The following is a 144,179-nucleotide window of genomic DNA, read 5'->3' on the forward strand; positions in this document are numbered from 1 at the left end:
CCCCCCAAATTTTACTATTCTACTGGCTTTTGGTTTGATATTATCTGCTGTCATACAACACAAACCAGGAATTTGATCTGAACTAAAAGTGCAATGTGATAAGAGATTGGCACTGCTTGCAATAATGGACAGGGTTTATCAAAATGAGGTTAACACCTGGTAATTTAACAGGAAGATACGATGGCATGGCTTCAGTCCCTTAAATTCATGGGAACTCCAAAGGAAAATGATTTGTCATTTAGAATTTAAATGTACCATTTTAAACTCATCCTCCTAGAATGTAATAATACACAATTGAGTTTTCTGTCATAAAACCTAAAAGTGCTTGCTTATTCCTATCTTGAATTATAAACTATGGACAATTAACTAAAATTGGGTCTTGTGTCAACATGCAGGGGGATGTTGATAAATAAATATTGGCACCGGAATCTTTTTTTAATCTATCAAGTTTTACAGAAATAGAAAAAGAAAAGATAACATTTTGGTTTTAACCTGATTTGTAAATCATACGACATTTTCTATTTTGCTAACATACAAGTCATTTTATAAAAGGATGCAGCCACATACAAACATTCAATCAAATTTTCACAACTCTTACAGAGATACAACACAATAACATGTTTCTTAAAGAATCAGTTATCATTTAAATACTTTTCGTAGATTGACAAGTATTAAAGCAAATTGTTTTTAGTCACACTCGTGAAGGGTCCTTGTTTAAAATGATATTGCAATAATATCCAAACTTATTTCCGGGCTATACTCATCTGCTGCCAATTATAGTACAATAACCACTTAACAAAATAATTGATATCTAAAATCAATTATCCCCTTGCAATCTTTTTAAAATGCTACACAATTTAGAAATTGTATTCAAAGATTGGTATTAAAAATGTACACCCATCTACTCAAAACTTTAATATTTGCTTTTCACATTGATCTATAAAACTCCCCCATTCATAAATAATTGGATAAAGGTCATATGAGACAAATTTTTCTCTCCTTCTTTGAGTGAGCCACAGTGTGCATTCGGATGTGTTCAACTGACCTGAACAACACGGTAAGTCTATGATGCCCAATAGAAATTGCTTAATTTCTAAGATTTGGAATGCTATAGTCTCAACTTGTATTGTATGAATGTTTTGGTATTGGGTACCTCCACTGCCGAGAAGAATAAGTGCCTGATATAGAGATCGCTATCACATTTGCCATAGTATTTGCATGTGGTTGAGAATTCTATTGCTAGGGACTGGTGGATCAAGCTGACAGGAATGTTTAAAAACAATTAAGTTCTTAAGAACTTGAACCATTAAAAAACTGATGAGAACTAGTTGCTTACCTCATCCGTAGCTGCTAAATCCAAATTTGGAGGCATTCTTCTACCTTTTTTATGCCAATGAAATAATAATAATGTAAAATACAAACCGTTGTCCGTACACAGGACAAAATGGGAATCGCAGATGTATAATGAGTGTTGGGGAAATAAGAAAACTGACACTACTGTTAATGGTAAGTCAGGCAGCATCTGTGAAGGGAATAGATAGGCAATGTTACAGTCAGGACCATTCTTCTGAAACATCTGTCCAATGCCTCCTCAGGTGCTGCCTGACCCACTGAGTTCTTCCAGCACCTGCAGTTCCCAGCGTCTCCTACTGAGGGCAAAGAATATGTGACCACGATGCATTAAATGGTGCATGTGCTGATAGTTTGCTACTTGACTTGTTTAATTTGGATATCCAAAGATCTTTAATTTTAAACTTGCTCTTTCCAATTGTTGCCTGACTTGCATTTTCTTTGTTATTTTGGATTTATCACATCTGCATGATTTTATTTTTTGCAGGAGATTAACAAACTAGACAATAGAAAATGTAAAGTCTTAGCATCATATCCAGGATGAAAACTTCACAATATTATTGAGCATCTTCCTTTTTAGATGACCATTATACTTATAAATGGAAGCTTTTGCCTTAACATTTGACAGCTATGTATTTATTATTAGCATGCTATTCATAGGATCAACTGTGGGCAAATGGGACTGTTTTAGATGGGACACCTAGGTTGGCATGCACAAGATGTGCTGAAGGGCCTGTTTCAGAGGTTGTATGACCCTGACCTTGCCTCAACATCTGCCAGTTTTGGGGATGAAAATCCATTGTGCACAAATACACTGAATGTAATCCATAAATGCGGAATGTTGATGGGAAGTATAAACACATCCGTGGGGAATATTCACCTGGTTGTCCCATCTGAGCAGTTGCACCAAAGGGTTCCATATCAATAATAGGATCATATCTTAAAGCTTTGCTTTAAAAATAATCTGCTCTTTCTAAAATGTATTAATGTTATAACATTTAATCTGAGTTTACATACAACAAATGTATTAATAATAACTGATTTTGGTATGAAAACTTGTTATAAGCCCGTTTTAATATTTATTTCAGAAAAGCTTAAATTTTAAAATGCGTTGCGTCATAAATCTTAAACTAAAATTCCCTTGTCCAACAATCTGACCTGTTAAATTAAGCTGCTTTACAAAGCATGAAACTGGCTATCTGAAAGCAGACCCTCCCTTCTCCACTGAATGTTTCTACAGCCTATGTTCACTGCTGTATCGACCCTGGGAAAAGCTTTAAGCATAGCTGTAACTCTCTCTGGTCTACCTTTCCAGTTTTTGAGACTCTAGAGGGGAGAACGTGGAAACTGATGCAATTAGAAGGTATTTATACCAAAGTCAAGAGGTACAAATAGCATCAGTGTGAGCCCCGGTCATTGGCTACGTCTTGCAAACGTCTATATAGTGCAGTGTGGTTCTCCTGACAAACCCTCTTAGCTGGCAATTCACTGCCGTCGTCCAACGCCAAGCCACGTTTCTTGGTTGGAGTTTCGCCTGTCTTAATCATACTGTTGATATCCCTCAGCCTCTGCAGGTGGGACAAAAAAAATCAAAGGAAAACATATTTTGAGTTGCAAGAAAATGAATGTTTGGCTTGTTTCGAAAGCTCATATTAAATATTTGGGTAGCGGAGTGGGATCAAATAAGATAGAGAAAAGTATTAACATGTTTATTAAGACAGTTGCTGTATAAACTCTACATAAAAACTATCTTCTCTACATTTTCATTATGGGGCAGGCAACAGAGAGAGAGAGACTGTTACTCGAAATGGACTGCTCATGCATTTTTCCTAGACATGCTCTATTCTAACTGCCTTGTGATATGTCATGGCCAAGCCTTAAACTAAAACACTGTTTGCACTAGCCCAGCCTACCATGTAGGATTTTGTTCACAACATCCTTCTTCCAATACCTTTCCCACCACTAAGGCACATTAGCTATCCTAGAGGATAGTAGTAGGAGGCAAAAGTAGTCCAAACAAAAACTCTGCCAACTCCTCCCTTGCTTCCTGTTACCTCCTAGGATGCACCTAGTGAGACCTTGGGGATGTATTCTTGTTTAGGAACTCCAACAGTGAAGGGTGGTACAGTGGTAGAGTTGCTGCCTTGGTTTATTTCCCTGGGGGCTCCAGTTTCCACCCGCATTCCAAAGACTTGCAGATTTGTAGAACCGGTGTACAAGTGATTGCTGGGCGATGCAGACTCGGTGGGCTGAAGGGCCAGTTTCCACGACGTATCTAAAACTAAACCTTCATAGTAGTGATATGCTCCAGTGTGTCACTATCCCCTCCCCTGAACGCACTCATTTCCATGTCTTGCTTCAGGATAAACATTGACAAGAAGTATTCATTTAAGATCTTGCCCATTCTCCCTCGCATATCATCATTTTGAACTTTAAGGGGAACTTGCTTTCTCCCTAGCTAATCTTTCAATACATTTTAAGAATCTTTTAAGATTCTCCGTTATCAGCCAGAAATTTCTCATGTTACCTTTTTGCCCTCTTAAGTGTACTCCCACATCCTTTCTGCTCTAAGGGACGCTTGATCCCAGCTGCTTATGTATGATGTGCTTTTTTTTCTTGAACAATATTCCACGATATTCCTTATCAACCACTGGGAACTAATCCCTTTTCCAATTATTTAATCTGTCGGATAACAGATTTTGAACACTACCTGAACACATGTTGTTTTTGAAAGAATTGTGACTCACCTTTGAAGGACTTCTGCTGAAACAATAAAACATCTTTTCTCGTGGTGAAAGGGAACCTCCGTTCTTGTGTGGTGAAATATAAATGGAATGATGCTGAGAGAGTAGGACTCTGCGGGGTGATCCCGTCCGTAAGGAGGGGAAGGGAGATAAATGTGGAGCTTCACTCTGCAAACAAACAAACAAATTCTTCAAACTCGTGCATGTTTAAATACCTTAAAGATATTCCAGTTTTTCTTTTACAATTCTTCAAACATTTTGACACATAGTAAACACTAGTACATGTAATAAGCTATTGTTTATTTAATGTGCACAAAACAGGGCAAGCAGTTCACAAAATACCAGTTCAAGAATAATAAAATTAGTACTGATTGCCGTGTTTAGTATAAATTGAATAAACAATAGATCTTTGATATCTCCAGATTGGCCCACTTAAGTTTGGGCGTGTTTGCTATAATTAAGCACAATTATCTGTGACTCATTTTCACCCAGCCCACAGTTAACAATGGCCTGTTTCCTTTGTCATCATTACTTTTTTGCATATCTTGTTTCCATTTCCCCTGACTCTGTCTGAAGAAGGGTCTTGACCTGAAATGTCACCTATTCCTTGCCTCCAGAGATGCTGTCTGACCTGCTGAGTTACTCCAGCTTTTTGTGTATGTAAATAATCTCCATACTTCATTAAAAACACCAGAATTACCATAATCTGCATTTATTTCACAAAAGGAATCCTTTTGTGAAATAAAAATTTGGAGGCAATTTTGCTCAATTCAAGTTAAAGCTTCAGTTAGACATTAGCTATGGATGCTTCTCTTTCCCCAAGCTAGAAGAGGACTCCATCCCACACACATAACCCAAGCATTTAAAATATTTTAATAATTAGTGGAGAGTGAATTTTGGGTGCGCATGGCAGACATTCCAAACAGTATTGCTACAAAATCACATGCACAGTGATTTTTTAATGTTATAGTTCTCTCTTGTGGTACAATCTGGGAAGTACAACTCTACAATTCAAACTTGGAACAGCAGCAGACAAATTAAGGACAGAATGTCGAAATCCAATATGCATATTTTTTAAGCAGGCATAAACCCACAGAAAGACTTCTGATGAAATTCCCAGAGGAAGAAATTAATGAACCAGCAAATTCCCTGCCTGAACATCAGCTACTACAGGAAGCACATTGACCACAAAACCAACTACTTCAGATATGTGAAAGTTGTCCACAACTGTAAATCAGTTTGCAAGTTACAGTGACTTGCATGGGTAAGTGGGCCTAGCTTGGTTAACCAACTTGGTTGGCAAGGACAAGTCGTGCTGAGGGGCCACTTTAAGTGCTGCATGGTTCTATATCTCCACAACCCTGCATTCTACAGGTGCTTGCAACCTGATGCACTCAAGGCGAGTAGCATTGTACTTCATAAGTTAGAGCAGAATTAGGGCATTCGGCCCATCAAGTCTACTCCATTCAATCAAGGCTGATCTATCTTTCCCTCTCAACCCCATTCTTATACCTTCTTCCCATAACCCCTGACATAAAACTAATCACAAATTTGTCAATCTCCACCTTAAAAACATCAATTGACTTGGCCACCACAACTGTTTGTGACAATGAATTCCACAGATTCACCACCATCTGACGAAGGAAATTGCTCCTCACCTCCTTTCTAAAAGTATGTATTTTGCTAAATATTTATCGTATGCCTTCTTGAACCACGCTTCCATTGTAATTACATTTACACTTTCCAAATTGCAAAAAACATCCAAATTTCAGCCTAACACCAATAATGGTCAGATTGTTTATTAAGTTTCAAGCCTGAATTCCATTTTAAAGCTATTGCTGCAAAAGTTGTGTTTGATCTAGAAAAAATGCAAATGTGTTTATTATTCACATTGGTACTGTACCAAGTTTTCATTGAATGAAAATTCACAATATTAAAACTGACAACTCACCCCATTTTCCGTGCTTGATGTGGAATATTTCAGTGCAAATGCTTTCACCCTTCGGATGTAAATGTTATTGTAGAATTGAATGAGATCGCCCCTCTCCTCCTCTTCCATGTCGCTGTTAGCTCCAGCCAGTCGGGTAGGGGTAGGTGGTGCACTACTTGGTTGAGGTACTGGGAGTGTACTGCTGGATCTCATGTTTGGACTGGAATCTCTACTGTCTACCAAGAAACAAGAGCACATCTTACAATCAAAGGTGCAAGTCACACTGGTTAGGAACAATGACAAGAAAGGGCAAGTAGTAAGAGGATTGAAATACTGTCCTAGAGGCAGAAAGTACTTTGTGCCCAAAGTCTTTGTCCACTTGGTTCCAAAATATGCTATTTGTTTTTTTTTTAATCTGTACAAGGAAACCAAATACACAAGGGAGGAAGGAACAAACTTTAGCCAAAAACATTTAGAATAAAGCATCAGGATTAATTTTCACACTATTTTGGACATCAACTAATTTTATAACCCAGAATATGAACAGTGAATTCTCTAACTTCAAGTCCTTTACCTTCTCCTTTCCCACCCCGATGCTCTCTAATTTCTCCCACTACCTCAACCCCCCACCCCCATCACACTGTACCCCTTTTGTCTCCCCTCTTCCTCCTCCTTTGTCCCCTTCCACCCGCATCCTTCTCTCTGGCTTCACATTGTACTCCTGTCCTTATCTCCTGACCTCACACTTTGTCTTTTCATCTCTGGCCAACTATCTCCCAATCAAAAGTAGACCCTCACATGCAGTCCCTCCACCTCTCTTGCAGTTCCCCTCCCTCCTCCCCCAAACTAATCACAAATTTGTCAATCTCCACCTTAAAAACATTCACTGACTTAGCCTCCGCAACTGTTTTTAACAATTAATTCCACAGATTCACCACGGTCTGACGGAGGAAATTACTCCACATCTCCTTTCTAAAAGTATGTCTTTTGCTAAATATTTATCGTATGCCTTCTTGAACCACGCTTCCATTGTAATTACACTTTCACAATTGCAGAATTGCAAAGAAGGGACCCAACCGAAACATCACCTATCCACGTTCTCCAGAGATGTGGCCTGGCATGCTGAGTTACTCCAGCACTATGTGTCCCTTTTTGAGCTTGTTAGGTACTGCTGCAGAGCCATAGTATACAGGCTCGGTGCCTCACATTGTTGACCTAGCCATGGGAAATTTTATCTGAACTAATCAATCGCTGTGAGCTGCCACAAATAATCTGCAGTAAGAATAAAACAAAAGTGGGAGTGTGTTCACCATGCTATCTATTATTATATAAGGTAATGTTAGAAATACCTACTCCGATCTCTGGTTGCCTCGGTTGGGGAACCTTGCCGACTGTCACTGCTGCCTGACGTTCGTCTCCTCCGAGCTTTTAACAAAACACTCCTATAAATCTGTAGAGACAAAGAGTATGAGGCCCAGAATGTCTTGATTTGGAGAGGAACAGAATGGTATAAATCACGATTAAAAAGCGATTAGAAGTGTCAAATGACTAAAATTTGAATTATTAAGGATACTCTTGTAAAAGTCAAAATGGAGACAATAGAGAGGTTGAATTGTGTGAAGGATAATTTCAACCAAACATCCTACACATGAAATGGCCAATAACTTGGATCTATTCATATTGTACCCAGTATAGAATATAGAACAGTGCAGCACAGACACAGGGCCTACAATGACTGTGCCAAACATATTGCCAAAATAAACTAATCTCCTCTGCCTGCTCTTGATCCATATCCCTCCATATACCTGTGCCTATAATAAGGGTTCTCAAACACCACCATCGTATCTGCCTCCACCATCACATTGGGCAGCCCGTTCCAAGCACCCATCACCCTCTGTGTAAAGAAAAACTTGTCCCGCACATCTCCTTTAAACTTTATGTGTAGGAAGGAACTGCAGATGCTGGTATACACCGAAGATAGACAGAAAATGGTGGAGATACTCAGGGGGACAGACAGCGTCTCTGGAGAGAAGGAATGGGTGACATTTCGTGTCTAGACTCGAGAGTCTGAAGAATAGTTAGGTAGAGCTGGTTCCTTGCAGTGCCAGAGACCCAGGTTCAATCCTGATCTGCAGCTAATGTAGATGGGAGCAGACTCTGGGTGGGGGCACAAGCGTAGAAACATAGAAAATAGGTGCAGGAGTAGGCCATTCAGCCCCTTTGATCATGGCTGATCATCCAAAATCAGCATCCCGTTCCGGCATTTTCCCCATATCCCTTGATTCCCTTAGCCCGAAGAGCTAAATCTAACTCTCTCTTGAAGACATCCAGTGAATTGGCCTCCACTACCTTCTGTGGCAGAGAATTTCACAGAATCACAGGTTGCACTCTGATACAGGCAGCCTTTCAAGTTGGGACGGTGAAAAGCAGTGTGTTGTGAAGTATATGCGAGTACATCACACGGGCATGCCTAAAAAGGTTCAACGTCGTCATTTTGTTTCCTGGCCACGTGACACACATATTTGCCCACAAAAAAAGCACTGGTGAAAAGTAATGTGTTTGGTGGTTGGGAAGGTGAGAGTTTGAACATGTTAAAAAGAATAAGATTATAGTTCAGGGTACCATAATGGATATTGATAACCAAAGCCTATCAGGAAACAAACATGCATCTACCTCAAATTAAAGTCAGACAGAAAATAGTCAAAAGTGAACTCTTGAGTAACTCAGGCAGCATCTGTGGAGGGAAATGGACAGATGATGTTTCAGGTCATGATCCTTCTTCAGATTTTGGGGCCCTTCTTGAGACAAAAGTGAACTCTCTTTATCTAGAGTAGACAAACATGCTGGAGAAACTCAGCGGGTGAGGCAGCATCTATGGAGCGAAGGAAATAGGCAACGTTTCGGGTCGAGACCCTTCTTCAGATTTCTGGTATACGCTGAAGGTAGACAGAAAATGCTGGCATATATCTAAATGCAAGCAGCATTCTTAACAAGACTCATGAATTCAAGCACAGAGAAAAGGGATAGTCTTAAACAGCCAATGCAGAAATGTGTTGAACAACATGACCAAGACGGGGAATTATTTGTGACAGAATTCCCTTTTAAAAGAGAGACAAAATGGTAAAAAGAGGGGTGGCCCTGATAATAAAGATTGAGTCAAATGCTGCCAAGAGAGAGCTTCTTTATTCAGTAAATCAAGAAGCAGAACCAGTTTGAAAGGAGCTGAGTAAAGGGCCAGAGGCAGGTTATGTGAGTTGTCTATAACAATAGCCACATTCATAGTATAAATCAGAAGATTAGAGGCAAGGACGACAAGGTTAAAACAAAATCATGGGGAGATTGTAATCTACATTAAAAAGTGCTAATCAAATATGCCCCTGTAAATTGCCCCATGTATGTCAAAAGTCAGATAACATAGAACTAGTCTAAAGAAGGGTTTCGGCCCGAAACGTTGCCTATTTCCTTCGCTCCATAGATGCTGCTGCACCCGCTGAGTTTCTCCAGCACTTTTGTCTACCTTCGATTTTCCAGCATCTCCAGTTCCCTCTTAAACATAGAACTAGTGATAACAGGTGATCGATCATCAGCGTGGACTCGGTGAGCTGGTTTCCATGATGTATCGCTAAACTAAACTAATTAATATAGAAGATAGACACAAAATGGTGGAGTAACTCAGCGGGACAGGCAGCATCTCTGGATAGAAGGAATGGGTGACGTCTCGGGTCGAGACCCTTCTTCACCCAATATGTCATCCAGCCTGCATACCTGTCCCGCTGAGTTATTCCAGCATTTTGTGTCCATTTTCGGTGTAAACCAGCATCTGCAGTTCCTTCCTAGATAATTAATATAGAAGGCAAATTCATGGAGAGTGAAAGATATGGTTTACTTTTTATGGATCAGTATATTAATGAGAAGCAATGAAGAAATAGGCTAATTTAGATCACGTATTGTGTAATGAGAAGTGGTTAATAACCTGGAGACACAAGGAACTGCTGACGCTGGACTTAAATTGCTTTGAGATTATCACACATTAAAATGTGAGTCACAATTGTCTGAAGAAGGGTCCCGACCCGAAACGTCGCCTGTCCATTTCCTCCAGAGATGCTGCCAGAGGCACTGAGTTAGACTGGTTAAAGAACTGGTGGATAAGGGGCTGCTCGGAAAAAAATGATCCCAATATGATACAATCTAATAAAAATATTTAAAGTTTTTTAGTTCCATCTGAAATCAGAATCCTGAATAAAGGAATGTATGAGCTATGATTTAGCAACAGTAGACTGGGAAACATGAGTGAAAGGGAGTGAAAAGGAAGTCGGCTCATCTGCAACAATTGTCTTTTAAAGATTTAATAATAGCTTACAGAAAAATAATATATTTTTGCTTTTAAGTTTAAAGTCTATGGCAACATCCAACAGCAACCTCTTCCTCTAGCAAAGTCCTACTGTCCAAAATCTCCCTAAAGTAACATCCAGTACATCTGCTCCAGTACACAGAGTGTGCGGGCTGACCGGACTTTGGAAATTTGCCTTTGAGCCGTTAATACATGACAATTCGCTTTTATTCCTTTTCTATGGGAGGCAACAGTTCATTGTTGGCCACAGGCAGCATGCACACTCAGTGAAATGGCCAATCACTTGTAGAATTCATAGTTTCGTTAACGCCAGGGATTTGCACAATTAAACCTACTCCTGTGCTCACTTAACATCAACACGCTCATTTCCCCCCCACAGAGATCAAAGAGAGGTATCGTGAATTGGAATCCAAAATTATTTTCCCTTCCATCATCTTTGGATGCCGAGCCAACATAGCTAATGTCCCAGCTGAGATCACTTACATTGGTAGAGACCAGAGACTTGATTTACACTACACAGCAAGAAGGACACTGCATGCGAACAGTGGAACTGGTAGGATGACTAGGGGGCAGGAAAGGGGGGGAGGGGGAAGACAGGAGTTACTTGAAATTAGAGAAATCTATGGGGTGGGAGATTGCAACCTTCACGTGGTCCACCCTGTTTCAACAAATGCAATCAACCTGGCATGCACAAACAGAAGATCAAACAGAACAAGTTGCCTTACAACTTTAGGCTGTGCACGCCATACGCAAGAAGAAGAAGAGAAATCTATGTTCATACTGCTGTGTTGTAAGCAGCCCAAGCAAAATTTGAGGTGCTGTTCCTCCAATTTGCATTGGGCCTCACTCTTACAGTGGTGGAGGCCCAGGACAGAAAGGTCAGTGCGGGAATGGGAAGGGGAGTTAAATATTTGGCAACCGGGAGATCATGTAGGCCAAGGCGGACAGAGCGCAAGTGTTGAGCGAAACGATCGCCAAGTCTGCGCTAGGTCTTGCCGATATATGGGAGCATACACTGGGAACAGCGTATGATGTTGGAGGACGTGCAAGTAAACAGATGCTCTATTGCAAGCTCAGTGGGAAGAGATTTCATAGTTGTCATCAGCGTAGACAGAGGACAAGATTCAAGGATGTGGTTGAAGTCTCCATGTATCCTCATCACTGACACTTGGGAATCCTCGGTCCATTACAGTTCCATGCGGAGAAGCAGCATTTGAGATGGAAATACGAACCTCTAGTCTATGTGTAGGAATTAACTGCAGACGCTGGTTTAAACCGAAGATAGACACAAAATGCTGGAGTAACTCAGCAAGCGGGTCAGACAGCATCTCTGGGGAAAAGGAATAGGTGACGTTTCGGGTCGAGACCCTTCTACAGACTTGTGTCTTCAGAATTGCTGTTGTCTGACCCGCTGAATTACTCCAACCTTGTGTGTCTACCCTCTATTCTATGTGTTGGGAACACAGGAGCTCAGTATAAATGGTTAAGAAATCCACTGTCTCACAAACTATCCCAATCTGATGAAGGGTCTTTAACACGGGTGCTGCAGAGTCTGCTGATCTTTTCCAGTGTTTATTTCTGTGATTTCCAGCTTCGTTAAGCGTTTGTTTTACAATTATCAACACGACTGCCCCTCCAAGCACCTCCTGCTGCCTCTGAGGAAGATTCTGCAGGTCCCTTGTTGAGGTTGTCACTATTGAACTGCAGTGGAAGCAAGTCATTCTCAATAGCGAGTGACTGCCATAGGCTTAAAGCAGCATGACCTTTAACTAACCCAACCCAGCCTTTCAAGTGAGAAGATTCAAGGTAGCATTGAATGGCGCAGCGGTAGAGTTGCTGCCTCACAGCACCAGAGACCCAGGTTCCATCCTGACTACGGGTGCTGTCTCTATAGAGTTTATAGGTTCTCCCTGTGCTTGCGTGGGTTTTCTCCGGGTTCTTCAGTTTCCTCTCAGTCTCTAAAGACGTCCAGGTTTGCAGGTTAATTGGGGTTGGTAACAATGAAAATTGTCCTTAGCGTGTAGGATAGTGCTAGTGTACGGCTGATCACTGGTCAATGCCGACTCGGTGGGCCGAAGGGCCTGTATCCTCTCTGTATCACTAAAGTCGAAAGTAAAGATGTGAAATACTAACTCCAATGAAAGGAATGAGAAGGGTGAGAGATACAGGACATATGAAATGCCTTAATTTAAAAGTAGATACATTTTGGAGATCTTGAATTGTCACTGTATTCCTTATTGAATAGTTTGAGCTTCAGTAAATCTGCTTCAGTAAGATCTGAAGCACATAATGAACTAAGTTGGAAAGAATGTAAGTGTACTGCCAGCGATTCTCCGTGTATTATTTTCCCAGGTGTTGGTCTTTTGTGCCTGTTAGGAGAAATATAAAGGGCCAAAGTAAACTCATTCCCCAAAATGTGGAGCATTAAAGCACCATGCGAAGAAAAACTATTCGCCCAAAAGATTCAACTCACTTTGTATCAACAAGCCTCACTATCTTTAAAGAATTAGTATGCAAGAAATATAAAAGGTTTACTTTGAGGATTCTAGCATAAGATCTTTTAAAGCTTTCCATGCAGCCTAAAATTTCAAACTATAAAAACCAGTGATTGTTAGCTCAATCTTAATGAAATATGGTTAATAAGTTCGTAGCATTCCATATCTGTTAAATTCTCAAATGGTAAATTAATAAGACAATTGGCAAATCATTAACTCCTGTGTGCGAGATGGAGAAGAAAAGGAACTGCAGGTGCTGGTTTACACTAAAGGTCACAAAGTGCTGGAGTAACTCAGCGGGTTTCTGGAGAACATGGATAGGTGACGTTTCAGGTCGGGACCCTTCTTCAGTCTGATGGCGACCACTCTGGGAACCCCTGGCTCTTCCACAGTGGAGCAGATGAAATTATATCGGGCAGTTATGCTGGAAAACACCTGTAGTTTCACTCCAGATAGACACAAAATGCTGGAGTAACTCAGCGGGACAGGCAGCATCGCTGGAGTGAAGGACTGGCTGACACTTCAGGTCAAGACCCTTCTTCAGACTTCTTCAGAAGCTCTTCTTTCAGGTCTTGACTTGAAATGTCACCCATTCCTTCGCTCCAGAGATGCAGCCTGTCCCGCTGAGTTACATTTAGTTTCTGTCTTCGCTATAAACCAGCATCTACAGTTCCTTCCTCCACCTTAAAGTTTCACTCTTGTTGTTGGCATTTATCCCTCTTCTCCCGGTCTCTCCTGAGCAAGTGCCAGGAAGTGTTTGACACCCACGGTAGTGCTTGAATGCTTCTGAATGTCGGGGAAAAACATGGATCAATAGTTTCACGGGTACAACTTGCTCTGCCCTGCCATCATGAGGCTGTTTAGGATCACTTCAGCTTTGACGAGAAAGCTAATCCCAGTAGATTTGAATAAGAGCTTCCATTCGGCCTGAAGAAGGCCCTTCCTTGACCCAAAACATCATCTCTCCATTCCCTCCCCAGATGCTGCCTGACCCACAAGTTCCTCCAGCACTTTGTCTTTTGCTTTTAACTATTTCTGATCATCACAGTGTTCGTAGCCGCTGTAAAATTAATGAACTGTGCCACTGACATTAAAGGAAAAAAACACATATACTGCTAATTAAGTTTTTGAATTATTTTGAAGTCATTAAAAACTTCTAAAACACAAATTGCAATCAAATGTAACTTTTAAATCCCAGTTTGATGCTGATTACACTCATAAAATTGGCGGCATTTAGAATGATGAACATATGATAAATGTAATAATTGGACAGTAAAATATTGAAAGTGATTGATGATGAAGTCTAATAAACCTGCATTCCCTTGAGAGCTGTATCTCTTTACTTTAGACTTTGGAGATTCAGAGCGGAAACAGGCCCTTCGGCCCATCGAGTCCACGCCGACCAGCGATCGCCCCGTACACTAGCACCATCCTACACACTAGGGACAATTTACAATTCAACCAAAAGTCAATCAAGCTACAACCCTGTACGTCTTTGGAGTAATTTCAAAGGAGTCTGAAGACAGACACAAAATGCTGGAGTAACTCAGCGAGACAGGCAGCAGTAGTTAGCTCTAGTTAGAAGGAATGGGTGACGTTTTGGGTCAAGACCCTTCTTCAGACTGGAGCAAAGGAGTCTGCTTTAGATCCAGACAGCAAAGGAGGTTAGGCAATATAAATGTCTTGTTCAGTTTAGGTTGTATGAGGAAAGATTAAAATCTTCAGAAATTATATCATTTATTCATGGTTATATTTAATGGTTTCATCAAATTAATGACACACAACCATTAAACTACTCATTGGGGCCTTGTTTTAATATGCTGTTCAATGCATAAATAATTTTTAAATTTCAAACCATTTAAAAAAAGATGTCATTGGGCAGAAGGCAATTGCAATTAGCGATTCAGCTTGCAACCATATACGAGTGGAGACACAAAGAACTACACATATTGGAACCTTAGGTTAGACACAAAGTGCGGGAGGAACTCAGTAGGTCAGCCAGAGATGCTGTCTGACCCTCTGTTACTCCAGCACTTTGTGTTCCATCCATATACGAGTGTTGGGGCAGGCAACTCATCAACGTGGTCTCGGGGTTAGAAATGAATGTTGATGTTCCCAATGTTTCTGTTGTGAAAGATTACTCCCGGGGTGGCACTGCGGCGCAGCGGCAGAGATGTGCAACGCTTTGTCCGGCCCCTCCTGCCACAGAAGGCAGTGGAGGCCAATTCACTGGATGGTTTCAGGAGAGAGTTAGATGTAGCTCTTAGGGCTAAGGGAATCAAGGGATGTGGGGATAAAGCAGGAACTGATTTTGGATGATCAGCCATGATCATATTGAATGGCGATGCTGGCTCGCAGGGCTGAATAGCCTACTCCTGCACCCGTTTTCTATGTTTCCTCCCTTCCAGCTTTCTTTCCCCTATCATACAATCAGGGTTCTGATGCGAAACGTCACCTCTCCATGTTCTCCAGGGTTGCTGCCCTACTCCAACACTTGATATCCTTCCTATGGGGCAAAAGACCGCAAGGGTCACCTATTCCTCCCAAGTACACCTCATTTAACATTCATCAGCTCAGATAAACTTCCTTCGACAGAAGCAATAAACTCACAACGTGGTCGAAATCCACTTCAATTGAAGCCATGGAGCCAAATTCCAGAGGCTGGTACAACATTTTACGTTTAGTGTTGCCCTCCTGGGGGAAATTCTAGCTTGTCACATTTCAAATCCATGTGCTACACTCGAGTGTACGGTGGCGCAGCGGTAGAGTTGCTGCCTTAGAGCGCCAGAGACCGGAGTTCGATCAGGACTATGAGTGCTGTGTGTACGGAGTTTGTACATTCTCCCCGTGACCTCTGGGTATTCCGGTTACCTCCCACACTCCAAAGCCGTCCAGGTTTGTAAGCTAATTAGCTTGGTGAAAATTGTAAATGTTCCCTCGTGTGTGTGTAGGATAGTGCTGATGTGCGGGGATCGCTGGTCGGCGCGGACGCGGTGGGCCGAAGGACCCGTTTCCGCGCTGTATCTCTAAACTAAACAAAATTTCAGAATGTTAATAGTAAAACGTACATTGCTGCTAGCCTGTGGCTGAGTCCTGTAGTTACGCAAGATGTTCTGGAAGGATCTATCTTCCTTCGTTACCTGAAAATCAAAAGTAAGTTTTTACTGATTCGCAGGTTATCAAACAAGTTTAGGTTTATTACGTGAGGCAGCAGCTCCACCCGCAGCGCTGGTTGCTCCTTTTCTCTCCATAAATCACAGCTCTAAAAGCAATTACGTTAGAGTCACAGAGTGATACAGTGTGGAAACAGGCCCTGCCGCCCAACCTGCCCACAAATGCCAACATGTCCCAGCTACACTAGTTAGGAATGCACTTGGTCCATATCCCTCCAAATCTGTCCGATCCATGTACTTGGCTAACAGTTTCTTAAACATTGGGACAGTTCCGGCAACTACCTCCTCTGGCAGCTTGTTCCATACACCCAACACCCTTTGTGTGAAAACATTTCCCCTCAGATTCCTATGAAATATTTTGCCCTTCACCTTAAACCTATGTCCTCTGGTCCTCGATTCACCTACTCTGGGCAAGAGACTGTGCATTTACCCGATCTATTCCTCTCACGGTGCACAGGTATCTTTGGTCCCCTCTTTCACAAACACTTCCGAGCCCTTCTCCTCCCTAAAACTTAATAGTTTCTTCACTCTCCCACTTCCGACAATGATCTGCATTGTTGACTGGTTTGTCTGCACAGGTGATGACCATTCACATGGCCATAGAGTGATACAGCGTGGAAACAGGCCCTTCGGCCCAACTTGCCCACACCGACCAACATGTCCCATCTGCACTAGTCCCAGCTGCCTGTGTTTGGCCCATATCCCTCTAATACCAGTCTAACCTCTATAAGATCACCCCTTATCCTCATGCACTCCAAGGAATAGAGATCCAGCCTACTCAAACTATACCTGTAGCTCAGATCCTTGAGTCCTGGTAACATACTTGTATATCTTCTCTGCACCCTTTCCAACATCATGGTGATCAGAACCAAACCAAGTACTCTAAATGCGGCCTCACCAATGTCTGGTATAACTGCAACATGACCTCCCAACTTCTATACCCAATAATCTGACTGATGAAGGCCAATGTGCCAAAAGCCTTTTTGACCATCCTATCTACCTGTGACGCCACCTTCAAGGAATGATGTACCCGCAGAGTGTTGCCTGCACGTTGGGTTATGTAACCCATACACAGTGTATATTTACGTGCAAGTATTATAATGGAACATTTCTCAAACTGGTTGTACGGTTTTGTACCTTGGCCATCATGTACACAGCGCACATCAGAAGCTGGTCCAAGTGCCGATCGGCCATAAGATCAGTGCAGTTAACCAAGGAATACTCAAAGCACGTCCAGATTTTCCTCCTCAGGTTATCTGAAATATCCAGCTTTGAACAGAGGTCCCGCAGACGAACACTGGCTAAATGATAAACCTACGCAAACGACAACAAACACAGAGACAACCATCTGAGACTGTTTATGGTATTTTAATTTAACAATTGTTCAATGACAGGGATGGGAAAATTCGGCAGACACAAAATGCCGGCAGCATCTCTGGACTCAGGTCTGAAGAAGAGTCTTGACCCGAAACGTCACCCATTCCTTCTATCCAGAGATGCTGCCTGTCCCGCTGAGTTACTCCAGTATTTTGTGTCTATCTTCAGTGTAAACCAGCATCTGCAGTTTCTTCCTAGACTGGAAAATCCAGGTTCCTTAGTCAAAGACAATTTTGTCAAAGATGATTAAGAAGGAACTGCAGATGCTGGAAAATCGAAGGTGGACAAAAACCCTACTGGAGAAGGGTTTCAACCCGAAACGTTGCCTATTTCCCTCGCTCCATAGATGCTGCCTCACCCGCTGAGTTTCTCCAGCATTTTTGTCTACCTTTGTCAAAGATGAATTTGCTATTCTTAACAATCCAAGATTGACCTACTGAAACAATGTCATTTCTTGTTACCATGAACCAAATATCTGAAGCTGATACATGGTACTTTGCTTGATGCCAATATACCTCAGCATGATGTGTAGGAAGCAACTGCAGATGCTGGTTTTAAACCGAAGATGTACACAAAATGCTGGAGTAACTCAGTGGGACAGGCAGCATCTCTGGCGAGAAGGAATGGGTGACGTTTCGGGTAGCTGGTTCGAATCCCGCTTGGAGTGCATACTGTCGTTGTGTCCTTGGGCAAGACACTTCACCCACCTTTGCCTGTGTGTGTCCTTGGGCAAGACACTTCACCCACCTTTGCCTGTGTGTGTGGATGTAATTATGTGAAGCACTTTGGGGTCAATGCAAGTTGACTAAAAATGTGCTATATAAATAAAGAAATTTAATTTTAATTTTTGAGACCCTTCTTCAGACTGATGGGAAGGATCTCGACCCGGAATGTCACCCAATCCTCCTCTCCAGAGATGCTGCCTGTCCCGCTGAGTTAAGGGCCTGTCCCACTGTACGAGGTAATTCAAGAGTTCTCCCGAGTTTCCCCCGATTCGAACTCGGAGAATTACGGTAATAGCCGCTCGTAGGTACTCGGGGCTCTCGTGGACATTTTTCACACTGTTGAAAAAACTTCACGAGATTACCGCGTTTCCCGAGTACCTGCCGTTAGCGTTACGAGCCGCTAAGAGACGTCCCCGAGCTCCGACGTACCCGATACGTACATTCTACGTACTTACCACGAGTTTGATTTTTTTTTAAACTCGGGAGAGCTCTTGGGTAAACTCGTATAGTGGGACAGGCCCTTTACTACAGGCCCTTTCCTACAACTTTACTAATATTTATGGCGAGACATACCTTTCGAAAGAACAGTGCAACGGAGCCTGTCTTTTTGGGTTGGTTGTTGATTCCTCCTTGGTGCTGGCTTTGTCGTTGGCCTGGGGATTGCTGAACGGGCACCGGCCCAGCAATCTGCACTGCAGTGGCCGCTAGCTGGTGACCACCTAAGCTGCTGGCAAGCGCCTGGGCTGTAAGGGGTTGGATGGTACTCGTCACGGTCTGAGCCTGTCCAGAGACTCGGAGCTGAACCGGGATGAAAGTTATGCCCCCGTTCTCATTTGCGATACCTGAGGATTAAGAGAGCAAATGAAAGACAAAGTTTAGTTTAGAGATATAGCGCGGAAACAGGCCCTTCGGCCCACCGAGTCCGTGCCGACCAGCGATCCTCCCCTACACTACACGCTAGGGACAATCTACAATTTTTACTGAAGCCAAATTAACCTACAATCCTGTGCGTCTTTGGAGTGGTAGGTGGGAACTGGAGAAACCACGGTCACAGGGAGAACGTACGAACTCCGTACAGAAAGCACCTGTAGTCAGGATCGAACCCGGGCCTCTGGTGCCGTGAGGCAGCAACTCTACCGCTGCGCCACCTAGATACGTTGTCAATGATCCTCCCCTCCCCACAAAGCCTGAAAACAAACCCCTCTCCCAACTTCTTTCGACGATTATGATTCAAATATAAGGACAGAATGTGCTGGAGTAACTCAGTGGGTCAGGCACAGTCTCGGGAGAACATGGATTAGGTGACGTTTCTGGTCGAGACCCTTCTCCTTGTTCGCCTTGGCATCCCCCGGTCTGTGAAATCCGATTTGTTTAACCCCTCCCCCACCACCCCCCCCCATCACCCTGTTTCTTCCCTCCTATAAGGTCATGTGATAGGAGCAGAATTAGGCCATTCGGCCCATCAAGTCCACTCCACCATTCAATCATGGCCGATCTATCTCTCCCTCCTAATCCCATTCTCCTGCCTTCTCCCCAAACCCCTGACACCCGTACCAATCAAGAATCTATCTATCGCTGCTTCAAGTTTCCATTGATTTGGCCTCCACAGACTTCTGTGGCAAAGAATTCCAGATTCACCACCCTCTCACTAAATAAATTCCTTCTCATCTTCCTAAAGTGAACATCCTTTAATTCCGAGGCTACGACCTCTAGTCCTAGACTCTCCCACTAGTGGGATCATCCTCTCCACATCCACTCTATCCAAGCCGCACCTACCAAAGCAGGGGGTAGTTATATGAGCATCAATGTCAGGTCATTCAGCTCTTATTAATAAAGGCCAGCCTTAATAAAGCCCGGCCTGGGGTTAAATGTTACACCCCCCCCCCCCCCCCCCCCCCTCCTTCAATCAGTTAAAGGACACCATCCTCCTTGTCATTCTTTATTGCCAAGGTTTACTGTACTTCAGGTGAAAACTACCTCACCTGAATTCATCCTACAAAATCAGGGCCCCGATCCGAAACATCACCTATCGATTTCCTCCAGAGACGGCTTCTGACTTGCTGAGTTACTCCAGCAATTTGTGTCTATCTTTGGCATAAACCAGCATCTGCAGTTCCTTTTCATTACAAAATTACGAAGGCTGATTTGTCTCGATATCTACAGTCCCACGTTCAAACTGTAGGAAATGCTGGAAAACCTTATACAAGTAGTAAGTCGTGTAAGCAGGAACTGCAGGTGCTGGAAAATCGAAGGTGGACAAAAATGTTGGAGAAACTCAGCGGGTGCAGCAGCATCTATGGAGCGAAGGAAATAGGCAACTTTTCGGGCCGAAACGTTGCCTATTTCCTTCGCTCCATAGATGCTGCTGCACCCGCTGAGCTTCTCCAGCATTTTTGTGTACCATAAGTAGTAAGTTGCTTGCCTTGAACCGGGATTGTAACAGTTTGCCCATTAGTAGCAGTAACGGTCGCAGTTGCCATGGTGACTAAGGTCTGCCCTGGGACGTGTGCAATGGGTACAGTCTCAGAGGTCACGTTCTGGACCGGGACAGCGTTCACCGTTTGATGCTGGGAGACTCGAGGACAGTTGCCAGAAGAATCTGTGTTGGTGTCAGTGTCCACAAACAACCTCCTGCGTGTATTGATCGCGGTTGGAGAACTGTATCGATCATGTAGCGTTGTCGGTGATGCAATGGCATCTGGAGAAAGAACGACAAAAAAACAGAAATTGTTCAGCAAATATATATGCAGCTTATAGAAAAGGCTGCCAGCATCATCAAAGACCCATACCATCATGGGGGGGGGGGGGGAAAGAGAGAAAGAGAGGAAAGAGAGAGAAAGAGATAAAAGAGAGAAAGAGAGAAGAGGATATAGATAAGAGAGAGATCAAGAGAGAGATATCTAGAAATCTAAGACGAGCGAGCCTCGACTCTCTAGCATCTGCGTCTAACTCGCTCCCTCTCTCTTATCCTACTCCTCTCTCGCTCTCTTCTCTCTCTCTCGCTCTCTCTCTCTCTCTCCGCTCTCTCCTCTCTCTCGCTCTCTCTCTCTCTCTTCTCTCTCTCTCTCTCTCTCTGCTCTCTCTCGCTCTCTCTCTCTCTCTCTATCTTCTCTCTCTCCTCTCTTCCTCGCTCTCTCTGCTCTCTCTCCTCTCTCTCTCTCTCTCTCTCTCTCTCTCTCTCTCTCGCTCTTCCTCCTCTCTCTCTCTCTCTCTCTCCCCCCCCCCACCCTTCTCTCTGTACATCTCTCGTTCCTATATCTAATAAGTATTCATTGGTTATATTTGTCCCACTGATCTGTTCTGTGTTTATTTATGCCTACTATATTCTGTTGTGCTGAAGCAAAGCAAGAATTTCATTGTCCTATCTGGGACACATGACAATAAACTCTCTTGAATCTTGAACAGTACAGGACAGAAACAGGTCCTTTGGGCCACCATGTCCATGCCGAACATGATACCAAGTTCAAATAATCTCTCTCTGCACGTGATCCATATCCCTCCATTCCCTGCATATCTGAGTGCTTACCCAAAAGCCTCTTAAATGCAACTATTTAAACTGCTTTCACCACCCCCACCACTCACTCCTACAGCACATTCCATGCATCCATCTGCTCCACACATCTCTTTAAACTTTGCCGCTCTCACCTTGAGAGGCAGCTATGCGCGCTCGTCTTTGACGTTTCTACCTTTGGGAAAAAAAGTCTACCCTATCTGTCCCTCCCAAACCTGCAACTGGAACGGTGACTGTCAGAGTGGAACACACACACACACATCGCTTCCTTCACCAGCCCGTTATGCAGGCGGGGGACAGGGCAAGTGGGGGGGAGCGTTGTTTAAAAAATTCACACAGTGCAAAGCCAAGGTGATACAGACACACATCGCGATGAACAGGAAGGTTGGCACTGTAAAAAGATGGCTAAAGCACAGTGTACGGTAAGTCCTTTAAAAGAGGGGAGGAGAGAAGGGGGGGGGAGAAGGAGTGGAGACAACTTTTAAGAAGCCAGAGATACACGGCTGTGAAGCTCGGCGGACATTTAACATCGGTTATCCTTGGTTCTGAAAACTGAAATTCACCGGTCACCACCGGCTACAACCTACGAGAACCTTCGACCTCCTGGCGACCCACCTACTGCACGGGAATTCTCGCTACTCTCCATGGCGGCTTCATTCTAGTCGCCGCTAATTTTACAACACGTTGAAAAATTCACGGCGACCATAATGAGGCCACGGCTAGTTCCCAGAATGCGGGAACTCCTCACGACCGTGAAGGCCACTCCCCGACAACCACCCGACATGTGGCGACTGCATAGTCTCCTGCAGTTGCCTAAGTGGGACAGGCCCATTACATGCCTCTGTCAGCCACAGACTCTCCAGGGAAAACCAACCAAGTTAGTCCAACCTCTGCTTTTGGCGAATACCTTCCTAAAGTATCTTTATAAATGCAATGTAATGATCTTGCTTGACAAGGAGAAAGTTGAATTGAATTGGAATGTCCATATTTATTTAGCCTAAATCTTTGGATCTCTTTGAATGCCCTGGGCAAAATCAACCAAATCAAGACTTTCTATAAATGGAACCCCGATATGTTTGCCAACTCTCGCTCAGTACATCTACTGATTTAACCCAAAGATTGTCTTTATGTTCACCAAAATGACTGCTTTAAAATAGATGAGAAATTGAGAAGTAGCAGAGACAGCACATTAATTTTTTTAAAGTTTTTTGATTTGTACAGCGTGGAAACAGGCCCCTCCGATTCCGCGCCAACCAACGATCACCCGTATCACCGAGTTCTATCCTACACACTAGAAACAATTTACAGAAGCCAATTAACCCGTAGAATGTCTGTAGAATGTGGGAGGAAACCGGAGCACCCGGTGAAAACCCACGCAGGTCACAGGAAGAACATACAAACTCCATACAGACAGCACCCATAGACAGGATCGAACCGGGGTCTCTGACGCTGTATTTCTGCGCCACTGTGCCACCTCTACAATTCCCGCGTGGGATTCCTGCAGAACGCTCTCGACCCTGTGCGAGCCATTACTGAAATAGTGTCATAACTGAAGTGGTTTGTTTTTCAAATTTCACAAATAAACTTTATTCAGAATATAGATTCTCCACTCCCTTTCCTGCTGGACATATACAGGAAGAGATGTATCAGCAGAGCCATCTCCATCATCAAAGACCCCTACCACCCATCGCATCACATATTCTCCATCCTGCCATCTGGGAAGAGGTACAGGAGCATTAGCTGCAAAACCAGCAGGATGCTCCTCAGCTTCTTCCCGCAGGCTATAAGACTGATAAATGGACTTTGCCCCCTGCCAAAGTATCGCGCACCAACCATCAACCTGGACACACTGCAGCAGAGCCACTGTCGTGCCGCTGCCGATCGGAACGCCTGTTGATGTTTAGTAGAGTGTTGAATTTGTTCATGATATATGTATTTTTATTTCTATTTATTTTTTACTGCACACTGAATGGACACTGGTTGAGCAACGTTTTTTTGTTTCCTCTGGGTATGTGAGTACTCAGGAAAATGACAATAAAGATATTGTGGCAGCTCCCAAGGGTCGTGCCATCATAGTGTCGAACCCCTCAGCACAGGAGTGGTTCAGTCCGGAGGCGGCCCTTAGCAAAACACTGTACTTCGTGCCTCCTTTTGAGACCCACGCACTACATTGGTGACCCCCGACGCTCCATTGGCGTCATGATGGAGAGAAGAGCAAGCCCTACCTCCTCACAGGCTGGCCCGGCCCTGTCTCTGGACGCGGTCTCCGAGAAACTGCCCAACTTCTGGACCACCCGGCCGCTCATCTGGTTCCAGCGGCAATTGGCCTACGTATCGGAGTACACCACATCCATCCGCTACATCAAGGGGAAAGAGAACCGGGTGGCCGACGCATTGTCCCGCCCCGCTATTAACGCCGTGTTCGAGGTGGCGCCCGGAATTGACTATTCTGCTCTGGCAGAGGCACAGCTCACGGACGATGAGGTGCCCGCCTACCGGACTGCCATCTCCGGCCTCCGCCTTGAGGATGTCCCTCTCGGTCCTGGGGGAGTGACAATCCTGTGCGATGTGTCGTCCGGGCAGCCGCGCCCCATCGTCCCTGCCACCTGGCGCCGGAGGGTGTTCGAGGTGATCCACGGACTGGCTCACCCATCAATCCAGGCGACAACGGCACTAGTGGCCGCTCGTTTCATGTGGCATGGTCTGCGCAAGCAGGTTGGCCATTGGGCTCGCACCTGCATTCCGTGCCAGACGGCAAAAATCCAGCGCCATGTCCGTGCGCCTCTCCAGGAGTTTGGTCTACCTCACCAGCGATTCGACCATCTCCACGTAGACATTGTAGGGCCTCTCCCGCCGTCCCGGGGCATCACCCACCTTCTGACAATGGTGGACCGCTTCACGCGGTGGCCGGAGGCCATTCCGTTGGCCGATACATCAACGGTTACGTGTGCTCGTGCGTTGTCCGCGCACTGGATTGCTCGCTTCGGGGTGCCGGCGCACATCTCCTCAGACCGGGGGCCACAGTTCACCTCCGAGCTGTGGTCAGCCATGGCTCACTTGCTGGGGGTGCGGCTACACCACACCACGGCTTACCACCCGCAAGCTAACGGTCTGGTGGAGAGATTCCACCGGCAGCTGAAGGCAGCACTGAAGGCACGACTCTCCGGCCCGGACTGGATGGACGAGTTGCCGTGGGTCATGCTGGGCATCCGGACTGCTCCCAAAGAGGACTTGGCCTCATCATCGGCGGAGCTCGTGTACGGGTCGCCACTCACGGTGCCCGGGGAGTTCGTGCCGTCGGCGCCGGGAACGCCCTCATCCACCCTAAAGCGCCTTCGCGAGCAAGTTGGCAGGCTCGCACCCGTCCCGATGTCCCGCCATGGGACATTTCGCCCACACGTGCCATCAGCCCTCAGGGACTGCCCTTACGTCTTCCTGCGCCGTGATGCCCACCGGACGCCACTCCAGAGGCCGTACGAGGGCCCGTTCCGAGTGCTAGAACACGGGCAGTCGACTTTTGTCCTGGACATGGGGGGCCGGCCGGAGGCAGTGTCGATTGACCGTTTGAAGCCGGCACACCTGGACATTGACCAGCCGGTGCTGGTTGCCCAACCTCAGCCTCGAGGGCGCCCCCCTTCACGGCTCCCTCCGCCTGTCACTCCACCTGTCTTCCCGCCGGTCCCTCGACCTGTCCCTCCACCTACGCCTCCGCAAGCCCCACGATCGTCTAACTTCCGCTCGCGAGCCAGCCGGGTCGTGCGCCCGCCGGTTTGTTTCGTGCCTCTGGTTCTGGGGGGGGTCCTGTGGCGGCTCCCAAGGGTCGTGCCATCATAGTGTCGAACCCCTCGGCACAGGAGTGGTTCAGTCCGGAGGCGGCCCTTAGCCAGAGGGTTTAAAGGCAGGGGTTTGGATGCCATCTTCCTCTCGTTTGGACTCCCCTACAACCGGGAGGAACATAATAAAAGGTGCCTCTCAAAACACTGGACTTCGTGCCTCCTTTTGAGACCCACGCACTACAATATACTATATATGAAACAAAACCTGTGCAAAAACTCTTCATACATTCTCTGTGCCTATACATTCAATGGCATCAATCTCGGTGGTGCTGGTACCTATCTACCTGAATTGAAGTTACTAACATGTTTGTTCATAAGATCATAAGTGATAGCAGATTTAGGCCAATCGGCCCATCAAGTCTACTCCACTATTTAATCATGGCTGATCTATCTCCAAACCCCATTCTCCTGCCTTCTCCCCTTAACCTCTGACACCCGTACTAATCAAGAATCTATCTATCTCTGCCTTAAATATATCCACTGACTTGACCTCCACAGCCTTCTGTGGCAAAGAATTCCGCAGATTCACCACCCTCTGACAAAATAAATTTCTCCTCATCTTCCTTCCTAAAGGAACGTCCTTTAATTCCGAGGCTAAGACCTCTAGTCCTAGACTCTCCAACTAGTGGAAACATCCTCTCCATATCCACTCTATCCAAGCCTTTCACTATTCTGTACGTTTCAATGAGGTCCCCCCTCCTTCTTCTAAACTCCAGTGAGTACAGGCCCAGTGCTGACAAACGCTCATCGTAGGTTAACCTACTCATTCCTGGGCATCATTCTTGTAAACCTCCTCTGGACCCTCTCCAGAGCCAGAACATCCATACTCGGAAATCGTGCCCAAAATTGCTCACAATATTCCAAATGTGGCCTGACAGAGTATAGAGTATCAGCATTACATCCCTGTTTTTGTACATAAGCCCTCTCGAAATAAAAGAGTTAGCTCTCTTTACCAAATGCTACCAATTTGTTATCAAGTGTACCCAGAGCTGTGTGTTGTGCTCCATACCTTTCCTGGCACTCTCTGTGGGACCTTCCTTTGGCCGTGCAGGGGTAGTGGGGGTGGACATCTCATTGTTCCCAACATTCTCCGGATTGTCAAAATAGTGCGGTGGCATCACCTGAAGAAACATACCAATTCCAAATCAATTCTGTTGTTGCATCTTCAGCTTGATCATCGCGTCCTGCTTCCCCTGAGGTGTTCTCTGCCAAAGAGAACCTATACGTTTTTATTCTGAAAATAATACATAGTTTTCATTCCATTGAGGTCAGGTTGGGGGGGGGTTCCCCCCGCCACGGGTACCACAGATGGCACAATGGGCTAAGTGTTCGGCTGGCAACCGGAAGGTAGCCGGTTCGAATCCCGCTTGGAGTGCATACTGTCGTTGTGTCCTTGGGCAAGACACTTCACCCACCTTTGCCTGTGTGTGAATGTGTGTGAGTGACTGGTGGTGGTCGGAGGGGCCGTAGGCGTAGATTGGCAGCCACGCTTCCATCAGTCTGCTACAGAAGTAGCTTACCACCACCGAGTGTGACTGAGGAGTGAATGAATAATGCGATGTAAAGCGCCTTGAGTATTAGAAAGGCGCTATATAAATCCCATCCATTATTATTATTATTACCATGTAATCCCGTGTGACCTGCTCTATGGTTGGATAATCTAAACCGTCTCGAGGGGGCTGTGGACCCCCAGTAGGACCAAAAACCAAGACCTGTCAAAGGGCGGATGAGCTCCTGGCGAGCCAACAGCCATCCACACTTCAGTAGAAGTTGTGATCACTGCCAGACAGAGAGCATTGTAAGGCACTGTGCCCTTTGATGTTTTCGATGATGATGAAGATGATGATGATGATGATGATGCTGATGATGATGATTTGACTGAACCATTATGGGAAGAGACACATGAACTTGGATTGTACATCCACAAATTCCTCAACAGCGCAGGGCAGGCAGGTGAGATGTAGACTGAAGGAACTGCAGATGCTGGTTGACAAATAAAAAGGACATGGACTGCTGGAGTAACTCAGGGGGTCACACGGCAACCCTGGAACACATGGATAGTTGACGTAGTCGTCGATATTTGGTGGCGCAACGGTAGAGTCTCTGCCTCACAACGCCAGAGACCCGGGTTCGATCCTGACCACATGCGTTGTCTGTATGTAGTTTGTATATTGTCCCTGTGACTGCGTGGGTTTTCTCCGGGTGCACTGGTTTCCTCCTACACTCCAAAGACATGCAGGTCTTTTAAGGCCAATTGGCTTCTCTAAATTGTGAATTGTCCCTAGTGTTTAGGATAGTGCTAGTGTACGGGGTGATCGCTGGTCGGCCCGGACTCGGAGGGCCGAAGGGCCCTTCGCTGCGCTAGATCTCTAAAGTCTGTCTTACAAACGTCTTGCTGAGGACACTTCTTCAGACATGAATAAGTTGGTTTGGTGGCATCACTGGATACCTCATTCATGCACTCTGCAACAACAAGCCTTGTGGAAGAAAGACTTTCAGAGCGTAACAATTGGTCAAAACAGGTGTCTTGGGTCGAGTATGGTACAGATCGACCCATCAGTGGGAAGGCTCTCAGGTCAAACTCTGAGTAGCCTGAACAACATGGCTTGACAGGCCATCCCTATATTTCAGTCCGAAGAAGGGTTCTGCCCCGAAACGTACATATAAGATTGTTAAGGGTTTGGACACGCTAAAGGCAGGAAACATGTTCCCGATGTTGGGGGAGTCCAGAACCAGGGGCCACAGTTTAAAATAAGGAGTAAGCCATTTAGAACGGAGACGAGAAAAAACGTTTTCTCGCAGAGAGTGGTGAGGCGGGTTCTCTGGATTCTTTCAAGAGAGAGCTACATAGGGCTCTTAAAAATAGCGGAGTCAGGGGATATGGGGAGAAGGCAGGAACGGGGTACCGATTGGGGATGATCAGCCATGATCATATTGAATGGCGGTGCTGGCTCGAAGGGCCGAATGGCCTACTCCTGCACCTATTGTCTATTCCTTTCCCCCAGAGATGCTGCCTGACCCGCTGAGTTACTCCAACACTCTAGGTCTATCTTCGGTATAAACCAGCATCTACAGTTCCTTCCTACACACGCTTTGACCGGTAGCGGGCAATTCCTCAGCAATAATTTTCCGCAACTGTGTTTCTTCCTCTTCTACCCCCGCAGGCTGTAATGGTTAGTGGTGCAGAGCAGCAGCAATGTTGGGTTCTGATACACTGTAGTCTGAATAAATGCAGTTAGTAGAACAGTCCCTGCAACACTTAACTAATGAACAGCAGACAGATTCAGAATGCTGTCTAGATGCTGCCATTTATTTCTTTCAGCCCAGTTTGTAGACCGTGTATATTACATGAACCACACTCAGAGTGGACAATAAATTCACGAGTGGAACTCACCTCTTCACACGATGGAACCTTGTTTTTGGAATCTTTAATTCCTTCCCAAAGAGGTGACTCGTGTTTCCATGCAAAGTTTTCCAGGATTGTTTCTTCAATATAATTCAGATGTTTAACTACCTCCCTGAATAGACCATCCTCTGCCCTTATAAGGACTTCAATCACCTACAAAAATGGCAACCAGTTTCAATAAAATGTATAAAATAAAATATCCTATTGCAATATACACCAACTAATTTCCCAATGCTGCCGCACCCTAACTGTATGTAGCTTGTTATGAAGTATCTCCCCCTCGGGAATAATTCCCAATAGCATTTTATTATAATCAACAATAGCTTGGGATGGCATGAAACATTAAACTTAGCATTATTAATAACTAAATGCGGCACGGTGGCGCAGTGGTAGAGTTGCTGCCTTACAGCTCCAGAGGCCCGGGGTTCGATCCTGACTACGGGTGCTTGTCTGTACGTTCTCCCCGTGACCTGCGTGGGTTTTCTCCGGTTTCATCCCACACTCCTAAGACGTACATGTTTGTAGGTCGATTGGCTTGGTATAATTGTAAATTGTCCCTAGGGTGTTACTAGGATAGTGTAAGTGTGCAGGGATCGCTGGTCGGCACGGGCTCAGTGGGCCGAAGGGCCTGTTTCCACGCTGTATCGCTGTGTCTCTAAACTAAACTAAAACTAATACCAGGGAGCAGTATTTGGAACGATTTGAAGTTAAACTACAAATGAAAAGAACAAAACGCAAAGAGCGAGAGGAACTCAGTGAGTCAGGCAGCACCTACGGAGGGAATGGACAGGCTAAAGATCCAAAACGTCGTCTGCCCACCCCTTCCACAGAGGCTGCCTGGCCCACTGGAAATGCAATACATATGAATCCCGCACTCTGTGTGTTTTGCTCAAGATTCCAGATTCTTGTGGCTCTGAATTACAGAATGGGTGAGATACATTTTGGACTGGTAAAGAGTCTGACAAGTTTTGGGGTAGAAACTGGGAAAAGGGTTGATTTATTTTGTCGAGTTCATTTGCAAAATATAGTCTTCAGTCATTTAAAACGACATCAACATTCTTGCTTATGAATGGAAACAAATCTCCATTGACATTGTCCTCCAGTGGCATTCTCAGGTAGCAAACAGGCTCCAAACCACAAGGACCTAAATATTCTCAAGGCTGAACCATTTGTTATGTCAGTTCTTTGACTTGCTTGCTTCCAGCATATCCACCTGCTTCAGTAAGATAATACAGAGGACTCAGGCAGCCATGCTGAGTACAGTCTTTTGTACTTTAATTATAAACAGTTAGTACATCAAAGACAGATACACCAGATCAGGAAGTTGTCTAGTTAGCTTTCCTTGCACTTTTGTGCGTAATCTTTCTCATAATGTCAAACTGAGCCATCAAGCTCTTGAACACCATGCAACACTAACATCAACTATGAACTTCTGGCCCCATAGGGGGACTGGAAACTGGAAGTATCCTGAGCTAATTCTGCTGGGGAAAAGATTTAATGGCAATGGGGTTTTTTTACACACAGAGGGTGGTGGGTGTATGGAACGAGCTGCAGGAGGAGGTAGTTGAGGCAGGTACTATTACAACAGTTATGAATCATTTAGACAGGTGCATGCATAGTAATAGGTTCGGCGGGATTTTGGGCAAAACGTAGGTGTGGGCAAGATGGGCCGAAGGGCCTGTTTCCACATTGCATGACTCCACAACTCTGGAGAAAACAATAGTGCCATCAGGATGGAGGACCAAAATAACAAATACATCACCAGCAGAGCCCTTCCTGAAGAAACTGCCCCCAGGAAAAAACCTTGGACTTCACTAAGGAGTATTAATTTAAGGAGGCAAATTAATATTGCTTACCTTATAAAAGTGATAGGATGGAAGGTCGTAGATGTCAATGATCCATGAAAAATCTCCCGGCGGTTTGTAGGAAAATATGACTATTTCGAGGCAGCAAGCCAGAAGAGATCGATGGAATATATCTTGCTCCAATATTCCCTGTACGAGAAGAATGTGATTGCTATAATTCGTTAATGATAGAGCACAAACTCTCGCGAAGTAATGGAGAAAAGGAATCAATTCAAAAAAGCAAGTAATACTTTGCAAAGACAACGAGGGGTGAGATACGACGTGGTCTACCTGGCAAATATGATGATTTCATACAAAACTCAACGTTGATTCAGGGATCCGGAGAAGGCACTTAAGTATGCACAAGAGATCGTACAGAAAATTGAGAAGGATGAGGATTAAAACTTTCAATAAAAGTCTGTATTACAATTAAAATGGCGGACCTGCTTCAGACACTAACCAGACATCCTTATTTCAATGGAACGTGTTTTCAACGACAGAGTTCAGATTTCACCTTGAACGGAAAAGTAGAAGATAAACAACTGAAGAAAAAATGACAGGCTGAAGAAAAACAGCAGAACTGATATATGGACTGAATTTAAAGCTTTAAATATTATAATGTAGATTAAATAGTAAAGAACTAACTAATTATATGAAGCTAATATTACGATTCAAGGTTTAAGCTATCATATAAGCATGATACTATTATACTAACAGGACTAACAAACATATTAGTTAATTGAGACTGGGGGATAAAGGTTTTATAGGGGAGTAGATAGTCATTATTAAAAGTTAAATCATTCTAATATAGCTGAAATGTAAGGAAATATATCCTGGATGTATTCTAATAATAACTAATGAAAATATGTATAAGAATATTATAATACTATAAACCTGTAGTAAAAGGGGAGGTGTTAAGGATTTGGAATAGTCCCAAAGGTTCGGACAGGAAGATGGTTACTATTAAGATAAAGAAATTAACCCTTGGAACAGGCTGGTACTTAGGTGCATCTCTGAGTATAAGGACAAGGCCTGTCCTTATGTCTTATGATTTCATGATCGTAAGTAAGGAATAAGAATTATAGAAGGTTTAAATATTGGGTATTTAAGAGATTACGTGGAAAAGTAATGATGATGATAATTTCCTATGATGAAATGTTGGCGTTTTTTTTTTTTTTGGCTTGACTAGTTATATATATTTTTTCTCTCTGTAGGTTAAGATTTTTGGCTATATTAAGGGGAAAAGGCATAATATTGTCTATGACAGTTTAATTCGGGGGCTGAGCTCAATGTACAATTCCATCGGCGGAAGTCAATAATATTCTGGCCACCTTACGTGGCAACGAGAATTTAAGGTATCTCTTTTTTGATACCTTAAAATCACTTTTTAAAAATTATTATAATTCACTGATATACGGTTTACTTAATAATAGTATTCTGTTTTTTCTATCTATTTTTCAACGCACTTCTTTTTTCTTCTTATGGAGGTTCAATAGACGGAGGAGATGTAAAATAACGCTAATATGGGACGGTTACCCCACACCCAAAACCTCAAGGTATTTAACCACACCACATGAATTAAAACTAGCAAAACTAATTAAGAATGCAAGACATTAGGGGGAAAAGAATTGGAGGAATCACATTTTGTAGTTGGAACATTAGGGGTGCGAACGAACCGATTAAAAGGGGTAAGATTATGGCTCAATTAAAATCTTTAAAGGTGGATCTTGTGTTTTTACAAGAAACGCATGTGAAATTAAAAACACAGATGAGACTAAAAGCAAACTGGATAGGCCAAACTTATTATTCGTCATTTACTTCTAAAGCTAGAGGTACGGCTATTATTATCCGGAAAGGTATACCATTTACATCAAAGAACACTATATCTGATAAGGAAGGAAGGTATACTATAGTTGCAAGAGAAATTTATTCTACACCACTGACTCTGATAAATATTTATGCACCAAATTTTGATAACCCCCAATTTTTAAAGAAAATTACGGATATAATAGATGAGTATAATTACCAAAATGTAATATTAGGGGGGGATTTTAATTGTGTTATAGATACATATTTAGATAAATCAATAAAAGTAAGGAAGAGTAAGGTTAAATCTAAAACTAGTGAATTTTTAAACATATATATAAAAAACACTAATATAACAGACGTATGGAGAATAGTCAACCCTACGGGAAGGGAATACTCATTTTACTCAGCGGTTAAAACCTATTCAAGAATTGATTATTTCTTAGTGGACACAAAATTAATTCCTTATACGATTAACCCTAAATATCACAATAGTATTATTTCTGATCACTCACCATTGACCTTTATTTTAAAACTAGATGGAACGCCAGGTATAAAATCGTTTTGGAGATTTAATACACAGTTAATTAATAATCCACAAGGTTATGAGTATTTAAAACAACAAATGAAATTCTTTTTTGATACAAATGAGACACCAGGCATTTCACCATCTTTATTATGGGAACCTTTTAAGGCATTTATACGTGGAGTTATAATCTCATATCAAAGTTACCAAAATAAAAAGAACTCCATAGAACAAGAGACTTTAGAAAAGGAAATTAAAATATTAGGATTAGATAACGCAAAAGACCCAACTATAGATAAACATAATAAGATCACATTATTGAAATTTAAACTTAATCGAATATTATCGGCAAGAGTAATAAGATTATTTCAGATCACAAAACAGGCACAGTTTGAATTTGGTGATAAACCACATAAACTTCTGGCTAGACAATTGAAGAAACAGGAGAAGGAAAAGACGATTACTAAAATCAAATCAGAGAATGGGGAACTATTAACGTTACCCCAGGATATTAATAAAAAGTTGCCCAATTTTATCAAAACTTATATACATCTAAAATTAAAATAGAAGACAATAAAATTGCAGATTTTTTAGATAATTGTAATCTACCAAAATTGGATATTTTGGAACAAGAGGAATTAGGAGCAAAGGAGAAATTAGGAGAAACAATAAAAGAGCTGAAAAATGGGAAAACGCCAGGACCAGATGGTTTTAATAATGAATTCTATAAAGGTTTTCAGGAGTTAATGGTACCACGGTTACTTAAATTATATATGTATGCCTTTACCGAAAATAAATTACCAGAAACATTAGCCGAATCCACAATTACGTTAATACCTAAAAAAGATAAGGACTTAGAAGAACCGGGCTCATATAGAGCCATATCACTCCTAAATACAGATCAGAAAATTTTAGCAAGAAGATTGAGTAAATATATTAATAAATTGATAAATCCGGACCAAACGGGGTTTATACCTAAAAGACAATCATCTAACAATTTGAGACGCCTTTTTAATATAATGTATTCATACAAAACGGAAAAGGAAGACTTATCAGTTATATCTCTGGTTGCAGAGAAAGCATTTGATCAGGTAGAATGGCAGTATTTATACAAAGTACTCCAAAAATTTAATATGGGAGAGAATTTTATCAGATGGGTTAAATTACTATATGATAAACCAATGGCAAGAATACTAACTAATAATATATTATCTTCAAAATTTCAATTATCGAGGGGCAATAGGCAGGGCTGTGTGTTATCACCCCTGCTATTTGCACTTATGATAGAGCTGCTTGCTGAAAGGATAAGAAGGCATCCGGATATTCAGGGATATAATACTAAGGATACTAGTAATAAAATATCACTATATGCAGATGATATACTTTTATATATTACAAACTCCCAAACGAGCATCCCGAATCTATTATACCTAATAGAGGAATTTGGCTCTTTCTCCGGTTATAGAATAAATTGGAATAAAAGTGAAATTATGTCATTAAAATCCCAGAAAGCGAATCACCTATTAAAATTTCCATTTAAAATTGCAACGGAAAAAATTAAGTATCTGGGTATTCAAGTTACTAGAAGATATAAATAATTATTTAACGCTAATTTTATACCATTATTAAATAAATTTGATTCACTGATTAAATTTTGGAGAACGCTCCCATTGTCACTAATCGGCAGAATAAACGCAATAAAAATGATAGCGCTACCACAAATAATATATTTATTCCAATCTATACCGATATATATACCAAAACACTTAAAAAAATTAGACTCGAATGTTTTTAATTTTATTTGGGATTATAAAGCACATAGAATTAAAAGAAATCACTTGTGCAAACCCAAAGAGGTGGGGGGGTTTGCATTACCTAATTTTCTATACTATTATTGGGCAGTACATATTAAAAATATAATTTATTGGTTGGACAGTTCTGCTCAACAGTTGGAATGGATAAGAATGGAGAAAGAGGATTGCGCCCCCTACGATCTAGGAGCGATAATTTTTTCCCCAATAAAGCTGAATAATATGTTATATAAGAAGAATCCAATTATACAAAATACAATACGAATCTGGAAACAAATAAAATTAACTTTAAAATGAAGAAATTTATCAGTGCTAACACCAATAGTGAATAACCCAGTATTTAAACCATCTGGTATGGATAAAACATATAAACAATGGGAAAAATTGGGAATTAAAAAGGTAGGTGATTTGTATGAATTGGGAAATTTATTATCATTTCAACAACTAAAATTTAAATTTAAATTGAATAACAATCAATATTTTAAATACCTACAGGTATGTGACTTTATGAAGAAATATATACCAAGATTCCAAAGTATAATTTTAGACCCACTGGAAGAAGTGATGAATATTAAGGCGGAGTCAAAAAAATTAATATCATACTTGTATAACAGTATTTTAAACATAGAATAACCATCAACAGAGGCAATTAGAGAAGACTGGGAAAAATAATTAATGATAAAAATCTCAAAAGAAACATGGGAAAAATATTTGATACATATACATAAATGTTCGATCAATGCTAGACATAATTTAATTCAATTTAAAATATTACATAGATTATATTATTCCAAAACTAGGTTAAATAAATTGTATCCAAATATTTCTCCCATTTGTGATAAATGTCTTTCTCAAAATGCCAATATTACGCACTCATTTGTCTCTTGTACAAAACTTTATAAATTTTGGTGTGATATATTTGATATATTCTCAAAGCTATTTAAGACAAAAATGGAACCTAATACTGAAATGATTATATTTGGAGTAAGTGGAGATGGGAACAAATTAAATACACACCAAAACTCATTTTTCAATTATGGGTTAATAACAGCAAAAAAACTTATACTTAAATTTTGGAAAAATGCTAAAATACCAACATTTAAAATGTGGATCAGTAATATGCTGGACACAGCACATTTGGAAGAAATGAGACTCCTCCTAATAGACAAACAAGACCTATTCTTAAGGAGTTGGTCCCTATTTATTGATTTCTTGGATTCATGTGGTGACATAGTATCATGAAAACCAACAGTTTCAGGTATGGGTGAAAGATGATTTAGAATATTTAAAAAATCATCTCATTGTGACGATTGAATAATCTCCCTCCTGCTTTCCTTCTTCACTTATTCCTTCTCTTTCACTTTTTCTTTATCTGTTTTTCACTCACGCTCACTAATCTATTCTTCACTTTTCACAACCTCTTTTTCTTCTCTCTTTTCTCACTTCTCTCTTAAAAACAAAAAGGGAAGTTGTACAGAGGATGTAATATGTTAACATAATTTTTGTACCAATGAATTATACTCACTTCTAATAAATAAAAAAATAAAAAATAAAAAAATAAAATAAAAAATAGAGCACAAACATTGGACATTTGATGGATTATATATTTATTGTGGAATTCTCTGCCTCAGAGGACGGTGGAGGCAGGTTCTCTGGATGCTTTCAAGAGAGAGCTAGATTGGGCTCTTAAAAATAGCGGAGTCAGGGGATATGGGGAGAAGACAGGAACGGGGTACTGATTGGGGATGATCAGCCATGATCACATTGAATGGCAGTGCTGGCTCGAAGGGCCAAATGGCCTACTCCTGCACCTATTGTCTATTGTCTATTGTCTAAATCACTATCTTTGGAGTCCTTCCAGTATACCATCAACCTCATTGGAGACACTCGGCCAAACTTAACTCGGACTTTACCATCCACTAAGCGTTATTCCCTTTATCCTGTATCTGTACAATATGAACAGCCTGTAATCATGTACAGTCTTTCCGCTGACTGGCAGCAAGCAACAATAAAAGCTTTTCACTGTATCTCGTGTCAGGTGACAATAAACTAACTTAAACTAGGGCAGCACAGTGGCACAGCAGTGGAGTTGCTGCCTCACAGCACCAGTGACCCGGGTTCGATCCTGGCCTCGGGCACTGTCTGTGTGGAGTTCGTACGGTCTCCCTGTGACTGCGTGGGTTTTCACTGGGTGCTCCGTTTTGCTCCTACATTCAGAGACTTGAGGTTTGTAGGTTAATTGGCTTCTGTAAATTGTCCCTAGTGTGTAGGGTAGAATTTGTGTGAACGGTTGATCGCTGGTCGGCGCTGACTCTGTGGGCCGAAGGGCCTCTTTCCACATTAAATCTCTTAAACTAAACTAACTAAAATACTCATCATGGCAGCCCCATGCAATGTTAACTCATTCCTTGCAGCTATTTCTTCATAACTATGATATTACCTTCATTAAACAAACATTGAAATAAGACACAAAATGCTGGAGTAACTCAGCGGGTCAGGCAGCGTCTCTGAAGAGAAGGAATGGGTGACATTTCGGGTCGAGACCATTCTTTGCTCATGGTTGGAAAAAAGCCAGAGATGAAAAGACAAGAGGCTGTGAGATAAGGATAGGAGAGGCATGAAATGTGAAGCCGGATGAAGGAATATATGGGCGGCACGGTGGCGCAGCGGTAGAGTTGCTACCATACAGCGTCAGAGACCCGGGTTCAATCCCGACTACGGGTGCTGTCTGAACGGAGTTTGTACGTTCTCCCAGTGACCTGCGTGGGTTTTCGCCGAGATCTTTCGGTTTCCTCCCAAACTCCAAAGACGATCAGGTTTGTTGGCGAATTGGCTTGGTATAAATGTAAACATTGTCCCTAGTGTGTGTAGGCTAGTGTTAGTGCGCGGGGAAGGCTGGTGCGGACTCGGTGGGCCGAAGGGCCTGTTTCTGCGCTGTATCTCTAAACTAAACATAGGTTTAGTGGAAGGGGGTAGGGGTGAGGGTAGAAATGGGTGCGCATCAAGGTGGGGCACAGGGAAGAGCGGGGGGGGGGGGGGGGGGTTAGGTTAAAAACATTGGTTGTTTGGAGGTTAGATAACCAAAATATCGAAAAATTCAATGTTCATTCTGTTGAGCTGTAAACAGTAGTCTTGAATTGGCTTTACAAGTTTAAGTTGTACTTACGGTCAGATCTATTTCTCCCAATCTTCTCTTCTCCTGCTCAACCACTGCTTCAAGAACTTTATAGTATAGAATCTCTGCAAGTCGTAGACATTTGGTGGCATAGTCTGTGTGTGAAACAAATACCTTAACGTACCTATGTAGCAGCACCCAATACAATTAATCACTCACAAACAAAACATTTACTACAATGAATGGGTGACATTTTTCACACAAAGGGTGGTGGGTGTATGGAACAAGCTGCCACAGGAGGTAGTTGAGGCTGGGACTATCCCAGCATTTAAGAAGCAGTTAAGACAGGCACATGGATAGGGCAGGTTTGGAGGGATATGGACCAAATGCTGGCGGGTGGGACTAGTGTCGCTGGGACATGTTGGGCCAAAGAGCCTGTTTCCACACTATCACTCTATGACATTGAGTTTGAGTTGTTCAAATTGAGTTGGCTGGGAATCGAACCGGGTCAATGACTTAGAAGGCAGCTGTGCTCATCACTATACCACCACCACCATACATAAAGTCTTGTTTCTCAATACAACTAGAAATGAAAATTGCTACACTCATTCTGAAAAAAAGAAGCAAATGCAGAGATTACGTGGCAGGGCACCAGAAGGGCCAATGGCCTCCTCCTGCACCTTTAGTTTAGAGATACAGCGTGGAAACAGACCCTTCAGCCCAACGAGTCCATGCCGACCAATGATCACCCGTACATTAGTTTTATCCTACACACACGCCAGGGACAATTTACAATTTTTACAGAAGCCAATTAACCTACAAACATGCACGTCTTTGGAATGTGGGAGGAATACTGGGAGTGCAACCAGAGAAAACCCACGTGGTCACAGGGAGAACGGACAAACTCCGTACAGACAGCACTTGTGGTCAGAACTCGGGTCTCTGGTGCTGTAAGGCAGCAACTCTACTGCTACACCACAGTTTGATTATTGTCATGAATACTGAGATACAGTGAAAACTTTTGTTTGCTTGCTATCCAATTAAATCAGATAATACGATACTCAAATACAATCAATCCATACAGAAGTACAACAGGAAGAGCAAAGAGAAAAATACCCGAGTACAGAATATAGTTTTTAGCATTGTTGCGTGACAATTCCAAGGGAAAAAAGTACAATGATCGCAATGAGGTAGGTTGGAAGATCGGGAGAGGATCAGCGTTGCTGTCTGACAGCGAATGCAGCGCCGTGGACCCGGGTTCGATCCTGACTACGGGTGGTGTCTGTACGGAGTTTGTACATTCTCCCCGTGACCTGTGTGGGTTCTCTCCGAGATCTTCGGTTTCCTCCCGCTCACCAAAGACGTACAGGTTTGTAGAGGTTAATTGGCTTGGTAAATATTTTTTTTAAATCCCTCGTGGGTGTAGGATAGTGTTAATGTGCGGGGATCGCTGGTCGGCATGAACCCGGTGGGCCGAAGGGCCTGTTTCCGCGCTGTATCTCTCTTGGGATCACGGAGACATGGCTCCAGGGTGACCAAGGCTGGGAGCTGAACATCCAGGGATATTCAATATTCAGGAGGGATAGAGAGAAAGGAAAAGGAGGTGGGGTAGCGTTGCTGATTAGAGAGGAGATTAACGCAATGGAAAGGAAGGACATTAGTTTGCAGGAAGTGGAATCGGTATGGGTAGAGCTGCGAAACACTAAGGGGCAGAAAACGCTGGTGGGTGTTGTGTACAGGCCACCTAACAGTAGTAGTGAAGTTGGAGATGGTATCAAACAGGAAATTAGAAATGCGTGCGACAAAGGCAAAATCGTTATAATGGGTGACTTCAATCTACATATAGATTAGGTGAATCAAATTGGCAGGGGTGCTGAGGAAGAGGATTTTTTGGAATGTATGCGGGATAGTTATCTAAATCAACATGTAGAGGAACCAACGAGAGAGCAGGCTATTTTAGACTGGGTATTGAGTAATGAGGAAGGGTTAGTTAGCAGTCTTATTGTACGTGCCCCCTTGGGCAAGAGTGACCATAATATGGTTGAGTTCTTCATTAGGATGGAGAGTGACATTGTTAATTCAGAAACAATGGTTCTGAACTTAAAGAAAGGTAACTTTGAGGGTATGAGACGTGAATTGGCCAAGATTGACTGGCAATTAATTCTAAAAGGGTTGACGGTGGATATGCAATGGAAGACATTTAAAGACTGCATGGATGAACTACAAAAATTGTTCATCCCAGTTTGGCAAAAGAATAAATCAGGGAAGGTAGTGCATCCGTGGATAACAAGGGAAATCAGGGATAGTATCAAAGCGAAGGATGATGCGTACAAATTAGCCAGAAAAAGCAGCATACCGGAGGACTGGGAGAAATTCAGAGACCAGCAGAGGAGGACAAAGGGCTTAATTAGGAAAGGAAAAATAGATTATGAAAGAAAACTGGCAGGGAACATAAAAACTGACTGCAAAAGTTTTTATAGATATGTGAAAAGAAAGAGATTAGTTAAAACAAATGTAGGTCCCTTGCAGTCAGAAACAGGTGAGTTGATCATGGGGAACAAGGATATGGCGGACCAATTGAATAACTACTTTGGTTCCGTCTTCACTAAGGAAGACATAAATAATCTGCCAGAAATAGCAGGGGATCGCGGGTCAAAGGAGTTGGAGGAATTGAGTGAAATCCAGGTTAGCCGGGAAGTGGTGTTGGGTAAATTAAATGGATTAAAGGCCGATAAATCCCCAGGGCCAGATAGGCTGCATCCCAGAGTACTTAAGGAAGTAGCTCCAGAAATAGTGGATGCATTAGTAATAATCTTTCAAAACTCTTTAGATTCTGGAGTAGTTCCTGAGGATTGGCGGGTAGCAAACGTAACCCCACTTTTTAAGAAGGGAGGGAGTGAGAAAACGGGGAATTACAGACCAGTTAGTCTAACATCGGTAGTGGGGAAACTGCTAGAGTCAGTTATTAAAGATGGGATAGCAGCACATTTGGAAAGTGGTGAAATCATTGCACAAAGTCAGCATGGATTTACAAAAGGTAAATCATGTCTGACGAATCTTATAGAATTTTTCGAGGATGTAACTAATAGCGTGGATAGGGGAGAACCAGTGGATGTGGTGTATCTGGACTTCCAGAAGGCTTTCGACAAGGTCCCACATAAGAGATTAGTTTACAAACTTAAAGCACACGGCATTGGGGGTTCAGTATTGATGTGGATAGAGAACTGGCTGGCAAACAGGAAGCAAAGAGTAGGAGTAAACGGGTCCTTTTCACAATGGCAGGCAGTGACTAGTGGGGTACCGCAAGGCTCAGTGCTGGGACCCCAGCTATTTACAATATATATTAATGATCTGGATGAGGGAATTGAAGGCAATATCTCCAAGTTTGCGGATGACACTAAGCTGGGGGGCAGTGTTAGCTGTGAGGAGGATGTTAGGAGACTGCAAGGTGACTTGGATAGGCTGGGTGAGTGGGCAAATGTTTGGCAGATGCAGTATAATGTGGATAAATGTGAGGTTCTCCATTTTGGTGGCAAAAACAGGAAAGCAGACTATTATCTAAATGGTGGCCGACTAGGAAAAGGGGAGATGCAGCGAGACCTGGGTGTCATGGTACACCAGTCATTGAAAGTGGGCATGCAGGTGCAGCAGGCAGTGAAGAAAGCGAATGGTATGTTAGCTTTCATAGCAAAAGGATTTGAGTATAGGAGCAGGGAGGTTCTACTGCAGTTGTGCAGGGTCTTGGTGAGACCACACCTGGAGTATTGCGTACAGTTTTGGTCTCCAAATCTGAGGAAGGACATTATTGCCATAGAGGGAGTGCAGAGAAGGTTCACCAGACTGATTCCTGGGATGTCAGGACTGTCTTATGAAGAAAGACTGGATAGACTTGGTTTATACTCTCTAGAATTTAGGAGATTGAGAGGGGATCTTATAGAAACTTACAAAATTCTTAAGGGGTTGGACAGGCTAGATGCAGGAAGATTGCTCCCGATGTTGGGGAAGTCCAGGACAAGGGGTCACAGCTTAAGGATAAGGGGGAAATCCTTTAAAACCGAGATGAGAAGAACTTTTTTCACACAGAGAGTGGTGAATCTCTGGAACTCCCTGCCACAGAGGGTAGTCGAGGCCAGTTCATTGGCTATATTTAAGAGGGAGTTAGATGTGGCCCTTGTGGCTAAGGGGATCAGAGGGTATGGAGAGAAGGCAGGTACGGGATACTGAGTTGGATGATCAGCCATGATCATATTGAATGGCGGTGCAGGCTCGAAGGGCCGAATGGCCTACTCCTGCACCTAATTTCTATGTTTCTATGTAAACTCTCTCTCTAAACTAGCTTATGTGAGAACCTGAGACTGATGGTACGTGTTTCCAAGCTTCTGCATCTTTTGTGTAGCAGAAGCGGGGGATAAGAGGGTGAGAAAGGTCCTGGATTATGTTGGCTGTTTCCCTGCAGCAGCGTGGCGTAGATGGAGTCAATGGTGGGAAGTTGCTTCCAGTAATAGATATTATTGACATAAAAAAAATCACGGTCTTTTAAAAGAATACACTAACTACACAATATAACAAAAAGGAGTCTGAAGAAGGGTCTTGACCCGAAACGTCATCCATTCCTTCTCTCCAGAGATGCTGCCTGTCCCGCTGAGTTACTCCAGCATTTTGTGTTTAACGAAAAGGAAGGATTAATACACAACAGATTGTCCCCTTTGTGTTTTGATGGGGTGGTCTTTCAAAAACATGTCTTGCACCAACTGTACTAACCTATTGAATATCCAGAGTGATCCTTGGTGGACTGTGTGTAATGGTGACAAAATATTTCGCCCATCTCCTTTATCCTGTTGAGGATAGACTGTGTCGGATCCCTGGAACAAGACCTGATGGAAATGTACACACGTTATCATCCATCCCACCAATTTCCTTACGGAATCAATTTCCAATTTCAATCAAAATAAACCATTGGCCCACTGTATTGTTTAGTCCAGGTGTCAGGGGTTATGGGGAGAAGGCAGGAGAATGGGGTTGAGAGGGAGAGGTAGATCAGCCATGATTGAATGGCGGGGTAGACTCGATGGGCTGAATGGCCTAATTCTGCTCCTATCTCTTATATCTTATGACCTTGGTATTTCTCCATTTGCTTTCACAATCCCTCTTCTGCAAACCCCCTGCACCATTTTTTATTTGAGGCAAATGCTCTAAAAAATATTGTAGTGTAGAATCCTCCCTCAATCTATTAACACGAGATATTTTAGTCGTGTAGCTCTTGGATTGAAGAAATAATTTGGAGTTTATCTTGCACCTTTTATACCCTCAAAGATCTTGCAAAGAAATTTCTGTCCAGTGAATTCCCTTTGTCCAAGTGACGAGATCTAAATCACACATTAGTTTATCAACAAGGTGATTAATTGTCACCTCCATTATATTCCCCATCTCCATTCCAACTTAGCTCCTCCCTGGCCACAAACTCTTTGAATCACTTCCCTCTGGAAGGCAACTCCGGACTGTCAAAGCTGCCACAGCCAGACATAAAAACAGCTTCATTTCCCCACCAGTAGTAGCTCTACTCAATAACCAAAAATCTGTAGCCTCCTTTTGCTCTGGTATTTAATTTAATTCACATGTCTAATCGGTTGTGTTTTAAAATTAATGTTTAATGTTGTATGTGTAATTCCTTACTCTCACTGTATGTCATGTCCTCACTTGCGGGTGGAGCACCAGGGCAAACTCCTTGTATGTGAATACTTGGCCAATAAACTTATTCATTCCTTCTAATCAAATGCTTAATCCTTCATCCCTCCATGATCTTGTCAAGATCCCTGCACTTCCAACAACTGGGACTTGGAACTGGCGACAAACTGGCGACTCTGTATTCGGTCTCAGTGTACTACTGCTATACACTTGTATTGTATCTGAAATGCTTAACTAAGATGCATCTAAGTGCTTATGTATAGTGATACTTGTACTGAAGTAGATACATAAATGAATTTCACTTTACCTCGGTACATGTGACAAATAAATATCATACCATACCTATCATTTTTAGGTTTAGAGTCCACGACTACGACCTTGAAATACAAAACCCACGGCTGGAGTTTGGGACCCAGCGTGTTAATGGATGGGATAAGTTCTGAACCTCACCTGAAAATGTGCAATAACTTCTCACTTGGAGCATTTTTCAATCCTGTTAGTATGGCGTGTAGACGACTCACACACTGAGTAGCAGAGGATATGGGGGTTATACACAAGTTACTCTCCTTTATATACCTGCGAGCAGTCAGAGGTGTTGAAACTGTGAGCGCCCTAGACTGGTGGAAGAAATTTATGACGTTATAACCACATCCTTTTACAATAGACAATAGGTGCAGGAGTAGGCCATTCGGCCCTTCGAGCCAGCACCGCCATTCAATGTGATCATGGCTGATCATCCCCAATCAGTACCCCGTTCCTGTCTTCTCCCCATATGCCCTGACTCCGCTATTTTTAAGAGCCCTATCTAGTTCTCTCTTGAAAGCATCCAGAGAACCTGCCTCCACCGCCTTCTGAGGCAGAGAATTCCACACTCACCACTCTCTGTGTTTCCTCGTCTCCGTTCTAAATGGCTTACTCCTTATTCTTAAACTGTGGCCCTTGGTTCTGGACTGGTGACTATACTGGTGATTATGTCGCAGTGAAGTATATGAAGAGACAAAGGGCTAACTTCAAACACAGGAGGCTTAAGGATTAATTTAAGAAATCTATGTCTGCGATAGCCTTTACAATTTGGATCTAAAAACTATATTTAAGGGCTCACTTATTACTGACATATTGTTAAGAAGAATCGCTTGTCACTTATTGGGAATGCAAATATGTTTTGCGTGATTTTGTGACCATTAACAGGATTGTAACCATGTATATTCTTTCCGCAGACTGGATTGACTGGAGAGCATGCAACATAAAGCTTTAACTAAAATAAACGCGGACCAACAAGAGAATGTGTAACTTTGGTAAAATGTCAACTCCTCCTCCCCCCCCCCATCCCTTTTTATGTGAGGAATTGTATAGGGTTAGACACAAAATACTGGAGTAACTCAGCGGGTCAGACAGCATCTCTGGGGAAAAGGGATCAATGATGTGTCGGGTTGAGATCTTTCCTACACAGCTGTTTAGTGTTGCTGGCTTGTGGCATCGGCACTCAAGGTGTTTCAACACTTGTCACAAGTATGGTACAGTGGCACAGCTGGTAGAGCTGCTACCTCACAGCGCCAGTGACCCGGGTTCAATATTAGCCTCCAGTGTTGTCTGTGTGGAGTTTGCACGTTCTCCCTGTGTGCACACCAGTTTCCTCCCACATATAACCATATAACCATATAACAATTACAGCACGGAAACAGGCCATCTCGGCCCTACAAGTCCGCGCCGAACAATTTTTTTCCCCTTAGTCCCACCTGCCTGCACTCATACCATAACCCTTCATTCCCTTCTCATCCATATGCCTATCCAATTTATTCTTAAATGATACCAACGAACCTGCCGCCACCACTTCCACTGGAAGCTCATTCCACACCGCTACCACTCTCTGAGTAAAGAAGTTCCCCCTCATGTTACCCCTAAACTTCTGTCCCTTAATTCTGAAGTCATGTCCTCTTGTTTGAATCTTCCCTATTCTCAAAGGGAAAAGCTTGATCACATCCCAAAGACGTGCGGGTTTGCGGGTTGATTTTCCTCCCCAATTAACCAATTGAAAAATTGCTCTCAAGTGGGATAGCATAGAACTGTGAGAACGGGATCAAATGGTTGGTATGGACTTGATGGGCCGAAGGGCCTGTTTCTATGTCGTATCTTTCTTTTAAAAAGACCTTACTTCACCCATCTGCCAATCACTTGCCACATGCCACATAAACTTTCCTGGCTTTTCCCCAGCCTCACCTCCCTTTTCCAGATTTCTCACCCAAGAGTCCCTTTTCCTGCAAAAGGATCAATTATTTTAGGATCATAGAAACATAGATAGAAACATAGAAAATAGGTGCAGGAGTAGGCCATTCGGCCCTTCGAGCCTGCACCGCCATTCAATATGATCATGGCTGATCATCCAACTCAGTATCCTTCTCTCCATACCCCCTGATCCCTTTAGCCACAAGGGCCACATCTAACTCCCTCTTAAATATAACCAATGAACTGGCCTCAACTACCTTCTGTGGCAGAGAATTCCACAAATTCACCACTCTCTGTGTGAAAAAAGTTTTCCTCATCTCGGTCCTAAAAGATTTCCCCTTTATCCTTAAACTGTGACCCCTTGTTCTGGACTTCCCCAACATCGGGAACAATCTTCCTGCATCTAGCCTGTCCAACCCCTTAAGAATTTTGTACGTTTCTATAAGATCCCCCCTCAATCTTCTAAATTCTAGCGAGTACAAACCGAGTCTATCCAGTCTTTCTTCATATGAAAGTCCTGACATCCCAGGAATCAGTCTGGTGAACCTTCTCTGTACTCCCTCTATTGCAAGAATGTCTTTCCTCAGATTAGGAGACCAAAACTGTACGCAATACTCCAGATGTGGTCTCACCAAGACCCTGTACAACTGCAGTAGAACCTCCCTGCTCCTATACTCAAATCCTTTTGCTATGAATGCTAACATACCATTCGCCTTCTTCACTGCCTGCTGCACCTGCATGCCTACTTTTAATGACTGGTGTACCATGACACCCAGGTCTCGTTGCATCTCCCCCTTTCCTAATCGGCCACCATTCAGATAATAATCTACTTTCCTGTTTTTGCCACCAAAGTGGATAACCTCACATTTATCCTATAACTTGAAGGCAGCTCACCATTGGCCCTGATGGCATCTTACTGTGTACATTTTCCAGTGTTATTTAGTCTCTGATGGGGAACACTCTGCTAAGGCTTCATCTGAAAGTCATAGATAGATACAGCGTGGAAACAGGCCCGTTGGCCCAACTTGCCCACACCGACCAACATGTCCCAGCTACGCTAGTCCCACCTGCCTGCTTTGGCCCATATCCCCCCAAACCTGTCCTATTCATTGCAATAGTCCCTGCCTCAACTACCTCCACTAGCAGCTCGTTCCATACACACACCATCCTTTGTGTGAATAGGTTACCCTTCAGATTCCTATTTAATCTTTCCCCCTTCACCTTAAACCTATGTCCTCTGGTTCTCGATTCCCTTCCTCCAGGCAAGATACTCTGTGCGTCTACCCGATCTATTCCTCTCATGATTTTGTTCACCTCTATAAGATCACCCCTCATCCTTCTACGCTCCAAGGGATAGAGTCCCAGCCTGCTAAACCTCTCCCTGTAGCTCAGACCCTCGAGTCCTCGGCAACATCCTCGTACATGGTAATAGTTTAGTACTTACGTGGTCAAAATGCTGCTGCAGATTGTGCTGCACCAGCATCCTTTCAGCCGTTTGCACGTTGGACATGCTGCTCAGATACCTATTTGGGGTTCCGATCTCTTCCCCAGCATCATCTTCCAGGAAGCTGCGCTCATCTATGCTTCCCGCCGTCAGCACATACTCTTCGTAAGCCTTGTTAATGGCTTTACTGAGAGAAACCAGAACAGAAATTACAAGGAGTGACAAGAGAGAAGAGAGTTTTATTGTCAGATGTCCCAGATAGAACAATGGCTTTCTTACTTGCAGCAGCACAACAGAATATGTAAACATAGTACACTGTAAACAATACAAAGTATATACACTGTAAACTATAAACGAGAAAAAAGTTCAGTCTGTGTACACACACACGCACACACACACACACATATAATCACGCACATATATACACACATACATATATACAAACACACATACACACTTACACATACATATACACACACACACACACACTTACACATACATATACACACACACACACATATACACACACACACACACACATATATGCACACACATGCATACAAACACTCACACAAACATAAATACATACATACATACACATATATATACACATGCATATATACTGTACACACACACATATATACACACACACACATATATATTTTTACACACACACGCACACATATGTACACATTAAAAAAACAAATAATAATAGTCCAAAAAGACAAAACCGATGCCCCAAGTCTATGTACATCAGAGCTCATTGGGTTCAGAGGTTATCCAAATATAAAGGCAGAATTCAGTTTTGATCCATTTGTCTTGCCTACTAATAGAGCCATAGAGAGTCACACAGCATGGAAACAGGTTCTTCAGACCAACTTGCCCATGCTGACCAAGATTCCCCAACTACACAAGTCCCGCCTGCCCGCGTTTGGCCCATATCCAAGTGTGGCAGATCAGGTTAAGATCACTCTGGACATATTCAAAGACATTAGTAGGGTTTTCCCGATCCAGTGTGGACATCCCAATTATCTTTCCCCACAAACACAATTCTTCAGAATTTAAGGACATTCTTTTAGGAAGGATATGAGGAGAAATGTCTTTAGTCAGAGGGTGGCGAATCTGTGGAATTCTTTGCCACACAAGGCTGTGGAGGCCAAGTCAGTGTATATTTTTAAGGCAGAGATAGATAGATTCTTGATTAGTACGGGTGTGAGGGTTTATGGGGAGAAGGCAGGTGAATGGGGTTAGGAGGGAGAGATAGATCAGCCATGATTGAATGAAGGAGTAGACTTGATGGGCCTAATGGCCTAATACTACTCCTATTACTGAGTAGATCCACCTGATGATCTACTTCTGTGTGCCCCAGTAAAGATGCACCGTTAATCATTATGTGTAACATCATTACTTTGGAGTACAACATAGAAGTAGAATATAAATTTAGAGTAGGGAAATTATATTACTTGACTGTGGAGGAACATCTTTAGCCAGAGGGTGGTGAGTCTGCGGAATTCATTGCCACAGACGGCTGTGGAGGCCGTTATTGTGTATTTTGAAAGTGGAGCTCAATATGTTCTTGATTTTATACTTTAGAGATACAGCATGGAAACAGGCCCTTCGCCCACCGGATTCACGCTGACCGGCGATCTCCCCGTACACTAAAACTATCCTACAGACCAGGGACAATTTATAATTTACAGAAGCCAATTAACCTACAAACCTGCACGTCTTTGGAGTGTGGGAGGAAACTGGAGCTCCTGGGGAAAACCCACATGGTCAAAGGAAGAACGTACAAACTCCGCACAGACAGCATCCGTAGTCAGGATCGAACCCAGGTGTCTGGCGTTGCAAGGCAGAAACTCTCCCACTGTACCACACAGGATCTTGATTAGTAAGAGTGCCAAAGGTTACAGGGGGGAACGTAGATCAACCATGATCAGATAGGGGAGGAGACTCGATGGGCCAAATGGCCAAATTCTGCTCCTGCACCTTAATGTTAATGATACTGTTTATGCATAGTTCACACAGAACATCCGGAATGTGTGATCAGAGGAGGCAGTGGAATAAAAATATCATTACTACATTCAAGACCTTTCGACAGACACTTAAACGGGCAAGAGATAGATGGATAAGATCCTAATGTGGGCAAATAGAAGTGGTGCAGGAGTAGAAAGTTTGGCATGAACCAAAGGGCCCATTTCTGTACTGCGTAACTCTATGGCTCCAAACTTCGACGCCAATAATGGGTTGCTATTGGCACCATTATCAACAAATCAAACTTACACAGGGCACAATTTAGATGAAGCCCTAGAAGGAGAATGCTCACATGTCTTACCTACTGTCCACAAAGTTCCCAGGGTCGAGAAAGCCAGTCAGAGCCTCTCCTTTTCCTTTCAATATCTGGAAACAATCACGAGGATAGTTTTCAGCAACATGCCAAGAAATGTTAAGCAATGCAAACAAAAAATTCAACTGGGTCAGAGACTCTGTGCCATTCACCCCATCTATTCCCTTCAAGATTTTATACCTTTCTATAAGATCACCCCTCATCCTCCTGCACTCCAAGGAATAAAGTCCTAGCCTGCCCAACCTCTCCCTATAGCTCGGGCTCTCAAGTCCTGGCAACATGCTCATAAATCTTCTCTGCACTCTTTCCAGTTTAACAACACGCATCCAGTGGCAAGGGTGCTAATCCCAGTGTAGGTGTTTAAGGGCCTGTCCCACTTGCTTGCGATTGCATGCGTTTGGCGCAACCAAACGGAAGCGGAGTTCACGCGACGTTCGCGCTAAGTTCGCCCGTGACGTCATTTGCATCATACTTTCCAATCAGCTGGGCAGGAGGCGGGCCGACTGAATTTGGGCGTTGCACGGCGTTGGGCGGCGACGTCATCGTGCAACGCCACGCGCTAGGCATACGCCGTCAAGACGCTGTGTACGACCGCGATGCACCTGCGTGCCGACAGGCTATTGGTGCGCGAAGATTTCGGACACTGACAGATTTTCGGAGCCCCACGCGATGTCAGGACCAGCCCCGCACAACTCCGCGCTTCTAAGTGGGACCGGCCCCGCGCGGCCATACGGTGCCCTTACGCCTCAAGCGACCACGAGGCCGCGTAATTTGCGAGCCGAGGTCGCGTAAGTGGGACAGGCCCTTTACTTCCTGCACTGTGAACTGAGGAACTGTGTGAAATGGTTAACACTGAAATCCATGTTGTCATTTATTGAGGAGTGAAATTGACTTGACAAACCTTCTTATCAAATAGTTTTCTGATGTATGGTTTCCAGTAATGTTGTTTAATCCCCTTTGCCTCCAATTCCAATCCGTCGTATGCGGAGCATAACTTATCAATGATGCAAGGTGGCTCTGAAGGTGGCTTGTAATCTTCACTGTGGAAACCCTCCGATAAACCTGCGATAATTAGAACAGTCCAGCAGTTAGATTGGAGAAGCAGCACCTCATATCCCACCTGGTGTAGCTTCCCACTCAATGGTATGAACATTGAAAGACACAAAGTGCTGGAGTAACTCAGCGAGTCAGGCAGCATCTCTGTGGGAGAATATTTCACAGGTTCACTTTTTACTGTCCTAAAAAAAAGAACAGTGCTGAAATTACAATAAATTAAATTTAAAAATGAGGGCTGCACGTTGGCGCGGAGGTGGAGTTGCTGCCTTACAGCGCTAGTGACCCAGGTTCGATCCCGACCACGAGTGCTGTCTGTATGGAGTTTGTACCTTCACCCCGTGACCTGTGCAGATTTTATCCGAGATCTTTGGTTTCCTGACAAACTCCAAAGACGTGCAGGTTTGCAGGTTAGTTGGCTTGGTGTATGTGTAAATTGTCCCTAGGATAGTGTTAGAATGCGGGAATCGTTGGTCGGTGTGGACTCGGTGGACCTGTCTCCGCACTGCTTCTCTAAGCTAAACAAAACTAAACACTGCCCCCAGGTGACGGGATTTCTCTTGATCTCATCCACCCTGCATTAAGTCTTGAAAGCCTGTTGAAAGTTTATTAATTTCCTTGAGATCCCCTCCATTCTTTTTTGTGAGACAAGTGGAGATATCTATTAAAAGCCAACAAACATGTGCATATCTCAACATGTCATTAAAATCTGGTAATAAGTTATTTTCAGAATGAGTCAACACTAATTTTGAGAGAATTTATCCACACCCGAAACTTTCAAATTCATTTCACTCTCCACTGATACTGTCTGCCCAGCATTGCCTGTTTATTTTGTTTCCAAAAGCTGCTAAAAATAACAGCGATCTCTCAGGTTGTTCGCTTGGTGAACATAAACAAAGCCATAACCACCCCCACAAGAGTAAAACAGAATGAAGTTTTTAAAGAAGGAACTGCAGATGCTGGAAAATCGAAGGTACACAAAAAAGCTGGAGAAACTCAGCGGGTGCAGCAGCATCTATGGAGCGAAGGAAAAAGGCAACGTTTCGGCCGAAACGTTGCCTTTTTCCTTCGCTCCATAGATGCTGCTGCACCCGCTGAGTTTCTCCAGCTTTTTTGTGTACCTTTGAAATTAACAGAAGATAGACACAAAATGCTGGAGTAACTCAGCGGGATAGGCAGCATCTCCAGATAGAAGGAATTGGGTGCGTTTCGGATCGAGACCCTTCTTCAGACTGAGAGTCAGGGGAGAGGGAGACATAGAGATATGGAAGGGTATGGTGTGAAAACGCTCAGTCCGAAGAAGGTTCTGGACCTGAAACGTCACCCGTTCCTTCTCTCCAGAGATGCTGCCTGTTACTCCAGCATTTTCTATCCTTCTTCAGTGTAAACCAGCATCTGCAGTTCCTTCCTACACAAGTATTTTTCAGAGGCATTTATTAGATTAATTAGTTAGTAAATATGTCAAGTAAGCATGCATAAAACAAAATTAATATTCAATTTGAGAAAACTTTTAAGAAGATTTTCCAGTAGTACTTTAGTAGATAACCCAGTAGTACTTTACACACAAGCTCAGAAAATAATGGAAATATGTATCAATTTGTCCTTAAAATAAATTGACAATAAAATGTGCTGCAAAAAAATCTAAAACCATCAACTTTGGAAGAGTCTAAAGAATACAAAAAAAGCAGTCTTACAAATTCACGTTCTCTACTTCCAAACTATACTGACCGTACAACTTCCTAAATGGTGAATAAAAGTAGCACCAAATGACAACGAACACTTCCCCGAAATCAAACAAGAGGCAGCTTGGAACTATTTGGATGTCGTACTGAAACTTAAAGCTCCAGTACTCTGCTAGGAGTTAGCAAACAGTTTGAAAACAACTAAAAATCTACACTGCTGACTCAATGGAAATTTATTGCCCACTAATTATTTGCACATGGCTTTTATCAGGTCAGTCCACAGTCAGATTTGTTCCCTGCAAACTCCAGAGAACTGCCTGCCTGGTGCGTTGGCTGCCTGCCACTGAAGTTCACGCATGATATGTAATCAACTCGCCAATCGTACTGTCATGGTCATGGCGTATTGCTTTGCATCCCGTGTTGTTTTTAATACCTTCTCTCTGCACGTGCAAAAACCAAGCCAGGGAGGCTGGAAGCACACTTGTGAATTCAGTCTGAACCTCACCCATTCCTTCTCTCCAGGGATGCTGCCTGTCCTGCTGAGTTACTCCAGAATTTTGGGTCTATTAATGTATTTTATTGTTCAGTTGGGGTCGGCAAAACAGATATTCCAGAAAGGCTGTGGAACCAAGGGTGCCAGAAAATCGGTGGTGGGTCCGGACTTGGCCGTTTCAAATAAACTCCTTAATAACTCCTTTGTAGACACAACATTTAGATTACATTCACGTTGACATTTCTGATCGGTGGTTTTTTTTCCCGAATTCACTCCCAAATTCGATCCCGACTACGGGTGCTGTCTGTACGGGGTTTGTACGTTTTCCCTGTGACCACGTGGGTTTCCTCCGAGATCTTCGATTTCCGCCCACACTCCAAAGACGTGCAGGTTTGTAGGTTAATTGGCTTGGTATAAATGTAAATCATCCCTAGTGTGTATAGGGTAGTGTTAATGTGTGGGGATCGATGGTCGGTGCAGATTCGGTGGGTCGAAGGGCCTGTTTCCATGCTGTATCTCTAAACTAAACTATACTAAGTGGCCAAGTGCAGCAGCATTGCCTGAAGAAGGGTTCTGATCCAAACCATTGTCTGTCCATTTCCCTCCACAGATACTGCCTGATCCACCGAAGATGGACACAAAATGCTGGTGTAACTCAGCATGTCAGGCAGCATCTCTGGAGAGTAGGAATGGGTGACGTTTTCAGGTCAAGACCCTTCTTCAGACGGGTCTGAACCATTGACCCACTGAGTTCCTTCAGCACTTGGTGATTTGCTGAGGGAATTTAAACTGCTGGTCTTGGAAACGGGTTTGTGTGGAAGGCTGATGAAGAACTTAACACAGCCACTCCAGCTATTTTTTTTTCTCCATTTTAACAACTGATTTAAGAGCCAGGTTCTGCTGGCCAAATCTGTACTGATGCCAGTGGACACAACAGCAATGAAATCTGACCCACTCGCGAAGCAAAGGCCAACAAAACATACGGCAGGAGTCCTGCCCCATTGAGAATAAATGCACAGATGTGAGCAGAACATGACATAAAAATAAGATATTGGGTGCTTCCAATGTGCCCAATGCTTTAAGTGTCCAGGCCAGGGAATGCCAAGTATAGATGATTTATCTGCATTGAGTTAACTGGTCTGAAGTGGAACTTCATGGTGAGATTTGATGGCTGAGAAAGAGACTAGTTCGTGCAAAGGAACTGCATCCAGTCACTAATCTACTGGAGAGCGCGTGCAGCAAGTTAGTTTCACTGCATGCCGTTCCAACTCGTTTCCTGAACACCATATGTTTGGCCCCTGATCTATAAAGAGGAATATAGTCAATTTTAAGGTTGAATTAACAATGAGTGCCAAACCTACAAATCACGGGATTTGGGGTTTTTCCACGATTTTGAAAACTGTTTCAGTTCTCTCTTTCTTTCCAGCAGGCGGTAACGAAAGCAGGATGAAGCGACACAGGAATGATCATTTGCCAAGTGTTACAGAAAAACAAGAGCAAAGTGCTGCCGGCAATGGGCAGCACGGTGGCGCAGCGGTAGAGTTGCTGCCTTACAGCGCCAGAGACCCGGGTTCGATCCTGACCACCGGTGCTGTCTGTACGGAGTTTGTACGTTCTCCCCGTGACCTGCGTGGATTTACTCCGGGATCTTCGGTTTCCTCCCACACTCCAAAGACGTACAGGTTTGTAGGTTAATTGGTTTGGTGTAAAAGGTTAAATAAAATTGTCCCTCGTGTGTGTGTGTGTGTGTGTGTGTGTGTGTGTGTGTGTGTGTGTGTGTGTGTGTGTGTGTGTGTGTGTGTGTGTGTGTGTGTGTGTGTGTGTGTGTGTGTGTGTGTAGGATAGTGTTAGTGTGCGCGATCGCTGGTCGGCGCGGACTCCGTGGGCCGAAGGGCCTGTTTCCGTGCTGTATCTCTGAACTAAACAATTGAATTAGATTTCTCTGTGTGTTTCTTACAGATATAGATAACACATTCACCTTTTAATTCAATATTTATCCTGTGATCGAAATGTAGGTAAAGTGTCCAATGATGCCAGTCGGAAACAAATGTTAAAGGAAAGGAGATATTAGGAAAATCTGTAATTTGCTTGTCAGAAGCAGATTGGAAAAGGTATTATGACAGGAAGAAGAAGGTGTGGAGAGAATACATGATCTTCTTTCTCCTCTCCTCCTTTGGCCTACCTTGCTGAGAATAAATGAGGATTGCAAAGGGTGTTTAGTTTAGTTTAGTTTAGATATACATTGCGGAAACAGGCTCTTCGGCCCACCGGGTCTGTGCCGACCAGCGATCCCCCGCACATTAACACTATCTTACACCCACTAGGGACAATTTTTACATTCTACAGACCTGTATGTTTTGGAGTGTGGGAGGAGACTGAAGATCTCTGAGAAAATCCACGCAGGTCACGGGGAGAACCTACAGACTCCGTACAGACAGCACCTGGAGTTGGGATCGAACCCGGGTCTCCGACGCTGCATTCGCTGTAAGGCAGCAACTCTACCGCTGCGCCACCGTGATCGCCCAGACAACGCAGAGTTCAACAACGTGACAGGCAAAGAACTTGAGGTTTCTTCACAAGGGCGACACGGTGGCGCAGCTGATAGAGTTGCTGCCTCACAGTGCAAGTGACCCGGGTTCGATCCTGACCTCGGGTGCTGTCTGCGTGGAGTTTGCGCGTTCTGCCTGACCCCCATGGGGTTTTCTCCAACATCGCAAAGACCTGCGGACTTGTAGGTTAATTGGCCTCCGTGGAATTGTCCCTTGTGTGTAGGAAGTGGAAAAAGCAGTGGGATAACACAGAAGATGATGAATAACATGAAAGGTAGACACAAAACGCTGGAGTAACTCAGCGGGACAAGCAGCATCTCTGGAAAGAAGGAATGAAGGAGAGAGAGATGAATAACATTGAACTGGTGATCGATGGTCGGCATGGACTGGGTAGCTCAGCGGGTCAGTCAGTATCTCTGGGGAAAGGAATAGGCGATGTTTCAGGTCGAGACCCTTCTTCAGACTGGTGCCTGGTTTAGAGAGTATTCGCGCAAAGGAGGGGCAGGACAGACTTGGACTGTTCATTCTATAACACTGGAGGTCGAACACTTGATAGAAGTTTATAAAATTATAAGGGGCTTGGATAGGGTGGACAGTGTATCTTCCCCCAGGGTGGACATATCGAATCATTTTGGGCATCGCTTTAAGGTGAGAGGGGCCAAAATTTATAGATGTGTGGATCAGGGTTTTATTAACTGAGGGAGCTTACTGCCATGGGTTGTGGTGGAGGCAGATATGATAGTGGCACTCAAGAGACTTTTGGATAGGCACATGAATATGCAAGGAATGGAGGGATATGGGTTATATGCAGGCAGATAAGAGTTGATCTCAGCAGCATGTTCAGCACAGATATTGTGGGCCAAAGGGCCGGTTTCTGTGTTAACTTTAGTTTAGAGATACAGCGTGGAAACAGGCCCTTCGGCCCACCGAATACGCGCCGACCAGCGATCCCCACACATTAACACTATTCTACACACACTATGGACGATTTACCTTTATACCCGGACAATTAACCTATACGTCTTTGGAGTGTGGGAGGAATACGGAAGATCTTGGAGAAAAACCACGCGGTCACGGGGAGAACGTAAAACTCCGTACATACAGCACCCGTAGTAGTCGGGATCGAACCCGGGTCTCTGGCGCTGCAAATGCTATAAGGCAGCTACTCTACCGCTGCGCCACCGTGACACACCTGTGCTGTGCTATGTTCTATGCGTAGCAAGTCAAATGAGTTGACAGCGCAAGGAGTATCACAAGTAATTAAGTAGCGAGCACACAGGCACGGTTGCCGGGTGACCAAGGATGGAGAGTCAATATTCCAGTTTATTCAAGATTCCAAAACTTTAGACTTCAGAGAGGGGTTAATTTCGTGATACAGCATGGAAACAGGCCCTTCGGCCCACCGAGTCCTTGCTGACCATCAACCACCCGCTCACACTAGTTCCACGTTATCCCAATTCCTCAAACACTCCGTACACACTCGGGGCAAGTTAGAGGCGAGTTAACCGACAAACCCGCACGAGTTTGCGATGTGGGAGGAAACCCACGCGGTCACAGTGAGACTGTGCAAACTCCACACGGACAGCCCTACCTGAGGTCGGGATCGAACCCGGGTCCCTGGCGCCGTGAGCCAGTGGTTCTACCAGCTGCGCTGCCCTTGCTAATTTACAGCAAGCACATCTTCTACAGCAGCAGAAGAGATATGTGTGGCCGCGATCACATCACAAAATAGTTGTTTTGCCTTCCTGTAACAGTGATACAGATAGCAGCTCGAGGTGGCTGGAGTTGCCAAGCCTCTAAATTCGGACCATGAAGAAGTCTTTGGAGTGCAGTTCTATCCCGGTATGAAGGGAGAGTGTATAATTCGGCAGAACTCAGACTGCCAGGTTCCTGCCAAATTACTACAAGCGCTGGATTCATTGCGGAGGAGAATTGGCAGAGTGTGTAGGATATTAATGACACACAGGTGCTCTGTCAAGAAAGGAATTGGATAATATAACCCTGTGCTGTTTACGAAAAGCGCAAAGCATGAAAATGCCTCTTTTATAATTTACTGCGTTTTCTTGTTATTTTATGGGGTGGATCGTGCGTTTTGCCTCATGATTATATTATTCCCTCTTGCGGTTACCGTTTAACCACATCAGAAGTTCTGCACTATAAAAGTTCTGAAGAAGGGTCTGGACCCAAAAACGTCACCCATGCCTTCTCTCCAGAGAAGCTGCCTGGCCCGCTGAGTTACTCCAGCACTTTGTGTCTATCTGTGATTCTTAAAAGTTTGGACTGAAGAAGGGTCCCAGCCCAAAATGTCATCTGTCCATTCCTTCCACACATGCTGCCTGACCTGCTGAGTTTCTCCAGCACTTTGTGGTTCTTAAATATCTGAAGAATCATACAATGGAACAATTGTAATAGAGCATGACATGCAGGCAGGTGGTACGTAGACCATTTGGCCCTGATAATTGTTAGAAGCACGGTGGCGCAGCGGGTAGAGCTGCTGCCTCACAGCGCCGGAGACCCGAGTTCAATCCTGACTACGGATGCTGCTAGTGTGGAGTTTGCACGTTCTCCCTGTGACCACGTGGGGTTCCTTGGGTGCTCCGGTTTCCTCTCATCTGCCAAAGATGTGCAGGTTTGTAGGTTAATTGGCTTCTGTAAATTGCCCCTGGTGTACAGGATGTGAAAAGTGAGATCGGCGTGGACTCGGTGAGCTCAAGGGCCCGTTTCCACGCTGCATCACTGAACTAAACCAAAGCCAGTGTAACCATTGTGAAACCAGAATGAACATCGGAACAAAATTCTGAAAGGGGTTAGCAGGAAAAGATGCTGAGATATGGTTTCTTCTGACTGGAGACTCACAATATTAGGTGAAAAAGAACCAGCAAAATTAGGACTGGTGATGAAGACACTGATTCTTTTCTCAGAGAAATGGAATTCTTTGTACTTTTATCAAACTTGATCATTTTGACTCTTCAATCCATGCATGTTCAAGACTTAAAGAAAAAGATTTATAGCCACACGAGAACAAGAGAAAGAGGGTTCACATGTTATAGGAGAAGAATTAAGCCATTCGGCCCATCGAATCTACTCCGCCATTCAATCATGGCTGAGCACTGCCTACTAATCCCATTTTCCTGCCTTCTCCCATAATCCTTGACACCCGTTCTAATCAAGAATTTGTCTATCTCTGCCTTAAAAATATCCACTGACTTGGCCTCCACAGCCCTCTGTGGCAATGAGTTCCACAGATTAACTACCCTCTGACTAAAGAAGTTCCTCCTCACCTCCTTTCTAAAAGAGTGCCCTTTAATTCTGAAGCGATGACCTCTGGTCCTAGAATCTCCCACCAAGGTTGACCGAGGTTAAGGGGGCACAAAGTGCTGGAGTAAACCAGTGGGTCAGGCAGCATATCCGGACAACATGGGCAGGTGAGGATTCTTTTGAAGAAGGGTTCCGACCTACCCATGTTCTCCAGGAATGCTGCCTGACCCTTTACTCTAACACATTTTGTCAAAGAGTCATACAACATGGAAACAGGCCCAAGATGCCCACAACCACCCAACATGTCCCAGCTACACTCACCCCACCTGCCTGCTTTTGGCCCATATCCCTCTAAACCAACCCTATCCATGTACCTGTCTAAATGTTTTTTAAACGTTGAGATAGTACCTGCCTCAACTACCTCCTCCGGCAGCTCGGTCCATACACCCACCAGCCTTTGTTACCTCTCAGGTTCCCATTAAATCTTTCTTCCCCTCACCCAGTAATAGTAAATAGAGTTAAAGAAAAAGACAAACTGCTGGAGGAACACAGTGGGTCAAGCAGCATCTGATGAGGGAAATGGACAGAAGACGTTATGGGTCAGGACCCTTCTTCAGACCAGAGAAGTCCTTTGTTCATTTCCCTCCACAGATGCTGCCTGACCCTTTGTTTTTTTGCTCAAGATGCCCCAGCATCTGCAGTTTTTCACATTTCCATAGTAAATGGCTTCCATGGGAACAAGCATTCTACATTTACACTGTTCGTCACCTTTCACTGAAACCCAACAGCTTAATGTCACTGAAGAGAATCGACACTTAACGTGAAAAAGTTGCTTTGCAAAAAGGGAAATGATTTCATGATTTCTCTAATTTCAAGTAATTCCTGCATTACTTCCTCCTCCCTCCTCCACCACCCTAGTCATCCTACCAGTTCCATTTGTATCCCTCTCCTTAGCACATCTTCCCCAGCTCCACACTACCTGAGGTCATCTGTTGCCGGCCCTATCCTTTACTCACCTCCAATTCCCCCGCTCTCCCAACTACCTCAATCTTTCAATCTGAAGAAGGGTTCTGACCCAAAACGTCACCCATTCCTTCTCTCCAGAGATGCTGCCTATCCCGCTGAGTTACTCCAGCACTTTGTGTCTTATCTTTGGTATAAACCAGCATCTGCATTTCCTTCCTAGACAAAGATTTTCAGGGCTCTCACTTAACTTTTTTTCCCTGTTGCCAGCCGGGCAACCTAGGCAGCTTTTTAGGTTGCCAAATGACAGTTTTGGTGGTCATTTAAGACGGCTTGCATGACGTGTGCGATAATGTGCTCGGACGAAGTGCATAGTTACCAGTCGGAATCATTCTCAATGAAGCATTCACATATTATTTCTGCTTCAAATAAAGTCACAAACTAAACATATTCACTAATCAAGACATGATATATACCACAATGACATCTGGCAAAGTTATAACAGAAAGTTGGATGATTAGCCATGATCATATTGAATGGCGGTGCAGACTCGAAGGGTTGAATGGCCTACTCCTGCACCTATTTTCTATGTTTCTATAATATAATATCTCAACTCTCTTTACACGATGCAATAAATGCAATTTTTTTCCACTTCCAAACAAAAATGTGGTTGGATTATTCAGCGTATAATCAACCTGTGTCAATAAATCCTGGACCATGGTAACATATATGCTTAACCATGCACACTACAGATTGATGCAAGCATGTTTTCTGTGAAGGACCAAAATTTATCATGACATGGCCATAGCATGGGTCATTATTGCTATGGGTACAGAAACACTCTCGCTTCCCACATAATTTTTCCCTACAAAATATACAGGTTGCAAGGAAATTTCTAAAGGCATTTTGTACCCAGTTTGTACGCACCAGATTAAAAAGAAATTCTTGATAAACGCTGTTACCATCATTCCCACTTCAGAATTAACGTTAAAATTTCAACTGAAATATCTCCTGACCAAATCAGTGGTAAGCAGCGGCCGCTATCAGGGCGGGCGGGGTGCGGGAGGAGGAAGAGGTGGAGCCGCTGCCACTGCTGCTGTGCGGGCCCATCATCTGCTCCGATCCTCCGTCACCACTACAGCCGTCGCCTTTTCTCCAGAGCTGCCTGACCCGCTGAGTTACTCCAGTTTTTTGTATCAATCTTCGGTATAAACCAGTTACTGCAGTGCCAAGCCGAGCAAAATGACTCGGCATTTAGGTTGCCCGGCAGCACTTTAGGTGGCCATTGGCACCCGGGCAACAGTTAATTTCGAGCCCTGATTTTATACCTCTGATCTACTTCAGACAAAATGTGAGCTGAAGACCACAGCTTCAGAAAAGACCTACCTTTGAAAGCAGGATTCAACAAATCTTTCCGGTGCGAGCAAAGCAAAGCATTCCCATAGACCAGATCGAGTACACACAGCAGGAGGTGATAGGAGTTAACAAGATCATCACTGATCATTGGAAAGTTTCCTAGAGAAAAAAGAGACAACATTTAACATTGCAAATACATTTTGTACCCCAATATTTTCATCATGTCTTGATAATTTGTTTACCTTGTCGGTTTATTTGATTTGACATATATGTGGGCCAAGTAGGGTGTAGGTATATATAGGGTGGCACGGTGTCACAGCGGTAGAGTGGCTGCCTTACAGCGCAAGAGGCCCAGGTTCGATCCCAACTACGGGTGCTGTCCGTACAGAGTTAGAAAGTTCTCCCTTTGACCACGTGGGTTTTCTCCAGGTGTTCTGGTTTCCACCCACCCTCCAAAGACGTACATGTTTGTAGATTAGTTGACTTTTGTAAATTGTCCCTAGTGTGTAGGATCCTGCTAGTTGACAGGTGATTGCTGCTCAGCACGGACTTGGTGGGCCGAAGGGCCTGTTTCAACACTGTATATCAAAAGTCTAAAAGCCTAAAGTGCAAGATTAACTCAGCGGGTCAGGCAGCACCTGTGGAGGGAGAGGAGAGACAACATTGGGGGGGTTGGATCGGGACACGGCTTTGTAAAAGTGTCCTGACCCCAAATGTCATGTTTCTACTGAGTTGTGTAGTTTAGATTATTGTCACATGTACCAAGGTACAGTGAAAAGCATTTGTTGCGTGCTAACCACCAGAACCAGAACCTATAACCAGAGAAGGAATAGGTGATGTTTCGGGTCGGAACCCTTCTTCAACCTGTAAGATAGAGTTACTCCAGTACTTTATGCTTTTCCCCCCCCATAAACCAGCATCTGCAGTTCCTTGTGTATTTTAACTCCAAAAGACAAAGAATCAATTGCAAATGCTGACCCAAGACATCTACTGCTTTTTAACCATACGAGTTACTGCATTATTCACAAAACTGAAAATCATCTTTCTAAAATATTAAGTTCCACTCACATAACCTGTTTTGTTCACTTATTAGCGAGTCTCATTAAAATCACCACTGTTACGAGTTAACAGTTCAGAAAGTTTCCATGATGTGCTCTGGTGTTCAGGTTGCAACTGGCATTTGCCTTTTACTGATCATTTCCTTCGTCTCCACGGACTGTAAAATTCCACTACGGAGCTCAGAAAAATAAACCACCCATCAACACGAAGCGTCACTGGATATCTGCCTTCTTCATGACCACAAGCATTTCAACTATCCACACTGGCAACAAGGGTGGAACTGAGCTATTTTATTTTCGACGTTTGACCAGGCACAACCTGCTCTTGCATAGAAAAAAAAATTCCACTCCACTCTCCTTAAACCAATGCCCTTTTGTTTTTGTTTTTGATACGTCCACAATACAATAACACTTTTGCAACATACGAGGAATTTCATTCGCCAAGTTAGTCGCACAAATAAAAAGCAACGGAGCACACAAAATACATTTTAACATGAACATCCACCACAGTGACTCCTCCACATTCCTCACTGTGATGGAAGGAGATTTGGGCCCTCCGCGCCAGGGCGATCAAGCTCCTGCATCGGGAGGGAATCTTAGCTCCGCTGCGCCAGCGATCTGACCAGTCGACGTCGTGCAGCTTCCAGGATCTCCCGACTCGGTCTCTCCCGAGACAGCGAGCCCTCGATGGTAAAATCTGCAGACAAGGGATCGGCCCCGTTGGTAAGTCCACGCCCAGCGGTGGAGCTCGGTCAGTCCAGAGCGAGGCCTCCAGCTCCATGATGTTCGGCCACAGACCCCACCCCTCACATAAACCAAACCAGAGAACATTTACACAAACTTTTAAAACACACAAAAAATAATTAAAAAAGACAAAAAAACAGACAGACTGTTGGCGAGGCTGCCAAACGTACGGTGGTTCAATGGCAAAAAGATTCTATCAACCCCATCACCACGGGTGGCGCAGCGGTAGAGTTGCAGCCTTACAGCACCAGAGACCCGGGTTCGATCCTGACTACGGGTGATGTCTGTATGGAGTTTATACCTTCTCCCCGTGACCTGCGTGGGTTTCCTCCGGCTACTCCGGTTTCCTCCCACATCCACATGCAGGATTGCAGGTGAATTGGCTTCGGTAAAATTGCAAATTGTCCCGCAAGATAGTGCTGGAGTACTGAGTCGTCGCGGACTTGGTGGGCTGAGTACAGTAAGATTAAGTGTAGTAAGATTTTTAATGAACTGTATGCAAAAGAGGGATTTCACTGTACCTAAGTAGCTGAGACAATAAAGTACCATTGAACGGCGAACAAGAATTTTGTTGAGAATCCCCTTTACATGTCACAAAATAAAACACCATTAAACCATCAAATCTAAAACCAGACAGCATAGAGTTCATGTGTAGGAAGTAACTGCAGATGCTGGTTTATATCGAAGATAGACACAAAATGCTGGAGTAACTCAGCGGGACAGGCAGCATCTCTGGGGAGAAGGAATAGAAACATAGAAACATAGAAATTAGGTGCAGGAGTAGGCCATTCGGCCCTTCGAGCCTGCACCGCCATTCAATATGATCATGGCTGATCATCCAACTCAGTATCCTGTACCTGCCTTCTCTCCATACCCTCTGATCCCCTTAGCCACAAGGGCCACATCTAACTCCCTCTTAAATATAGCCAATGAACTGGCCTCGACTACCCTCTGTGGCAGAGAGTTCCAGAAATTCACCACTCTCTGTGTGAAAAAAGTTCTTCTCATCTCGGTTTTAAAGGATTTCCCCCTTATCCTTAAGCTGTGACCCCTTGTCCTGGACTTCCCCAACATCGGGAGCAATCTTCCTGCATCTAGCCTGTCCAACCCCTTAAGAATTTTATAAGTTTCTATAAGATCCCCTCTCAATCTCCTAAATTCTAGAGAGTATAAACCAAGTCTATCCAGTCTTTCTTCATAAGACAGTCCTGATATCCCAGGAATCAGTCTGGTGAACCTTCTCTGCACTCCCTCCAGGGCAATAATGTCCTTCCTCAGATTTGGAGACCAATGGGTGACGTTTCGGGTCGAGAACCTTCTTCAGTCTGAAACGTCACCCATTCCTTCTCTCCAGAGGTGCTGCCTGTCCCGCTGAGTTACTAACGTAGAGTTAAGGTAGGTTGAGAGGGGATTTGAGAAAGAACCTTTGCTACCCGGCTGGGCAGACTGTGAAACACCATGAATGCGTAGTGGAAGCAAGCAGCCCCACAACATTTAACATCTAGTCAAGCACTTGAATTACCATGGCATAGAAGGCCAAATGGGCTTTGTGTAGATTGGTACGATGGTCGGCACGGACATGGTGGTTCAAAGAGCCACTTTCTGTCCTGTAGGACTATGACAAATTGGTCAGTGCCGATATAAAAACTGAACCAATCCAGCACATTGTACAAACAAGGAACTGAAGAAGGGTTCCGACCAGCAATGTCAACCATTTCTCCTGACCTGTTGAGTTACTCCAGCATTTTATTTCTATCTAAGGAACTACAGGCGCTGGTTTACAAATAAGGACACCAGTCTGAAGAAGGGTCCAGACCCGCGTGAATGATCAGCCATGATCACAATGAATGGCGATGCGTGCTCAATAGGCAATAGACAATAGGTGCAGGAGTAGGCCATTTGGCCCTTTGAGACAGCACCGCCATTCAATGTGATCATGGCTGATCATCCCCAATCAGTACCCCGTTCCTGCCTTCTCCCCATATCCCCTGACTCCGCTATTTTTAAGAGCCCTATCTAGCTCTCTCTTGAAAGCATCCAGAGAACCCGCCTCCACCGCCCTCTGAGGCAGAGAATTCCACACTCACCACTCTTGTGAGAAAAAGTGTTTCCTTGTCCCCGTTCTTATAGGGCCGAATGGCCTACTCCTGCACCTATTGTCTATTGACCCGAAACGTCACCCATTCATTCTCGCCTGTCCCGCTGAGTTACTCCAGCATTTTGTGTCTATCTCCGGTTTAAACCAGCATCAAGTGTCCATCGCTGCTCCGTTCCACTGCAGTCCGCGTCCGATCCACGTGCTCGGCCTCTTACAGTGGCGCCCGATCCATTCGAGATCTGGGCCGTTGCAGGGCCTTTAATCAACGGCAGAGGCTTGTTTTTCGTACCCAAGACCCCACCACTCTTCCTGCTACGGTCCTGAACCACCAACATTAAAGGTAATCCAAGCTCAATAAACCAATGCTTCCATTAACACGACACGGTTTTAAATGGCCTTATATTGAGTTGAGCTGATTGTCACGTGTACCGTGTTGCGTGTTATCCAGTCTGCAGAAATACAGTCTACATCACACGGGTCATTCCTACATTTAGACACAGTCTGATGTAAATAAAGTAGAATGAAAGGAATATCCCTCTTTGTCCACTATCAACCGTGGCCCAGACATATGCTGACTGCAGATGCAGTTCAAAGCGGGAACGGGGAAATCAGATACCATTTCCTCTTTGTTGTGCTTTGGAATTAAATATTCCCCAGAAACAGCCAAGATTAGAAACCTACTCTGCCACTAATAGTGATTAAATTGAGTTTATGATACAAGAACACATACATGCAACTTGTCTTCAAATGGCATGAAAAATAATCAGGTGGCTATAATAACAATCATGTACCACGCATGTAAATCAAAATGAATCAAGTATACTCACAGAAATCTTGTATATTTACTGTAATTACTCTCCAGTGCCCTAGAGCCTCAGATTACAAAAGGTTTTTACAGGAAGTTATAGGAGGCATCATGTGGACATGTCCAGACACGTTGAGCGTGTGTTGCTGCTGTGCTCAGTGATGGAAAGGGTGGCAGCGGAGAAACGGTACAGCAGTCATACCCCAGTAGTTCAAGTATCAAGAGTGTTTTATTGTCATGTGTCCCAGATAGAACAATGACATTCTTATTTGCAGCAGCACACCACAATATGCAAACATGGCACTCTCTAAATATGATAGATGAGGAAAAAGTTCAGTGTGTGTATATATATCTATATATATATACAGACACACACACACACACACATATATACAGACACATACATATACACACACGCACACATATATATACACACACACACACACACGTATATATACAAACACACATATATACCAACACACACATATATATATATATATACACACACCACACACTTATACACACGCGCACGCACACACACAGTTACTACTGACGTTTCCTCTCCACAGGCTAAGGATCCTCAAAGGTATTCTACCAATTTCAGCTTTCGTTTATTCTCAAAATTTTACCCCAAGGAAATAATTCATCTTTGGTTGCCACTGCCCCATGACTTCCTGATACAAACCAAAGTGAATTGTTGATGAGGCACTGAGGGAATAAACATAGCTGCAAGATCTTCGGTTTCCTCCCACACTCCAAAGACGTGCAGATTTGTAGGTTTGGTACAAATGTAAAATTATCGCTGGTGTGTGCAGGATAGTGTTAATGTGCGGGGATCACTGGTCGGTGCGGACTCGGTGGGCCGAAGGGCCTGTATCACTAAACTAAACTAAATTTCTACAAGCGCCATCAAAATGCAGGAAACAAAGAGATTTGATGTTTAAATAACCACTACGTTTTTGCTTCTAACAATTTGATGGATGTGGTCTTTAAGGTTATTGCTGACTATATTATAATATTTTAATGGAATGGATTTAGCGGTTCAAATCCCCACCAAGAGCAGCATAATTCATTTATAGTCAATAACACTGCAGTCCGAAACAGTTCATTAATTCTAGAAAATAATCACGATTACATTCAAAATAAATTATTCACTCACTGTCAAAGATAAGGGCCTACAAATCAGCTCGTACAAATTCGAAGTTGAAAAACATGATCAGTTCAGTTCAGTTGTGAGATACAGTGCGGAAACAGGCCCTTCGGCCCATCAAGTCGGTGGCGACCAGAGATCCCCGCACTATCCTACACACTAGGGGCAGTTTACATTTGGCAATTAACCTGCAAACCTGCACGTTTTTGGAGTGTGGGAGGAAACCGGAGCACACGGGGAAAACCCACGCGATCACAGGGAGAACTGCAAACTCCGTACAGACAGCATCCCTAGTCAGGATCGAGCCGGGGCCCCTGGCGCTGTGAGGCAGCAGCTCTACCCGCTGTGCCACCCTCTAATTCGCCTCATAATTGTTTGAGACCTGGCCTGCTACACTGATGATCATCTGCAAACTTGCAAGTGGACAGAGCAGAAGGTACACAAAAATGCTGGAGAAACTCAGCGGGTGCAGCAGCATCTATGGGGTGAAGGAAATAGGCAACGTTTCGGGCCAAAACCCTTGAAACGTTGCCTATTTCCTTCGCTCCATAGATGCTGCTGCACCCGCTGAGTTCCTCCAGCATTTTTGTGTACCTTCGATTTTCCAGCATCTGCAGTTCCTTCTTAAAGGACTTAGAGCAGAATTTGGTTGCAGGGTCATGAGTGTGCAGGAAGTATTATAAGGCGCTGAGATCACAGCTTTGCAGGGAACTGGCGCGGAAACTGAGAGACCTTACTTCCTCACAGACAATCAGATTCTATTAATTCTCTTTACTCTTGAACCAGCCTATTTCAATGGCCAATAGTCAAGTTGAATTCTTTGTACACTGAAATATGTGACCTCAATTGATCCCATGTGTGGCTTGGAAGCGCAGGGGACTGAGGTATGTGGATCATACACAGGCAGATTAGATCATTGTAACTTGGCATCATGTTTAGCACAAACATGATGGGCCGAAGGGCCCGTTCCTGTGCTGTACTGTGTGCTACAATTGGACTGATTAAGTTTGAGTGTCGTGTGTACCGAGGTACAGTGAAAAGCTTTTGTTGTGTGCTAACCAGTCAGCGAAAAGACAATACAATCGAGCCATTCACAGTGTGCAGATACACGATTAAGGGAATAACGTTTAGTCCAAGGTAAAGCCAGCAAAGTCCAATCAAAGATAGCCCTAGAGTCTCCAATGAGGTACTACTGTAGATAGTAGTTCAGGACTGCTAACAGAACCTTTATGATTAGTACCGGGCGGCACAGTGGCGCAGCGGTAGAGTCGCTGTCTTATAGTGCTTGCAGCGCCGGAGGTCCCGGTTCAATCCTGACTGTGGATTCTGTCTGTACGGAGTTTGTACGTTCTCCCCGTGATCTGCGTGGGTTTTCACTGAGATCTTCGGTTTCCTCCCACTCTCCACAGACGTGCGGGTTTGTAGGTTAATTAGCTGCAAGCGATTAAGTGTAAATTGTCTCCAGTGTGTGTAGGATTGTGTTAATGTGCGGGGATTGCTGGTCAGTACAGACTCGCTGGGCCGAAGGGTCGACACAAAAATGCTGGTGTAAAGGGGCCTGCCCCACTTAACGATTTTGCCAGCGTTGTATCAGTGTCCCAAAAGATTTTGAATATTTCAAAATCCAGCGGCGATAAAAAAAAATGGTGCGACACTTGAAAAACACCGCGCGTCAAACGTCATCACGCCGCGTCAAACATCATCACGCCGCGTCACGCCGCGTATTTTCCGCTGACCTGATACATTAGTCAATGATGCCGGCAGTTGCCGAAAAAATCGCCACGTGGGACAGGCCCTTAACTCAGTGGTTGAGGCAGCATCTCTAGAGAGAAGGAATGGGTGACGTTTCGGGTCGAGACCCTTCTGCAGACTGATGACAGGAGAGGGGGCAGGACAGAGATAGAATGTAGTCGGAGACAGTAAGACTAGTGGGAGAACTAGTGGGAAGGGGGAGGGGATGGAGAGAGAAAGCAAGGGTTATCTGAAGTTGGAGAAGTCAATGTTCATACCGCTGGGGTGTAAGCTATCCAAGCAAAATATGAGGTGCTGTTCCTCCAATTTGAGCTGGGCCTCACTCTGACAATGGAGGAGGCCCAGGACAGAAAGGTCAGATTGGGAATGGGAGGGGGAGGGGGAGGTGAAGTGCTGAGCATCCGGGAGATCGGATTTCAACCGGGGCTCCCGCAATTTCCTCTCTAGTTTCCCACAATGTCCTTGGATATATCTGATCTGGCCCTGGGATTGTGTCTAACTTCATACACGACAGTACCTTCAGTACTTCTTCGACGGTAAAACTGACTGCTCTCAAGACACTTCCGTTGCCTGCCCCAAGACCCTGTGTCCTACTGTCTTTCTCCTCAGTAAATACAGAGGAGAAATATTCATTGAGGACCTTGCCCGTCTCCTGTGACTCCACACAGAGGTGACCGCTTTGATTCCTGAGAGGTCCCACTCTCTCTCTCTTGTTATCCTTTTCCCCCTTGTATTTATGATATATTTTGGGATTGTCCTTAATGCTACCCGCCAGAGCTATCTCCTGGCCCCTTTTTGCCCATCTGATATTTTTCAGTTAGCTGAAACTCCTACAGGAATGCACTTGCTCCCAGCTGCCTATACCTGTCCCATGCATCCTTCTTGTTTTTGACCAACGCCTCAATTTCCCTCATCAGCCAAGCTTCCTTACGTTTGGCTGCTTTGCCTTTCACTCTAATGCAGACGTACACATCCTGAGCTTTTGTCAGCACACTTTTAAAAACATCCCACTTGGCTGATGTTTTTTTCCCCTCAAATAGCCTGCTCCAGTCAACTTGAGCAAGACCTCCTTTCATCCCCTCAAAGTTGGCCTTACCCCAGTTGAGCATTTTAACATGTACTAAACAGTACTCTGGAAAGAAGCTGAGAGGGAGGAAGAACAGTTTTGTGATGTTTGCTAATGGGGTCCAGGGACAATTTTCCTGGACATTTCCCAGTGCTTTGGCTGAAGGGGTACATTGGATTGGAGTGTAAGCTTTGTATTTTCCAAAGTATCTACAAATGCCATTTAAATAACTGTCTGAAGCTTTAAGATAGACACAAAATGTTGGAGTAACTCAGCAGGACAGGAGGCATCTCTGGAGAGAAGGAATGGGTGGCGTTTCGGGTCGAGACCCTGCTTCAGACTGAGAGTCAGGGGAAAGGGAAACCGAAGGTGTGAAAACGTACAAGGAAGAAAGGAATAAAAGGGATGATAAGAACAAATCAAGGCCAGCAAGGGTGATCGAGGAAAGGTGGAGCCCACAATGGTCCATTGTTGGCTGTGGAAGTGGTGATAATGAGGGGGCACGAGGAGTGGACGAGAAAATGGGAAATAGTGGACTAGTACGAACGGGGTGATTGATGATCGGTGGGGACTCAGTGGGACGAAGGGTCTGTTGTATCTGTCAATCGTTTGTTCAACCACCAGGGCGGTATGGAGTTGAATGAGGCCTGAAAGACTTTGTTAAAACAGTTAAATGGCCAATGTTAAAACAGTTTTCCTTTAAACAGGGGAACGAGAAACCAATAGATCACCGTCAAATAAAGAACAATTCCAGCTGCAAATTTCATTTCTAGAAATTATTGTTTACATTTAATATGCGCGCTTATTTTTCTTCTCAGCAAATCCAAAGAGTTTTCAAATCTATATGCTGCTGCTGCAGTCCAAGCCATCAGAGTTGCAAGGTTCATATTTTCACAGATGTTTTGTAAGGCCAAATATTGACATTTATTATAATTTACTCATGGCTATGATGAAGATTTGGCAACCATACTGCAATTTTCAGAAAAAGTTGGGAAAAAAAAAGCTTTCCGTTTATTCAGTTCCCTGTTAAAAACCTGCTGGAAATCAATGATTGGAAGTCTATTGTTACTCCATTCTTCTCTCCCCCCCCAAGCAGTGCCTGGCAAATTACTTTAAAAGATGTTACTGCCTGATCCATTCTCTCAGATGCATTAAAAAGAAAGCTCTGGAGTGCTTTTAAATATTCTCCCCCTGCTGCAGATTTTCTTGTTTAAAATACAAAATGCCTGCTTCATCTGAAACAAGATTTCATTGCAAGTGGAAACTCACTTAAAGCGGAGGTAAAGTATCTATTCAAAGCCGACATTATTAACCCTCAACGACTCACTCAAGTTGCAAAAATACCATTTTATCATAAAGTAGAATTGTATGTTAGTTTAGTTTAGAGATACAGCGCGGAAACAGCCCTTCAGCCCACCACCTCTACGCCGACCAGCGATCCCCTCACACTAAAGGGCCTGTCCCACTTGGCAAATTTTTCAGCGACTGCCGGCATCATTGACTGACGTATCTCCCCTCTCTCCCCACACCCTAGTCATCCTTCTAATTCCACTGTCCACATCCCTGTAAGCTTGTCATTAGCACATCTTCCCCAGGTTTGGCCATCGTCGACTCCACCCTTCCTGAAGTCATCTGTTGCTGGACCTGTTTTGTTCTGGCCTTTTTCGTCTCAAGATTCCCCCCCACTTCCTTCACCTCTATCTTTCACTCTGAAGGGCTCCAATCTGAAACGTCACCTATTCCTTTTCTCCAGAGATGCTACCTGACCCTCTGAGTTACTCCAGCATTTGAGTCTATCCGTTAGACACAGGTCTGCAATTTAGTTTAGTTTTGGGATACCACACAGAAACAGGCCCTTCGGCCCACTGAGTCCGCACCGACCAGAGATCCCCGCACACTAACACTATCCAGAGGAAACCAGAGAAATCCACACGGGAGAACATACAAACTACGTATATGCAGCACCTGTAGTCAGAGACAAACCCGGGTCTCCGGTGCTGTAAGGCAGCAATTCTACCGCTGCGCCACCGTGCCGCCCAAATAGAGAGGATAGACTGGGTGATACCTTTTGCAAGCTTGAGGTACAGTTCCTTACCTCAGCAAAAGTTGTTTGCAAGCCCTGTAGGATATTAAATGCACTGAACTTGGGCTTATCGTTCCAACTTCTCCTCCAAGCCGGAGGCTGGATCAGCTTTGGCGATTCGACTGTGAAGCTGGGAGAGGTAAAGAGCAGCTCAGCCTCTGCCTGACTGAAGGCCACAAGTGGCATAATCCTGAGCAGGGAGTGAGCAAGCCTGCACAGGTCGGTACAAATCCCTGGATACACAATTATCCATCGCTGCATAGACCACATAGGTTCCAGCATGTCTAAACTGCCTGTGCTTCGAGGGTCCCAGCTGCAGTCTGCTGAGGCTGGAGCAGCATACCTGGCAGATGGTGCGGATATGTCACCAAGTGCAATTAAGTCTTCAGCTGCAGTTCCAGCCAAAAGCTGGTCTCCCGATCCAAAGTCAAGAGTGTGACATTCCAAACCCTTTAGCCATGTTGATGGGATTTCTAGTGTGTAGAGGTTAGAGATACAGTGCAGAAACAGGCCCTTCGGCCCATCGAGTCCATGCCGACCAGCGATCCCCGCACGCTAAAACTATCCGGCACACACTGGGGACAATTTACAATTATACCAGAGACAATTAACCTACAAACCTGTCCGTCTTTGGAGTGTGGGAGGAAACCAGAACACCCGGAGAAAACCCACACAGATCACGGGGAGAACGTACAAATTCCGTACAGGCAGCACCTGTAGTCGGAATCGAACCCTGGTCTCTTGCGTTGTGAGGCAGCAACTCTACCGCTGCGCCACCGTGCCGCCCTCAGTGAACAAACTGCCAAGAGTTCACCAGAATGCCGCCTGCCACTGTTGCGGGCTGGAAGAGTCTGTGTACCACGTGTACATGTAGAGTGTGAGGCTGCAGCCACTGTTTCAATACCTAAAGGGGCTGCTCCTTGCCTTCTGGCTGCATTTCTCACCCACCATCCTCATCTTTGGACACCCTGTGCGTAAGGGAGATGGTAGGGCTGAAGATGTCCTGGTTGGGTTGCTCCTGGGCCTGGCCAAGCTGGCCATCCGCGAGTCAAGGCGGCAGACGATGGAGGGCTCTACCCGAGCCGGCTGCCTGCCCCTTTTCCGGGGATACGTCCGTGCCCGGGTGCGGATGGAAAGGGAATACACCGCCCTGTCTACGGGCACCCTGAGGGAGTTCCGCGACCGCTGGGCACCGAGGGGGGTTGAATGTATCCTGGACAAGGATTGTAATACAGAATGTGTAGGAAGGAACTGCAAATGCTGGTTTACACCGAAGACAGAGAGATGGAGTAACTCAGCTAGACAGGCAATGTCTCTGGAGAAAAGGAACAGGTGACGTTTCGGGTAGGGGTCTAAAGAAGTGTCTGGGCCCGAAACCTCCCATATTCCTTTCTCCAGAGATGCCGCATGACCCGCTGAGTTACTCCAGCATTTTGTGTCTATCTAAGGTTTAGAGGGATATGGGGCAAGCATGGGCAGGTGGGGAATCTTGGTCGGCATGGACAAGTTGGGCCGAAGGGCCTGTTCCTGTTCTGTATGGCTCTATCCACTTGTTCAAGCACTAAGTAGTGAAGTGGAATGGCAGTGTACAAGACAGCAGGGATCTCTTGACATTTACTTGCTCCAGGCAAAGGCAGGAATAGTTGCATCTATTCCAAATATTTACACACATATAAATACAATAGGAAAAGACAAACACCTTCATCAAGTTTGTAGGGATATGGACCCAGTGCAGGCAGGTGGGACTAGTGTAGCTGGAACATGTTGGCCGGTGTGGGCAAGTTGGGCCAAAGGGCCTGTTTCCACACTGTATCACTCTATGACTATTTTTAGTTTTGTTTAGTTTAGAGATACAGCGCGGAAACAGGCCCTTCGGCCCACCGGGTCCGCACCGGCCAGCGATCCCCACACATTAACACCATCCTATACACACCGGGACTATATTTACATTTTACCAAGCCAATTAACCTGCAAACCTGTACGTCTTTGGAGTGTGGGAGGGAACCAAAGATCCCGGAGAAAACTCACGCAGGTCACGGGGAGAACTTACAAACAATGTACAGACGGCATCCGCAATCGGGATCGAACCCGGGTCTCCGACGCTGCATTCGCTGTAAGGCAGCAACTCTACCGCTGCACCACCGTGACTGCCCTATGACTCAAGCCAAACTCATGACATGTGCAAAACCTACCAGCGGCACAGTAACAGAGACCCGAGTTCGATTCTGACCTCGGGTGCTGTCGGTGTGGAGTTTGCACGTTCTCACTGTGACGTCATGGGTTTCCTCCGGATGCTCCAGTTTCCTCCCATGTCCCCCCAAAGTCGTGGGGATTTGCAGGTTAACTGACCTCTGAAAAAAGGGCCACAAATGTGAAGGGAGTGGATGAAAGTGGGTTAACATTGAACCAATGTGAACCGGTGATCGATGGTCAGCATTGATTCGTTGGGCCGAAGGGCAGCTTTCCATGCTGTATCTCTAAACTAAATTACATCTACCCACATCCACAGCACACATACAATCTCCCAAAACAAAATGACTGAAGGCCTCACAAGTCAAGGCCTCACAAATTGTACTGGTTTTATTTCTAATTGTCCTCAATTAATTACGAAGACTTTGAGATGCCCCCACTGAATCAATTTTCTTTTAATACTCAAATCTGTGCAGAGTTGTGCGACTGCATTCGTTGGGATATGGGCCAAACGTGGGCTGGTGGGACGAGTGTAGATGGGGCATGTTGGTTAGTACGGACAGGTTGGGCTGAAGGGCCTGTTTCCACACTGTATGACTCTCGGACTCTAAGTCAGGAGATGAGGCTTTTGCCTCAGGGATCTCCGTCTATGAACTGGTCTTGGAACCACGGTACTTGGCTGGTCCAGCTAATTCTCTGGACATTGGCAACATCCAAAACATCGATGAGAATGGGCTCAGTGACTACACCACTTTAGGCAGAGAGCTTAGACTCACTCCTGTCAGAGTTGGACAGAGCCTGACACCATGAGAATATCACAAAGGAACAATATAGAAAAGGGTTAAAAAAATAAATCACAGGCAGTGATGAAAGGCAGGACAATATTGATTCTGATACCGCAGAAATACTGGATGTAACGTTTAAAATTGGGGTGGGGAGGCCAAGAAATGGGAGGGATATTGAATCCAATAATGGCATTGCATCACCCGAGGTCAAGATATTAATTTTAGGATATGAATAAGCAAATTTGCAGCTATGCATTCTAAAATGGTTTTATCATATTTTTTTTGTCAACCTAGTATTTGTGGTATGGAATTCTATTGAAAGGACATCATGCAACCAATGAAATTATTATAACTGTACCTGATTAAACATCGCAATTTCCTTTGCTAATGCTTGATAATTGAAGCAAACTCTGGATTGAGGATTTAAAGCCCTGAACCACGGTACGAGTTCATTCCAAGAGCTCTCCCGAGTTAAAAAAAAACCAAAAACTTGTGGTAAGCACGGAGAATGAACGTAGCGGGTACGTCGGAGCTCGGGGACGTCTCTTAGCGGCTCGTAACGCTAACGGCAGGTACTCGGGAAGACTCGCTAACGGCAGGTAAGCACGGGAAGACTCGTGAAGATTGTTCAACATGTTGAAAAATGTCCACGAGAGCCTCGAGTACCGACGAGTGGCCATTGCCGTAAATCTCCGAGTTCGAATCAGGGCAAACTCGGGAGAGCTCTTGGAACGAACTGGGACAGGGCTACTAAGGATTAAAAAATACTGCGGCATTGAATTTCATCCACTTATTTTCCACACAATGGATGAGGAGCAGTCTTATGATTAGGGTACAGGAGCTACTGATGTAACACAACAGAATGTGTAGGAAGGAACTGCAGATGCTGGTTTAAACTGAAGAGAGACACAAAAAGTTGGAGTAACTCAGCGGAACAGGCAGCATCTGTGGAAGAGAAGGAATAGGTGAAGTTTCGCGTCGAGACCCTTCTTTAGTCTGTGGAAGGGTCTCAACCCCGAAATGTCACCCATTCCTTCTCTCCAGAGATGCTGCCTGTCCCGTTGAGTTGCGCAACAGAAAGGATACTGTTGGCACTTCAAACACAAGTACTGACATCGTTTGGGTTATTGAGAGGGCACAGTGACCTGCAGAAAGTAATGCCAGAATCCACAGTTCTTAGAGTAAACCTTTACTGGAACCATAAACTGACATTAAGACAGAGCCTGATGCAAATCCACCCTCCATACCAATAAGCCACTCTAAAGATAATGAACAGTAGTAACACTTCATTGGTGGAGAACAAGGGACAGTTAATGATTTCCTACATTTTCAGTGATTATCTGAAGGTCACTGAAAGTAAATGGTGCCAAGTGTCTGAGAAGGAAGTGATTGCAGACAAAAGCAAAGGGTTGTCGAGACTGGTTGCCGTGACTGCCTGAGGGGCGGCTCTTGGTGCAGCGGGTAGAGCTGCTGCCTCACAGCGCCAGAGATCCGGGTTCAATCCAGGTTCAATCCAGGTCTTGGCTGCCGTCTGTGTGGAGTTTGCATGTTCTCCCTGTGGGTTTCATCCGTGTGCTCCAGTTTCCTCCCACGTACTAAACGCTTGTAGGCTAATTGGCCTCTGCAAATTGTCCCTGGTGTAAGTGGGATAATGTAGAACTAGTGTGAACGGGTGATTTAGAACGGAGACGAGGAAACACTTTTTCTCACAGAGAGTGGTGAGTCTGTGGAATTCTCTGCCTCAAGAGGGCGGTGGAGGCAGGTTCTCTGGATGCTTTCAAGAGAGAGCTGGATAGGGCTCTTAAAAATAGCGGAGTCAGGGGATATGGGGAGAAGGCAGGAACGGGGTACTGATTGGGGATGACTGATTGGGGATGAACAATGACTGATTGGGGATGATCAGCCATGATCACATTGAATGGCGGTGCTGGCTCGAAGGGCCGAATGGCCTACTCCTGCACCTATTGTCTATTGTAATCGACGGTCGGCATGGACTCGGTGGGCCAAAGGGCCTGTTTCCCTGCTGTACCTCTCAACTAATCACTTTGCCTTTACATTTGGAGTGGGTGGTGGGGGCCTGGAACGCGATGTCAGGGGTGGTGGTGGAGCAGATACAATAGTGGACTGTAAAAGACAAGGACTGGAATGATTTAAAAAAATATCCCAAGTCTATTACTGACAATGGGAAAACATTTTAGTTGTTTGCAGCTTTTTCCATGTAACCTAGTGTCGCTGATAATGAGGTGACCCTAATCCTAAACTTCATACTTCACTGCAGAGTGGCCACATATTAAAGAAAATACTCCAATCATGGCAGTAACAAAATAATTACTGTACAGGTTTTTTGCGTGTTTGGATTAAACTCTGCATTCAATGTGGGTCGCAGTCTGTGAAACATTAATTGCATTATTTAGACAGGAACCATTAGGTTAAATATCAGTGGGTTAATGTGCCCAAACATGTTATTAATTGGGTCAACAAGCAGATAATTTGATTATTCCACGGGGGCCAGCTGCCTTGATCATTTCTTAACATGAAAGTATCAACGAAAGTGGAAACTTTTAATCAGGAAACGAACAATAACGACACACTAAATCAAGTCACAAGAGTTGGAATCCGTCCGAAACCCAACAGAAAAAATAAAACACTTCAATTATTTGGCTATTTTCTTTTGCGGAATTAAAATTAATTTCCATATCCTGTTCTGGCAGTTTCTCCCGTGTAATAAAACCAGGTTGCCTTACTTCAAGAGTAAACATCAGATCTTAGAGTCACAGGGTTGTAGAACTTAGACACGGACCCTTCAGTTCCCCACATCAATGCCAACCTCCCTGCCCATCGCCAGAACCCCATTTGCCCACATTAGCTTCATATCCTTCTACGCCTTGCCTATTAAACATTGTAAATGTATCTGATTCCACCACTTCCTCTTGCTGCCAATTCTAGACACCATTGTGTTAAAATAAACGACTAAAATCCTCTTTGAAACTCCTTCCTCTCACCTTCCTATCTTTTGTTTTTGATATGCCTACCATGGCAAAAAAAAGATTCTATCAACCCTATCACTGTGAGTGGCATGGTGGCGCAGCGGTAGAGTTGCTGCCTCACAGCGCCAGGGACCCGGGATCGCTCCCGACTACGGGTGCCGTGTGTACAGAGTTTGTACCGTTCTCCCCGTGACTGCTTGGGCTTTCTCCAGGTTCCCCGGTTTCCTCCCACACTCCAAAGTAGCAGAGGTTTGTAGTATAATTGTAATCGTGGCCAGTGTGTAGAAAGGTGCAAGTGTACGGGGACCGCTGACCAGCACGGCCTCAGTGGGCCAAAAGGCCTGTTTCCACGCTGTACCTCTAAAGTCTAAAAGTAAAGCCTACACCTCACCCGAATAATTAGATCTACCTTCCCCCCAATTCAGCACTTCAACTTGGGGATCAACCTTTTCCTTATGCTAACTACCATGAAACATATAGATTGATGGTCACCATGTCCAATGTCGTCTCCAGCAACACTTGCACCACCAGCTTTGTGCCTTCTCATCCAAAATATGATTTCCAAGTCGAAACGGAACATTTGAATTTTTAACCCCTGCCGTGTCAAATTTTTATTTAACTCCAAAGCTCATGTTGGTATTTGGTTTTGTTACTGCAATGTCATTTGTTTAATTTAGTTTAGTTTAGGTTATTGATACAACATGGAAACAGGCCCTTCGGCCCACTGAGTCGGTGCCAACCAGCGATCCCCATACACGAACACTATCCTACACAATAGGGACAATTTACAATTTTTACAGAAGCCAATTGACCAACAAACCCGTACGTCTTTGAAATGTGGGAGAACCTGGGAAAACCAACGCAATCACAGGGAGAAGGTACAAACTCCGGACAGGCAGCACCCGTTGTCAGGATTGAACGGGGGTCTCGGTCGCTGTAAGGCAGCAACTCTACTGCTCTACCACCGTGCTGCACCTGAAATGCAAAGGCCACAAAATTCACCTCGAAACCAGCTAAGCTACAATGGACTAAACCAGTGGTTTGCAACCTTTTTTAGTTCATGACCCCCTTGTGATCTTTAATTTTTCTGTGGCCCCCCCCTGACATTATTAGTGGAAAAAAAGTGGCCCCCTTCATTGAACCTGTGGCCCCCTAAATCCCAAGATTTTTCTGTGGCCCCCCTGAAATTTGCCATGGCCCCAGGTTGTGAATCACTGGACTAAACCATTGGAAACGAGATGAACCCAGGGCAATATTGGACACTTTTGTGGGTTTCCAAATATCTGTACCCAATCTGACCCAACTTTACCGCAGTATCTCTGTTTCTGCTGGCACCTTTTTGCAGCATAAATTTCACCCCCCCCCCTGCAAATTTTGCATGTGATTCACAATTTATTTTCACCCCCCCCCCCCAGTGTTATTTTCAAACTCTTTAAGAAGGAACTGCAGATGCTGGAAAATCGAAGGTAGACAAAAGTGCTGGAGAAACTCAGCGGATGCTATGGAGCGAAGGAAATAGGCAACGTTTCGGGCCGAAACCCTTCTTCAGACTCTTTCAAACATCAAATATCAGAGATTTTCAAACTCACTGGACTGCAAAATGCACGCACCATTTTCACCAATCAATAATCAACATCAAAGGACAAATACTTTACTGCATTCTTGTCTTCAGTAAAATCTGTCGCTATGTAATCCCTTCAGTACAGGCTAACCCATTTATCCATGGAGGTCAAAGTCATTCACAGTTACAAAGCCCAGTCCACCACACAGAACAGACTTTTGATGTGAAGGGAAGAATTGCAGATGCTGGTTTAAATCGAAGGTTAGCACAAAATGTTGGAGTAACTCAGCGGGACAAGCGGCATCTCTGGAGATACTGCTTGTCCCGCTGAGTTACTCCAGCATTTTGTGACTACCTCCCCACCACTGACTCCATCTACACTACACGCTGCCTCGGGAAAGCAGCCAACATAATCAAGGGCCTTTTCCACCTTAACCGTTCCCTCTAAAATGATCAAAGATCATATCACAACTTTGAATTTCAATAAAGATCCAGTTGCAATTCCTGACACAAGCCAAGTTGCAGCCTTTAGATGTTCATCTTAACAAGTACATTGGATATACAATACAATACAATACCTTTTATTTGTCATTTGAACCTCACATGAGGTTCAAACGATATTTGGTTTCTGCAGCCATACAAAAAAAGAACCAAGACACACACCAACACAATTCAATTCACATAAACATCCATCACAGTGAATCTCCTCCTCACTGTGATGGAAGGCAAAGACTTGTCTCTCCCCTGCTCTCCATTCCTCTCCCGAAGTCGAGGTCAAAGCCCCCGGCGGGCGCTAGCAAGTCCGCGGCCACTCAAAGCCACGCCGGGCGATGTAGGGCCCTGCCCCGGGTCTTGATGTTGGAGCCCCCGGCGGGCGCTAGCAAGTCCGCGGCAATTTACAGCCGCGCCGGGCGTTGTAAGGCCCCCCTCCAGGTCACTCTCAACCTGTTGCCGGTGCCCCGCAAAGCGGTCTCCCACCGGGGACCCGCGAGCTCCCGGTGTCACCATCCACCGGAGTCGGGTCGCAGCAGCTCGCCCCCGCAGCTCTCCACGCTCCGAAGCCGGCCAGCTCCACGGAGGTAGGTCCACGGCTCCACAGCTCCACAGGCTCCGTGACTTGAGCCCCCAGGTCGCTCCGGTTGGAGGCCGCTCCACGGCGCTAGGCCCCAACGGCAACGGAGACCCGACAGGGAAAAAGGTCGGGTCTCCATGCAGGGAAGAGATTTAAAAGTTTCCCCCACCCACACACATTTAAAAACCCATTACAAACTAAACCCTCAACAGGACAAAAAAAACAAAAAAAAACACAGACAGACTGCAGAGGCCGCTGCGACATCGGTCGCGCCGCCCGCCCATAATAATAATATGAAAACACTTCACATTGTTTGCTAAATGGCTCGACATATTTTGTAATCAAAGGATTACCATTGTTTAATGTTCAAGCTAATATAAACAAGCTTGGGCATCCATGGTGGCACAGCGGTAGAGTTGCTGCCTAATGCCCCTGTCCCACTTAGGAAACCTGAACGGAAACCTCTGGAGACTTTGAGCCTCACTCAAGGTTTCCGTGCAGTACCCGGAGGTTTTTGTCAGTCTCACTACCTGCAACCTCCGGGAACCGCACGGAAACCTTGGGTGGGGGGCAAAGTCTCCAGAGGTTTCCGTTCAGGTTTCCTAAGTGGGACAGGGGCATTAAGCACTTGCAGCGCCGGAGACCCGGGTTCGATCTTGATTACGGGTGCTGTCTGTACGGAGTTTGTACATTCTCCCCGTGACCTGCGTGGTTTCCTCCCACACTCCAAAGATGTTCAGTTTTGTAGGTTAATTGGCTTGGTGTATGTGTAGGATAGTGTGAATGTGGGGCAGAAAGGGGGATTTGAGGCGGGGGGTGGGGGGGGGGGTAGTTGGAAGTTACCTAAAGTAGGCAAATTCAATATGAATTAAAAAAATATATAGATATTTTAAAAAGCTTGTGATAACCAATATTAAATAGGTTAATAACCTTTTCATGTAAAGGGTGGTGGGTGTATGGAACGAGTATGGTACTAGTGTGTGTAGGATAGTGTTAATGTGTGGGGATCGCTGGTCGACGAGGACTCGGTGGGCCGAAGGGCCTGTTTCCACATTGTATCCCTAAACTAAACTAAGAACTTGTATAACTCAGGCCTACAGGTTAAAGTTCTTAATTTCCTGATAGTCATCCTGAAATATCTGCCCAATAATAAAAAAGCAAGTTCTGCTATGAAACTGGACAATTTATCAAAAGGCTTTTGATTTGAGACAGAAAAATGTATTGACCTCAAGTTATTGGGGTGCGCTGCTGCATACCGATCTCAAAGTCAATAAAGTGATCAGGTTTGGTTTAGAGATAGAGTGGCTTTGATCCACCGAGTGTGCAGTAACCATCTATCACCCGCACACTAGTTCTAAGTTATCCCACTTCCTCATTCACTCCCGACACACTTGAGAGCAATTGACAGAAGCCAATTAACCTACAAACCCGCACATCTTTGGAATGTGGGAGGAAACCGGAGCACCCGCAGAAAAGGTCACAGGGAGAACGCACAAACTCCACACAGATAGCACCATAGGTTGGGATCGAACCCGTGCCTCTGACACTGTGAGGCAGAAGCTTTACCGCTACCACATTGACACTTTAATACCTTAATCTATGCAATGATTTGTTTGGTTCAGGGCATTCCTACTGTCAATTAAAAGTTGCACTCTGGCTGATAAAAACTCTCCCCACTTCCCCACAGTGTTTTATCTGCTTACCTTTCGCCTGAATAAACAGCACCCAGCAGAAGTTAAACACCTCGGAGACTGTGCATGGTTGCCGTCTGTGGAGGAAGAACATTGAACATTACCACTTCCTGCACAACGGCTACAGACAGAAAAGTTTCACTCATTGCAGAGGGACGGACAATGGACTTTGATGAGTAAGAAGGAACTGCAGATGCTGGTTTAAATCAACATTAAATCAGCTGGTTTAAACAGGAGCCTGAAGACTGTAATGTTCAGGTTCAGGAATAGCTACTTCCCCACAGCCATCAGGTTATTAAACTTGGCTCGGACAAAACTCTGAACATTAATAACCCATTATCTGTTATTTGCACTTTATCAGTTTATTTATTCATGTGTGTATATATTTATACAATGGTATATGGACACACTGATCTGTTCTGTAGTCAATGCCTACTATGTTCTGTTGTGCTGAAGCAAAGCAAGAATTTCATTGTCCTATCAGGGACACATGACAATAAACTCTCTTGAATCTTGAATCTTAAATCGAAGGTAGACACAAAATGCTGGAGTAAGTCAGTAGGTGAGGTAGCATCTCTGGAGAGAAGGAATGGGCGACGTTTCGGGTCTGAAGAAGGGTCTCGACACAAAATGTCACCCATGCACTTTGGAATTGGAACAAATGTCTTTTCTTTCACCAATTAGTTCATTTTTGAGAGAAGGTTTTATAAATTTCCCTTGAATTTGATGTGAGCAGTCTGAACATAAAAATGTCCTTTGCTACTAAACACAAATATAATGAACAGCAAAGAGGTCAAAAATGTGCTATCACCAAAAATTGATGTTTAATTTACAATATTCAATTATGTTTTTTTCAATTACTTTTTTTTCATCCAAAATAATAAAAATCAGAGCATCTTGGAACAGGAGCTGGCAAGAAGATCACTGTCATACAGTGTGGAAACAGGCCCTTCAGCTCAACTTGCCCACACCGACCAACATGTCCCATCTACAATAGTCCCACCTGCCTGCGTTTGGCTCATATATTCTTCTAAACTTGTCCTATCCATGTTACTGTCCAATGTTTCTTAAATGTTGTGATAGTACCTGCCTCAACTACCTTCTCCGGCAGCTCGTTCCATACACCCATCACCCTTTGTATCAAAAGGTTATTAACCTATTTTTAATATTGGTTATCACAAGCTTTTTAAAATATCTATATATTTTTTCGAATTCGTATTGAATTCGCCTACTTTAGGTAACTTCGAACTACCCTCCCCCACCTCAAATCCCCCCTTTCTGCCACACATCCCCAATTACCCCCCCCCCCCCCCGCCCCACATGAACTCCCACCCAATTCTCTCCTCCACTCACTCCCCTCCTGCTACTTTCCTCTTTCTGGCTTCACAATCCGCAACACTTCGACCCTGTCTCACAACTTCAGCTCTTATCTCTGGCCTTTGTTCCAATGTACCTGCCCTTTTACTCATAGGGTAAACCCTTTTATTCATGAGTTTAGTTTCATTCGGTTTATTGTCACGTGAACCGAGGAGCAGTGAAAAGCTCTTTTGAATGCTATCCAGTCAGCGGAAAGACAATACATGATAATAAACACGTGCCATCCACAGTGTACAGATACAGGATAAAGGGCTGTAGGAATAGAAATGTAACCTGTTCAGTGCTACCCCCGAGTATACTCGGGTCATGGCCAATAGTGACAATAAACCTTGGCAGTGAACAGGTTAACAGTGTGGAGCGATTGTAATGTGTGATTTAAAGATATTTAAAGATAGCAGAGTCAGGGGATATGGGGAGAAGGCAGGAACGGGGTACTAATTGCGGATGATCAGCCATGATCACATTGAATGGCAGTGCTGGCTCGAGGGGCCAAATGGCCTACTCCTGCACCTATTGTCTACTGACTGTAGCTCTGCTTCTGTGACTTGCACACAAAGAGTCACCTGGGTCGGGTGTCATCTTGAATCGGGATCCTACACCCTTTTATTCAGAGGGTACGCCCTTTAATTTTGAGGTGCAAACTGCACAAGACACCAAGTTTCTTTTGCCAACTCCGGCCTCACCTTTGCTTGCGGCCCCTGTGCTGGCGCGGTGGTGGATCTTCCTGGAGGTCCTTGAAAATGTCGCAGAAGATGGGCTTGCACTTCTTGAAGATGACGGCGGAAACGATGAAATTCCTCTCCAGCTTCTCGGTACGTTCCCGGAGCTCTTGCGATAGGTTCGCCATGTCTGCCCATTTCTGCATTTTGTTGAAGAACTCTATCAAACTGAAACAGCGGGGCCCCCCCCCCGCCCCAACAAAAAAAAGAAAATCAACTTTTTCTGTATATAATGCAACAACATTAACGATTGCAATAAATTTGTGGTGAGAATTCCAGGGTAAAATGATCTTTTGGTATGGGACTGTGATCAGACAGGGACCAAGACAGCCTTTCATTCACACATTCAATTCAGTGCTGCCACAATTTTTGGAACCTGTTGCACTTAAACCAGTTGAAAAGCCCTCAAATGGCAGAGATTATTTTGGAGTCATGCACAGCGGTAGATTTACTGCCCTACAGCGCCAGAGACCCGGGTTCAATCCCGACCTTGGGCACTGTCTGGACAGAGTGTGCACATTCTCCCTGTTTTCTCTGGGTGCTCTGGTTTCCTCCCACATCCCAAAGACAAGCGGGTTTGTAAGTAAATTGTCTGTAAATTGTCTGTAAATTGTCCCTTGAGTGTGTATGGAACTAGTGTACCAACTAGATTGTTGGTCAGCGTGGGATCAGCAAGCCAAAGGGCCTGTTTCCACACTGTGTCTCCAAACTAAACTAATCAGACCCCAAGGCCAGCTATAATCATGCCAGCCTGCAAGTAACCACACTGCAATAGGTTTTAATTGTTTGTGCGGGCCTGCCATTGAATTTGTGGTGCTTTGTAACTTGGCTTTGTAGAGAAAACAAATTAACTACTTATAAAACGATTTGATCAGAGCTAGTGTTAACACTACCTGAATTCAGAACAGTGTAGGATCTTTCTTAAGGAGACGCAGTTTCCTTCTACAATTCCTCTTCCCACTGATGGAATGGCCTTTCTGCATGCTACGTACAAGGCACAGGCCAACCAGTGAAGATCTTCGCCCTGAAATAAAACAGATGAATCTTAATTACATGCCGTTTGTATTTTACCAATAGAGCTGTGCGACAAACCTTCACGAATATCTGTTGTAAACTAGTCTAGTTGATGTAATTAATGGTGTCAAGTCGATTTATTTGGTTGTACACTCATCCCAGGGAATGTTATTGTCAACGGTATGGAAAGGCTTGCTTTTTACTGCAAACACCTGTACTACATTTAGAAGGATGACAGGAGATCTCATTGAAACATATAAGATTGTTAAGGGCTTGGACACGCTAGAGGCAGGAAACATGTTCCCGATGTTGGGGGAGTCCAGAACCAGGGGCCACAGTTTAAGATTAAGGAGTAAGCCATTTAGAACGGAGATGAGGAAACACTTTTTCTCACAGAGAGTGGTGAGTCTGTGGAATTCTCTACCTCAGAGGGCGGTGGAGGCAGGTTCTCTGGATGCTTTCAAGAGAGAGCTAGATAGGGCTCTTAAAAATAGCGGAGTCAGGGGATATGGGGAGAAGGCAGGTACGGGGTACTGATTGGTGATGATCAGCCATGATCACATTGAATGGCGGTGCTGGCTCGAAGGGCCAAATGGCCTACTCCTGCACCTATTGCCTATTGTCCACTACAGGGTAACTATCTCACATTTAATTGAATTTATTTCAAAAAAACCTTCACAAAAACTGGAGGAGCTCAGCGGGTCAGGCAAGATCTCTAGATGGAATGAATAGACATTTCAGGACGGGACCCCTCAGAGATGCTGCCTGACCTACTGACACTAGATTCCAACATCGGCATATCCTTGTGTATTGATTTGCGATGACTCCCTCTATTAGAAGACTGGAGATTCCCATTCTTTAAATTATGATTGGATGTGGATTTTTACTACAATGCTGCAGTCTGCAAAAAAAATGTTTTCAAAAGTTCTGGTGGTTCAAATATATATGATCAGTTTGAAGCGAATTTAAAAGATTTTTAAACTTATTATTTTTCCTTAACACCCCAGTTAAGCAAAGCCTAATGCAAAGATAGACACAAAATGTTGGAGTAACTCAGCGGGTCAGGCAGCACCTCTGTTGAACATGTACAGTTGAAATTTCGGGACGGGACCTGAAACGTCATCTATCCACTTTCCCCAGAGATGTTGCCTGACCCGCTGAGTAACTCCAGCATTTTGTGTCGATCTTTGGAATGAACCAGCATCTGCAGTTCCATAGTATTACACAGCTGAATGTAACAAAATCAACTTGGTGCCTCTTGCATGCCGCCTCATGAGACTACTTCTGTACACTTGCTGATCGGGGATATGGCAATACTCTACTGGACTGCTTGTAAGGGAAAGTATTTTACTGTGTTGGCACTTCAAACTTGACAATAAAAGCAGCATTGAATAATTTAACCATTGACATCAAGTTGCAGGAAGTAGTCATCAAACAGCTGTGTTTACAAGTAAAGCGACAGGTGTCAGCTGCAGTATATGGTTCAGGCAGGTTATACATTATCTGTCCAGCAATATATATATATCCATCCAGCTATATGTATATGTATATGTATGCGTGTGTGTGCGTGTGTATATATACATACACACACAAATACACACACACACACATATATATATATATACACACACATATGTGTGTGTGCGCACATATATATATACACACATAAATATATAAACATATACATATATAAACACACACACATATATATATACACACACAAATATACATACATACTGAACTTTTTTTCTCGTTAATTATATTGTTTAGTGTGCTGTGTTTACATATTCTGTTATGCTGCTGCTGCAAGTAAGAATTTCATTGCAGTGTCTGGAACATATGACAATAAAACGCTCTAGACATCCTGGTAGACCTCTGCACTCATTCCAGTCACTAGACAATTGCTTTGATCAACAGCCGGGGGCGTGTGGTGGAAGCTTTAAAGAGCCATTTAATCATTTGAGAAACTATTGGCTGCCGCAATGGGGTGAACTCGGTTCCGGTGGCTGTGGGTTGGACTGCCTCGCTCATCTGTTTACATGAGTCACACCAAGACCCACAACATAAACACATCCTCCCGGCGGCTGCGGCTGCTGCTGCTGCTGCTGGACTGGAGCAAGTAAACAGTTCTCTCCGCCGCCAGCTGCTGTGTGTGTGTTTGGGGCGATCCAGGAGACTAGTCTGCTGTGGAATGGGGGTCGGGACGGGATGACTGAGAAGTGGTGAAGGCCTCCTTCGGTCGGGCCCGAGAAATAGAGACAACAGTAACTTGGAGGAAGGAGGAGAGGGAAGGTTGCATCTTGGAGGGAAGTGGACAGACAGGAGGGTCGGCTTGGAGGAAGGGGGAGTGAGGAGGTTGGGTGTTGTAGCTTGAAGGAAGGGAGAAAAGGGGTTGGGTTCGTAGGAGAGAGGGGGTACAGGGGAGGTTGGAGGAAGAGGAGGCGGAATGGGGGGAAGGAGGGGAGGATGGGCTTGGAAGGGGGGCGGTTGGATGTATATTGGATGCTGGTGGGCTGGAGCCCTAGATGTCAGAGATAAACACACACAGCTGTCAGCCCTGCCCCATACTCACTCACTCACTCACCTCCAGCGTGTAGTTCCTGCTGATGCTTCGGTAGCTGCTCCAAGCCTCGCACTTGGCGCACTCGTCCATGTTCAGCTTCTGACACAGCTCCTCGAACCTGTGCTTGGTCCGGCGGCGATCGCCGTCCCTCTCGTCCTCCTCCTCCCCTTCTTCTCCCTCCTCGCTGCTCATGGTGGGGCTGGGGCTGGAGACAAGGGCTGCGGATCGGGACTGGGACTGGAGTCGGGGGCTGGTTCTGGAGACCGGGAATGGAGGGGGGGTGGGGGGCCAAGATTGGAAGAAGAGACTGGAGAACGGGGCCGGTGATGTATCGGAGCGGGCGACTGGGACGCTGGAGGGAGCCGGGGAATCCCGGCGATGTAGCGGGGGTCGGGGAATCCCGGCGATGTATCGGGGGTCGGGGAATCCCGGCGATGTATCGGGGGTCGGGGAATCCCCGCGATGTATCGGGGGTCGGGGAATCCCCGGCGATGTATCGCTTCACGCGGCCCGCACCACTGTAGCCATTTAAAGCGCCTGATTGACACCCGCGCCACGTCCCGCCCCCTCCCCCGCACGGCAGCGCTCTTGTTGGTCAGTCTCTGGCAGCAAGGAAGGGCGTTACTAATGCAAAATGGGTCTGCAAAATACCATGCACCGGTGCAACTCGTCCTGGGCTCCCCTCCCTTGCAAAGGAAGCAGAAAAAAAAAAGAGGCTGCAAATGCAACTAATCCTGGAATCTTCTCCCCTGCAATGAAGAAGTCTTCCCATATCTGTTGTTTGCACTTCATCAGTTTATTTATTCATGTGTGTATATATATTTATATAATGGTATATGGACACACTGATCTGTTCTGTATTCATGCCTACTATGTTCTGTTGTGCTGAAGCAAAGCAAGAATTTCATTGTCCTATCAGGGACACATGACAATAAACTCTCTTGAATCCATAACTGAAGAAGGGTTTCGACCCAAAACGCTGCCTATTTCCATCGCTCCATTGACGCTGCCTCACCCGCTGAGTTTCTCCAGCATTTTTGTCTACCTTCCCATAACTGTATTCGTGATTAGAACGGGTGTCAAGGATTATGGGGAGAAGGCAGGAAAATAGGATTAGGAGGCAGAGATCAGCCATGATTGAATGGCAGAGTAGACTCGATGAGGCGAATGGCCTAATTCTACTCCTGTAACTTGTGAACTTGTGACCATCACAATGAACAGCACCTCATATTTTGCTTGGGTAGCTTACAACCCAGTGGTATGATCATTTAATTTCTCTAACTTCAAGTAATCCGTTTTCTCCCGCTCTCCGTCCCTCCCCCATTCCAGTTCCCCGCCTAGTTTCACTGTCCTGCTTAATTTCATTGATTGTAAACCTCGTTGTCACCTTCCCCTCAACTAACAATATACTATTCTGAAATTCTTTGAGCATTGTCTGCATTTTCACTGCTTACCCTTCCATATCTCTAGTCTCCCTCCCCCGACTCAGTCTGAAGGGTCTTTACCTGAAACATCACCCATTCCTTTTCTCCAGAATATGCTGCCTGCGCTGCTGAGTTACTCCAACATTTTGAGTCCATCCCCATTCTCTCCTGTTGAGAACACCCGTGTATTTCCAAGAACTGCACATTGTTGAATTCTGTATTGTGTCTGGAAGGCTGTAACACGCCCAGATGGAAGATGAGGTGTTGCTCCTCAATCCTGCGCTCGACCTCGATGTAACAATGCAGAAGACCACATAAGGATAAGTTATAGGTAGACACAAAATGCTGGAGTAACTCAGCAAGGACAGGCAGCATCTCTGGAGAGAAGGAATCCCATTATGACTTAAGGATAAGTCATAGTGGGCTGTAAATTAAAGTGTCAAGCAGCCAGTAGCTCAGGGTCACTCATATTTTATTTGGGCAGCTTACAACCCAGCAGTATGAAAATTGATTTATCTACTTTCAAGTAACTCTTGCATTCCTTCTCCATCCCTCTCCCTCTAGTTGTCCTGCTCGTTTCACTGCTTGCATCCACTTATCCCCTCGTTATCACCTCTTCCACCGCCAACAATGGACCATTGTGGGCTCCACCTTTCCTTGATCATCCTTGCTTGCCTTGATTTGTTCTTTTCATTCCTTTCACTCTTTTCTTCTTTGTACCTTTTCACACCTCTAGTTTCTTGGCCTTTCATTATTGGGCATCTGCATCTCCTTGTGTTTACAATAGGACATTTTATATATTACTTGTTTTGCCACTATGGCTATCCCTAGTACTGGAAACGTCCACTCCACATCCACTCTTTCTAGGCCTTTCATTATACTGCATCTGCATTTCTTTGTGTTTAAGAGTATATTTTATTTATTTAAAAAAAACTATGATTCCATACCTTAAATCTCAGATCAGTCATCGATGAATTATTCTTCCCTCCATCTAAGCATCCCATTGGTGAACACCTGCATTTTTGATCAAATGGTAAAAGTCAGTTAGTGATTATTATTACATTACTGTCAATAAAATGTTATTTCATTTAAAATAATCAGGACAAAACCATGTTCACACTTAATGATAACTAAGCCTGTGGAACAGAAAAACTGGGTTCCTCATCTAGATGCAAGGAGAACATCTACTAATGGTTGGGGAGGGTTGTCACGGATGGAACCTGAAATAATTGCACTTTTTATAAATTAATTGTATTTTAACTTGTATTTTACCGTTTTTTTAACTTGTTAAGTATGGAAGCCATTTGAGGAAATGTGTGGTGTTATGTTTGTCTTGAAGCTGTCGTGGCACTGTAATTTCCTGAAAAGGATTATTAAAGGTATAATCAATCAATCAATCAATCAATCAAAAATGGTTGAGGACCCTCCAGCTCTGCAAGTTTTTCCATACATTACAGTATATCGTTTAGAGGGTCTAACTGTGGTCAGTTTCTCGAGCAAGACATTGCAACACAGTGGCTTGTGGCCTGATGTGGTGTATCAATAGACAATAGGTGCAGGAGAAGGCCATTCGGCCCTTCGAGCCAGCACCGCCATTCAATGTGATCATGGCTGATCATCCCCAATCAGTACCCCGTTCCTGCCCTCTCCCCATATCCCGATTCCGCTATTTTTATAGAGCCCTATCTAGCTCTCGAAAGCATCCAGAGAACCTGCCTCCACCACCCTCTGAGGCAGAGAATTCCACAGACTCACCCCTCTGTGAGAATTCCACAGACTCACCACTCTCTGTAGTGGAATCCTTACAGCATTTCCTCTGGACTTTAGTACAGGTACTTGTTTGAGTAGAAAAGGAGACAACATTCAGTCATTTGCACACAGCAGTGTTGCTGTTTATAATAATCTGCAAAAATAAAGTTGGGAGGGGAGGGGTGTAATGGGTCTTTCAATTTAAAAGATCTTTCTTTCCTGAAGCAGTATAATCTGCTGATTAAAATGGAACCTATTTCTCTTATCTCTATAGTTTAATAGTTTCAAGTCTCACACTACTCTTTGGCATCATTATCCTGACACCAGAACAGGTAATGAGGGTGTAATTGTGTTAAATAGTCATCTATTGGTCAGAAATGGAACTGATATAAAATCATAGTGCAGAAACCAAGAACGGCAGATGCTGGTTTATACCAAAGGTAAATGCTGCAGAGATAGACAAAGACAAGTGCTGGAGTAACTCAGAGTCAGGCAGCATCTCTGGAGAAGAAGGATAGGTGATGTTTTTGGGTCAGGGCTGAAGAAGGGTCCCGACCCGAAACATCGTCTAACCTTTTTTCTCCAGAGATGGTGCCCGACACACCAAGTTACTCCAGCACTTTGTGTCTATCTTTAATACAAAATCATCTCGTGATTTGTTAACTTGATATCTGAGGCATGCCATCCAAACAGATCAGATATACCATGCATAAATGCAATCAAGTCAAACTCAAGTATAACAGAGCAAAGGGGAAGTTACAGAGTGCAGAATATAGCCCTCACTATTGTAACATATCAGTTCCATGGACTGTCTAATGTCCTCAACCTCAACGGGGTAGAGATGAAGCAGTACCCTTAGCTAATGGAAGGACAGTTTTGAGCAAGCACAGCCTGCTAACAGAGGGGAAAGAAACTGTTCCCGAGTCTGGTGGTGTGCACTTTCAAGTTTCTGTATCTTCTGCTGGACAGGAGCAGGGAGGCAGAGGAATGATTGGGATGGGACTAGTCTTTGATTATGTTGGCTGCTTTTCCGAGATAGCGTGGGGTTTATTCATGGCCTATAAATCAAACTGACTTGAATCTGTCACAAACCACGCTCAACGTTCTCCAATTATGCATCCATAAATTTATATTAATTGGATATTTTTCCACTTGAGAAGCATACGGTAACACCTGGTATAGGCAAACATCACATTTATGGAATTGGGGTTTTTTCACAGATGGGAGCAATTTGCATGGTCGACAAAAGGCAGCAGAGTTTAATCTTCCCATTGTGTTGGAAAACATCTGATTTGAAGCAAGAGTATTTCATTTTGGACATTTCATTACCAGAGACCCCAATGAACTCCATCACATCACATCAACAGAAACTACACAGATCAAGAATGAGCAAGGACCATTTAAGCAATGTCGACATAAAGAAACTCTTGTTCATCGCTATGCAGGGCCAGGGGAAGTGGAAGACAGGATCTAACACGATACATGTGCATACTCTGAAAGGCAGGTGTTAGAAGGACGATATCCCAGATGTTATTAATTGATTATTCATGGTACAGAAGGAATAAGAACATTCATTTTAGGCATTTGTTCAATTGTGCATAATTCTGATAAGATGCAATATTTGAAATCGCATTATTATTGCTTTGTCATATAGATCAATGTTGTATCCTTGCACCTTAATCCCATATAAAACCTCCCTTACTGTGACTAAAACATACAATTTGTTCAATTTAAATTTTATACATGAGGTTTTTTTTTAATAAGCATACAGAAACATATGGCATGGGTAGTCAAAGAATAGGTTTAATAAAAATAATTAAACTTCCATTTGCTCTATAGAACTTCATAGAAAGTAATTCAATAAATTACAAATGACTTAAGACTCATTGTACTACAGAAAGCCAATTCAGACTACACAGAATACAACCTGCAAGTACTGCAATTGTCCAAAATAAAAACAGACTTAATCATCAAACCTCCAGCAATGTAATTAAATACATGGTCAGAGCAGCTACTAAAGTGTGACTCACATAACTACCAATACACATATTCAATTTACCAACTCATCACTGATCCTGTTAATGGCAGCAAGTATTAGTATAATCCTTTTGTGTGTTTGCTCATGTTGACTAACACCACAGTCACTGGTGGTTTGTCGTCTCCTATAACTTTACATTTGTGGATAATCTTTTATATTTAAAACAGGACCAATGTCACGTCATTGAACACAATTATTGAGTCAGTTTTTCTTTTCTTTTTTTTTTTAAAGGAATTTAAATCTAAACTGGAGACAAAGTGACATTTTACATCTTTTTTTTAAAGCTGTGGTCTATCAGATCTCACCACTAAGAACGTAATGACAAAAATACTTTAGTTACTAGACCTCAGGGAAATGTTTATATACAGTAATGCTTCATTTCAGACCGAAGGAGCAATTCAGTATATAAAGAAACCAGCACATTATAACTTAGTTTAATGCTGCCTTTGTTTTAGCATTACAAAATTACTGTAAAAAACATTTGAAGTATTCTCACTCAGTCTGCATACTTTTATTTTAAAGCTGTGGTATCCTTCCAGGTGGCATTGTACAAATTTAAAACTTAAATACCATCCCACACATATTCCAGTCTTACTGCGAATGATCGATGTGAACTACACAGACATTTGCAATTGTTTTCAAAGCCGATTCTTACAACTATCTGGGAAAATATGCCGTTCATTTCCTTCTCAGCTTTTGCTGATGTCAAAATCTTATTCTATATAAAATAATATTATGCAGTTCAGAATGGAATTCTGTGGGGTGCCTAACAATTTACTTGCAAAGATTTCCATCAAAACCCCTAATTTCATCAATGAAATATAATAGATAATATCTGTTAAATACTGTACAGATTAAACTGTATGCTAACCAAACAGTCCAGAAGAGAAAGGTCCAAATTGATTTGTTTTGGCGCTGACCCATCTATTCCTCTTGCACATCCACTCAATGAACAGTTACACACTTAATATGAGTTTACCATACAGCAAAATGGTGGCCTTGCAATAACTTTTTGTAGGGTGTGAATGAGATTGGTCTCTGACAGCAGAAAAAAAGCGGGATATAACAGCTTTAAAAACAAATGACTGCATATTAAACCACTCTTTGTAAACTTGTTTCTAAATACATTTCTAACTGCAAAACCAATATAAATTCTCAATACTGCAAACGGCATAATTGCCATTGTCTTGAGCATGTGGGTACTTGTGCATATAACACTGCTTTACAAATTTTAATGCCAGCTTCTGATTTTTCCAGTCACATTAATGACTTCAAAGAGGGAAACCTTGTATTAACCTAAAATGATGGGTGCATTTACGTTAGTGTAATACATTGAACTACACAGACAATTCACAAGCAAAGAAATTCTGCAATGTACAGATAATGGAGCTCAAGTCTACTAGTTCTACTGTCCTGGTGAGCTTCTTACATCAGGAGACATTTATTTAATTCCCAAAAGCAATACCGATTGCCCAACCTAAAGCAGCCTGTTCAGTGTTAATTGACGTATGATGCTGGTACATTAAAGATGCTGGGATCTAAATTTAATTGTACTACGTACACGCACACACACGCCTCTCTAACAAAAGATTTACGGTTTCCCATGGAAAGGTAACAATATGCGCCTAATATTTCACTGCAGTGGAAACAATTTCATTTTTCAATACAGTGAACTAATACACTGCTCTGCAGTGATAATAAATACTGAAAACTGTAGAATAAAATGCATTATCTCCTCTTTCATCTGTGTACTTTTAAATGAAGAACACAGTGCTTCCTATACTGACTTTTGGCAGGAATGCATTGTGTAAATTTACTGAACAGCTCCTCATAAACCTTCAAGGAGAATGTTAGATAATGCTATACCCTTTTTGGACAATTCCTATTTCTGTCATCGATGCATTGAGGACCATGACTAAGCATTCCCATGAAATGAATGATGAGGCAGAATATACTGCACATATCAGATTGGCTTTCCATGACGGCTTTGCCCCCTTTTAATCGTTTGCAGAGAAAGAAGACATGCAAGGTGAAAGCAGTCACTCCAACCAGCTACGTTATGCAATAAATGCCACATTTTTGCAAAACTGCGAACAAAGCGGGTATAATAGAAACTACTTCGTTAATTCATCTAAACTAGCACAGCTGAGGTAATAAATAAATCGCCAGTTTTATGGCTGATTGGGAAAATAATCTTCCAAGTAACTCAGAAATGTACCTGAATTTCAAAACTGACAGTGCATCACAACACTTTAGCAATAAAATGTGAACTTCCATTTTGACTTTTGCCATGTTGCATTATCAAGGTGTATATTCTACAGTTTTATTGACATTCATTAGCTGCCAGGGTTATTGCTGTGTCTCCTGCAGTTTGATCTGTGTACTGAAATGAGTGTCAAGGAGTTCGTGGGTTTATATATACAGTAACTTAATACGATATGCATAAAGGTACTTTCATTTTCCCTAGTTCACACCAAATATATTAAATATACGGCTCTCCTGGTGCATATTTATTTTATTAAAATTAATCCCCTAAAAAAAATTAACAACTAGCACTGTGATGCTTCAGTGTGTTACCTCTGTACACACACTTTGTTTCTGCTAGCCTCCAAAAACAACTTTACATGCAAGGTATCTTTAAATATTTGTACCTTTAAATAGATACTAAAACCCTTTCAGTTAATTACAGATGAGTTTTTTTTTCTCTCTCTGTGAAATCATTGAGTTATTTACAAATGAACTATTTTTATACAACTAGGATGAAGCTGTTCCAGTGTAAGATTAAATATATAATTTCAAGTTCAGTCTTCTTCACTGGATCCTGAATCATCAGGCTGAGTTGTATTGTCACTGCTGGATGAAGATGCGGCTTTCTCCGATGCATCATCCCCACTGTTTTCATGTGAAGAATTATGGTCTTCTCCCTCTGGATGTTCTGCAGTCTCCTTTGTAGGTTTGGACATGGCTACATCTGTATGCTTGTTAGTCTGCACATTAAACATATTGATCTGGGGGAATCCCGGGATTGGTATGTTAAGGCCTGGAGACAGAAGAATGCCCGGGTAAAGCATGCTAGATAAGAGTGGATTAATAGCTAGGGGACTGCCAGCAGTGGCTGAGGCAGAAGCACTTGTGGTTGGTGTCAGCTTCTTCGGAGAGGATGTAGCGGAATTTGACACAGAGATTTCACTACATAAATCCACACTTTGTTTCACCGTCCTTTCATTTGTCCCGTCTGTTGGTTTGCGGGAGTCCACAGTGCCACTTCCTCTCTTACTCTCCAGAGTAGCTTCAGAGGGTTTGTGTAACAAACCTCCCATGCCAAAGCCCGCCATGTTGGAGAGCATCATAGGGAACATCGAAGCCAGGGATTTAGCGTCTCCCGCAGACGGAAGGCCGGCCGGGAATCCCATCAATCCCGCCGCCGTCAGCTGGAAAGATTGCAAGTTCTGGAGATTCTGCTGCAGGCTTTGGAGGCTGCTTAGGTCCATTCCAGCAAGAAGTCCATTGGTGACGAGTGGATTGACAGTCATTGCCGCGGCGGCTGCGGCTGCAGCTTTGGTGAGCTCGCTCTTTGGACGCCGGCCTCTTCGACTGACCTCCTCCCGGACCACAGGTCCAGTAAGGATGCGGTTAAACATATTGGCCGGTAAAAACCCCTGGGGAAAGAAAATTGTCTTTGTTACTCTCTCAGTTTGTATGCAGTACATAATAAGACATTATCGGGCATTAGTGTTATATGCCAAGACATTAGATTGTCAACCGAGGAGGCATATTTATTGTCTTCTTCTTATTAGTCATGGAGTCATATAGCATGACCACCCTACCTATCTGTGACACCACTTTCAGGGAACCATGTCCCTTCAAACCTATCCTATCCATGTACCTGTCTGTTTCTTAAACGATGGAATAGTCCCAGCCTCAACTTGTTCCATACACCCACCACCCCACAACTGTAACATGACCTCCCAACTTCTATACTCAATACTCTGACTGATGAAGGCCAAAGTGCCAAAAGCCTTTTTGGCCACCTTATCTACCTGCGACGCGACCTTCAAGGAACCATGCACCTGTACTCCTAGATCCTCCTGCTCCACAACACAACCCAGAGGCCTACCATTTACTGTGTAGGTTCTGCCCTTTTTCGACGTTCCAAAATGCAACACTTCACACATCCATCAACCATTCCTCCACCCACCTGGCCAATCGATTCAGATCCTGCTGCAATCTTTCACAACCATCTTCACTATCTGCAAAACCCCTCTCTTTTGTATCATCAGCAAACTTGCTAATCTTGCCCTGTATGTTCTCATCCAAACATTGATGTAGATGTCAAACAGTAACGGGCCCAGCACCGAACCCTGAGGCACACCACCAGTCACAGGACTCCAGTCCGAGAAGCAACCTTCCACCATCACACTCTGCTTCCTTCCATGGAGCCAATTTGCTATCTATTCAGCAATCTCTCCTTGGATCCCATGTGATCTAACCTTGCAGAGCAGCCTACCATGTGGAACCTTGTCGAATGCCTTACTGAAATCCATGTACACAACATCTACAGCTCTGTCCTCATCGACCTTTTTGGTCACGTCTTAAAAAAAAATCAATCAGATTTGTAAGACATGACTTCCCACGTATAAAACCATGCTGACTATCCCTAATCATCCCTTGCCCATCCAAATGCCTGTATAACCTATCCCTTATGTGAAAAAGTTGCCCCTCAGGCTCCTATCAAATCTATTCTAACCAATTTTCATCTCTCCTTTTCTGAAGATGATTATTCCTTTACGGCACACCATCTGGCCCAAAATTTGCACGTCTGTCATGGTGACTATCAGTTAATTCATCCACAGGGGATGTCATAGCTCATACACAGCTTTTTTAAAGTTCTTAAATAGTTAAAGATTGGAATCTCTCCCAAATAATTTTAGGAACACTAAGCTCAAATTAGAACTCTAAATTTAACACTGTTACTGTATTAAATCTGGCACAATCCCAGAACCGTCACAGGTCTACTTTATATAGGGTTACAGATTGGTCCCTTTACAAGATCTTTAAGATTTTGTGATCACGTTCAAAAATTAATTAAAATGTCTACCGGGATACTGGCCTTCACCTGAAAGCGGTTAATAATTGTCTAACAGTTAGTAAAACTACGGTTAGGTCACATGAAGAATATACAAGCTAGTTTTGAGCACCACACTTCAGGAAAATGAACTGTCATTGGCAGGAAAGCAGCAATTATTTATCAAAATGTTAGAGACCCTGTGGGAATTTATGGGAACAGATGACATTGTTTTCTCTGGAATTAAAGGTTATGGAGGGAACAAATATATTTGACATTGAAAGTGTTTCTGCTGGTGCAGACTCAAAAACTAAGCTCCGGGTTGAAGAATAAGTGGCAGGTTTTTGGTCAGGAATCCTTTCTACTTGCAAAGAGTGGTGAAAATTTGAAACACAGCAAAGATGGATTTGAGTTGTTTCTATGCAATTCTTGCATTTTTAAAAAGTCCTTAAAATGTTTTCCACAAAAAATCCTGTGCTCTGGATATTTAGTCAGCAAACAAAATATGATTCCGGATAACCATATAACAATTACAGCACGGAAACAGGCCAACTCGGCCCTTCTAGTCCGTGCCGAACACTTATTCTCCCCTAGTCCCATCTACCTGCACTCAGACCATAACCCTCCATTCCTTTCCCGTCCATATACCTATCGATAGGATAGAATCTGGACTAGTGCTAACAGATTAAAAAAACAAACTGCAATCAGTATAGAAAATGCAGCGCAGGCATGTTTATGTCTACACCTTTTTGAAACTAGCATCCCAGTGATTGCCCTCATTTGGTGAGAAGGATGGATGACTAGGAGATTTCAGTGACTTAAACCTGGGCAAATGCAATTAAAATATGCAGTTTAAACAATATTTGGATTCTGGGTCAACGTGTCCTCTGCAATTTTATCTCCGTTATTCAAAGTAACTATCTTAAATACGTTTCATTTTAAGGCAAATTTTAACATAATTTTAAAAAAAAATTGCGATTATCTCTACCATCTAAACTACATAATTTCATCAATTTAATTTGAAGAGGAGACCATGTAAATTGTGGTTTGGTTACTGTTAATTCAGATATGCATTTAATTATATTATTAGAATAATAAAATTCACAAGATTGATTTTCTAACAACTGAGATAACTCCAGCCAGAATAATTTTCATTCTCCAACATACATTTTGGATCTTAAAAATGACAGCATTCTCACACCCAAACTTAGGTTGAGTTATCAAAAGGTAACGCTGTGGATGGCTCGATTGTAATCATGTATTGTCTTTCTGCTAACTGATTAGCACACAAAAGCGTTTCACTGTACCTCAGTACACGTGACAATTAACTAAACACTCAAAGTAGTTTCAGTTTATTGTTATGTGTACCGAGGTACAGTGAAAAGTACAAGGTTATACTTTTATTGTATCAAAATTATGGAACATTTTCTTCATCACATTTGACAATTAAACTTTGTTAAATTTTATTGAGTTACTTACTGACTGCTTTACCACATTCGCCCATTCTGGAGCAATTCCAAAATCTGGATTTTCCTGCAACCACCTTGCCAGGTCTTTGATTGGAGGTGCTAGCGAGCCACCCATCTAGCCGGATTAAAATGGAAGTAAATTAGACAATTCACTGATTCTCTGCATACCAGAAAATGTGCTGTTGTTTGCAATCTTTCAATGAGTCATAGTGATACAGTCTGGAAACAGAACCTTCGGCCCAACTTGCTCACACCAGCCAACATGTCCTAGCTACACTAGTACCACCTGCCCGTATTTGGTCCATTTCCCTCCAAACATGTCCTATCCATGTACCTGTCTAACTGCTTCTTAAATGTTGGGATAGACCCTGACTCAACTACCTTATCTGGCAGCTTGTTCTATACACCCACCACCCTTTGTGTGAAAAAGTTACCCCACAGATTCCTGTTAAATCTTTCCCCCTTGACCTTAAACCTATGTCCCCTAGTCCTCGATTCACCTACACTGGGCAAGACACTGTGCATCTACCCGATCTATTTCTCTCATGATTTTATACACCTCGATAAGATCACCCCTCATCCTCTTGTGCTTCAAGGAATAGAGCCCCAGCCTACTCAACCTCTCCCTATAACTCAGACCCTCTAGCCTTGGCAACATCCTTGTAAATGACTGCTGGCATTATCAACAGAAAGTCAATGGCTTGCCCAGTAATTTTTGTGATTAGAAAGACATTAGACCTGACCTTTATACTCGTGACTTGTTGTGTCATACAGTTAAAAGTAAACAATCGCACTAGGTTTGAAGCTCACAAAAGAGTGGAGTCAAACCTGTCTTATCGTGAAGCAATCTTGCACTTGCAATAGGGGATGAATTAACATTTCTCATCTTACAAATGTCTACATCCTCTTTATACATCCTCACAGCACCAGAGACCTGGGTTCGATCCTGACCTCGAATTCTGTCTGCGTGGAGTTTGCATGTTCTCCCTGTGACTGCATGGATTTCCTCCGGGTGCTCCGGTTTCCTCCCACATCCCAAAGACATGCGAGTTTGTCGGTTAATTGGCTTCTGTAAAATTGTGTGTAGGGAGTGGATGAGAAAGTGGGATAACAGAACTAGTGTGAACGATGGGGCCACAGTCTTAGAATAAAGGGGAGGTCTTTTAAGACTGAGGTGAGAAAAAACTTTTTCACCCAGAGAGTTGTGAATTTATGGAATTCCCTGCCACAGAGGGCAGTGGAGGCCAAGTCACCGGATGCATTTAAGAGAGAGTTAGATAGAGCTCTAGGGGCTAGTGGAGTCAAGGGATATGGGGAGAAGGCAGGCACGGGTTATTGATAGGATACGATAAGCATGATCACAATGAATGGCGGTGCTGGCTCGAAGGGCCGAATGGCCTCCTCCTGCACCTATTTTCTATGTTTTTATGATGGTCAGCATGGACTCGGTGGGCCTACACTTACTAATGTCAGTCTCTTAATCTCCATATATTCAGAGGACATTCCTTTTGCATTCTCCAGTAATCCCACAGCTCTTCAACTGAAAATGTGCCTAATATTGAACTTTGTTTCTCTCCACACAGATGCGGCCAACTCTGTTGAGCATTTTCAGCACCTGCCATTCTATTTATCTGCCAACCGGTGGGAGCCTCGCATTAAGAAGTGTATGGCTAAATACTAGCAATCTTCTAGAAACCTGTATTGCCAGTCTTTCAAACCAAGTATATTATTGATCCGCAGAGGTCTTGTCTCCAAAATCCATCTTATTTCATGATAAAAATCACAATTGTTTCTATTGTTTAATAATGTGAAACAAACATTACCTTCTTTGCATTTCTTCTATTGATGACGGGCACCCGTTCTTCTCCAGTCAGGCTTTTGACATCTATTTTGTTAGGGTTTCTGCACCGATGTCTTTTTTGCTTTGGTCGCTCACCCACAATCTCGGGTTTATCGGTTTTCTGAAATAAATGTCAGTACATTTAGAACCAAGAAAGTATAACTGATTGTAACATGGTCATAAAATATGAAACACTGGACAAATGCTAAATAATGCATATTGTTCTAAAATAATCACATCTATTGATGATAGTTATCACATACTCATCTCTATTTGATATTTTATACTGTATTATCCTTTTAATCACAACCTCAACTATTAGGAAACAGAATAAAAATGCAGAAATTCTTAAAGTGACATTAAGTAAAGAGGGAAGAAGATTAGACTTTATTGCCTTCTATCTGTGAGGAATGTGGGGAATCTGCTGCGATGGATGTTTATGTTAACTTTTATGTAGTTGTGTGTCTTGTTTCGTATGGCTGTATGGTAATTTGAATATCACTGTACCTTAATTGGTACACGTGACAGTAAAAGACCTTTGCAATAACTAGGGGTAATGGTGGAGGCAGATATGACAGTGGTATTCACAGGATTTTTGGATAGGCCCATGGATATGCAGGGAATGGAGGGGTATGGATCAGGTGCAGGAGCAGAGATTAGTTTAACTTGGCATCATGTTCGGCATGGATATTGCGGGCCAAAGGACCTGTTCCTGTGCTGTATTGTTCCATGTTCTATTCAAAGTATTCAGCAATTATTCCCAAGTTTGTCAGCTGGTATTTTTATGATGCACCACTGTGCTGACTCAGGTACTCTTCATCAATGAATGTGGAGGACTGTTCTCGGGACCTATTTCAGTCTTTGTTCGGAGACAAGTGGGCAGAACACTGGTGACATGGTGGCGCAGCGGTAGAGTTGCTGCTTTACAGCACCAGAGACCCAGGTTCGATCCTGGCCATGCGTGCTTGTCTTGGAGTTTGTACGTTCTCCCTGAGACTTGCTTGGGGTTTCTTCGGGATCCCCAGTTTCCTCCCACACTCCAAAGATGAAAAGGTTTGTACGTTAATTGGCTGGGTATAATTGTAAATTGTCCCTATTTCGTGTGCGATAGTGTAAGTGTGCAGGGATCGCTGCTCGGCGTGGACTCGGTTGGCCGAAGGACCCGTTTCCGCGCTATATCTCTAAACTAAACTAAACATGCGGTTAATTCTTATCTAATCCAGGCAAAATAAATTACACATTTGCAGCTGAGTAAAAAGGCAGTTCCTCTACTTCAAAGAAGAGCTGCCTTTTAGGGGCGGGTCTAGAACTCGGAGAAGCTGCATAAATTACAGGATAGAATACTGAAGAGGTGAGGAACAGAGCTATACATGTGTAAATATCTAATAGGATGAGAGTCATTGAGGCTTCATGAACAGAAGCTTTGCTACAAAAGCCAGGAAATTGTGACGCATCTCTTTCAAACACTATTTTGGCAATAAACAAAGCAATGGGGCCATATGTGGCCAATGTGGTTTAAGAAGCAAGAGACCGTGAAGAGGGTGCAAAAACAAATTACTAGAAAGTTTCCAGGACTGAAAGGCAGAAGGTGAGCAATCACAAATTCTTCAAAGATGACAAGGAGGAAAAAAAAAAACACAATTAAAATCTGAGATGGATGCTGCCTGATTTTATGGTGGAGGCAGACCCAATTAACAGAGGTTTTGAGATATATCCGGGAAACAGACCATTCAGCCCACCGAGTCCCACTAACTCTCAAGCATCTCTTTTTACATTCATCCCATTTTATGCTCCCCATCTCTGGTTTTCAAACAGAAAACGTTTTTGTCTTGCCACAATGGTCTCCAGAGAGGCAGTCAGCATTTGAAGGGTCCATAGTTCCCTATTGAGGCCAACAGTTTTGTTTTTAAATGTCTGCAGCTCAGAAAACACACTGCCAACAATAATGCAGTCTGAAGAAGTGCCCCGACACAAAGTGCCGTCTGTCCATTTCCTGCACAGATGCTACCTGACCCACTGAGTTCTTCCAACACTGTGTTTTGCTCAAAATCCAACAACTGCAGTTCTTCATGTCTGCCCAAATTTTTTTTTTTCCTGAAATCCAAAATGAAGGGTGACCATCTTCTTTTGACCAAGACAAAAGGGCCTGAGCTACATGGAGATGTTGGGTAGACTAGGTCTTTATTCCTTGGAGTACAGGAAGCTGAGGGGTCATCTTGTAGACATGATAATAATCATGACTGGAACGGATAGGGCGAATGCAGTCTTTTTCCAGAATAGGAGAATCAACAATAGAGGGCATATATTTAAGGTGAGGGGGGCAGATTTAATACGAAGCTCAGGTGCAATCTTGTCACTTAAGGGTGGAACGAGTTGCCCAAGAAAGTCATTGAGTCAGGTACAATAACAACACTTAAAAGACATTTGGGCAGGTACGTGGATAGGAAAGATTTAGAGGGATAAGGACCAAAAGTTGGTAAATGGGTCTAGTTTAGGTAGGACACTTTGATCAAAATATGATGTTACATTGATTGAACCACCACATTTTACCAAGTTCAAAATCAAACAAGAGAAGACAGGTTTGTGGCTTGTGGTCTACTATTTGATTAGTGAAGATCTTTATAACTTTGGTAAGTAGTTTCTCTCTAACATAAAGTGCAGAAAGTTAAAAATCTGCCTTCTGTTTTAAAAGTTTGGCATCTTGTTCATATTCAAGACGTCTTCAGAGCTTGCTCTCAAACTGTCTGAAATAATGCCACTGAAATCTGAGGATTCACCTATAAATTACACTATATTATTTTATCGGTTGAGCCTGTCCATTCGGTCCCTAGATGCTGTCTGACCCATTGAGTTTTCCCAGCACTTTACTCAAAAGGACACAAAGAGCTGAAGTAATTCAGTGGGTCAGGTAGCATCTCTGGAGAACGTGGACTGTTGTTAGTAGGATGTCAATTCATCCATGTTCTTCAGAGATGCTGCCTGACCCACTGAATTACTTCAGTACTTTGTGTCCTATTCTTAAAGTAGTTTGGGTCTATATTCCTTGAAGATAGAAAAATGAGGGGTGACCTTATTCAAACATATAACATCCTAAGGAGGCTTAACAAGATAGACGTTGAGATGTTTTCACTGGTGGGAAGGTCACAACCAAGAATGGGCTGGCCATTTAATATTGAGGTACATTGAAATATTTTCTCTGAGGTCAGTGAATCGCAGGAATGTTTTACTCTATTGGCTGATGGAGGCGGGATCATTAGTTATTTTAAGGTGGAGATAGGTAATAATTTGAAAGACTAAGGAATCGTGGGCTGTGGTGTACTGGCATAGAACAAGAACTGACGCCAGCAGAGATCAGTTGTGATCATACCGAATAGTGGGGCAGGCTTGAGGGGCCTGATGGCCTACTCCTGCTCCTGTTTTCATGAAATCTTGATCATCTTGCTTTGACTATTAAATAAAAGTAAAGGTTATACACAGCGTGACAAGATTAGTTTATACAATGGTATGTACATCATGGGTGCTGACCTCCCCACCTTTGAAGGGATCTATAACAGGCACTGCCACAAAACGGCAGCCAACATCATCAAGGACCCACACCACACTGGCCATGCTGTCATTTCACTCCTGCCATCGGGAAGGTGGTACAGGAGCCTGAAAACCGTGACCTTCAGGTTCAGGAACGGCTTCTTTCCAACAACCAACCTTGAGCACCCCAAACACCAACTAAACTACAAACAGTCTTGGCTGTATTAAGGACTTCAGAATTTTGTTTTGTTTTGCACTAGCATTATTTTTTTATTAATTGAACCTTTTTTATATTATCTATTGACTACCGAATTTATAGACGCATTATGCTGCTGCAATTAAGAATGTCATTGTTCTGTTACGGTACGTGACAATTGAACACTTTTGACTAGAGAAATACTTACTGGAACATGGGCTGACACATCTGCCACGTAGTCCGAGTGGCTCTTGAGCCAGTCTTCCAAATCCTTTCTTTTTGGAGCATCTTCCCCTGCGAGTCTTGTGCCATCTTTCACATTAATAACTGAGACACGACTTTCAGCATCATGTTGTCCTTGAAATGCGTTAAATGCTGTTTGTGTGTTGCTAACCACCAAATGACCCTGCAGATATAAATAAGTCTCTTGAGATTTCCAATAGTTTTCACAATACTCTGACAATATAATTAGTGCTCAATAGAGCTTTATTTGTCATATATGTAACTGCACAGTGAAATTCCTTTTGCATATATTACACATACGGGCGCCCCCATTTTTGACGCCATTATTCAAAGTCCAAAGTCCGGTCGGCCCGCGCACTTGATGAACTGGAGCAGTTCCCGTGAACCAACGTCCCTTTCCTCTCCACGCCCGTCCATCTTTGTGGCGCGGGCTGCCTGTGGGAGCTGACTTAAGGCCCTGGAGACATTACCCTGCTCTCAGCTATGTCAGCATACCTTGTTGATGTTATCTTACAGCTTCATGTTACTAATGTACAATTTAAACATTTACAGCACCAAATGTGATGTGTGATTAATATAGAGGATGGATATTTTTTTTTAAATAACTTGGGCACAATTGATATTAACTTCAAAATGGACACTGATGCATCTATTTTGGTAGAATAAGATACCACGCAAACCTTTCAAAAATAATATCTAATAGGGGTAAAGGTTAAAAAGACTCATGTAGACAGATCACTGGGTTACAGGTGTGACTTATTAAGGCCACTTAAAAAGCAACAAGATGGTGGGTTCACTTATACAGTGATGGAATTTTATCTGGTCCTGAACGTGTGTTTAATGTGATTAGTTGATAACATGGAGCCAGAACTATTTATAACAAGCACAAAAAGGCACCAGTCAGAATGATTTACTGGAATGGTACCAGAATGAAGTTACAAAGTCATAGAGTCATAGAGCCATAAAGCATGGAAGCAGGCCCTTCAGCCCAACTTGCCCATGCCGACCAAGAAGCCCATCTACAATAATCTCACCTTCCCACGTTCGGCCCATTTCCTTCTAAACCTTTTCTATCCGTGTACCTGTCCAAATGTCTTTTAAATGTTGTTATAGTACCTGCGTCACCTATCTCCTCTGGTAGCTCAACGTTAGAATGATGTTGAATTGGCTGATGTTGTCTTGTATATGTCGGAGAATGGGAGTCTAGGAGGATGGGGAGGGTAGCCTGACTGAGATCCTGAACATTTGGTCGAGGATTTGACGGCATGAATGTAAGCAAGATTTCTACCATCTTGCACAAATAGGGACAATAAATATAGAATAGTTAGCAATAAATCAACAGAGAATGGAGGAGGAGACATTATTTAAGCACACAGAGTAGTTTGAATGGAAATCTAATTTCATGTAGGTTTGTTGCAAATAGCTTGGATAGTTTTCCAGAGATGCTAAAATCAGCATCTTAATAATTTTAGATATTTCCAACCTGGTGAAGTCAAATAACACGTAATTTCCAGCAAAGCAGAAAATATCCATTTGGTTTGCTCAGTTCATTTCTCTTGAGAAATTATTAATCCTAATACACCAATTAAGCAGGAGGTGTTTGCTTTCATGCCTCGTTCTTTACATTTTCCAGCAGTATATTGTGCTAAATATTGGGGGGAAAAATTGAACAGGACTAGTGAGTGGTTACATTTTCAATAGTTGTTGTTTTAACTTAAAAACCGACAGGAAAAATTGACTAACTGCCTTCCTTGGCCAGCTGATAAACACTCCGTATTGCAGACCGCACTTTTGAGTTTGTTGCCCAGAATTTATGGCCGGGAAGCCACCTGCGCAAGTAACCTTCACTTACCGCTGACCTATTAAAAAGACTTCCGCTTCCCTTGCACAATTCCCAAGAAGGAAGCAGCCGGACCAGGAGACCTGGCCAACTTTTTACAACATGGGAAGCACGTTCATTGTGGTGGTGAGGTTTGCACTAAACAAGCCCCTCCCTCCCACAAAACTGCTGGAAAAAATAAGCAGAGCGCGCTCCTAACTGTCAAAAATACATCACCATTCCCACATATTTGTACACAACTTCCTGGCACTCAGCGAAAAAATGCCAGCAATTCTACATAAAACCTGAGCACAAAAACACGTGGACTTCTTGATAAAAGATGCTGCAGAAACAAAAGAATATTGCAAACATTTTGTAAAAATATTGGTAATCAGCTCAAGAACTTGCAGAAACAATAAATCTGAAGCATTAGTGCAACAAACTACTTCATTTAGTATTTATTTATAAATTTTGGGTGGCACAGTGACGCAGCAGTAGAGTTGCCGCCTTTCAACGCCAATGTGCAGTCTGTATGGAGTTTGCACTTTCTCCTTGTGACAGCATGGGTTTTATCCGCGTGCTCCAGTTTCCTCCCACACCCCAACATCGTACGGGTATGTGGATTGATTGGCCTCTGTTTAAAAAAAGTTTAAAATAGCTCCTCGTGTGTAAGGCACAAAAAGTGCGGAAAAGACTACAAAAAGTAGTAAACACTGCCCAGTCCATCATCGGCTCTGACCTTCCTACCAGGAGATCTATCGCAGGAGATATATCGCAGTTGCTGCCTCAAAAAGGCTGGCAGCATCATCAAGGACCCACACCATCCTGGCCACACACTCATCTCCCCGCTACCTTCAGGTAGAAGGTACAGGAGCCTGAAGACTGCAACGTCCAGGTTCAGGAATAGCTGCTTTCCCACAGCCATCAGGCTATTAAACTCAAATGAAACAAAACTATGAACATTAATAGACCATTATCTGTTTATTTGCACCTTATCTGCTTATTTATTCATGTGTGTATATATTTATATAATGGTATATGGACACACTGATCTGTTCTGTATTCATGCCTACTATATTCTGTTGTGCTGAAGCAAAGTAAGAATTTCATTGTCCTATCTGGGACACATGACAATAAACTCTCATGAAACGGTGCATTTGGAGGGAACCCAAGCGATCACAGGGAGAACATGCAAACTCCACAGACAGTGCCCGAGATCAGGATCGATCTCTGAGCTTCAGTGGTTTTGGCGTGGTATATTTAATGATTTGGAGTAACAACTTATTCAACGTCAGAAGCAAAAGTAAGCAAAGCTTGACTCACGCCAGACTCAATTGCAGTAATCACATTGAAAAATAGTGACTGACAGAAGGCAGGCAACAGCGATTAGATAAAGTAAATGGTTCAGCCAGAAGAAAGTGCAGATGTTGGTTAACAATGAAAAAAAGAAACCAAAAGTGCTGGAGTAACTCAATGGGTCAGGCAGCATCTCTGCAGAACATGATCTCTGCAAGTTCTCCAGAGATGCTGCCCGGGTCTAAAGAAGCGCCTCGACCCGAAATGTCACCTGTTTCTTCTCCAGAGATGCTGCCTGACCCGTTGAGTTACTCCAGCATTTTGTGTATCTTCTATGCTGCCTGACCTGCTGAGTTACTTCAGCACATTGTGCTCTTAAATGGTTCATGCAACAAGGCAACATAATTTTACATGACTAACTTTTGCAATAAAGTTTACATCACTGATTTTGTTCCTCCATAGAACTTGTTGATAATAATATTGGAATAATAATGCAGACTTACAGGCTGCAATGACTTGTTGCGGTTCATGAAAAGAATGTCCAGTCCTTCCACGTTCTTTTTCCTTCCTCTTCTCTTTTTAACTACTGGCTGGGTATCCAACAGTATCCCATTTGTACAGTGTCTTGTAATCTGCTGAGAAGCACCTGATAATACCGATTTATGATGAGGGATCACTGTAGCGATGCTACCAGGTATATTGGCATTAAACAACATGGAGGATGACAAGGGGATTGAACTCCCAACTCCCGATAATGATTTTGAGAGGTCCACAGCCAGTTCCTGACTGCTGTTAGGAGCAGAGTACAAATTGTGAAGCTGTGCCATATACTGCCGCTGATCTGAGGTCCCTTCTTCAGTTTCGAGAGCTCTCTTCTGACTGAGTCTTTGCTTCTGAAAAGTTAACTTCAATCCACTTTCCTATTAAAACAAATGGTGATAACAAAAATTGTTTTACATTGAAAGATGTCAAATTGAGCTTTACTAGCTGAAACCCCACTGTTTGGCTGCTGGAGACTAAATACAAACGGAATATTTTGCGATGAATAAAAGCACATCAATCTTTCACATAGTGTATATATTACAAACAACCTTCAAGAACTTGGGCACAAATACATTTTAAAATTTAGTAAGAATAATAACACTGTCAACATCTTAAAACAACTAGCTGCAACTTGTAATGACATAGGTGAAAGCATAGATTTTTATCATATTGATCACTTTTATTCAATTAGTTTATTCTTTAACAATTATGTAATTTGTCATAATCTGTTTGGTCATCCAAGTGATCTTTCTTTATGTCAGTGAGCTCAGTCAAAACATAATTGAGCTTATGAATTATTAGCTAAGAATTATTAAATACTGTAGAACTACGGAGGGATTATTTTTTTTCTGATAAGTACTTGAGACTTTGAAACAATTAATTCTTAATGTGGCCTTTTTGTTTGATTTTAAAAAAAAAATGCCATTCTACATAACATGCCCAAAGTGAGAGCAAGAAGAAAGGATTCTGCCCATGAGGCTCTCTTTATCCTTGACCAGACTCAATCTTCTTCTGGCTGGATGTGACAGTAGTTTATTTTGGTAATGCTGGGAACATAAAGTGTGGGCAGCCTTCTGGTGGACTCATAATGTGATGAATATTCCACCTTGCAGCAAATACCAACAGAATATGGCAACTATCTGACTCTCCAAATGTTTAGTTTAGTTAAGTGTAGAGATAGCGCACGGAAACAGGCCCTTTGGCCCAGCGAGTCCACGCTGACCAGCGATCCCCGCACATTAACACTATCCTACACAAACTAGGGACAATTGTTTACATTTAAACCAAGCCAATTAACCTAAAAAAATGTACGTCTTTGGTGTGTGGAGGGGAACCGAAGATGTCGGAGAAAAACCACGTGCTTATGGGGAGGATGTACAAACTCCATACAGACAGCACCCAGAATTGGGATCGAACCCGCTGCAAACGCTGTAAGGCAACAACTCCACTGTGCGACCCAATTATATTGGAACAACCGTGTTGGTAGAATTGGCATTTAAAATCATAGAATCTCACGTTGCAGGTGAATTCAACCCATTGTGTCAAGCTGGGACTCAAATTAACCCCATTTCCCAACATTTGGAGTATTTTGTCTAGTTCTGGCCACTCACTGAGAGGAAGAATGTGGAGACATTGGAGAGGGCGCAGAAGAGGTGCAGCAGAATGCTGCCTGGATTGGAGGTGTTTAGCTATTAGAAAAGGTTGGACAATCTTGGACTGTTTTCTCTAGAAAGTTGGAGGCTGAGGAGGACCTGATAGAAGTATATAAAATTATCAGAGGCCTAGAATGGGTAGACAGTCAGATCCTTTTTCCCCAGGGTAGAAATGTCAAAGACTAGAACGAGTAGCTTTAAAGTGAGAGGTGCCAAGTTTAAAGGAGACGTACACAAAGTGGTGGGTGACTGGAACACGATGCCAGGGGTAGTGGGAGAGGCAGTTAAGAGAGTGGCATTTTACAGGCTCTTATCTAGGCACATGGATATGCGGGAAATTCAGGCTGATGAGATTAGTTTAACATTGTGGATAGAAAGGTGTGTATTTGTTATATTCTATGTTCAGTCTTATACAATGTGAGACATATATATTCAAGTATATATTCAATTATGCATAGTTAGCAACCTACTTTAAATTATTTAATTTAACTCTTAATGTCAAATAGATAAATAATGATGAATAAAATAATATATAGATTCCCAAATGAACACAGTTTTTGAGATGAGTTTTTAATACACAATTGTATTGTAAATGAATAAGTCATGCCATTTACAATACAGGCACAAATCTTTACAGCATTTTAACTTTTTAACTGAAGTTGGTGAAAATCTAATGGAAAATTATTGTTCAGAAATAATGCCTCCCGATTCATAAGTGCAGCTTATTAATGCTTTCCACCATTTTCTTATGAAAATAACAGAGGCTGAGAAGAGAAATCTGGTTACTTTGTTGAAAATTCAAAGAAAGTTTTAAAGTTGGAGAGCTTCAAATATACATCGTCAGAAGTGGTCAATAGCTGTGCAGATTTTGAAATATTAAAATAATTAGCGACTGTGACTGCAAAGTACTAGTTCTAAACAAATCTAGGAGCATCATCACACTTTGCTGGAGAAATCACCACCCGGCACTTGTTTTGTATCAGGCATCCCATCAACGACTGATTATTGTGATACTGGGCAAAAAGCTGATCATGCTTATTTATTAAGAAAAATAAAATTAAAGCAGACTTATAAAAGCGGAGATATAAAAAAACAAAAAAGCTGCATTTACAACACATCATGCTGGGTCATCAACCTTCAATCAAAACCAGATAGTGTATCGTATTAGATAAGGATTCAGAGGTTCAATGCCTACAAACAGCAAGAAACCACAAATGCAAAGCATTAAATAAGCACTATTGCAAGAGAAGCCTTCAGAATTGCAGAGGCAATAAAGCAGAAACAAAGGTTTCAATGGTGTGCATTACAAACACAGCTCACATCTAAATACTTTAAAATTAATAATGGTTAAAGCACAAAGGAGTAATGTATATAAAGTGTGCGAAGGAAGTAGTTCAGAGTGAAAACGCTGCTGGCAGCCAGATGCGGAGTAGCATGCTGCGCACACTGCAAAGATCTGCAATTAGAATCAGATCTAACAGTAATAAAAATGAACATACGTCATTGATTTTCACTGTAAACTCCTTTTCTCGCACATGCTTCTTCACCTTTGTGAACTGCGACAAAAGAGAATTATCTTCTTTAACACCCTGGCTTCCAGATGTAAAAACAGCAGAATCATTTAAATCTCCCATGGCAGAGGGGCTATCGAGTAATTTTGTTGTGTAAGAAGATGTCACAGCATTGTAGTCATAACTTCTTCTTGATGGAATCCAATTTCCTTTCAATACTGTGTGGCATATGCTATCAATTCTGTTGATCATTACGCGATCCTACGTAAAAAAAACAAAGGCATTTAGAAACAAAGAACTGCAGATGCTGGTTATTACACAAAAGGACACAGAGTGCTGGAGTAACTCAACAGGTCAGGCAGCATCTCTGGAGAACTTGGTTAGGTGAAATTTTGGGTTGAGACCCTTCTTTAGACCGGTGACATCACCGGTCGAAAGCATCTCTGGACAACATGGATAGGTGATGTTTCGTGTCCGGACCCTTCAGTCTGAGGAAAGGTGCCAACCCCAAACATCACCTATCCACTTTCTCCAGAGATGCTGCCTGACCCGTTGAGTTACTCTAGAGTTTGTGTCTTTCAAAAGATCTTTAACAATTCTCACAACTTTAATCTGGCAAAATGTAATCCTGTAAAGTGTTAATGTCTTAAATCAGAAGCTAAGGCATATGCAGTTTATATCCGCGTATTGCTTAAACTGATGTCATCTGCAATCATCCAAAATGTGGCTCTTTCAGTTCATACCTTTGACCAGCAGGAGGCAGCAAACCTGTGCCCACCCTGCAGGAACTGGATGTCAGGCCTTCCATTTTCTGGGAGAAAGCTGTCCTGTGTCTCATCCTGAGCAATACTGAGAGATGCTGCACTATCTTCATCATAGGGCTTCAAGTGCTGTGCCGCTTTACCTTAGGAGAAATACAAGTGATTCTGTATTAAAATAGTGCCTCAAAATAGTCGTAATAGTCTCCAGCGCTCAACATCAAGGTCGCACTTTTATCTTTATCACATATTGTCTTTTCATCTCTGGCCTTTGTCCAAACATCTGCCCGTCCAAACCTCCCCTTTACCTGAACCCACATCACTTGCCAGGCTTTGTCCTGCCCCGTCAACATAAGGGACCTCACCTGAAACATCATCTACCCATCTTTTCTAAAGATGCTGCCTGAGTTGCTGTTAATCCGGCACTGTGTCTTGTTTTGTCCTACCCCCACCTCTCTTCTTGCTTTCTTTCACCCCCTTCTCCCACCCCAATCAGTCTGAAGGTGGTCTCGACCCAAAACATCATCTATCCGTATTCTCCAGAGATGCTGCCTGACTCACTGAGTTACTCCAGCACTTTGTGTCTTTTTAAGAAATTGCATTTGTTACCTTGTTAACAATGCTAGCGGGGACTATACAATTCTAATTAGGGATGATAATATTTGTCCTGATATTAACCAGATTTTTCTACAGTCCCATAAACCTCCCCCCCCCCCAACTAAAAGGAAGAAGTCTGTGTTCAGCTCAAGAATAACTCAACAAAGATAGTGATTAAATCTTCCTCTTCCTTGCTCTGAGACAACAAAATTTGAGTCTGCAGCATTATCTCTTACGAGCAATTATTTTACTATCCTGTGTCACAAATGCCTATAAGGTTTTTGTGTTATCACATAACTGAGAAAACATTGAACAGAATAAAATCTGGCTTGCAAGTTCAACAACGACTGTACACTGTTACATGCAAACAATGGCCACCTTGTGGGCAAGAGTTGTGTCATTTCCTATTCTGACACAGAACTGCTTTGTTAACCAAGTCTGGTGGCTACCCAGTATTAACATTACAACACTGGTACTTTGTATTAGTGAAGGTGATTTTAGACACGTACTAAAAATAAACTGTATAGAATATACTACTACAGGTAGTTCTGCAATAATGAGTGAGTTACTTCCAAAGAAAATGTTATAGAAGACCACTTTATAAAACCAATTGTGACAATGGAAAAAAACAGGTACTTTCTAGAACTTCCTACATCAGTGAACTTTGTTACTTCTGCCAACAGGAGAAAGCGCTTGGCTGAAAGAAAGGCTTTACTTGACAAGAGGTACTCACTGCCTGCCGCGGTCTGCTTGTCATCGCTGTCGCTGTCACTGTCATCAGAAGAGGAGGAGGAGGAAGAGGAGGATGATGAAGAAGAGGAGGATGAGGACGAGGAAGAGCTCGAGGAAGAGGAGGAGGAAGATGAAGACCGGGACGAGGATGATGATGATGATGACGATGGTGACGAAGACGAAGAATTGTCAGAGTCGGAGTCGGAGTCTGAGCTGGAGGCCGAACGTTGTCGGCTTGTTTTACATTTGTTGAGCACCAGGTTTGGTGTGAGGGGCTGAGTCCTTGCTGCGACCATGCAGCCATCAGGATCGGGGTCCAATTTAATCCCAGGTGTCTTGTCCAACCTGTTCTGCGGCTGCAAGCCACTCACAAACTGTTCCAATTTGACTTTACTCTTCACTTCAATGTCCATCGCATCCTCGTCATCAGATGAATCTGGTTCCTTTTTGACAACAGTTGTCCTTTCACACTTCACTACTTCAATCTCGAGCTGACTTTTTTTATCCTGCACCTTAGGCAGTAGATGTAGAGGCGAGGAAGACGATGGGTACTGATGATGCAAGAGTGGCGTGGAACTTCGCGACTGGGCTATTTTGTTCTGGCTACAGTTTCTTTGGGCCAGCATGAAGGACAGCCCCGAATCACAGAAAATGTGATAATCAGTCTTGCTGACGCCGTGCTTGGCTGCTCCGATGAGCAATTCCTTGTCATGCCTCCCGCTCTCCCACCACTCAGGCAGGTCTGGACCCGGCTGGCACAGTTTTATCCTCTCATCAAGTTGCGGGTGGCGAAGGACTTGTTCTCGCACTTTACGCAGCAACTCAATCCGATAAAGTGTCCTGGACGCGCGCTCTTCAGTGATGGGTTGTATGAAAACGGGTGGATCGAGAAGCTCTGCAGCAGAAAAGACACACTTTTAGCATTTTAATAATCCTCTGATCTGAACTGTTGAGTGATTAATTCCAAGTTTGAAAACATCCACAGCAACAATTTTGTACCAACAGTTGTGCAATTCACAAATTGTATAATTCAGAAGATACAAAAACTCGAAAGCACATACTTCCAGATTCAGGAACAGTGGCGGCACAGTGATAGAGTTGCTGCCTTACTGCACCAAAAACCCGGGTTCGATCCCGACCACAGGTGCTGTCTGTACAGAGTTTGTACATTCTTCCTGTGACCACATGCATTTTTTCTGGGTGCTCCAGTTACCTCCCACACACCAAAGGCATTGGACTTGTAGGTTAATTGGCTTCTGCAAATTATAAATTGTCCCTGGTGTGTAGGATAGTGCTGGTGCACAGGGTGGTTTTGGCATGGACTAGATGGGCCAAATGGTTTGTTTCCATGCTGTATCTCTAAAGTTTAGCTGCTTCTTCCCCAATTATATCAGATTTTTGAATGGATCTCTCACCCCATAAGGAGGTATTCCAGATCTTCCAATCTACAAGGTTGCATCCCTTGCACTTTTTAAAATCTGCTCTTCCTCTGCAGCTGTAACACTATATTCTGCACTCTGTTCTTTTTTCCTTTGCACAACTGTTGTATTCACATATGGTATGATTGTAAGAAGGATATGATTGCAGATGCTGGTTTAAACCGAAGATAGACACAAAAAGCTGGAGTAACTCAGCGGGACAGGCAGCATCTCTGGAGAGAAGTAATGGGTGATATTTTGGGTCGAGATCCTTCTTCAGACTGCATGATTGTACTCTGGCATATGGTATGATTTGCCGGGATAGCGCATAAATGTAATAGTTTTACACTATATTTCGCTCAGAACCATGATAATAATAATAATAAAGGAATACCAATAGCTCAGATAGTTACATAACCCGATGTAATTTATTGCACTCTGCAATGTTGTCTACTCCCAGTGTTGAACAGATTCAGGAGGGCTGCCTCTTTGTGCTAGCCTTCACTTCTCTTCTCCTCACTGTGGAAGCCTTAGGACAGCCGTGGAACTCCAAAGTCCTGCCACATGGCAAGACGTCACATGAAGTCTCCCATTGTATCAGCTCACGTTTAACTCCCAATCAGCAGAATGCCTGAGAGAAATTCTATTCTGTTCCACCAAGACAAAATAAAATTATGTTAGGTTGTTTTCTAATTGCTTCTGAGCACCCAGTCTTTGCAATATGGAGAAAGATATACAAAGGAAAACAAAATTATTAATTGAAACTGATTGGTTTCCAATCATCATTTAGTTTCCAAAGTATTCAAGGTTTGTATTTCTACTTTGTATTTGTATTTATGGGCTGGATGGTGGCGCAGCGGTAGAGTTGCTGCCTTACAGCACCAGAGATCCGGGCTCGATCCTGACTACGGGTACTGCCTATACGGAGTTTGTACGTTCTTCCCGTGACTGCGTGGGTTTTCTCTGGGTGCTCCGGTTTCCTCCCACACACCAAAAACGTACAGGTTTGTCAGTTAATTGGCTTAGGTAAAAATTGTAAATTGTCTCTCGCGTGTAGGATAATACGAGTGTACAGGAATCGCTGGTCAGCATGGACCCGGTGGGCCGAAGGGCCTGTTTCCATGCAGTATCTCTAAACTAAACTACTGTAGAGATTGAATCAGAATTCCAAAATGGCATTGTCTTTTTATTAATAATGAAGTAATTCATGGTTATCTGTACCTTCTTTCTCTTTGGGCAGTAAGCGACAAACTCTTCGACACATGGCAACAAAAGCATAGAGGTACTTCTGCAAACTCTCGTCCGTCTTTTTATTTAGCCTGGCTATAGCTCGGAATTTGGTCCAGTCAAATTTCTGTTTGTCTGGATCATACACAATGCCAAAAGTGGACACAACTCTGTAGAAATCAGCCTCTTCCCGCCTCGTCCACCTGGTAGAAAAGAGGAGAATTAGCTGCAGTCAGAACATGTCCTTTTGATAGTGATTTTATAGCACAATTATAAGCATACATCCCTTATTAGGAGGGAATGTCAACTTTACTTAAGGAATGGATGTCAACTTTTAAAATCTACCAAATCTAAAACATAGAAAATAGGTGCAGGAGTAGGCCATTCGGCCCTTCGAGCCTGCACCGCCATTCAATATGATCATGGCTGATCATCCAACTCAGTGTCCTGTACCTGCCTTCTCTCCATACCCCCTGATCCCTTTAGCCACAAGGGCCACATCTAACTCCCTCTTAAATATAGCCAATGAACTGGCCTCAACTACGTTCTGTGGCAGAGAATTCCAGAATTTCACTCTCTGTGTGAAAAATGTTTTCCTCATCTCGGTCCTAAAAGATTTCCCTTATCCTTAAACTGTGACCCCTTGTTCTGAAACAAAATATGCAACATCACATTATTAATTAACAACGTAGGAAGTGGATATTTAGGGAAATGGATACTTCAATCTCTTGGAACCCTTATGCTCATGGATTCAGAGAAGATGGAATTAGGTAGAATTTTCATCAGATAAGATGGAGTCAATGGAGTTTCATTGTTATATGTACTGATAACAAAACAACTTAATTCTGACTTGCAGCAGCACAACAGGCTTGTAATATAATACACAGATAACATACAATAAGCAAAAATTATTAGCATCAATAGTAGTTCAAACTATAATCTTGAAATTCTCAGGACAACCAAAGACAGTCCCTAGTTCATAGTTGAAGTTGGTGTTGTGTGGTGTTCAAGAGTCTGGTGGTTATTGGGAAGAAGCTATTCTTGAACCTGGTTGTTACGGCTTTCAGACTCCTATGCCGATGGTAGGAATGAAATGAGAGCGTGGGTCTTGATGATGCTGGCGGTCCTTTTGATCCCTTTGATGGTACGGACCTGTGAAGGACTGAGCAGTGTCCACCACTCTTTGTAATCTCCTTTGTTCCTGGGCATTCGAGTAGCTGAACCAGGCTATGATGCAACCAATCAATATGCTCTCTACCAAACACCTGTAGATTATTTCTTGACATAACCAACCCTCAATCTTTCAAGGACGTACAGACATTGACGGGTTCTGTAGATCACAACATTGTGCTGGGTACTTTTTTTCCTTTTTTGTCTAGACACATCAGGCTGAAAATTATCTTTTTTTGAAGTGCTAGGGAGTTTTTCAGACTGTCTTGTGAATATGTCTATCCTGGTTTATTTACACAGCATTTCATCAGCATAACACGATTCTGTCTGCACACAAGAGTTCTCCTTGGTATTGATGTGGTTTTGAAGGATGAAAGTGCCAGGTGAACTGGGTTGGCTTCTGCCTGGTAGCCTCACGATGATGTGAAGGGCAACAGCTGCTACCAAAATGAGTTGTCTAAGTTTAATTCCAGCTTTGTTACCATTATCAAAGCCTGGAATTAAACGAAGACAGCTTCCTTTGGTAGCAGCTGTTACCGATCACAACATCTTAAGGTTACAAGACAGACGAAAGTTAAACCTCTCAGCGGGCCTGGTAATAAGCCTGGCCTTGAGGGGATACCATGCAGTGCCTTATAGCTCTCACATGGTTACATTCATGGGCTTTGGAGTTGGTGCTGACAGATGGAATTCTTTGCATGGCACCAAACTATAAGAATGGGAGCAGCAGAGAGCGATATCCAGGAAGATCCCTGCAACATTGCAACAATATATAAATATGGCAAAAGCATGTATTGCATTTTGTAAATTTCAGGGAAAGTTAATAGATGATTGTGCAGATATTTTGTAGTTATATAAAGTAGTCCTTATTTAACAATGTTTATCATAAGGAACTCAAGTTCTTCATATTATTATAACAAAAGTAGTAAATGACTTTAGCATGAAAATCATTGCCCTCGTTGGAGGGAGTAGGTTAGTTTCCCAAATTAAAGTTTTCTTTAGACGTGAAGACCTATAGATGCTGGTTTACAAACAAAAAGTAAAAGCGCTGGAGTAACTCAGCATCTCTGGAGGACACGGATAGGAGATGTTGCTGGTCAGGACCATTCTGATCTGCTGAGTTACTCCAACACAAAGTTTTCTTGAACTTCGCTCATGTGATGTGAGCATTTCCAGCAAGGCTGCATGCAACACCCATCCTTAATGACCGTGGTGAGCTGCTTTCCAGAAACAGTGCGCTCCGATGCAGGTACTTCTGAAGTTCTGCTAAGTATAGAGAGCCCTGCATTTGACCCAGCAACATTTGTTGGAATGGTGATACATTTCTGAGTCCTGACAGTGAGCGACTTTGCAAACAGGTTTGTTTGACCCATGTGCTTACAGCTCTTTCTTTCCAGGCAATATGGTTACAGGTCTGAGAAGTGTTGTCAAAGGTACCTTCACGACCTGGTGCCACGCACTTTGTAAAAGGTGGAAAGATAGAAGGCGTGAAACAGTACGAATGAAGAGTTGTGATTTGTGAAGCTAGAGGAAGGATGTTGGTGGGAGGGGGAGAGAAAAAATAGCTTAGAGTCCAGGCACGGAAAGAAAGGGGGAGGTGGGGGTCGGGATCTGTAGTTAGCCAAAATTATAAATGGAAAACTACACTTTCATCACTTCGTTAACAGCTGGTGGGCCAGATTTGTAAAACAATTTTTACAGGTGGATGTTAGTATTCAAACAGCTTGTCATGAGATGCTATTTGAGTTATGATAAAGTGGCAAACAACATTTGAACATTTCACAGGCATGCAAGCATGATTAATGGTACACCCACCTTTGCTGCTTCTCGATTTTAGCAGCCTCTTTAGCTTTCACAGTGTCTGCACATAATCTTTTTCTCCTGTCCCCTTTTGATTGGGCATCCTGTTTCACCTGCTCTTTCTTGTTACACCGCTGATACGCAGTTACAAGTCGACGCAAGCGCGTTGTTAAAGCGGATGCTTGTGGCCAATAGAGCAGATCGCCTTCTCCCAAAGTTCCATCTACAGGTTAGAAGTACACATTTCAGCACCAGTAAAGAGCAAGTGCCTTAAAGACCAACAATTACAAAAACAATGTTCCAATCTTCCTCTCACCCATAATCATTAGATCTCCGGGAGAAGATGCAACATCCTAAAACAGAAAAAAGTATTACTTTAATATTAATTTTATTAATAATCTTGAAAATTTTACAGATTAAAAACTACAAACTAATTTTCACTTTTACGCAAATGTTATAGCATTACAGGTAAACTATCAGTTTTTGTTTACTATTAAAAGTAGTATTTCATGTAATAACAGCAAACTTAAACCAAAGAAAGCCATAAAATGCTGGAGTAAATGCCAAGTGACACGTATTTTGCTTTTCTTTAGTATTTGATGTAATTTGATTTTTTGTTTAAATGCACACCTCCATTTCGTCCTTGAATAATGGTTGAGTTGGTTTATATTCTGGGTCTTCACCATCCCTGTTGGAAAACCCATACATTTGTTAGCAAATATTATCTTCAATATGTTTTCTCTCTATTTATAGCAGTGATCAATACAGAAAGAAAACAAGAGATTAAGATTAGATCGGTCAAAATCTGAAGAATTTCAAACATAATAAAACATTTCCAAACCATTCAGAGATCAGTCAGCATTATCTGGGCACAAAGGGTTTAAAAATAAAATGTGGATCACTAATTCTCACAAGTCTCAACTACTTTCCACCATCAGTCGACAGAACATTTTGGACAAAAGGGCCAAGAGTTTCTACCATTTCATCCCCGACATTGAACACTATAACCATCACACAGAATCAACAGCATTCACCCAATGAACCAAGCAAATTTTGTAAACAAGGTCCCCTGTCCCCAAAACTTTGGAAAGAGAAAGATAAGTAATGTTTTAAAATAATTTTAAACCACTTCACCATGTTGATTGAGAGTAACCGTACCCCTCTGCACAATCAGCAAAGGTATCATTTCCCCTCTGTTCTGCCGCAATTGCTTTCTCATCGGGTTTGCCAACTCTCTCCAAGAAACAGAGTGCAGGGTCATTTCTCATTGTGTTATATTTCTCATAGCCTATGGATATGAAAAAAGCACGAAATTGTTAGAAGAGAACAAAAACTACACCAGTGTATTTAAATAAAAATAATGAATCAAACAAAGGATAAATTAATTAATTCCGTCCATCCTAAAGTCACAACTATTTCATGGAAAGTAATACATTGCTTCCGTCCTTTATAATTTTCCAACTATCTTTCCAACTTTATATAAACTTGAATCCAGTCTTTGCATTTGCAAAAAAATAAATAAAAAATCTACAGGTTGAATCAAATAAATATTTGAAAGAGATCTCACAGCTCAAAGCTTTTGTAAGTTAACACATTATATAACGATGGTTTAAGAAGACAGCCGCGCAAGTATTCTCAGGCCAGCTACAAATAGGTAATCAAAGCTTTGTGAGTATCGTTCTTAAAATGTGGGATGATTTTGTGATAGACGCGAAAATATCAATCAACATAGTGTCATAGAGCATAGAAACAGGTCCTTCAGCCCTACTTGACTATGCAGACCAACACGCCCTATCTACACTCATTCAACCTGCCTGCGTTTTGCTTCTATCTTTCTAAACCTTTCCTACACATGTACCTATCTAAATGTCTTTTAAATGTCATAGTTCCTGCCTCAACTACCTCCTCAGGCAGCTCATTCCAGATACCCACCACCTCCCGTGAGAAAAATTTCCCCTCAGGTTCTTTCCCCTCGCACCTTAAACCTATGACTTCTGATTTAAATTCCCCTATTCTGGATAAAATACTCATCTACCCTATCTATTCCCCTGCTGATCTTACACACCTCTGCAAGCTCCAAGGATTAAAGTCCTAGCCTGGCCAACCTATCCCTATAGCTCAGGCTCTCAAGTTCAGGCAACATCCTTGTAAATCTTCTTAGCACTGTGTCCAGCATACACGCTTACTATTTTATGCATCTCTCTCCATTTGACCATGTGGCAAATGCCCATTATTTGATTCACTCACATTCTTTTGGGAACGTTTCACCAGGATGTCGTGGGAAGCCGAGGGAATATTTGATGTCCTACACGTTGTTCGACGCTGTACACTCACCATGTTTGAAGACGCCAATGAGCAGAGATTTGTCAGCATTCATGTCCCACCATTCGGCAGGCATCTCAGACTGTTCTGGCTCAGGAACCCAAATATCAATCTCACTAAAGGAAGGAAATAACAACCAGAGCGCAAAGTCAAATCAGCGGCCACACTAAATTACAGAAACTAATGTGCTTATTAAGTCACCAAAGATTCACTTTCAAAATGTCACAAAATCATACAAGATTAAAATTTCCATTACAAATACTTTTAAAACACATTTCCTGTACGTTAGAAAGACACAAAAAACCCAGAGTAACTCAGCAGATCAGGCAACATCTCTGGAGAACATGCACAGAAGAAGGGTCCCAACCCAAAACATCACCTATCCACATTCTCTGGAGATGCTGCCTGGTCCGCTGAATTACTCCAGCATATTGTCTTTCTTTGGTATAAAGTAGCATCTGCAGGTCCTTGTTATTACAATGCCCTGCATAATGTTTGGGACAAAGACCCATAATTTTTTTATTTGCCTCTGTACTCCACAATTTGAGATTTGTAATAGAATAAAATGCATGTGGTTAAAGAGCACATTGTCAGATTTTATTAAAGGGTATTTGTATACATTTTGGTTTCACCATGTAAAAATTACAGTTGTGTTTATACATAGTCCCCCCATTTCAGGGCACCATAATGTTTGGGACACATGGCTTCACAGGTGTTTGTAATTGCTCAGGTATGTTTAAATGTCTCCTTAATGCAGGTATATGAGAGCTCTCAGCACCTAGTCTTTCCTCCAGTCTTTCCATCAGCTTTGGAAACTTTTATTGCTGTTTATCGACATGAGGACCAAAGTTGTGCCAATGAAAGTCAAATAAGCTATTATGAGACTGAGAAACAAAAATAAAACTGTTAGAGACATCAGCCAAACCTTAGGCTTACCAAAATCAACTGTTTGGAGCATCATTAAGAAGATAGAGAGCACTGGTGAGCTTACTAAGCGCAGAGGGACTGGCAGGCCAAGGAAGACCTCCACAGCTGATGACAAGAATTCTCTCTTATAATAAAGAAAATTCCCCAAACACCTGTCCAGCAGAACAGAAACACTCTTCAGGAGGCAGGTGTGGAGGTTTGTCAATGACCACAGTCCGCAGAAGACTTCATGAACAGAAATACAGAGGCTACACTGCAAGATGTAAACCACTGGTTAGCTGCAAAAATAGGATGGCCAGGTTACAGTTTGCCAAGTACTTAAAAGAGCAACCACAGTTCTGGAAAAAGGTCTTGTGGATGGATGAGACGAAGATTAACTTGTATAATAAGAGTGATGGCAAGTGCAACGTATGGAGGAGAGAAGGAACTGCCCAGGATCCAAAGCATACCACCTCATCTGTGAAACATGGTGGTGGGGGTGTTATGGTCCGGGCTGCTGAAGGTACTGGTTCACTTATCTTCATTGATGATACAACTGCTGATGCTAGTAGCATAATGAATTCTGAAGTGTATAGACACATCCTAGCTGCTCAAGTTCAAACAAATGCCTCAAAGCTCATTGGCCGGCGGTTCATTCTACAGCAAGACAATGATCCCAAACATACTTCAAAAGCAACAAAGGAGTTTTTCAAAGCTAAAAAATTGTCATTTCTTGAGTGGCCAAGTCAATCACCTGATCTGAACCTAATTGAGCATGCCTTTTATATGCTGCAGAGAAAACTGAAGGGGACTAGCCACCATAACAAGCATAAGCTAAAGATGGCTGCAATACAAGCCTGGCAGAGCATCACCAGAGAAGACACCCAGCAGCTGGTGATATCCATGAAACGCAGACTTCAAGCAGTTATTGCATGCAAAGGATATGCAACAAAATACTAAACATGACTACTTTCATTTACATGACATTGCTGTGTCCCAAACATTATGGTGCTCTGAAATGGGGGGGGGGGGGGGGACTAGGTATAAACACTGTTGTAATTTCTACATGGTGAATCCAAAATGTATAAAAATGGCCTTTATTAAAATCTGACAATGTGCACTTTAACCACATGTGATTTTCTTTCTATTACATATCACAAATTGTGGAGTAGAGGCAAATAAATAAATGATGGGTCTTTGTCCCAAACATTATGGAGAGCACTGTACATTTCCTGTATGTTGAAGGAATTCAAATGTGTTTTCTAAAGCAATAATCTCATTTATCTAACAGTTGGCATTTTCTCAAAAACACATTCGATAAACCCATTTTCAAAGATTTAAATGGCAAAATATGACATTACTGCTTTATGTCCGTAACCAAAGTGACTATATGAGATGCACACAGTTTTTAAATTAAAAGCAGATATTAAAAATAACTTTAAGAGGGAATACTACTTTTACAATCGAATAATGGCAAATTCCTCAACAGTGAGGATTTAATAAACCTAATTAATGTTAATGTTTGGGGTCTGGGACTCTTATGCTTATATAACCTAAATTAAGTTTTATTTGAGGAATGGGGAGTAGCAGATATTATTGCAGAGCTTTCAAAAAGAAATATCAGGTAAGAACAGGGTTGGAATCCATCCTTTTCTCATCCGTCAGGTTGCATTTGGTATTAGTATAAGAAAGATGTACTTGCTTAAATGATGTTCGCTGGGGTTGGGAGACTGGAAGGAGACTGGTAATTGTCATCAAACAAATGTTTTTGGAAGTGTCACACTTTATAAAATCCCATTACAATCCGAGATGCTAGATTCCATAAGCACATTGTAATGTTAACATTGGTTGTTGTGTTTCCGCAGTATATTGAAATTCATAAATTCCTTTGATATTACTAAGTGAGGCATCATTAGTTGGTGCACAATTTTACCTAACAGGAGAGGAATCTTGCTCTTTCTATCTTAAAACCATCTTTAACTCAGGAGCTTAGTCTGATTCCCACCCAAGAAGAATTAAAAAATGTTTGTCAGAAGCAATAACCCCAGTAATCTAACATAGAAACATAGACAATAGGTGCAGGAGGAGGCCATTCGGCCCTTCGAGCCAGCACCGCCATTCATTGTGATCATGGCTGATCGTCCCCTATCAATAACCCGTGCCTGCCTTCTCCCCATATCCCTTGACTCCACTAGCCCCTAGAGCTCTATCTAACTCTCTCTTAAACCCTTAAACCAGTTAGCAATTTCTCCAAAACACAGGTTGCTCTGTTCTTTCAGATCAAAGTTAAGTTGAAACAATTGTACATTTGGGGCCACATCACAAGTTAAGTATATCTGCCTTAACCTTTCTACAACTACATTCAAATCCCACAATTATCAAAATGTAGGGGGGAAAAAAGGGATGTAGTAAAATTGAGATTAAAGTCAAAAGAAAATGGCACAATGATAAACAGCAATATCAATGATCTAAGTGTATGGAAAGCAGACTATTATCTAAATGGTGGCCGATTAGGAAAAGGGGAGATGCAGCGAGACCTGGGTGTCATGGTACACCAGTCATTGAAAGTAGGCATGCAGGTGCAGCAGGCAGTGAAGAAAGCGAATGGTATGTTAGCTTTCATAGCAAAAGGATTTGAGTATAGGAGCAGGGAGGTTCTACTGCAGTTGTACAGGGTCTTGGTGAGACCACCCCTGGAGTATTGCGTACAGTTTTGGTCTCCAAATCTGAGGAAGGACATTATTGCCATAGAGGGAGTGCAGAGAAGGTTCACCAGACTGATTCCTGGGATGTCAGGACTGTCTTATGAAGAAAGACTGGATAGACTTGGTTTATACTCTCTAGAATTTAGGAGATTGAGAGGGGATCTTATAGAAACTTACAAAATTCTTAAGGGGTTGGACAGGCTAGATGCAGGAAGATTGTTCCCGATGTTGGGGAAGTCCAGGACAAGGGGTCACAGCTTAAGGATAAGGGGGAAATCCTTTAAAACCGAGATGAGAAAAACTTTTTTCACACAGAGAGTGGTGAATCTCTGGAACTCTCTGCCACAGAGGGTAGTTGAGGCCAGTTCATTGGCTATATTTAAGAGGGAGTTAGATGTGCCCCTTGTGGCTAAGGGGATCAGAGGGTATGGAGAGGAGTCAGGTACGGGATACTGAGTTGGATGATCAGCCATGATCATATTGAATGGTGGTGCAGGCTCGAAGGGCCGAATGGCCTACTCCTGCACCTAATTTCTATGTTTCTATGAAAGATGTTTTAAAAGCAAAAACAGCTTTGAATGATTTTCACTCTTATAAAAGGTGAATGGCATTCCTTAAAACTTTCTCATAAGATTATAATTTTCAATAATTAGCTTTCACTATACTTACTTAGCTTTATGATGACAGGGAGCAATAAATTTCCCCTTAGGTGCTTGCAATATATACAGTATTGCCTAGAAACTGGACCGATTTATTAATGTTTTTTAGTGCAAATTGGAAGCCGCAATAAGATTGCTTTGGTGACGATTTTCAGGTAGATCAGTAATCATCTGGAAATTGGCTCATGCATTTCCATGTGCAATTTACTTTGGCGCAGATAATAATGACTATATATAATATAATGACCATGCAAGTTATCTGGGTGGAACCTCCATCCTTTACTATTCATTCACAAGGTCAAGAGTAACCAGTGAAGGGTTGGGTAGTGGGTCAACAATTAAAGGATCTACACTGTCACGCTAATTTCTTGCAAACAGGTATTAGAGGATGATTCACCTCCACACCATTGAATTGGACTTTGTCTATGGAACTGATGCGGTACAATGCTGAGAACTATATTCTGAATGTATCTTCCCCTTTGTTCTATCTGTTGTATTTGAGTTTGACTTGATTGCATTTATGTATAGTGTATCTGATCTGTTTGGACAGCATGCAAAACAAAGCTTGTCACTGTACCTTGGCACACGTGTCAATAATAAGCTAAAACCCAAAACCAAAATTGCAAAATTACATGGTGTGCGATGAAGCTGTCTCAGAGTCTGTGTATGTATGATGGGTTGAAAGGTCTAATTTATGCTGCAAATTTCTATGGGACAGAAATTGTCCAGCATATTGCAACAAATATGAAATGCAGTAAAGTATCCTACTTCTTAAATTAAACTCCATTTACTTTAATAGGATTAAAAAATGAAATTCAAAGCTCACATATGCCACATTATATGTCTAGATATACAGCAAAACTAATGTTTGCATAATTGATTAGAAAGATACCATATAAATGAAAGTTGTTCTGCTGCTCAATGAAATTTGTCATTGCTGCAATTACTTTCAAGAACACAGTGACGCAGCGGTAGAGTTGCAGCCTTACGGCGCCAGAGACTGGGGTTTGATCCTGACTACGGGTGCTGTCTGTACAGAGTTTGTACGTTCTCCCTGTGACAATGTGGATCTTCCCCGAGTGCTCCAGTTTCCTCACACTCCAAAGACGTATAGATTTGTAGGTTAATTGGCTTTGGTAAAATTGTAAAATTGTCCCTAGTGTGTAGGATAGTGTAGGATAGTGTACTGGGTGATCGCTGGCTGGCATGGGCTCAGCAGGCCGAAGGCCCTGTTTCTGCGGTGTATTTTTGACGGAAAGTCAAAAGTGAACTCATGGGCCATTGTAAATTAAATATTTTAAATGTTTCATAAAACACAGTAATTGTTCAACACCTACAAATTGAGGCACTTCAGGATTCTTACCAAGCATCGACCCCTTCAAGCACCTTTTCCAATTGGTCACCAATTATTTCCTGCTTTAGATAATACAACATTCTCACTCGCAGCAGTACCCTGAATGGCAAAAGTCAGATAAAGAGTGTGATTGAGACACGCAATTATAACATTAAGGCGACTTGGCTGCCAAATTAACAAAACAAATAACTGATGAAAGTCAATTAAAAAATATAATTGCTCTAATGCTGAGAAACTGCATGCTCTATTTTTAATTAATACAACCCTTTATTTATCAGTTAATAAATGAAGGCTTACTATTATAAACTGGCCCCATTAATGTCAATTATAGAAACATAGAAATTAGGGGCAGGAGTAGGCCATTCGGCCCTTCGAGCCTGCACCGCCATTCAATATGATCATGGCTGATCATCCAACTCAGTATCCCGTACCTGCCTTCTCTCCATACCCTCTGATCCCCTTAGCCACAAGGGCCACATCTAACTCCCTCTTAAATATAGCCAATGAACTGGCCTCGACTACCCTCTGTGGCAGGGAGTTCCAGAGATTCACCACTCTCTGTGTGAAAAAAGTTCTTCTCATCTCGGTTTTAAAGGATTTCCCCCTTATCCTTAAGCTGTGACCCCTTGGCCTGGATATAACATAATTTGTAATTAATAAATATCACCCACAAAAATCAATAGAAAACACACATTTAACCAGCCTTAAGAAGCTGAATCACAGAAAAAATGTTACATGACCCCTGAAACTTACTTATTGCAGTGGTGTTTTAAATGCTTTTTGTAGCCTTCATCTTGAAGCAGGTGTTCTGGATTATACTTCCTCAGCCACTCAGCTTTCTGCATGTCAAGCGTGCTTCCCTGACTCTTCACCTTCTTCCCTTTCCGGCCTCTCGGAACTGGTGCTGACAAGCCTGGTAAAGGAATCCGGAACAAAACACAATTCTAAATGTGTTCTCAGTGGGAAAAATATGCAAAGCGCAAACGTACAGACACAAGTTTAACCGTATGGATCATAAGATCATAAGTGATAGTCATAGAGTCTTTGAGTGATACAGTGTGGAAAGAGGCCCTTTGGCCCAACTTGCCCAAACTTAATTCCACTTGCCTGCGCTTAGTCCATATCCCTCCAAACCCGTCTGTTCCTTAAACGATGGGGTAGTCCCAGCCTCAACTACCTCCTCTGGCAACTTGTTCCATACACCCACCACCCTTTGTGCGAAAAAGTTATCCCTTGGATTCCTATTAAATCTTTCCCCCTTCACCTTGAACCTATGTCCTCTGGTCCCCGATACCCCTACTCTGGGCAAGACTCTGTGCATCTACCCGCTCTATTACGCTCATGATTTTGTATACGATAGGAGTAGAATTTGGCAATTCAGCCCATCAAGTGCACTCTGCCATTCAATCATGGCGGATCTATCTCTCCCTCCTAACCCCTTTCTCCTGCCTTCTCCCCATAACCTCTAGCACCTGGATGATAGAACAATATTGCTTGCATGTGACAGAAGACCAATTAGACAATTTTGCCTGTGTTTTTAGGTCTATTGTACCCCGTGAGTCTTTTAGCAAATATGCTGGTACATCACCTAGTGTTCACAGAATCATACAGCCTTTTGGCCCATCTTGTCCATGCCGACCATGATGTGCACTAAGCCCATTTGGCTACATGAGGCCCGATTCACTCAATGCCGTTCCTATTCGATTACCCGTTCAAAAGCATTTTTAATGTTGCAAATGTATCTGTGTCTTTTTACAATACTGCACACAAAAATGTGACAAATGGGGTCAAAAACAAAGGGGCACCACAGACATCATTACTTAGCCTGCATTAGGCACCTGCACCTCTGATGTTCAATGGCCAGAAGATTTGGTACAGAGGTGCTTTTCATCTGCATGGAAATAGTGGTCCAAGTAGAGCTGTCTGTTCAGAGGTCTGAATGCAACAAGTTACAAAATTCCACTCCCTCCTTTCTGTTTCCAATATTTACATGGAAGGCCATGTAGTAGTGAAATGTTAATGGGATTAAGTCCATGTTTGATATTTTGCTTAAAACAAAACAGAAAGGAACATTTGGAGTTTTCTTGCATCACTCCAAATGAAGACAAAGTAATATCCTGGTACATATTGATGATCACCCTTCTACCTCACTATTAATGTCAGGTCAATCCCTTACTGACAAAAAAAAAAAAAAAATCGGAAAAACTCAAGAGGTTCAAGCTGGCAAAAGTGTAAGTTGACATTTCGGCTTGAGACTGCACCAGACACCTTTAGTGTTATATTGTCTTATACCACACTGCAGTCAATTAACATATAACTTTAGCATATCCCTTTTGTAATCAATGGTTTGTAATGTAATTACACATCAGTCACACCGACCATGCTGCACGACTTGAACATTACAACCAGCTATACGTTACGAGTGGCAATTAACATTCCAAAATTATTATATAGTCTTCCAATAGCATTTCTGCATTGGGTAAAGAGAAACTTTGCTGACATATCTTACCCAGGTGGTTTTGTAGTTCCTTTGTTTGTCCATCCTCTATTGGGGTAATAAGATCCCAGATAAAACTCTTTATTTTTTCATCTCCTCTGTAGTGAGCAAGGCAGTACACCAAGAGCGCTCGGCAAATGGTCTCCACATCCTGTTCAACCAGCCGTCTCTTGAAACGCCCATGTGATAAGATGTCTTTCCAACGATCCCACCTGGGTAAGAATTAAATCTTTGTTTTCTTTGGAACATAAAATATTTCTTATTGTGTAGGAAACTCAAGAAGGGTCTTGACCCAAACCATCACTCATTCTTTCTATCCAGAGATGCTGCCTGTCCCGCTGAGTTACTCCAGCATTTTGTGTCTATCTTACAAAGCTTTCTCTATTGTTTTTACATTTGTGAACACTAATTGTATCCCAAATGTGTCTATCTTCGAATATTTCTTACTATTTTGTTTAAATTAACTCTCTGACAGGAGTTCTGCATCTATCTTTGGTATAAACGAGCATCTGCAGTTCTTTGTTTCTACAAATAAAGAACATATCAGAAAATACTTTGAATGCTTCTGTACTTCTAACTGGGGTTGAATATTAGAACCCCTTTGACATGAAAAGATGTCATCAATATTTTTTACATGTCATCACTATTTTTACAAATGATTTCAGGCATATGACAGCCAAGATTCCCAATTCCTGGAAAATCTTGCATAGAATATTTCCTTCAATTCAGTGGCTCGACAAGACATCAATGGTTTTATTATTTAATCAGAAGAGGTAAGCACAGGATTTATATTTGAAAATAATCGATTTTAACATTTAAAGAAAGGAGGTGAATGCGAATGGGGTTTATAGTAAATTAATAACGGATTGATCTATTTACATTTTTTTTTAAATTCCATGTGAGCGAATTTTATTCTGCATCTCAAATTCTGTAGGGGAAAATTTCTGTAACCACACCAGCTGTAATGCAAGGAGTCATCTGTGTTTCAGATGATAGTAAATAAGAGGGAGCAGAGAGTGTTGTTGCAGCAATAAGCTAAATTATACACCAGGAAAGTAATGGGGGAAGTGAAAGAAAACAAAAACCTCAAAAAAAGGACAGAACAGATACAGGAGCAGTGACTGTGCAGGTGTTGCCTCTCTCTTCGTTCACCCCAGTCATTATTGCGGATAGCGAAATGTAGTGTGGGGTCTGCCATAAATCATTAAATTGCATTTGGAATCAAGCTCACCTTAGCTACAAAAATCATACACGGGTACACCACCGATTTTCCAGTGACTGATGGTCTGGTTCCTCATTATTCCAGACAAAATGGAGGCCATTGCATGTGGTGCTCGCTCTTTTGGGACGTGTGCCCCCATTATGTAAACTTTAATTGTTTACTTCTTTGTTAATTATGAATTCTTTATTTAAGTTTCTAGCAGTCCATGGTGTTTTAGAGACACCGGAGGATACAATTAGTGGGTCAGAGGTGTATTGTTGAATTATTATTACGTGACCTCTGTTGGTTGGCAAAATGGATAAGTGGGCAAGGCTCTGGAATCAAGGGTGCCAAAAAATTGATGGTGTACCTGTAATATGATTATATTTTCAGACGTTGATTTTTCTTGCTCGAACCTATTGGACTCATGGGTTGAGGACTATTCTTAGTATCGTTTCTTCACCAGGAGGTAATTTACAATATTTACTCAATGTATGTTTAGCAACACAATGGTGATTTTATAACCTCCTTTTGCACTTTAATGACCTTTGTCTACATATCAATATCGGCAAGTCTTGGAAAAAGTGTGCAACTCTTTCCACATTTTTGAGGTTTTATTTCCTCCCTTTTACCTCATCTTGATTACTTTCTCTTTGTTTTGGTTGGGCGCTTCACTTCCCTCTCCACATCAACACATCACATAGGATTGATAGCTAAATGTCTGAAGTGCATTACAAAGCAAAAAGAAAGTCCCAATCTGTAACATTCCTTGATCAAATAATAAATTATTCTGTAATTATTCCAATGCTTGGCCAACTGCTAAGTGGCTTCACGGAACACTGCCTCTTCATTGGAGAAGATAGAAAGCCCTATTCCTAGTTCTTTGCCATAAATTAATATGCCTGACAACTTGTTGATATGGCTGTTGAGATATATATTTATTATATGGGACCATTCAAACCCCCCCCCCCCCACCAAAATACCGCTTGCTGATAATGTAAATAGCTAACATACAGGAAAGTGTTTTAGAATTGATGTATAAATTGTCAATGTTTTATACCCATATATCAGCAGATTCTTCTCAATTCTGAAGCACTCTGTCCTTCCATATGCATGAGAGCGGTCATAGGGCCGGCGCAGTTTGGGTTGATCTTCACTGTCACTTTCGGCTTCCGATAGTTCTGCAAGTTCATCTTTCGCAGCATTGTAAGGTCTGGTTTGTTTCCTGACTCTTGGCGTGTCAATTACCAAGCTGTTCTGTAGAGAAAATCATCATACAACTCATATTTTTCTGGTCAAATCCTGGAAGAAAACCGTAACCCTTACAAACACTGTCTGCACTTTACAGACTGCAGCAGAATGTTTCTTGCTTTACAGCTGCACAAAATATATTACAGAACAGAAGTCAACCCAGCATTAGGTTGAGATCTGGTATCAAAACCAACAATAACCTATGAAGACAATACTTTTAATACCAAAATGCCCAACATGTACCACAGAAGTGATTATCAAACACAATTTAACATTGAGCTATCTAAATACCATGGCCAAAGAAATAGTGGAAGAGCAAAACACAAAATGCTAGAGTAACTCAACAGGTCAGGCAGCATATGTGGAGGGAATGAACAAGTGACATTTTGTGTCGGGACCCTTCTTCAAACTGAAGAGTCCCAACCCGAAATGTTGTTTGTCCATTCCTTCCGCAGATGCTACCTGACCTCCTGAGTTCCTCCGGCACTTTGTGTTTTGCTCACGATTCTAGCATCTGCAGTTCCTTGTGTCTCCACTGAGTGGAAGAGATCTGTTTAAACAGCATCTGTTGCAAGCAGTACAAGGTTGACAGCCAGAGATTTAAGAATGCAATTGGTAGCCAAAGGCATAGATGGCACTAATGATATAACTCCGGAGGATTGTTTAAGAAGGAACTGCAGATGCTGGAAAATCGAAGGTAGACAAAAATGCTAGAGAAACTCAGCGGGTGAGGCAGCATCAATGGAGCGAAGAAAATAGGCGATGTTTCGGGTCTGAAGAAGGGTCTCGACCGAAACGTCGCCTATTTCCTTCGCTCCATAGATGTTGTCTCACCCGCTAAGTTTCTCCAGCATTTTTGTCTAACTCCGGAGGATGATCACAGATACAGACTTGGAGTTGCACTGGAGGAAGAAGTGGTGGTGTCACAGTATCAGCTTAAACAAGACTGTAACTGTTTTTATTTAAAAAAATCCTTGAATCACAAGTCTGCTAACCTGCCTGAAATTATAACGCAAATGGATAGAGAAACAGGAAATGCGTTTGCTCAACATGGGCAACACACTCTGTGAGCCAGCATAGGCCCAATGGGCTGAATGGCTTCTTTGCACAAGAAAACATATGAAATAAACATTAAATGGAAATCTTAATTGTGAAGTGCTCAGCAGATGCAAATCTTAAACTGAAACTTGTAACTTACCTTTCCATGCATAACTTCAAGATCAATTTCTGCCTTCTTTGCCCATTTCTGCCAAAAGTTGGGATCGTCCAAAGCAATATCACTTCTGTTGCCCGATGCAACAAAACTTGCCTGAAATAATTAAAAGCAAATTCTTGCAAGAAATGTGCCAAATTACTTTAAAAAATATTACAAATAAATTAATCTGAACATTAAGCAGTAAAAAAAGAATGAACCGACAAGATGGTAAGACCAATTTATCCTGTCAACTTCTGTATGAAACAATAGAGTCACAGAGTAATACAGTGCCGAAACATGCCCTTCGGCCTAACTTGCCCACACCGGCCAACATGTCCCAGCTACACTGGACCCACCTGCTCGCTTTTGGTCCATATTCCTCCAAACCATAATTACGGTTTATTTAAAATAAAGGTTGCATTTCAAAAAAGTTCAACCTTTTTCCTTTCAAATCACATATCAATACTAATTTTCAATACCAAGAATAAAGTAACACAATATTCAAAGAGGACAACACAAAGTTCTGGAGGACGCAGCGGCTCAGACAGCATCCGTGGAGTGAATGGATGGGTGAAGATTCAGTTCAGGACCCGCCAACTTGATTCTTCAATGAAGATATTTTTGATACATGTTAAAAGATACTAAAATTTCTATAATTCCCAATTTTAAATATCTAAATTTAGATATGCTAATCACTGTGTGATGAAGTTTTAGTATTCAGTTTTACAATTCATTTTGGATAAAACTTTGCAAAGACAAGCAATTATGTGACAATTATAATTGCCGAGAAAATAAGGTACTGATTTCACTATAGATATGCCCACTTCATAGCCAGAGTTGCAACTCTCTCCTTCTTTCTTGTCGTCACTCAGGCTTCACTATTCTATTAACATTATCAAGCTACACTGATAATTGAAATCTATTAAAAAAAAAATCATCTGCATACTCTGGAAAATGTCTGGCTCTTACACAAAGTCATCCAAAATATTTTCACAGAATCATTGTGGCCCATCAATTCTGTGCAATCCGCCAGTTCTACCTTTACCAATGCCCGCGCACCCCCCCCCCCCCTCCTCCACCCGCCCAACTATTTCCCATTGACCTCCATATTTTCTTAAGTACCTGGCTCATTCCTTTCTCAAGATGCTGAATGATGTCTTTCAGATCATCGTCAGTACCTACCTTAGCAAATGTCGAGCCTCTCCCTTCAGATTTAATCGTAATTGTTTTTGTACGTCGCATAAGAATCTGATCGATATCCTCTTCACAAAACTTTGAGCCTTCGTCTTCTTCGTCCATAATTGCACCATAGGCACCCCTACGAAGCAAGTCTTCAATTTCTTTCTTGGACATCTGTTGCATCTAGATATTAATAGATTTAAAGATAGATTTATTTTCTTGAAACAGCATTATTTTAAAATTATATCAATAATATGTTTTTGGTCATTCTGAAACATCTGATATTTAAAGATTTATTTTTGCAAGCTGGCTTGGTGAATAAAATTGCGTGCATTAAAAAAAAATCAGTATTAAGATCTGCTGATAATACATGTGAGTGGTCCAGTTATTTCTGGGCATTGTATTCCACATTAAAATATATATTTTCTTGATGCCTGATTAAAGGTTGTGAAATTCATATAATAAAATGGTGTTATGAGTAATTTCTGAAACATAGTGTTACACATTTTGAAACCTAAGCTTTGTAATTTATGGACAATGAAATACTTTGCCATGTGACATGACTGTTATACGCTATTTGTCCTGATTAGATCCATTTTCCACAAAATAACTGGTGAATTGCCTCATTAATCCAGTCAGTCACTGTGTTATAAAAATCATAAGACTATGCACAAGGATTAGAATTAATATTTATCATCACTTACCCCACCAACGCTATTTTCCCGTCCATTCATACTTTGCAGCACAGCTTTGTCAAGACCCAGCTTCAGGCTGGCCTTGTCAAACATTTCCCGTTCATAAGAGTTTCGAGTTACCAGTCTATAAACTTTCACAGCCTTGTTCTGACCGATCCGGTGACATCGAGCTTGAGCCTTCAAAAAAATGATTACTATTAAACGCCGTATATCTTCAACAATACACAAGAGAACACATTATATTTTACTTTAGCATGCTGCAATGCAACTTCTATCATAATGACCTAAAATATTAAAACTTAAAAAATTCACAAAAAGGCTTCCAGGAGCTGAACACAGACCTTTCACAATGTTGTTCCAGAATCAATATTGTATCTATTTACTGAATTGATGAAAATAAGAGCTTATTTTCAACTCTGCACTATTCTGACTTTGCTCAACTCTAAATAGATTTTTCAAAAACTGATAATTTCATCCATGTGGTATATTTTCACATTTACCTTGTCTGTTAAGATATTTCACAATACAATCAATTCAAATCTTGGCATCATCAACAATACCAGACGCACTTTCCTACATGAAATTCAATCATGAAGCACTTAATCACAAACTGAGGGAAAAAGCTGGCCTGTAAAGTGAACTGTCCAGAATGGTATTGGCAGATTATCGAAGGCATCGTCTCAAGGCAAGTAAACGGAGCTGAGATTTAGATTACCATTATCTCACCAAATGTCGAACTGAAACCAAGAGGCTAAATTGTCATTCCTGATCATATGATGATTCAGAATTCTGTTGTGATTCAAAGGCAGCACAGCGACAGAGTTGCTGTCTTACAGAGACCCGGGTTCGATCTTGATTACGGTGCTGCCTGTACGGAGTTTGCACGTTCTCCCTGTGAACGCGTGGGTTTTCTCTGGGTGTTCCAGTTTCCTCCCACACTCGAAAGACGTACAGGTTTGCAGGTTAATTGACTTCTGTAAATTCTGTCCCTAGTGTGTAGGATAGTGCTTATGTACTGGGTGATCATTGGTCGGCACGGACTCGATGAGCCGAAGGGCCTGTTTGTACTCTATATCGCTAAAGCCTAAACTCTAAATTGACTCCAGAGCTACATGTATGCAAATCAGCCACAAGGAGAATGTGGTGACTGGCTGATGCTGTAAAGACTTCAGCTACCTTCTTCCAGCATAGTCAGTGTTTCAGGAGAAGGGTGTCAGTTCTTTAAATTGTGCACTTTCATTTATCGGCGTTCCACTCTACGACTTGTAATTTGGAAAACCTCTCTTTTCTTATTCTAATGCTCTTATTCTACACCTCTTTCTTTTTTCTTTAATGCCATACTTGATGATCTATTTCCTGTAAACAGCTCATTATTAGCAAAATGAAGAGATAAACAAGATGTATTGCTTCATTAAAAAAATGAACAGGGAACTTGAAACAATGACCCACCAAGTTGGTACAATTGGTGACCAATACTCTCAATGATTAATGAGATATTTCTCTTTTAATTTTAGGATAGGAATTACATATTTTATTGCTACATTAATATAGGGCTCTCTTTCACGAAGTATCTGTAAAAACCGTAACATTTTAATTGAATAAAACTTGACATTTACTGAGAATATAACGTGCTGGAGTAACTCAGTGGGTCAGGCAGCATCTCTGGAGGACATGGAAAGGTGACATTTTGGGTCGAGACCCTTCTTTAGACAGAAGATGATGACATTTATTATCCAATTTGTATTCAGATATTTCTCCCCTTTCCCACCTTTACATTCCGGCCTGAATAATTGTTTCAATTCTTGGCATTTTAACTTTCTATTTTACATCAAATATAAACCTCTCAATACAAATTCTAATCTCCTATTGTAAAAACAAAGCACTATATCACTGCTCTGCTACTTGCAGATGTAACTTTGTCGGTAATTATTTCCCACTACTTACATCTGCTTTATACCAGAAAATCTGGACAATAATTAGGGTATTTTATATTTACCTGAAGGTCGTTCTGAGGATTCCAGTCCGAATCAAAAATGATACACGTGTCTGCAGCAGTAAGATTTATCCCTAAACCTCCAGCTCTCGTGCACAGTAAGAACACAAAGCGATCTGAATCCGGCTTGCTAAATCGGTCAATTGCTGCCTGTCGCAGGTTTCCTCGAACTCTCCCATCAATGCGCTCATATGGGTACCTGCAAATAAAATGTTACAGACAATTACGTCATTGCTGCATGAAGATACTTTCATATCCAAAACTTCACATTGCACTGTCCTTCTTTAATGGATAATTATTTAACACTTGGTTTACAGTTTTCAAATTTAGTTTCGTGTAGTTAAGAGAAAAATCATAGAAACAGGCCCTTCAATCTCCCCAGTCCACACCGACCATCGATCACCCTTTCACACTAGTCCTATGTTATCCCACTTTCGCATCCATTCCCTACACACCAGGGGTAATATACAGAGGCCAATTAGCCAACAAACCCACAAGTCTTTGTGATGTGGGAGGAAACCGGAGCACCCGAAGGAAACCAACGTGGTCACAGGGCAAATGTACAAACTCCGCACAGACAGCACCCGAGGTCAGGATTGAACCCGGGTTTCTGGCGCAGAGGCAGTGGCTACGCCACAATATTTAACATTGAATGCGCAATATTTTTATGAACAAATACAACCAAAGGCATTAAGGATTTGGAATGGAGAACTTTTAGATGTAGCCAGATATGCAAGGGAATACATTTAACTAAAAGGTCAGGCAGCTGTGATTAATGGCTTAACACTAAAATTGACCAAGCTTCATATCCCAGTAACCTGAAGAAGAAATCAGTGGCTTTTAAAGAGCTTTTCAAAAATGCTGGGAGTAGAAAGAAATGGTGAAAAGGCCATTCACGGACAGAATGGAGAGTAATAGGACCACAGTACAATTTGTAATAAGAAGGAACAGCAGATGCTGGTTTATACCAAAGATAGACACACAATGCTGGAGTAACTCAGCTGGTCAGGCAGCATCTCTGGATAGATTACTTTTCGGGTCGGAACCCTTCTTTGGACAGAGAGTGGAGATGGGGGTGCGGGGGTGGAAACTGGAGGTTGAAGAAAATGGCAGAACAAAACAGGACCGACAACAGATGACCAAGGAAGGGTGGAGCCCATAACGACCCATTGTTGGCAGGGGAAAGAGGTGATAATGAAGGGATACAAGGATGTGAACAGTGGAACTGGTAGGATGACTAGTGAGCTGGGGGGTGGGGTGGAGGGGTAAAGGGGTAAAGGGAGGGAATGCAGGGGTTACTTGAAATTAAAGAAATCAACGTTCATACCGTTGGGTTGTATGCTTCACAAGCAAAATATTAGGTGCTGTTCCCAGATATTAGAAACATGGTGCATTACATTAGTCTACACTGATAGAAGATATGAACGTAAATCCTATGAATTTGCTCGTGATAAAAATCCACTTTGCTAGAGTAGATTATGCAGTGTATATCTTTGAAGTGCTGGTAATTGTTTTTAAACGTGGAACCCCTTCCCCCTCCCCCATAACATCATATAAACAGCAACAGCAGTGGAGCCAAGGCAGACAGCATACACACAGTTCTATTTTAGAATGGTCCCCTTTATATTAACACAATGCACAGAGGCACAAGCTGAACACTACTCATCTGCCAGTTTAGCTTAACATTGAGAGGCCGGCTTTTATGAGCTTGAGTTGCATTATATTCACCCTGCCCCCATCTTCTTGGGGAATAAAAACTGGCTTCCAAATGAATATCTAAGCTGACAGTTAAAGGTCAGTAAATAATTGATTAGAATTCCAATTTACAAAAGGGAAACAAGTAAATTGGAAAGCGCGTTTCAAATGCAAGGAGAAATAAAAATGGTTTATTTCCTTTCAAAGTGTTTTCAGTTACTGCTTCCAAGATCTCAAAGTCTTGGTAATTGTGATTCTCTATTCTCTATTATGATTAATCATTTCATAATTACCACAAACAGAGCATCACTAAGCTGCAATTAATCATTTATCTCTGATTTAACAGCCCATCATAATTGTGCACAACCATCAGATCAGAATTTAATTTCCACCAACGGAACATTTCTCACAGCGTTAAGCACCAAAGCGAATCGATTACAAGCCCAGTCATCTCACGATTAGCGGGACAACAGTTCAATTCCAATTATCTTCCAAGAAAGAGGTGAAATTGTAATCATCTTAAGAGAAAAAGTGTCATGTTTAATCTACACGTATGTACGCATGCACAACCCGAGCATCACGTCCATTGTCAGAATTTGTCATGTTTGCTCCCAGCTCCGCAATCCCCCCCCCACCCCCTCACTCTCAGAAATGGTTCATACAACAGTACAGCACAGGAACAAGTCCTTCAGCCCACAATGTCTGTGCTGAACATGATGCCAAGACCATCTCTTATCCGCTTGTACATAATCCATATCCCTGCATACCCATGTGCTTATCCAAAAGTCACTTAAATGCCACTATCGTATCTGCCTCCATCAACACCCTGGGCAGCGTGTTCCAGAAACGCACCACCTTTAGTAAAATAAAACCTACCCCTCTCACCTTAAAGCTATGCCCTGCAGTATTTAATATTTCCATCCTGAGAAATTGGCTCCAACTGTCTGTCTACCCTGTCCATGCCTCTCATCAGTTTATATAAAACATACTCTATTATCTAAAGTTGAAATATATTTAATTACTGTACATGCATTAGGGCAGCACAGTGGCTCAGCTGATTGAACTGCTGCCTCACATTGCCAGAAACACAGGTTCGATCCTGACCACGGGTGCTGTCTGTGCGGCGTTTGCATGTTCAGCCTGTGACTGCATGGGTTTCCACCAGGTTCCTCCCACATCCCAAAGACGTGCGGGTTCGTAGGTTAATTAGCTTCTGTAAATTGCCTCGATTGTGTAGGGAGTGGATGTAAAAGTGTGGTAGCATTGAACTAGTATGAATGGGTAATCGATGGTCAGTGTGGACTCGGTGGGTACTAGTATATTTATAATTTTATGTTGCAAAGGAGTAAGAGAATACGCAGAAAAGAGGGCAGTAGAATGACGACAGATTTAAAAATTACTAACAGATATAGAAATTACTACCAGATAAAAGTCATGAGGGATGTCAAAACTATGCCATATTGAAAAGATTTTATTTTTTTAATTAGTGTTTTTTGACTTCGAAGTCCGTTGCATTTTTTTAAGCAACATTTTCTGGTCAGAGCAAAGATATTTTAATCCCACTATAATCAATCTGAAGAAGGGTCCCAACTCAAAATGTCACCTATCCATTTTCTTCAGAAATGCTGCCAGAGATATTCCAGCATTTTGTGTCTATCTAAAGATATTTTGTTGGACTTCAAGGTAACAGTGTAAAAGTCTCTGAAGAAGGGTTTCGGCCCGAAACGTTGCCTATCTCTTTCGCTCCATAGATGCTGCTGCACCCCCTGAGTTTCTCCAGCAATTTTGTCTACCTTAGTATAAAAGTCAGCAGGTTACTGTTCTAAGCTAATGAGCAGTGCATCAAAATATACCGAATTTTCACATATCATTCCCATTCTGTAATTTTTAACCAAAGTTGCTGTTCTGTCACTAAAACAAAGGAACTCCAAATTTTATAGAGTGCAGGAGAATTTCAGAAATAGGCCTGAGCTTTGCATCTGACAATGCTTTCTTCGCATCTCAGAAAGGTTACAGCACAGGTGAAGGGTATTTAGCTCTTCCAATTCATTACATTGATTACTGATGAGAGCTTACATATCATATTTCATATGGACATTGACTATTTTACTTGGCACAATAAGCTTCAATGATCCCCATGTCACATTGAAAACAGCTCCAAGTTACATGTTAATTTACATCCAAATGCACCAATGTTGACAATATTAAACTTCAGTAAAACTTCAGAAATTGGTGGTCTCCTTCAAAACTCATGATTAATTGCACCAATTCATTTCTGAATTCTGAGAATTTCCAAGTACAATAAATAAAATGTGTAATTAACAAAACAATGAGCTTCATTTATATCTAATCATTCCCATCTTTGGATTTGGTCCACCTAATTAATTAATTAATTAATTAATTGGTTTGCAAACAAAGATCCCGATGAGCTAAGTTCCCATGCAACTTTCAAGATGATAGATATAAATTAGATATAAATATATAGTGTTCAAGACAGTAAGAAGAAACATGACAACAGATGGCCAGAAATAATAATTACACTACACCAATTAACGCAATAACCTATCAGGTGAATGCTGGCAGAAATGCATGACCACATCTGTAACGAGTCACAGAATTAGTACATGGTGAAGCAAGACACTCAACACAAGATTTCCAAGTACATTAAGTTAGTTTAAAACTTTTTAAAAAAACATTGCACAACTTCAATTATGTAAATGTATGCAATTTCGTATTGTTTAAGAAATCAGTAGAGAAAAACTCGTACCTTTTATGAATAAGATAATCCTCAAGGATGTCTAAGCAGCGTACCATCTGCGAGAAGACAAGAACTTTGTGACCCCCTGCTTTCATCTTAGGAAGCAGCTTGTCAATTAGGACCAGTTTACCAGCTGACTGGATCATTGCTTGCAGGTGAAAATGTGAAACAGCTGGACTGTGTAGCTCTCTGAACTCTCCGAGAATCTTTTCTTCGGCACCTGGTATTGAAGGGAAAATTCATTACCTTGTTGGATAAATAGTCTACAAACAGGGAGTGTAAAACTTTCAATTAAACCAATATTAATTTATGGCTGATTTCGTCAGCCATGGGGGACTGTGGAAAGATATCTGAAGCCAAGTATTTAAGTAAAAGATTGTAATGTCAAACTTGATTTAAATTACATACTGTGACGTTTTAAGAAATAAAACACAACACAGAACGGGATAAGTGCAGTGTCATGAGAACTGAAAATTGAATCAAAGAATACGATTTTTAGCTTCAACAGGAACACAAGACCAGATCAAAAGAGATGGCAGGGGCATGAGGAGTCAGGCGGTTACCTCTGTACTGTAAAGTCCGTGGCTTTCTGAAACAAAGTCTAGCAAACTTTGAGTAGTGTTAGGAAAACCACAATTCTGAAAGCTGCATGTGTGTGCACCAAATTGAAGCATTGCTGGGTCCCCCCCTTCCCCCCCGCCTCCATTGCATGATTGCACAGAAATCTGGTTACCATGCTATTGACTTAGAGGCCTGCATAGAAGAGCTGGAATAATTAGTTCAATTACTACTGCAGCATCTGTTAATGAAATCAACTGTAATTCAAAAGTAAGCTTCAGTAATGGAGACCATGAAACTGTCAGGCTATCACAAAAATCCATCTGGTTTATTGATCTCCTTACTTGGGTCTGAACTATTCAAAGCTCCAGACTCTTAATAGCCTTCTTAAATGGCTCAGCAGGTTATTCAGGGCCACACAACTGCCTTCACCATGTGGACAGCAACGTCTCTCGAGTGATCCAAAGGATAATCAGTGAAAGACAATAAATATCTATCTTGTCGGTGAAGCGCACGTTCCATGATAAATTTAGGATTATTAAAACTTAATTGGGATACCTGAGCTATGACTCAGTTTCTTCTTTCCACCCAAGTCATCAGATTGTGGATGTAAAAGCTACCAGTTGATGTTTTGATTTGAGACTCAGCATTAGTACTAAGAGGGACGAGGAAAGATTGTCAGTGTACAGAAGTGTGAGGAGTTGATGGGATAGGGGCAAGTAGGCGATAGGTCGAGATGGCGAGTGGGGATTGGAAAGATGAACAAAGGGAGAAGAAAACTAAGTGAACAGATGAGTGTAAAAAGCCACAAAGCGCTGAAGTAACTCAGTGGGTCAGACAGCGTCTCTGGAATGTGCGTGCTGGGGAGGAGAGCATGAGAGACTTGGGTCACCTGAAGAACATTTAGCATTCAAGCCACATTTAACATTCAGGTTACCCAAGTGAAATGAGATGCAGTTCTTCCAATTTGTATTTGGCCAGACAGGATGGTATTGCAGGTAAAACAAATACATTGCAGGTGAAATTTAGCCCATTTTCTAAATGATTTAAAGATAAATCATTGTATGAAGCTTTTGCAATGACATCTCGACAGTAATTGATTGATTGCTTGCTGGCTGAGATTTAGGGATTCTATTGGAGTTTCTTAAAGGAAATTCTCACTGTTAAATTAACAGAGCAATAAAATCCAGCATTTTCAACTGTACAGCGACATTAGGGGATCGTTTCATAGAGGTAGTCAAATTCTTACCTTTTATAAGGTAGGGATGATTGCAGCACTTTCTGAGCTCCATCATTGTGTTTACAAGGTTTGGCACATTTGCCTGCCCAGCTCCTTTGGATAGGAAAGTAAAGTTCCTTTCTAGGATTGCA

General features: G+C 42.8%; 2 protein-coding genes across 13 annotated transcripts in view; both read right to left on the reverse strand.

Moving 5' to 3' along the window:
• Positions 1 to 514: 514 nt before the first annotated feature.
• rbl2 (RB transcriptional corepressor like 2) lies at positions 515 to 88,317 on the reverse strand. Of its 3 annotated transcripts, XM_033036330.1 has the most exons (22): positions 87,790 to 88,317; positions 85,085 to 85,215; positions 84,156 to 84,359; positions 82,108 to 82,172; positions 61,084 to 61,212; positions 50,601 to 50,761; positions 49,688 to 49,752; positions 47,353 to 47,539; positions 44,136 to 44,302; positions 42,762 to 42,874; positions 38,052 to 38,155; positions 30,755 to 30,892; positions 28,887 to 29,051; positions 26,502 to 26,613; positions 20,568 to 20,843; positions 18,719 to 18,987; positions 17,181 to 17,357; positions 15,939 to 16,010; positions 7,378 to 7,474; positions 6,046 to 6,260; positions 4,098 to 4,262; positions 515 to 2,918 (listed from the first exon to the last, which is right to left on the reverse strand). In XM_033036330.1, exons 1-22 carry the CDS (start codon positions 87,958 to 87,960, stop codon positions 2,748 to 2,750), a joined length of 3,354 nt encoding a protein of 1,117 aa, XP_032892221.1. In that variant the 5' UTR covers positions 87,961 to 88,317; the 3' UTR covers positions 515 to 2,747. The 3 variants fall into 3 exon arrangements, with proteins under 3 accessions (XP_032892221.1, XP_032892222.1, XP_032892223.1); XM_033036331.1 differs by lacking the exons at positions 82,108 to 82,172; positions 84,156 to 84,359; positions 85,085 to 85,215; positions 87,790 to 88,317 and adding an exon at positions 71,822 to 71,987; XM_033036332.1 differs by lacking the exons at positions 82,108 to 82,172; positions 84,156 to 84,359; positions 85,085 to 85,215; positions 87,790 to 88,317 and adding an exon at positions 62,122 to 62,253.
• A 4,404-nt stretch (positions 88,318 to 92,721) lies between these two features.
• The window catches only part of chd9 (chromodomain helicase DNA binding protein 9), a 194,082-nt gene continuing 142,624 nt past the window's right edge, over positions 92,722 to 144,179 (reverse strand). For 4 of the 10 annotated variants that reach the window (XM_033036335.1, XM_033036334.1, XM_033036338.1 and 1 more), the window contains 24 exons: positions 144,058 to 144,179; positions 142,260 to 142,470; positions 137,801 to 137,996; positions 135,814 to 135,981; positions 135,113 to 135,292; positions 133,934 to 134,044; positions 132,545 to 132,741; positions 130,296 to 130,495; positions 128,540 to 128,699; positions 127,796 to 127,885; positions 122,175 to 122,278; positions 120,975 to 121,128; positions 120,471 to 120,528; positions 120,157 to 120,193; positions 119,856 to 120,063; positions 116,865 to 117,073; positions 114,227 to 115,120; positions 112,882 to 113,042; positions 112,127 to 112,399; positions 108,936 to 109,352; positions 105,283 to 105,480; positions 101,337 to 101,474; positions 99,524 to 99,628; positions 92,722 to 96,638 (listed from right to left, as the gene is read on the reverse strand). The exon at positions 144,058 to 144,179 is cut by the window's right edge and continues 134 nt beyond it. In XM_033036335.1, coding sequence (XP_032892226.1) covers positions 95,781 to 96,638; positions 99,524 to 99,628; positions 101,337 to 101,474; positions 105,283 to 105,480; positions 108,936 to 109,352; positions 112,127 to 112,399; positions 112,882 to 113,042; positions 114,227 to 115,120; positions 116,865 to 117,073; positions 119,856 to 120,063; positions 120,157 to 120,193; positions 120,471 to 120,528; positions 120,975 to 121,128; positions 122,175 to 122,278; positions 127,796 to 127,885; positions 128,540 to 128,699; positions 130,296 to 130,495; positions 132,545 to 132,741; positions 133,934 to 134,044; positions 135,113 to 135,292; positions 135,814 to 135,981; positions 137,801 to 137,996; positions 142,260 to 142,470; positions 144,058 to 144,179 — 5,449 coding nt within the window. In that variant the 3' untranslated portion in view covers positions 92,722 to 95,780. Of the gene's footprint in view, positions 96,639 to 99,523; positions 99,629 to 101,336; positions 101,475 to 104,720; positions 104,801 to 105,282; positions 105,481 to 108,935; positions 109,353 to 112,126; positions 112,400 to 112,881; positions 113,043 to 114,226; positions 115,121 to 116,864; positions 117,074 to 119,855; positions 120,064 to 120,156; positions 120,194 to 120,470; positions 120,529 to 120,974; positions 121,129 to 122,174; positions 122,279 to 127,795; positions 127,886 to 128,539; positions 128,700 to 130,295; positions 130,496 to 132,544; positions 132,742 to 133,933; positions 134,045 to 135,112; positions 135,293 to 135,813; positions 135,982 to 137,800; positions 137,997 to 142,259; positions 142,471 to 144,057 lie in introns of those variants that run through there. The other 6 variants (XM_033036340.1, XM_033036342.1, XM_033036336.1 and 3 more) reach the window with 4 other exon arrangements.

This window comes from Amblyraja radiata, chromosome 17 (genome assembly GCF_010909765.2).
Source record: "Amblyraja radiata isolate CabotCenter1 chromosome 17, sAmbRad1.1.pri, whole genome shotgun sequence".
Taxonomy (NCBI): Eukaryota; Metazoa; Chordata; class Chondrichthyes; order Rajiformes; family Rajidae; genus Amblyraja; species Amblyraja radiata.

Excerpts from the sequence above, each read along its gene's own strand:
- rbl2 (XM_033036330.1), bottom strand. The coding sequence starts at position 87,960 with ATGAGCAGCGAGGAGGGAGAAGAAGGGGAGGAGGAGGACGAGAGGGAC. Across the intron at positions 85,216-87,789 it reads GCAGGAACTACACGCTGGAG|GGCGAAGATCTTCACTGGTT; the intron begins GTGAGTGAGTGA and ends GTTTTATTTCAG. Across the intron at positions 7,475-15,938 it reads AGCCACAGGCTAGCAGCAAT|ATTTATAGGAGTGTTTTGTT; the intron begins GTACGTTTTACT and ends TTGTCTCTACAG.